At 45.6% G+C, this 141,662-nt stretch overlaps 5 protein-coding genes and 2 pseudogenes across 19 annotated transcripts; 3 read left to right on the top strand and 4 right to left on the bottom strand.

Annotated features, from left to right (window-relative positions):
• Positions 1-24,169: 24,169 nt before the first annotated feature.
• On the bottom strand, positions 24,170-24,962 carry LOC128598403 (small kinetochore-associated protein-like; annotated as a pseudogene).
• A 14,741-nt stretch (positions 24,963-39,703) lies between these two features.
• KEL (Kell metallo-endopeptidase (Kell blood group)) lies at positions 39,704-58,896 on the top strand. The gene is made up of 19 exons (XM_053608628.1): positions 39,704-39,817; positions 40,144-40,218; positions 40,495-40,636; positions 40,859-41,035; positions 42,817-42,941; positions 43,272-43,418; positions 46,315-46,377; positions 46,470-46,658; positions 46,892-47,040; positions 48,916-49,045; positions 54,849-54,959; positions 55,742-55,840; positions 56,086-56,163; positions 56,591-56,691; positions 56,856-56,966; positions 57,090-57,157; positions 57,382-57,551; positions 57,888-57,983; positions 58,661-58,896. Exons 1-19 carry the CDS (start codon positions 39,815-39,817, stop codon positions 58,817-58,819), a joined length of 2,193 nt encoding a protein of 730 aa, XP_053464603.1. The 5' UTR covers positions 39,704-39,814; the 3' UTR covers positions 58,820-58,896.
• Positions 58,897-59,445: 549 nt separating this feature from the next.
• Positions 59,446-60,256, bottom strand: LLCFC1 (LLLL and CFNLAS motif containing 1). The gene is made up of 2 exons (XM_053608735.1): positions 60,115-60,256; positions 59,446-59,624 (listed from the first exon to the last, which is right to left on the bottom strand). The coding sequence occupies exons 1-2, from the start codon at positions 60,254-60,256 to the stop codon at positions 59,446-59,448; spliced, it is 321 nt and encodes a 106-aa protein (XP_053464710.1).
• Positions 60,257-63,700: 3,444 nt separating this feature from the next.
• LOC128598254 (40S ribosomal protein S26-like) lies at positions 63,701-64,056 on the bottom strand (annotated as a pseudogene).
• A 2,304-nt stretch (positions 64,057-66,360) lies between these two features.
• On the top strand, positions 66,361-90,952 carry TRPV5 (transient receptor potential cation channel subfamily V member 5). 5 transcript variants are annotated; one of them, XR_008383603.1, is made up of 16 exons: positions 66,361-66,691; positions 68,693-68,790; positions 68,963-69,085; positions 69,534-69,671; positions 69,910-70,008; positions 70,150-70,325; positions 70,753-70,899; positions 72,818-73,030; positions 83,275-83,361; positions 83,459-83,535; positions 83,787-83,952; positions 84,091-84,157; positions 86,142-86,266; positions 87,633-87,750; positions 89,232-89,338; positions 89,942-89,966. XR_008383603.1 is itself a non-coding variant. In XM_053608630.1 (15 exons), exons 1-15 carry the CDS (start codon positions 66,564-66,566, stop codon positions 90,234-90,236), a joined length of 2,046 nt encoding a protein of 681 aa, XP_053464605.1. In that variant the 5' UTR covers positions 66,361-66,563; the 3' UTR covers positions 90,237-90,952. The 5 variants fall into 5 exon arrangements, 3 of the variants coding, with proteins under 3 accessions (XP_053464605.1, XP_053464604.1, XP_053464606.1); XR_008383602.1 differs by having other exon boundaries at positions 86,142-86,410; XM_053608630.1 differs by lacking the exon at positions 87,633-87,750 and having other exon boundaries at positions 89,942-90,952.
• Positions 90,953-99,746: 8,794 nt separating this feature from the next.
• On the top strand, positions 99,747-120,707 carry LOC128598242 (transient receptor potential cation channel subfamily V member 6). 8 transcript variants are annotated; one of them, XM_053608632.1, is made up of 17 exons: positions 99,747-101,881; positions 102,164-102,418; positions 103,423-106,757; positions 114,402-114,499; positions 114,623-114,745; positions 115,096-115,233; positions 115,469-115,567; positions 115,709-115,884; positions 116,344-116,490; positions 116,569-116,781; positions 117,024-117,110; positions 117,208-117,284; positions 117,499-117,664; positions 117,983-118,049; positions 118,429-118,697; positions 120,000-120,106; positions 120,422-120,707. In XM_053608632.1, exons 3-17 carry the CDS (start codon positions 106,630-106,632, stop codon positions 120,702-120,704), a joined length of 2,178 nt encoding a protein of 725 aa, XP_053464607.1. In that variant the 5' UTR covers positions 99,747-101,881; positions 102,164-102,418; positions 103,423-106,629; the 3' UTR covers positions 120,705-120,707. The 8 variants fall into 8 exon arrangements, with proteins under 8 accessions (XP_053464607.1, XP_053464610.1, XP_053464611.1 ...); XM_053608635.1 differs by having other exon boundaries at positions 102,164-103,554; positions 104,077-106,757; XM_053608636.1 differs by having other exon boundaries at positions 102,164-104,267; positions 105,180-106,757.
• A 785-nt stretch (positions 120,708-121,492) lies between these two features.
• On the bottom strand, positions 121,493-137,697 carry EPHB6 (EPH receptor B6). Of its 4 annotated transcripts, XM_053608626.1 has the most exons (19): positions 137,450-137,697; positions 136,235-136,402; positions 129,749-129,893; positions 129,317-129,513; positions 128,983-129,047; positions 127,944-128,733; positions 126,963-127,118; positions 126,342-126,695; positions 126,056-126,180; positions 125,680-125,842; positions 124,506-124,620; positions 124,213-124,265; positions 123,950-124,069; positions 123,559-123,806; positions 123,142-123,315; positions 122,461-122,610; positions 122,018-122,211; positions 121,740-121,895; positions 121,493-121,631 (listed from the first exon to the last, which is right to left on the bottom strand). In XM_053608626.1, exons 4-19 carry the CDS (start codon positions 129,414-129,416, stop codon positions 121,523-121,525), a joined length of 3,072 nt encoding a protein of 1,023 aa, XP_053464601.1. In that variant the 5' UTR covers positions 129,417-129,513; positions 129,749-129,893; positions 136,235-136,402; positions 137,450-137,697; the 3' UTR covers positions 121,493-121,522. The 4 variants fall into 4 exon arrangements, with proteins under 4 accessions (XP_053464601.1, XP_053464600.1, XP_053464599.1 ...); XM_053608625.1 differs by lacking the exon at positions 129,749-129,893 and having other exon boundaries at positions 129,317-129,517; XM_053608624.1 differs by lacking the exons at positions 129,749-129,893; positions 136,235-136,402 and having other exon boundaries at positions 129,317-129,517.
• Between the last annotated feature and the right edge of the window lie 3,965 nt (positions 137,698-141,662).

The following is a 141,662-nucleotide window of genomic DNA, read 5'->3' as shown; positions in this document are numbered from 1 at the left end:
TGCCATCTCTCTTCACTCACAAGTGAAGCTCTTGATGTCCACCCGGCTCAAGCAAGACCAATCATGGCTATTTCTTGGCATTTGTCAAACTGGACTTGGAGGAGAAGGGGAGTCATTCGTTCTTTGACAGTGGGATTCAAAGGTACATCTCTGGAGATGTCACCACCCACGTGGAGGAAGCCGTTTGCAGAAGATAATAGAGCCAACATTAGAAAGAAGCTGTGATGAAAGATGGAGGGCAAAATAGTCCAGCTCTGCCCCGCCTCACAGCCCTTCTTGTGGTTACGTGAGAAAACAATATTGTTTTTGAATAAATTAGCTGGGTTGGCTAATTTCTGTCTTTCACAATCAGAAACTGCCTAATAGTAGGGGGAAAAATGCAGATTACTAAGCCAACACATTTATTTGCTCCCCCCTTCATTTCAATGACAATGCCAAGATGATATACTGACATACTAACCTAAAAATGAGCAGATAATATTCGGAAGATTACAGGTTGGGATCCTTACAACTTGCTATATTGTAAAATCTTGGAAAAGTGCAATATTTTTAAGTTCTTAAGGAAAACCCATTCCCCCAAAGACTGTTTTTCTGGTTTAGTAATCATTCATTTGAAAAGAAAACAAAAAGTAGAAAGATTTACAGGTTGAAAGGCCAGAGAGAGATTTGCGGACCACACTGACCATCTCTAAATAGCATTTTAAAGTTATTTTTTAGCAGCATCCTGAGTGTGAAAATCAGGTTGAAAAAATACTATTGAGAACTCTGACAGGCGATTGATTTTTATTTATTTATTTATTTATTTATTTTTATTAAACCATAGCTGTGTACATTAGTATGATCGTGGGGCACCATACACTTGGTTCATAGATCGTTTGACACATTTTCATCACATTAGTTAACATAGCTTTTGTAGCATTTTCTTAGTTATTTTGCTAAGACCTTTACATTCCACATTTACTAGGATTCACATATACCCTTGTAAGATGCACCGCAGATGTAATCCCATTAATCCCCCGCCTTCCCCCTCCCTCCGCCTCCCTCCCCTCCCTTTCAAAAAGTACCCAATGTACTCACCCTTATTATGAAACTAATGTAGGACCTTCACATGAAAGCTATAACCCAGTTACAACCTAAGAATAGGGAGAAATGGGAAAGGGAGGCGATTGATTTGTATTGACATCATGATCAGTGTAATACTGGATTCAAAACCATAGTTAGACTCAAAAAAGGGAACGAAGGAGATACAGGCTGAGACATGGAGCAACAGGTGCAAAATTTCACACTGAGGAACAGAATTCAATATTTCTATTTCCTGTTTAACATAAGTAGAAATAAGAATGTTTTTATTAGTTAACCTTGTAGAATTGAATTGAATAAAGCTATCTTTAACCCATTTTAGAAGCACATGTAAATGTAATCTAGGTATAAAAATGCATCACTATTAAAGCCAAACAGAATAACATGCATGGGGTGGGGGAATATTATTTGGCATAGTGGACTTCAACCATAACTACTATTTATCAAAAAATGAAACTCACCTCTCAAAAAAAGTCTTATTGTATATTTAAAAACATAGCCAATTTATAAAATCTGAAAAACGGAAGATGAACTACTACACTATGAAACTGTAGGGAAAATAGAAATAAGATAGTACAGTTTAGTACATAAATTATTGAGCATAGTAGTAACTGTATGATATTATGAAAAGGCTCAATACAAAAGAACACAACTTTACCTTTAGACAAACAATGTGATATTAAAATATATTAATGAACAAATGTTTAAAATGGAGGGAAGCATGACAGCCACCCGCAGACCCCCAGTACATGAAGCTGAGTAAGGAGACCTTTAGCTGCCAGCTTTGAATTCTACCTACCCCTGCTGTGAAATCCCACTGCTTCCCATCGGCTCTGATCAACAACCCATTCTGGGAGACAAGAGTTGCCTCTGACTGCAGCTTTGGCTTGGGGACTCCCCATGAATTTCCCCAAGCCTCCTGGACTGTAAGGCTGTCTAGAAAGCTCCCTCTCACCTTTTTTTCTCTGTCATTCACTCCAGCTCATACTTGCATTGCGCCTTGATGATTCTTCCCAACTCTCTCTGGCTCCCTCCCCGTATTTCTTCACAGGTACTTTCCCTCATAAACACTTGTATGGTTAATCTGGTTTTCATGTCTGCTTCTCTGGGTATCTGGACTAAAACAAAGAAAGTGACAAAATAATGCATTTGTGGTGAGAGATCTGAGCTGCACAATATTGGAATGTATGCAACTTCAGTGAGTTCAGGTAGCAGGCATGCTAGGACCTCAACATCTCAGGTGTGGCAGCAGAAGGAAGTCAGAATTAGACTTAATCCTATAGTGATTCCCTAAGTTGGGTAGATCCCAGTGGAAAACTAGATTCTGGGGGGAAGAATTCAATGTTTTTAGAAGATCCCAAATAGCAGCGGGTCTCAAATGTAAGAGGCACCACTGCCAGGAAGTGACTGGGAATGCCTAATTGTGGTTGACTCATCTCTTCCTTGAGTTGCTGAGAGTTCAGGAAACAGAATTAAGCTCCCTAGGAAGAAGCAATAGTCATGATAGAGCTTGTATCCTGTCCTAGAGAGATCACAACCAGAGAAGGGATAGAAGTTCTATGGTGTCAGTCCACATAGAGGTCATGGTACAATGACAATGTACCATGGAGGCTCACCCACCCCACCACAAATAACCTTTTAGGAACAACAGAACTTATCACAGGATCATTGTCCTAGCAGTACTAAGAATTTTGATGTGATTCTTTTTTTTTTTTAATTTCAGATTGATATGAGCATGTAAATATTTAGGTTACATTGTTTTCATTTCTAAGGTAAACTTCAAGTTGTACCCTGTTTCCCCGAAAATAAGACATCCTCCGAAAATAAGACCTACTTCCAAGAAAGATAAGACATCCCCTGAAAATAAGACCTAGTGCATCTTTTGGAGCACACCTTAAAATAAGACAGTATCTTATTTTCGGGGAAACAGGGTACAACTTGAAGTTTACCTTCGTCCCCTGAAAATAAGACCTAGTGCATCTTTGGGAGCACACCTTAAAATAAGACACTGTCTTATTTTCGGGGAAACAGGGCAGTTGAGTCCTTCACCCAGAGGCATGCTTAACATCTCACATTGTGCATATTAGGTGAGATCCCACCAACCGCTTCCCCTTTCTTCCTTCTTTCTGTTCTCCCTTGCTAGCCTATACTTGTGTTTTTCTTTCAACAACTACTTGGGCTTGTAGTTGTTTATATATTGGGTTCATGTTAGTATTGAGTCCATTGGATACTTTTTTTTTTCATTCTTGTGATACTTTCCACGAGGAACATGTTTCAACTCCATTCAGGTAAACACAAAAGATGTAAAGTCTCCATCTTTCCTCCATGGAATACACATACCACAGTTTATCTATTCATGAGTTAATGGACCCTTGGGTTGATTCTACACTTGATGTAATTCTTATTGGTCAGGATTGCCTCAAAAAGAACTGTGATTCTTAGGGATGGGAAAGGCAGGGATTGACCACATTAAGAATTTCACTAATTAATGAAAACATTGAAGGTTTGGACAATCCAATCACTCAGGATTTTTAATAAACTATTGTAAAATAAGATGCGAAAATTAAAAACATATCTGTATGTAGCTATCACCCCCCCAAAAAAAATCCTAAATAGGGCACAAAGATATTTTTCAAAATACCAACCACCACCTACTGTATAATAGCAGAAATTCTTTCCAATGCATGCTTTAACCATGATATATTTAAAGAAGTAATTAATAATAAAATTATTTTTAAATTATCAAAAATGTCTTCATTTTTGAATATCAAAAAATACCTTTTTATAAGTAAACGTTGGCTTAAGAAAGAAATTAAGAATGCAATACAAATCTATTTTAAAGCTTTGCATGTCAGAATGTGTTGGGATGTTGGCCAAAACACTGTTTAGAAGAAAAATGTACTCACTTAAAGGTCTTTAATAAGAAGAAATAAAAAGGGATATTAATGAAAAAATGATTACACTATAAAATAGTTCTAAAACAGAACAAAGCATTTATTTAGAGCAAAATCGAAAAACATTAGAAAAGCATAAATTAACCTGGAGAATAAGTGGCATAGTCATAGGCAAAATTCAGAGCTCGTTATTTAGTGAGAAGATGAAAATTGATAATCTTCTGATAAAAAAATTTTAAAATACACAAAATAATTCTAGGCATAAGTATATCTATATGGATACCCTAACATGACATCTCCAATTAAAAAGTCAATGTACACACGCAGGCACACACACTTGCAGGTTGAAATCCCTACATTCCCCAAATAAATCTGCTTTGCTGTCTTCTCTTCCTGGCCATCCAGTGTTTGAGTGGCCCATGCTCTGACCTTATCCCTGGTGATCTCCTTTGTCCCCTGAGATATAAAAATATCCCACTTAAATGAAAAATTACTGGTTGTTATCTGTACATTTTACTTCTCTCTTGAGCTCTAGACATTTTATTTAATTTCCTACCCAACATCTCAACTTCAATGTCTAATAAGCATCCCTTAATTTCAACATCTAAAACCAAGCTCTTCTCAAGTACCCCTTTGCAATGGTTCCTTCCTCAGTATTCTTTTCCCCAGAAGATGATGGCACCATTCATCCAGGTATTCATGCATCAACCCTGAGCACTATGTTTGACAGCCACTCAACCCTTTCTCATTCCACATGGAATCCAACCAGCTAGCTCTGTTGGTGCTACCTTTCAGAAATAGAAAGAAATAAAAGAGTGAGAGTAGGAAGAAAGGAAGAAAGAAAGGAAGGGAGGAAGACTTCAGCTGCTTCTGGTCACCTACATTGCTATCACTTTAATCCATAGCTTCACCATTTTTTGTTTGAATCATACAATGATTCCATTTAATACCATTTCCCCCAGAAGCCTGGACAATCTTTCAAAAACTGGCTAATGCCTTCCCACCACACAAAAAGGAAAGTTCAAGTCTTCCCTCAGATCATCATGTAGCTGCCACCTTCACTCCTGCTCAAATACCAGATCACCTTATTAAAAATGACACCTCATGCCACACCCTCTCTCTCTATATTCCCTTTTTAGGCTTTATTTTCCTTTACAACAGTTATCATGACCTGAATTACAGCATTTATTTGTACATTTGTGTATTGTCTATCTCTTCTTCTGAAGCCCCATTGCATTTCTTTCTTCAAAACCAGCAGCTTCCAAAACTACCTAGACAAGAATGGTAGAATGGAGACCTAGAGAAGGTAGTGCAACATCTGGGGCTAGAGAAGTTCCCCTATGTCAAGGTCAGAGGTATGTACACTAAGGACAGTGGTTTCAATACACACTAGGCATTTGAGTTTCACATAGAAGTGAGAAGAAATGAAACCTGAGATCTTTACCAGGATCAAAAACAAGACCTGCCATCTATAAATACAAGCATGAAAGTTGAAAGTTTCTTTAGGTAGACTATCTTTCTACTCCCAGTGCCCGGGGGGTTGGAGGGAGAATGAGGCTAGAATGGATTCTTTATTTCCCTAAGTTTGCTTCAAGGTATGAACAAAGCATGCTAGCTTTAATTTACTGCAATTCACAGAGGAGGATCTCAAATCAAAAGAAGTATTCAAGAGTTATTATATGACTTATTACTCCAGGCAGAGCATATATGGAAGTGTTGGGAGAGAAGTTGGGGTGTCATCCTGACAGTAGGCCCTTAGGGCAACTGACTGTCCTCAGGTTTAGTAAGTGGAGGAACACTTCTGAATGGGTTTCAGGAGGCTTGACAATGGTAGTCTGGACAGGGTACATGTCCTATAGCTTCAGACACCCACATTAGTCAACTCCTCCTTTTTTAAAATAGACTATGGTTCTGACCCTTATCAAAAGTGGCTAGGCATTCCAAGATGAAGTAACCCACAAGTCTTTTAAATATAGATAGTACAAATCAAATAACATGCATACATTTCAGCATAGCATTGGCATCAAAACCCAGACTGCTGTACTAAAATCAAGTCACATCCGCCAGTTCTATATTTATGGACCACAGGCTTTTGAAAATTTAGCGGACAATCTGGAAAGCAAAGTAAGAAAATTTTATTGCAAAAGAACATTTGATTGGGAGACTCCAGGTCCCCAAAAGAGAATTATACTGGAAACCCCTAACCAAGACAGCCACACACATACATGTAGAGTAGATTTAGAGCCAAAATACACATTTTTTATTGTGAAATGACGAATTTGGACAAGTGTTTGTTCAATTAAGATGTATAAACAACATGGGACTAGACTTCTGAGACTATGGTGTTAGAGAGTATAGTGAGGGGATGAGGGCATATTTTTTGCAATGGTTTGGATATGGTTTCTTTGTTCCCACCAAATTCACATTGAAACTTGATCCCCCGTGTTGGGAGATGGGGCCTAGTAGGAGATGTTTGGATCACCAGACCTTGTTTCTCATGAGTAGCTTAGGGCTGTTCTTTTGGTAGTGGGTGAATTCTTGCTCTGGGAAGACTGGATTAGTTATTCTGGGAATGGATTAGCTCCCGAGGAATGGTGGTCATAAAGGCAGAACTCCCCTCAGATTTTGCCTCTTCCCACATGCCCCCTTTCTCTTTGACCTTCTACCAGGTTTTGACCCAGGATACAAACCCTCACCAAAAGCCCACCTGATGCTGGCACCAGGCCCGTTCAACTTCCCAGCCTGCGGAACTGTGAATTTTCTCTTTTTTCTTTTTTAAATAAATTACCTAGTCTCAGATATACTGTTACAACAACACAAAATGGGCTGAGACACTTTTTACCTCCTGAATATAAGCTCTGTTTCCACATAGATCACTCAACTCAGCTGTGAGACTAAATGCTTTCTCCTTTATTCTAGTCAGGCCTGAATGGTGGGCAGGGGAGCTGAAAGAGAGAGCTTCTCCCATCCTAACAAATGTTAAGTCCTGACTTCTTTAACACAGGACCAACATAGTCATGTGCTCACTCGTGAACCAATCACTATGGCAAGGAGAGTTCCAGGCACTGATTTGTTTTATGACTCTACCTGAATTAGTCACATTGGAAAAGGCAATAAATCACTTTGGTTGGTGTAGGACAAATGAGGTACTGATCTGGTGGCAGAGTGAATTCTACCTCAACTGCATGTTGGTTTTTATACTTTTATGTTTTACATTTAAGTCCATAATCTATTTGGAGTTATTTACTACAAGATGTGAGATATAGCTCAATGTTCATTTATTTGCTTGTGAAAGTGCATTTGTTCTAGCATCATTTGTTGAAAAGGCTTTTTTCTGCCGATGAATTGCATTTGTACTTTGTCAAAAAATCAGTTGGATACATTCATAAGAACTTATTTCCAGATTTTCATATCTGTTCCATTTCATTGATCTTTATGTCCCTCCAACATTACCACATAGTCTTAATTATTATAGTTACTTAATAACTCCTAATAGAAGGTAAACTGATTCTTCTCACTTTATTTTCCTTATTCAAAATTGTTTTATCTGTCCTTGTTCCTTTGCTTTTTCATATAAATTTTAGAATAACCTTTTCTATATTAACAAAAAATATTTTATAGGGTGGCTCCTGTGGCTCAAAGGAGTAGGATGCTGGCCCCATATACTGGAGGTGGCAGGTTCAAACCTGGCCCTGGCCAAAAACTGCAAAAAAAAAAAACAAAATCTTTTTATTATTATTATTATTATTTTTTATTTTTTTTTTTTTGTAGAGACAGAGTCTCACTGTACCGCCTTCGGGTAGAGTGCCATGGCGTCATACGGCTCACAGCAACCTCTAACTCTTGGGCTTACGCGATTCTCTTGCCTCAGCCTCCCGAGCAGCTGGGACTGCAGGCGCCTGCCACAACGCCCAGCTAAAAAATCTTTTATACACACACACACACATATACATACATACATATATATATTATATATATAACTTCAGATTAATATGAGGGTACAAACAACTAGGTTACAATGTATGCATTTGTTAGGTAGAATCCCATTTGTAGTTGTGTCCTGCACCCAAGAGGTGTGCCATATCCCCTTATATAGTGCCCATTAGGTGGGAGCACACCATCTCTCTGACCTCTCCCCTCTCTGTCATTACCCCTCTCCTAAGCTTGAATTGAGCTTTTCTCTTATGTGGATATGAATTAGATTGTCTACTAGCTTCACATTAGTATTGAGTACTTGAATACTTGCTTTTCCATTCTTGTGATACTGAATGTGTTTCAACTCCATCCAGGTTAATACAAAAGATGTAGCCTTAAAGAAAGATGGAGACTTTACCTCTTTCATGTTTACGTGGATGGAGCTGGAACATATTCTTCTTAGCAAAGTATCTCAAGAATGGAAGAAAAAGTATCCAATGTACTCAGCCCTACTATGAAACTAATTTATGGCTTTCACATGAAAGCTATAACCCAGTTATAACCTAAGAATAGGGGGAAGGGGGAAAGGGAGGGGAGGGAGGGGGGAGGTGAGCGGAGGGAGGGTGATTGGTGGGATTACGCCTGCGGTGCATCTTACAAGGGTATATGTGAAACTTAGTAAATGTAGAATGTAAATGTCTTAACACAATAACCAAGAAAATGCCAGAAAGGCTGTGTTAACCAGTGTGATGAAAATGTGTCAAATGGTCTATAAAACCAGTGTATGGTGCCCCATGATCGTATTAATGAACACAGCTATGATTTAATAAAAAAAAAAAAAAGATGTAAAGTCTCCATCCTTTTTATGGCTGAATAATATTCCATGGTATACATATATCACAGTTTCTCAATCCATTCCTGGGTGATCTGCATTTAGTTTGTTTCCACATCTTGGCAATTGTAAATCAAGCTGTAATAAAAAATCTACTGCAAACGTCCTAATGATAAAATGATTTTTTTCCTTCTGGGTAGATGCCTGCTAATGTGATTATAGGATCAAATGGGAGGTCTAATTTGTGTTTTTTGAGAATTCTCCATACTTCTTTCCAATGAGGCTGTAGAGTTTGCAGTCCCACCAAGAGTGTAAAAGTATTCCTTTCTCTCAACATCTGCCCTAGCATCTGCAACTTTGGGACTCTGTGATGTGGGCTGTTCTCCCTAGGGTTATGTGATATCTCAGGGTGGTTTTGATTTGCATTTCTCTGATGATGGGGACAATGAGTATTTTTTCATATATTTTTTAGCCATTCATCTATCTTCCTCAGGGAAGGTTTTGTTCATGTTTCTTGCTCAGTGGTAGATGGGATTGTTTGCTCTTTTGGCTTGTTAATTTGAGTTCTCTTTAGATTCTAGTTACCAACCCTTTTGGATTCATAACATACAAATATCTTTTCCCATTCTGAAGGTTGTCTATTTGCTTTAATTCTTGTGTCCTTAGCTGTACAGAAGCTTTTCAGTTTAATTAAGTCCAATTTATTTATTTTTGTTGTTGTTGCAATTGCCACTGAAGTCTTCTTGATAAAAGCTTTTCCCAGGCCAACATCATCAGATGTTCTAGTCAGAATTATGCTGAATAGAAGTGATGATAGAGGACATCCTTGTCTGGTTCCAGTTCCAAGTGGAAAATTTTTCAGTTTTACTACATTCAGTATTGTATTAGCTATGGTTTTGTCATAGATGGCTTTAATCAGTTTAAGTAATGTGCCACCTATGCCTATTTTCTTAAGTATTCTTGTTAGAAAAGGATGCTGAATTTTGTCAAATGCTTTTTCTGAACCTATTAAAAGGATCATATGGTCTTTGTTTTTGCTTCTATTGATATGGTGAATTACATTTATAGATTTTCATATGTTAAATGAGCCTTGTATCCCTGGGATGAGGCCTACTTAATCATGATGTATAATTTTTTAATGTGTAGCTGTAGTCTATTGGCTAAGATTTTATTGTGTATACATACAAGTTCTTCTTTGAAAGTTTAATAGAATTCTGTTCTGAAGCCGTCTTTCCAGGATTTTTTTTTTTTTTTATTGTTTCTTCAGTGTCAGTGCTTGATATTGGTCTATTCTAGAGATCTATTTCTTCCTGTATAAGGTTAGGGAGGTTATGTGATTTTTCAGGTATTGATCTAAAATTGGTATTCCTCCGCATTGTCAGATTTCTGGGCATAGAGTTTCTTGTAGTAGTAAGAGGTAATCTCTTGTATCTCTGTGGTATCTGTTTTTATTTCCCCCTTTTCATTCCTGATTAAAGATAGTAGAGATTTTACTTTTCTGTTTGTTATTAGTCTGGCCAAAGGTTTATCGATTTAATTTATCTTTTCAAATAACCAACTTTTTATTTCATTAATTTTCTGAGTAATTCTTTTGTTCTGAATTTTATTTATTCTAATTTAATTTTGGTTATTTTTTCTTTCTTTCTTTTTTTTTTTTCTTTTGAGACAGAGTCTCACTTTGTCACCCCCTGGTAGAGTGCTGTGACATCATAGCTCACAGCAACCTTAGGCTCTTGGGCTCAAGTGATTCTCTGGCCTCAGCTTTCCAAGTGGCTGGGATTATAGGCACCCAGCACAATGCCTGGCTATTTTTAGAAATGGAGTCCCACTCTATCTCAGGCTGGTCTCAAACCTGTGAGCTCAGGCAATCCATCCACCTCGGCCTGCCAGAGTGCATGAGCCACAGCACCCAGCCCTTGGTTATTTTTTTCCTTCTGCTAGATTTTGGATTGGATTGCTTTTTCTTTTCCATTTTGTTGAGATGATGCATTAGGTTGTTGATGTGCTGTCTTTCTGTTTTCTTCATGTTTGCACCTAATGAGATAAATTTTCTTCTTAGGACTGCTTTGGCAGTATCCTACAGGACTTTGTAGCTTGTGGCTTCACTGTTGTTATGTTTAAGGAATTTAATAGGTTGTTGAGTTTCCATGCTTTGGTGTAGGGATGAAAATATTTTTGGAGTTGACTTCCACCTTTCTTGCCCTGTGGTCTCAAAACATACAATATATGATTTCAATACTGTTAATCTTGTTGAGGGTTGATTTGTGTCTTAGGATATGATCTATTTTGGAGTTGTTCTGTGGACTGATAAGAAGAATGTATATTTCTTAGCTTTGGGATGGTGTGTTCTGTATATGTCTATTAAGCCCATTTGTTCTAGGACAACATGTAAGTCTCTTATATCTTTGTTTAGTTTCTGTTTAGAGGATCTGTCCATTTCTGTCAGAAGAATGTTAAAGTCCCCAGCTATAGTATATAGCTGTTATAGTATATCATATAGTGTATATAGTGTATGGTGTTATAGTATATCATATTGCTGTGTGAATAAATATTTAGAATCAAAATGTTCTCTCCTTTTATTTTTCCTTTGACCAGTATGAAGTGACCATTTTTGTCTTTCTTAACTTTAGTTGCTTTAAATGCATTGGTATCTGAAAATAAAATTGCAACCCCTCCTTTCTTCTGATTTGCATTTGCTTGAAATATTATTTTCCAATTCATCACCCTGAGTCTTACTTTGTTCTTCAAGGTTGGATGTGTTTACTGGAGATAGCATATAGAGCGCTTGTGCTTTTTCTCCAATTAGCCAGCCTGTACTGCTTCAGTGGAGGAATTCAAGCCTCTTGGAAAAACTATCTTATGTATTAATACATATACATCTCTGCACTGTACAACGATGTTTTGGTCAACAACGGACCACATAAGATTATAATGGAGCTGAAGAATTTCTCTTCTTTACATAAATAAACAAGTCCTTACCAAAGCATTTTAATTGTCTACAGTATCCAGTATAGTAATATACTGTACAGGTTTTAAAGCCTAGGAGCAATAGGCTAACTCATATAGCTTAATTGTGAGTGGGCTCTACCATCGAGATTTGTGTAAGTGCAGCCTATGATGTTTACACAATGACAAAAAGTGAGACATGACTGTATATACACGTTCTATTGGTTCCGTTTTTCTGAAGAGCCCTGATTATTGTACATGTATTGTTAGATTTGCTAAGTGTGTTTTCTTTTGAGTGACTGTAAATGGCATAGTTTTAATTTTAGTGTCTATGTATTCATGCCTATTATATGAAAATAAAACTAATTTTATACAATTTATTTTGTATTATTTTACTGTTGTGAACCCAGTCTTTGGCTCTAGAATTTATCTTTATATATTCTTTGAGATTTTCTATGTAGACAATCATGTTATCTGCAAATAGAAACTGTTTTAATTCTTTTTTTTTTTTAATGATCTGTCTTCCTTTTATTTTTACAACTTATTAGAATTTTCAGTGTTATGTTGAATAAGAATGGTGATAGTGGACAAGGCATCTTTGTTTTGTTCCTCATTTATGAAGTATTGTGCTAGCTACAGGATTTTAAATAGATACATTTTGTCCAGTTAAAAACATTCCTACTGTACCTATTTTTCTAAGAGTTTCATGAATAGATACTGAATTTTATCAAATAATTTTTCTGAATTAATAGATATGATTATGTAATTTTTTCTTTTTAGGTGTTAGTATAGTGAGTTACATTGATTGATTTTCAAATATTGAACCAGCCTTGCATTCCAAGAACATATCCTACTTACTCATGGAGAATAATTTTTTAATGTTATATATTGCTGAATTCTTATGGATAAAATTTTGTTAAGGAATTTTTCATCTATATTCATTTTGTTATTAGGGTGAAAGTAAGATCATACAATGAACTGAAAAGTATTCCTTCCTCTTATATTTTCTGGGAGAGATTGTATGGAATTGGTGTTATTTCTTCTTTAAATGTATGGTAGTTTTCCCCATGAAACTATAAGGAGCTGAGGATTTCTTTTCTGGAAGTTCTCAAATTTAATAGTTATATTGCCAAGTGTGGTGGCTCAGCAACAAACAAACAGCCACAAATTTAATAATTATAGAGATAGGCACATTATTATTTCACATCAAATATTATAAAATTTTGTGGGTTTTAGCAAACTGATCAATTTAAGTTGTCAAATTGTGTGTGTAGAGTTGTTCATGGAGTTTTGATGTTTGATATCCTTTGCTTTATTCCTGATATTGGTTATTTCTATTTTATCTCTTTTTTCTTTGCCACTCTTGAAAGAGCTTTTTTAATTTTTATATATTTTTTTTTTAACAGAATCTCACTCTGTCACCTTGGGTAGAGTGCCATGGTGTCATCATAACTAACAGCAACCACAGACTCTTGGGCTCAAGCAATCCTGTTGCTTGAGCCTCATGAGTAGCTGGGACTACAGGTGACCCCTACAATGTCCAACTAATTTTTTTATCTTTTAGTGGAGATGGGGGTCTCATTCTTAATCAGGCATTTGCCTCCAAGAATGCTAGGTTTACAGGCTTGAGTTACTCCTGCCCCCGGCCAATTTTAGTAATATTTTTAAAGAGCCAGTTCTTTTTTTGTTATTGATTTTTCTCCATTTTTTTTCAGTTTTAATTGTATTGATTTCTGCTCTTATATTTATTATCTTCATCCTTTTAATTTCTTCAGGTTTAATTCATTACTCCTCATCTAGGTTTTTAAGGTGGGAACTCAAATTGGTAACTTCAGAGTTTTCCTCTTTTCTAATGTATGGATTTGGCTCCATAAGTTTCCTTCTCAATACTGCTTTAGCCGTGTCTCACAAATGTTGATATATTGTACTTTCATTTTCATTCAATTCAATTAATTGTAGGGTTTCTCTTTGGTCCTCTTTAAGAGGTCTCTTGTTTAGTCTATATGTATTTAGATATTTTTATTTTACCTTTCTAGTATTGATTTCTAGTTTTATTCCATTGAGAGTGAAGAATATATTCTGTATGATTTCAATTCTCTTAAAATTTTTGAGGTCTTTTAATTTAATGACCCCAAGATATCATTTATCTTGGTATATATAATTTTGAGCACTTGGAAAGAATATCTATGTTGCTACTATTGGGTGAAGTGTTCTATAATTGATTAGGCTTTGTTGAATTCTTTCTGAATAGTCTATAATTTGTTGAAAAGAGGCATTAAAGTAGCCAATTACAATTGTGATTTTTTCCATTTCTTCTTAAAGTTCTATCATTTTTCTCTTCACATATTTCTTTAGCTCTTCTTTTTTTTTGGTGGATTGTCCTTTTTTATCATTATAAAATGTCTGACTTTGTGTCTGATAATTTTCTTATCTATTTCATCTGGTATCAGTATAACTACTCCTGTTTTCTTTTGATTAATGTTTTCATGATGTATCTATTTCCAATCTTTTAATTTTGAGCTTTCTATATCATCACAATTCAAGTCGAGAGCATATAATTGGGTGATGTGTTTAACTTACTTTGCTAATATGTCTTTTACTTGCTGTATCAGACCACTTGACTATTGGTGCATTAAAGTGTGAAATTTTTTTTTTTTCAGCTTTTGGCCAGGGCTGGGTTTGAACCCATCACCTCTGGCATATGGGGCCGGCACCCTACTCTTTTGAGCCACAGGCCCTGCCCTAAAGTGTGAATTTTTTTTATCTTTATTCTCTTTCATTTATCAGGTTTCTAAAATGGGTTTTTGTGGGTTACTTGGATATTAAAAAAGTTTTATTTTGATTTATTGATAGTGTTTGGGATGTATCTTTTGATAGAGTTTTTTAGACATTGCTCTCACATTATACTACAAGTACATACATAATTAATCACAGTCATCCTATTTCTCCCCATATTTATAATACTATGATCTTAAGATACTTTCTGTACATATATTTAGAACCACATCACATATGCTATAATTTTTGCTTTGACCATCAAACACAATTTCAGGAAAGAGTGTATTGTATTTTCTCACATTTTTGCTGACTATGTTTTTTTCTTTTTGATATTCCTTATTTTATAATTTCCTTTCTATTTACAGAACTTCTTTCAGCCATTCTTTTATGGTAGTTCTACTGATGAAAAATTCTCTTATTCTTCCTTCATCTAAGATGTTAAGAACTCCTGCTCTTCATTCTTGAAATATATTTTTTCTGAGCATTGGATTCTGGTTGGCAGTTCTTTTCTTTTAGCACTTCAAAAATATTATGACACTTCCTTCTGGCCACCAGGGTTTCTGATGATAAATCTACTGTCATCTGATTCATTTTTCCCTTATAGATGTCATTTCTTTCTTTCATCTTTTAATACATGCCTTTGTGTCTGATTTTCAGAAGTTTGACTATGATGTGATGGCTGTGGATCTTTTAGGGTTTATTTTGTTTGGGATTTTCTCAACTTCTTCAATCTATATGTCTCTTGCCAAATTTGGGAAATTTTCATTTATCATTTCTTTTAATACATTTTTAGTCCTGCCCATTTCTGGTGACATGAATGTAATACAGGGTGGCTGTAAAGTTCATGTGCAGTTTAAAATAGTGTGCAATTTAAAATTGCACACAAACTTTATGGCCAGCCTGTATTTCATACAGAGGGTGTCAAAAATATATATACACATTTTAATAAAGGAAAAACTGCATTAAAATTGTAATATGTGCACTCCATATATACAAATAACAAAAGATGAATACAAGTTATGTCTGATTTCTGCAATTACAAGATGTGCTCAAAGTATACACATAATATAATATGTAATACATAGGTAACATCTCTTACTATGTGTATACCTTTTTGGAACTTCTGGTATTATAGTCCCATAGGTCTCTGAGAGTATGTTCAATGGTTTTACAGTCTATTTTATTCTCTCTATTGCTCTAATTGAGCAACTTCTATTGTTCGTTCTTCTAGTACATTGCTTTTATCCTTTGTCCCCCATTGAGATTTAATTTTGGTTATTTACAAATTTATTTTTAAGTTCTAATTTTATATTTTTGGGTTCCAAAATTTCCATCTGGTTCTTCCTAATGTCTTCTATTTCTTTGCTGAGACTGTGGCTTTTCATTTGTTACAGCAAGTTCATCATTGCTCATGCAAACATTTTTATCATGACTCCTTTAAAATCTTTATCAGATAATGCTAATATTTCTATTGTCTCTGTGTTGAACATGCCTTTCAGTTTTAGATTTCCCAGGTTATTGTTAGAATAAGTAATTTTTACAGAGACCAGGACACCTTAGTATTTTATTATAAGGATCTATATTTTATTTAAACTTTTGATTTTTTGTTAATTCTGGATTTTTTTTTTTAATTTATTGTTGGGGATTCATTAAGGGTACAAAGAACCAGGTTACATTAATTGCTTGTATCCGATAAAGACCCTCCCATTATAGTGTTCCATAACCCCCCACCTCTCCCTCCCTGCTCTCTGCTTTCTCCATTCCCCACTCCCCACCGTATGCTAGGTCATTAATTGTCCTCATATCAGAATTGAGTACATAGGATTATTGTTTCTCCATTCTTGTGATGTTTTGCTAAGAATAATGTATTCTACTTCCATCCAGGTTAATACAAAAGATGTAAAGTCTCCATCTTTTTTAGTGGTTGAGAAGTATTCCATGGTGTACATATACCACAGCTGGTTAATCCATTCCTGGGTTGGTGGGCATTTAACTGGATTAACCAGCTGTGGTATATGTAAATTCTGGATTTTTTTTGACAAACCTGGGTTTGGGTTTCTTTTTTTTTTTTTTTGATAATTCTCCAACAGAGTGGGACAGGGAGGAACCCCATCTTGTTATTGCCACATGAAGTTAGAAATTCAAATTCCTCAGTTTATTCCTCAGTTGATACTCCAGTTCAGGGCTTTCAATTAATATAGGCCACATTAGGATTTCCAGTCCTCTATTTGGCCTCTATGGATACCTCCCTGTGTAGGGGAGTAAGAGTGCCTCTTTGAGGCTTCACCCATGGCCTTCAATGACACCTTGGCTGGGGGGCTCTGCACTTGTCACCATTGGCTAATGGTAAAAGTCCTGACTTTCTACTGGTCTTCCTCTGGCAGGAGGAGTGGATCTTTATTGCCCAGTAGGGATGAGAATCCTGGCTCCCTACCTGGCCTTCTCTGATACTACTTGTGTCTGCAAAGTTTCAACCAAATGGAAGAGGTGGGAGTAGAGATGAAACCATTATGTCTTTCAGAGTTAGAGTTTGATGCCTCATTATGTCTTTCAGAGTTAGAGGTTAATGCTCTCCAATTTGCCTTTGCTAGCATGGATGGGAGTAGAACCACTGTTTGTTCTGTTAAGTTAGCTTGAATAGAGTATTTCAGGTTTTCTGTCATGTTAGGCTGTCCTTTTTCTGGTCCTTTAGCTAGGTGAAGCAAGCTTTCCTTGGGGCTTTTATTATCTGTATCTATTACACTTCTGGATTATTAAATTCCTCAGTTCCATGTCTGAAATATATGAGGCTAAAAGAAAACCCAGAGAAGTTACCACTATTTCATTCCTCAAGTTCTAAGGTCACTACCTTCTTCTCTCCATCTTTAGAAGTTTTCTTATATTTGTTTTATATACAACTTACAGGGGCTTTAACTGTACAAATGACATTTTTAAAAAGCCATAGGCTATTCTTGTTTACTAATATAGACAATAGTCTCAAAATTAATATGTGAAGAACTCAAATGTTTCCTTATCCACTCCACTCTGTGGATACACATGATGCTACAAGAACATCAGTAACTCAAATTTCTGGTTCTTGTCTCTTCTAAAAAGTTCACTTCAATTATTTTTGGAATTCCTCAAATAGGAGATATTCACAAGAAATAAAGCAGCCAGTTAGCTATGGTTACTATATAGCATCTATCGTATTATTTCTCTTCTTCTCTTATTTTTTCTGAGTTAATGTCTGTTATCTATAGAGATGTTTGAAGGAGTCTTAACATTGTCACCACAATTGTAGACTATCATGAAAATAGCAATGTCTATTGTAAGAATGTATTTTCAGATGATCAAAACTTCTAATTCTCAAGAATCAGAGGAATTCTACACAAAAGGGAGAAGGTTTTTGCTTAGCTTTGAGCCACCCTTGGTCACCTGGGCCATAAAGCAGTACTGCATGTGACCAGAGCCTTAAAAAGGAGATAAATGCTCTTAACAAATGCTCTTTGCCAACCATTTGCCTGTTTAAAGACAATTTCCAGGCCTCTTCTGTCATGGTATGTTATCACAAGGATCTGTGTTTTCCAAGGCTCCTTCCTCTTTTACTTCTGCAAAGTTTCAGCCAAAGGGAAGAGGTGGGAGTAGAGATGAAACTAGGTTGTTTCTCCTTCTCTTTCACTGCTTCTGGGGGCACCTCCCATAGCAGGTGTTTCTCCTCAGTGGCTCCAGCTCTCACTGGGAAGCTCTTTTTTGTAAGGTCCCAGTTTGCTGAGAAGGTCCACTATGGTCCCTTCTGTTGTGGGGTAGCCCAATTTCTGGGCACTGGTAAGGTCTCCCACTCTGTGTTTTCTTATCCTTAAAGTTTGTGGTATCTTTTTTTCTGTCGATAATTTGGGGGCTGGATCATTGGCCCTTCCACTCATTTGACCTCTCAATTCTTTTATCATTTGTGTATTTAATCACATGCATTATATTTCCTCTGAAATACCTAGAGTGAATTCTTTTTTCTTGAGATGATTCCAATTGTTACAGACTCTTAAAAATAATGCCAAATGAAACAGCTTGAAAAGAACATCCAGGTCTTTGAGTAAACCTGGAAGCAGTATAGAAACAGCACAGCAGTATGAAATTAACTTCCTTTTTTCACATCATGCTCATTGTTAGGTACAAGGTTGCCATTTGGCTCAACGCTATAGAAAACCAAAACCAGGTAGTTCATATGTATCTAACAACCTTGAGTAGGTACACATCTCATTTTGGGGGAGGTAGTAACATCTGGCTATTGGTAGTACTAGAGTTAACCCTAAGGGACAGAGAGAAATTATAGTCACTTAAATAAAAGAGAAATTTTCTCACAAAAGCCTATAAGGATGTGGTCCAGAACTGGTTATGGCCACTCTTCTACACAAAGTTCACAAATTACAAACGCTAGATTCCTCTTGACTCATTGTTGTGCTATCCCTCATGTGTGAAAACTAGTTTTATCGTGCACGACAGCATCCATTGTCTGGGCAGCAGAATAAAGGAAGGGACCACCACCAACAACAATAAAAACCATGGAGAGGCAGTGGAAAATGCCAAATGCCTCCTAAGGAAAATTTCAAGTAGCAAGTATACAATGTTTATATCCCTTTGGTCAAAAATTTCAGGAGTGGGGTTGGTGAGCATAGATTGTTCCTTCTCTGATCTGTGGTTATCTTTAAGGGAAGGAGAATCAGTTTCCATACATTGATATTAAAGCTGTAGCCTTAAACTTACAGAGTCTTCTAACGTCTCTATAAGAAAGAAAAAAATTAAAAGACTCAATCATAAACTAGAAACATAGGTTTTTCAGTGCTAGATTTTATTGAGATGGTAAATTTGGTAAAAATCACCCAACTAGTTTATGAGAAATGTAGGACTGAAAACTGAGTTCAAGTGATATGTCATTTAACAAGGAAAGCTATCTTTCTCCCTGTGGTGTATTAAATGCGACTTACAAATTCTTGGCAATTCCTCCCCTCAAGTTGCAGAGTTTATTCTTCTGCTTTGGAGATCGTAGCTGGCCTTGGGACTTGCACTGACTAATAGAATATAGCTGATGTGATACTGTATGACTTCCAAGCCTAGGTCTCCACAACCTTGCAGTGTCCACTCTTGCTTTCTTAGAATCCAGTTGCCATGGGAACTAGACCAAGCTAGCCTGTTGGAGGGGCTTCAGGGAGGAAATTTGAGGCAGCTTGGCCAATAGTCCTGCCAACTCTGGACATAAATGAGCACAGATGAAATTTTAGCTGTACCTAATTTGACAATCCATGTAATGGAGAGCCAATAAATTATTTTTTAAGGCACTAAATTTAGGGGTTGTTTATTATTAGAAGCAATGAATAATTAGTATACTCCCTAACTCCCTAATCATTTTTCTAGTGTTCCTTAAGGGCTTCACAGACCACACAACTTGTCACCTTCTTTTGTTCCCTATTGTTCCAAATGGGAAAATTATTGTCCTAAATACCTTTATGCAGCACAATACTAACCGGGGAACATTAAATAGAATCAGGAAGTGCTAAATGTTTTATGACATATGTGTTAATAAAATAGACTTAATTGATATAATGCATAAGTATAATTCTCACATTTTTCACATGATGAAACAAAAAAGTGAAATTTTGTCTTCAGTCATATAATGAATGTGACTAGTTTGATAATTAAGCAAGCAGAACTGACGTTATTCTTTTTTGCAATTATTCTTGTAGAACCTCTGTTAGCTTTGATTGTCACCTCTGGGTGAACTTTTGGGTAAGTCTGGTAGCTTTTTTAGTTACTTTTATAAGAGGTCCTCCTGTCATTTACAGATGATAAAAAAGGAACAGCCTAATCTACCACCAAAACTCTGGACTGGCTCAAAATTTCTCCTCTTCCTCAGTTTGCACTTGTCTCAGGCTTAGAGACTTCATTGGCAAATAGGTCATAGCCCACATCTTCTTTCTTTTTCTACTTACCTCTTTTTGACTTGCTAAAATAGCATTTTTGGTTCTTTCCAAGTTGGAACTTGAGAAAGAAGGATAGGCAAGGGATGGGTTGGGTTTTACTTTTAATGTGATGTTGGAACCCTTAAGGTAAGACTGATGCTCAAAGTTTTTTCTCTTTTATAGGACAATTTTGTGTTTTTTTCCACAGTTAATTTCACCAGAAACGTCTTACTGAAGTCCTCTGAGTGGGTCATGCTTCCCAAACTAACTGTTCATAATCTCATCTTCACTTTTTCACTCAATGGTGTATGTCCAACCTTTTCCTGCTGGGTAGTTGGTTTCCTGGCAAGACACCCTCCAGAATGTGCATTTTAATCCAACTCAGGTCCAGCTACTCCCACTGGACCAACATAGCATAGAAAGTACACAGAACATGTTTATCCATGGAGATATGTCCTAGCTCACTGCTATGTTTCTGCTATGCCATCTTGGTAGAGGGACCCAGCCACACTCTTGTCTTTATAGTTTTCAGCCATGAGTTATATGCCACTTCTTCATATGGCAAGTCTCCATATGGTTCTCTTTGGGCTCCTCATTCAGGTCAAAGTGAGAGGAAAACTATAGTATCCAAAAGCTTTCTTTAAAGGAGCTGAAGCAAAGATGTACCACTTGTCTCAAGCTACTTGAGAGAGGGCTTTTGTTCAACTAACTCTGCAACCATGTAAGATCTGCTGGATTCCACACTTCTTGATAAACAGCTCTCACCTGACCCACAAAGAGTTGTTTTATTTGTGGATGGCAGCTCCAAAGTGAACAAACAACATTCTGTTTGGAGGGGTGCTACTGTGATTGATGAAGACATGGGAAAACTTCCTTCTTTTGGACCTAGCTATCTGTGGATTAGAGAAATTGGGATACATTGGAGACCCCAATAATTTTCTCAAGGCTTTGACTGGAACTGATACTAACTCCACAGAGCTGACAAAATGTCCCTTAAAAACAATGGCATGGTCCCTTATCTATGGGATCCCCTTTCCAAGGTTCCTGACCTGTGGTGAGTAAAGAACGTCATTTTCTGACAGGCCCAAGAAGCTCAAGGTCTTCTGAAGACATTTGAGAAGAGAGGAATTAAGCCAATTCACACAGGAATTATAAGCACAGTCTGATGGTAAACCTTTGTCTTGGTCTCTTGGTCTTGAGGCTTTTAAAAATCTAATCTGAAATTCCTTATGGAAAGTTCTGGCAAAGCCAACTTTAAAAGCAAATATATGGCCAGTCACTATCATTGCTCAACTTTGTACAAATAATAAAGCCAAGTATAATAAGACTAAGACTTACTCTGTAAATTGGTCTTACTGTAACATCTCTTTAGTAGGAATAGAAAACGGAGAGAGAAAAATTATGTTCAGAATTTGTGCACACAAATACAGTAAGCCTGCTATTAGAGTTTAGCCTTAGCTATTATTTTTAAGTTTTTATTATCTGCCTATAATTTGGACTAAGTGCTAAGTTATTTCCTGGTTGCAACAAATCTCTAAAGAACTAGGTTTTAATTTCCTTCATGATGTTTTTGGTTGACTCCCTAATGGAATAGGGTTTTTGTTGTTGTTGTTGTTATTGTTGATGTTGTTCTGGTATACAAATTTTCTTTGGATTGTAATCCTTATGTGTATTATATTTTTTCTATTTGAATTATTAACGTTATGAAATCTCTCATCATTTTACCTTTTCTGAGAAAATTAAAATCATGGCATTCCAAGGACTAGAGATGATTCAATGAAGCCTGCTATTGTCTGTGTTATTGCTGTGGCTTCTGTTTATGAGTAAAAACACAAAGTGGTACAATGTGTCACCCACAACTCCCCCTTCCCCCCGCAAAGGCTCAGGGTCCATGACAGGAGAGGAGGGCTCCTGAGACTGTAAGACCCAGTTTATGGAATGGAGTGTGGAAGCTAAAGCAACTTCATCTCGGGTGCTAATTCACCATGTTGACTTCTGATTAATACCTGCTCTGGAATGCCTCTGAAGTTTCTATTTTATTTACTGTTACCCAAAATTCTGCCCTTAAGTCAAAACAACCTTGGCTATAAATCCTGCCCTTAGAGGCAGATTCATATAGCATTCTTGCCTTTCCTCGAGGGGTCAATTTCAATAGTCGTACACACTTTTCTCTTATGGTACATAAACCATGGGGTCTAGGAATAACAGTGCAGGGATCCACCATGTGGTCTTGCACCACCTGGGTCATGGCTTCTGTTCCTAAATCCCTATTAAATGTTTCTTTTTGAGAAACTGGACACATCAGCCTCATTCTCTTGGTCTGTCAACTTCCTTTGGTGTCAGACTTGCATGGGCCTGTTCACCAACCATCAGAATTGTAAGAATATTACCTTTGCTTTCCTGCCCTCCTTCTTCCATTTGCTTTGTACAAGAATGTATAAATACTGTGTCTTGTGTAGGCCACCAGAGGACACATGCTTGGTTTTTCTTGAGTCGATGCTCCTGGGATATTAGTCTTCAAACTTGGCTCAGAATAAAACTAACCTTAAAATTCTTTTTTCTTTCTCGTATTCTTTTTTTACAGTCAGAATATTTATGTATTTATTTTTAAAGCACTTTAAAAAACCCAGAAGTGACCTACATTAAAAGTGGGAGATAATGGCTCAGGCCTGTAATACTCCAGGAGGCTGAAGCAGGTGGATTTCTTGAGCTCAGGAGCTTAAGACCAGCCTGAGCAAGAGTGAGACCCCACCTCTACCAAAAATAGAGAAAAATCTAGCTGGGCATGGTGGGTGGTGCATGCCTGTAGTCCCAGCTACTCCGGAGACTGAGGCAAGAAGATTGCTTGAACCTAAGACTTTGGGGTTGCTGTGAGCTGGGACACCATGGCACTCAACTCAGGACAACAGAGTAAGACTCTATCTCCTGCCCCCCCAAACCTTCAAGGTGTATTGTTTCAAGTATGTTTATAACTATCTATACCTTCACCCCATTTACTAAGCCAGAAATACTTCAAGCAACTTTAAGTTCATAAATTAATAATGAGGTAGAAGACGCCCAAGAGGATGGGTCAGAATGTGCTCCAAGTTAGAAGGGGACAGCGTGGCTCCTTAATGATGCCTCTCATAGAGCACCTGTGCACCATTACTTTTTATTTTGTTTTGTTTTGTTTTGAGACAGAGTCTTACTATGTCGCCTTTGGTAGAGTGCTGTAGCATCACAGCTCACAGCAACCTCAAACTCTTAGGCTTAAGCAATTCTCTTGCCTCAGCCTCCCAAGTAGCTGGGACTACAGGTGCCTGCCATAATGCCTGGCTATTTTTTTGTTGTAGTTGTCATTGTTGTTAGGCAGGCCCAAGTGAGTTTGAACCACTAGCCCTGTTGTATGTGACCAGTGCCCTAACCACTGAGCTACAGGCACTGAGCCTCTGTGCTCCATTATAATTAAGGTTTCTTCTCAAAAGTTTGAATGTGACATTTTAGATCCTCTGGCTGTGGCTGATTTAGTCCCCCAGTTCTAATGGTGTGTTAGAATCAAATGGTTGCCTAGAAGGTCAATCCAAGCTTCCTAGTCCTGCTCACAGTTATCCATGTGAGGCTCGCAAAGTTGATAAACCTGAAGCTTGGGAAAACCTGCTTAAAAGAGGAATCACCATTCTAGCATAAATTATCCTTAGTCCTACTGTTTTCATTTTGGAGATGGTGAGTCTCAGAAAATCATGGCCAAGATGTCCTAAGTGGCTTCCTCTGAGAGTTCATCTCCAAGAGGCAGCCATCTGGACACTTGCTTTTTATTACATTTCTAATAACTGCCCCATTTCTTCAATGGCTGTTGTAAAATCATTTACTCGATAGTTAAATAAAGGTCACTGTTCTAGGAATCGGGCCCTTTCTTCCTCTTTCATCTTCAACTTTACCTTTAAGTCCTGTAACCCCTCTATCTGCTTTCTGACTGTGTCATTAAAAAGCTTCAGCTCATCTTGCAGAGTTTCTAACATCAACATACAGTCCATGTGATCTGTTGCAGATTCTTGCCATGATGTTGGGGTCTCATTATCTAAAGCTGGGATTAAGCCTTTGCACTCCAAAATTGCCAGCAGCCCTACCTTCTGGGTCAGGTTCTTCAGCTCTCCTGAATTTCCGTCAACTTTTGATGTGATTGCTTGTTGATGGCCTCTAAGAGCTGATTCTTATCTTTGAGCTCTTCCTCTGATTTCTGCTTACATGGTGGTTTGCAGTCTTTCTGACATTCCTACTGGTGGTGGTGTCTGCAGCCTTCTTCTGCCCATTCTTTCATCTCAGTTTGGTAATTTTTGCAGCACTATTCACTAAACCTCCTGAATGAAGATGTCTAGAAACATGGACTTCTTTGGATCTTACAGGTAATAGAGTCTTCTTAGAAAGGGCTTGAGTTTGTGTGTCTGTGGGCAGGCTGCTGTTCAGCACAAAGGGGTGCTGTAGACTGTATACGGTCTTATCCACACTAGTCACAGTAACTACACAGCACAGCTGGGCCCCAGGCACCAGCTCCTCCTGCTCACAGTCCTCGTCATCCTGGTTCAGAAGATGGTTGGCTACGACTCTCATGCTGCCGGCCAGGTCTACCTTTAAATTTCTTTAATATTAATATTATTTAATACATTTCTATTATATATATATTCTTTTCTCTCACACACACACATACATATATATGACCAAATTTTCCAATGACTTCAATCTTTCAGTGAATTCTTTTTCTTTCTTTCTTTCTTTTTTTTTTTTTGCAGTTTTTGGCTGGGGTTTGGTTCGAACCTGCCACCTTCAGTATATGGGGCTGGCACCCTACTCCTTTGAGCCATAGATGCCGCCCTTTCAGTGAATTCTTATTCTTATTTTATATTCTATTGAGATATGAGACAAGCCAAGAGTGCAAAACCAAATTTTCAATCTCTTTTACTGCATAGATGGTCTGATACTATCATATTATTCTTAGAAGCTCTGGAACAGCATGAGTAAATACACACAAGTGATGATAGCTATGATATACAGATGATGTTGGCCTATTATACACAAAGCAATGTGCACAATGCACATTACTACATTTTCTTAGTCAATCGGGTCAAAGAAGCTCAATATTTTCTTCTGTAGATGAGGAATTTGAGGGTACAGAGAAATTAAGAATTTTCCCAAGATCACATGACCAGTAACTAGAAGAATCCATATTCAAATCAATTCAGGTCTGTCTAGTTGTAAAATTCCTGCTCTTTACATTAGACAACACTCCTAATACTTGCAAAGTACACTGAATGTATTTACTGAAGCTTTCGGGTAAGCAACAGGAGAGCCAAGACTGACACCAAGGATGGAGGAGGTTAGACCACAGGAAAAATATGGCCAGTTGAGATGTGAAGGGACTTACCCTATGTCAGGAAAGGGAAGAGGGAAAGAAAACCAGCACTGTCCTTCTTAAAGTTCCAGGAAAAGTTAACAATTAGATAATAAAGAGATAGCGACAACTCCAGGAGGCAATCTTTTCTACATGAGGTTCTCTGTGTGTGTCTGCATGCATGCGTGTGCGTGCACATGTTTAGAGATAAGAAAGTCAAAGAACTGAATTTTGGGGAACAAGAAGCAAAGAGAGAGAGTGAAAGAAAGAGAGAGGGAGAAGAGAAGGAAGGGAAGAAAAGAGGGAAAGAAAGAAGAAAGTCTCATCTTCAGGATTGGAGATGAGACTTTAATTTTCAGTTTTTAATTGTGGTAAATTATACAACACAAAATTTATCAATGTAATAATTTTTAAGTGTATAGTTCAGTAATGTTAAGTACATTCAAATTATTATGCAGCCTATTTTCAGAACTCTTTTCTCATCTTTTAAAACTGAAACTCTTGGCTGACAGAGGCCAAACTCTCTGGAAGGCTGAGGTGGGAGGATCCCTTGAGCTCAAGAATTGGAGACCAGCCTGAGCAAGAGTGAGATCCCATTTCTGCTAAAAAAAAGAAAAATAGAAAAACTAGCTGTGCGTCATAGCTAGCATGTGTAGTTCCAGCTACTCAGGAGACTGAGGCAGGAGGATCATTTGGACCCAAGAAACTGAGGTTACTGTGAGTTATGACACCACAGCCCTCTACCCAGGCCAACAGAATAATACTCTGTCTCAAAAAAAATAAAAAAAAGGAAAAAGGAAAAACCCCTAAAAAAACTAAAACTCTTTTCCATTAAACAACGTTCCATTTCTTTCTCTCTTTCGGCAGTGTGGCAACCACCATTCTACTTTCTATCTTCATGAATTAGGCTACTCTAAGTACCCCATATAGGTGTATCATACAATATTTTTCTTTGTGTAGCTTCTTTTACTTATAATTAACATTTTAATATATTTTGTATAGAAATGTTTGAATAAACCAGTTTTTGACCATTTTGCTTTAGTGGAACAGTTAGGGGCTTATATAAAAAATCATTATAAATAATACTGAAAGATTGTCTTATAGTAAATATTTAGACACATTCCTTTTTTTTTGTTTCAGTTTAGAGTAAGTGTGTTGTGTGCCAACACAATCATTCAGTAGCTAATATTCACTACCAGTAGCAGATGTTGGAACTTTCCAGTTAGGGGATCATGCTGGGTATACATAGGTGCAATTTTCTGAATCCCAGAGACTAGATATAGCTAATAGCTGTTTATGCAAGTTTCTCCATGATAGAAGATTACACATCTCCTTCCTGAGCCTTATTTCCTTGCCAACTTCCGTTAGCTTTATTCCTCCTACAGTCCTTTTTTGGGAAGAGGGGAAAGGAAAGTGACTTATTTGGAAAGCCAACAAGCTGAGGAGATGGCAGACTGGTGTCTCAAATAACCATCTTAAGTTACAATGAACTTTAGGCTCCTTCTGATGTTAAGAGAAGAGAAAAGGTGAGAGGAATAGAAAGAGGTGACTGACGACTGCAGACATCTGGGTGTTAGTAAGGGTCCAGAGAGCTTCTTTTTCCTGGTCTCTTGGTCATTTAACCTTGGATGATGTAGGTCACTTCTTCACTGTGCTCCTATAAACCATGTTTGCTGGAAACTCATGTCCCTGGGCTCTCTCACTTCAACTTTTCATAGAGTAGAACAGCTTTGTTGATCCTGCCAAGAGCACACTAAGCTGTGGAGACCAAGGTCTCTGGACCCTAAAAGGTGGCTAAAAAATCACCGACGTGAGACAGATGGATTAATAGGAGAAAAAAAAGCCTAGGAATTTAACGTGCATGCATGGGAGCTTTAGCATGGAGACCTTCCTATCATTCTTGAACTCTGCACATCTTGCTTGTCTAAGTGTCTAAGCTCAGCCTTGATTTAGAACTTATCTATTCATGATGCAGAAAGAATCTCTCCCACTTGTAATCTCAACTCAGAGTCCACTTGGGGAAGTAGCTAACCAGTTTTGGAGACTAAGAAGAAAGATCTGTGGGTTACGGGACCCCACCTGAGTCTGCCAGGAGCTGATGACCTGAGGTGTGAGTTGAAGCCAAAATCCTTAGCACATATACAGGCCTAAATGATTGTAATTCAGCTCAAGCATCAATGCTGGAGGACAGGTGCTTAGCCTAAAATAGAGGAAAGAACTGCGAGTCAAAAGCAGAACCAGAAAGAAAGAGCATGGTCAGGGTCAATGTTAAAATGGTGAGAGTGTTGGAAATTTTTATTTCTGCAAAGGTAACATGGCATTTGTGTAAGTGGTAAGCTGGTTTAAAGGTTCGTAGAAGAGAAAATGCTCCCTTGCCATGTATCTCCAGATGACCTACAGTCCTTAAGAGACATGAAACCAGGACCACCCTCTATGTGATATCTGTATTTACAGGAATGCCTCACACAGAGAGCTGAGCCAGCTGGGTTCTTCCTGTTTTGTTTCTGTGAAGATTCCTGCTTGTCTCACCTTGGGTGCCAATTTTGCTGCTACCACACGGGATGACCAAACCCCTCACCCTACCTAAAGAGTATACAAGGCTTTCAGTAAAGTGAATGTGATCGTTTGGATTTATTATTTTGTGACAATTCACTTCCCTTCTCCTCCTACTATGAGCGAAGTACACTTCTGGGTTCATAGATGTTGAACTTGGCCAAATGCCAATGACATATTAGCAGACATAATGAAAACAGAGTTGTAAAATTTCTTGCCAGGTTTGGCTTGAATCTTGGTCTCTGGGGATCCTTTATGAGAAAACATGATGTGCTTAGCCTCTGTCTCTTAGCCCACATCCCAGAGCAAATTGACAGAGGACAGACCTACATAAACCTGCATCCTAGATCCAAGCTCATTCAAGTGCAATCTGAAGCACGAATGAGCACAGCCTAAGTCAGCTGAACAGATCCTTGAACACACAGATCCTTGAATATGAGAGTTGATGTTATTTTTGTAATCACTGAGGTTTGCTTGGTTTATTATGTAGGTAAACAGTCACTGAAAAATCACTGGCACGAGGCAGATTGATTAAAAAGAGAAAAGGCATATAAACTTAACATGCATACATGGGAGCCTTCAGAATGAAGACCTAAAGATACAGGAGGAATTGTCCATTTTTATGCTTAGGTTCAACAAATTATGGGTAGCTGTCTTGAAACAGGATCAAACAAAAAGTGTGTGATCTGATGCTAATAGACTGAGTGGGGAAAACCAGCAAGGCCTGTCTGTCCAGGTTCCTCTTAGCTTCTCTGAGCATAATTCCTCCCTTCTAGGTGTGGGGCAGAACCTTCTTGGAAATTGGGGTCTTACACCTACAGTCAAACAAAGCATTCAGATAATTTCTTTACCATCAGTTCACACAGAATAATTTCAGGTTTTATGGCTGGCTTTGGGGAAAAGGGATTCTGGTTTCTGTGATCTGCTTTGGGGAAGAGGGATTCTCATCCCTGTGGCTAGCCTTTGGGAAGACTGGGACTGAGAGACAGGAGGACAGAAGAAGGTCAGAGAAAATCTTTTGCTCCTGAGACCTTCATTGTGGAATATTGCTTTCTGAGCTCCAACATTTACAGAGTGTTATATGGTAGCAATCAACGAAGTTATTGGTCATAGCAAAAGCTTATGCAAATTCTTCAGATCTTTCGAAGACATATCATTGAATTTACACAACTCATAAGTTTCCTGTGTCCAGAGTACTGCATTAGATACCTCTTAGATGGGAAAAAGTTGTTGTCTAGGAAACATGATTGAATGTATAAATTCATTCGTCTCCTCTGTCTAGAGTTTTACCCTGGGCACCTGTTAGATTGGGAAAAAGAAAGTGGTGACATGGAGAAAATACCAAGAAAAATAAAAGAAAAGACAAAGATGTTTCATTTGAGATGCTCTTACAGGTACATGATCAAACTTTAGCCTTGTGAGTATTACTTTCAAGTTTTTGGCATATTTGAGTATCAATCCAACTATTATGTTTAAGATATTTCAGTTGATTCAATAATTTAACTAAGCAGGTATTACATATTCTAGTCTTGTTATAATCATATATCTATACAAAAAGGTATTTAGAAATGAAAATATTAAAAGAGGTCTACCTACTTAGCACATACTTTCTTTTTCTTTTAAAGACAGAGTCTTACTCAAGCTGGAGTGCAGGTTAGAGTGAGTGGCACCATCAGAGCTCCTTGAAGCTTGGAACTCCTGGGCTCAAGTAATCCTCCTACCTCAGCTTGCTAAGTAGCTGAGAATACAGATGCTGCCACCACACTTGGCTAATGTTTTTGCTTTTTTTGTAGAGATAAGTGTCTCAATATGTTGCCCAGACTGGTTTCAAACTCCTGGGTTCAAGCGATCTTCCTGCCTTGACCTTCTGAAGTGCTGGGGTTACAGGCATGAACCACTGCATTTGGCCTTTTAAATTGCTTCAAAAACTCCTCTGTGAAATGCTGAACCCACAATTTCTTCTTTCCCAAAGTGGAATGCAACTCTTAAAGATGGCTTCTTTTGAAAGAGCAGGTAGAACATCCTGAAACCTGCCCCCCGGGATCTCTTTCTCCTTCATCTTTTTGTCAAAGTTCTCAACATTGCTTGTCACATCACAGCCCACTAGGCTCATTCAGAACTGGGTCTACTGCTCCTTAGGAGGGGGCTCCTTAACTGTTCTCATCTACATCTGGTTGTCACTCTCAGGTGTGTATATCAGTGGCAATTCACTCCTAAGATCACAAGTGGCATTATCTTGTGGACCCCAATTCACAAGTAATGTTAGAAGGGAATCGCCATTGATGTGCACACCTGAGAGTGCCACCATATGTAGATAAGTGTCCTGTCCTTGCTTTTGACACTGTAACATCACAGATGGTAGCTGATTATGAGTAGGCAAGGCAGGCATAGTCTTTGGAAGGCGAAACTGGATATATGAGGTTTGAAGAATAACATTTCCCCCAAACCCTCACACCAAGGCCAAGCAGGCAGTGGGGGGTACTTTAAAAAGAAGATTTAGGTGAAGGAAGATTTTGATTATGAAGAGACTTCCAAAAACAGAAGCTTAATGAATGAGAAGCTAAGTAGTTAAGGCTTTGGTAATTCCCAGTTCTGATAATTACTGATTTAATAATTTTGGTCCAGGAGGGGGCGGAGCAAGATGGCAGCCGAGTAACAGCTTCCTTGCATCTGGGCACCGTGAGTCTGGGGAGATAGGACTCCAGGCATCTCTGGCTGGTGGGAACTGCCTATCATCACTCCTATGAGGATACAGGGAGTCAGCGAGAGACTTCTGGACCCCAAGAGGAGGACTAAAACAGTGGAAAACCGGCAAGTGGTCGCGTGTGTTCAACCCGTCTAAACCCGCACACAACTTCCACAGGCACGAGAACTTAAAGAGCAAGAGGAAGTGAAAGGAAAATTAGGGCAAGGAAACAGATAAAAGAAATCACTCATGAGGAAGAATCAGCAGAAAACTCCAGGCAACATGAAGAACCAGTCCAGAACAACCCCGCCAAGGGACCATGAGGTAGCTACTGCAGAGGATTCCACCTATACAGAAATGTTAGGAATGACAGAAAGGGAATTTAGAATACACATGTTGAAAACAATGAAAGAAATGATGGAAACAATGAAGGAAACTGCTAATAAAGTGGAAAATAACCAAAAGGAAATCCAAAAACAGAATCAAATCAGAGATGAACGATATGAAGAATATAAAAAGGATATAGCAGAGCTGAAGGAAATGAAACAGTCAATCAGGGAACTTAAAGATGCAATGGAAAGTATCAGCAACAGGTTAGACCATGCAGAAGAAAGAATTTCAGAGGTAGAAGACAAAGTTTTTGAGATAACTCAGATAGTAAAAGAGGCAGAAAAGAAGAGAGAGAAAGCAGAACGTTCACTGTCAGAATTATGGGACTTTATGAAACGTTCCAACATACGAGTTATAGGAATTCCAGAAGGGGAAGAAGAATGCCCCAGAGGAATGGAAGCCATACTAGAGAATATTATAAAAGAAAATTTCCCAAACATCACCAAAGATTCTGACACACTGCTTTCAGAGGGATATCGGACCCCAGGTCGCCTCAACTCTAACCGAGCTTCTCCAAGACACATTGTGATGAACCTGTCCAAAGTCAAGACAAAAGAAAAGATTCTGCAAGCTGCCAGGAGTAAGCGCCAGTTGACCTACAGGGGCAAATCCATCAGAGTGACCTCAGACTTCTCTAATGAAACTTTCCAAGCAAGAAGACAATGGTCATCTACCTTTAATCTACTTAAACAGAACAATTTTCAGCCCAGAATTCTGTACCCTGCTAAGCTAAGCTTCAAAATTGATGGAGAAATCAAATCATTTACGGATATACAAACATTGAGGAAATTCACCACAACAAGACCAGCTCTACAGGGAATACTTCAACCTGTTCTGCACACTGACCACCACAATGGATCAGCAGCAAAGTAAGAACTCAGAAATCAAAGGACAGAACCTAACCTCCACACTGATGCAAAAGATAAAACTAAGCAATGGACTCTCACCAAATAAGACGAATAGAATACTACCACACTTATCAATTATCTCCATAAATGTTAATGGTTTGAATTCCCCACTGAAGAGACATAGATTGGCTGACTGGATTAAAAAACACAAGCCATCCATTTGCTGTCTGCAGGAAACACACCTGGCTTCAAAAGACAAATTAAAGCTCCGAGTCAAGGGTTGGAAGACAATTTTTCAGGCAAATGGAATTCAGAAGAAAAGAGGAGTTGCAATCTTATTTTCAGATACATGTGGATTTAAAGCAACTAAAGTCAAAAAAGACAAAGATGGTCACTTTATATTGGTCAAGGGAAAACTACAACAAGAAGACATTTCAATTCTAAATATCTATGCACCAAATTTAAATGCTCCCAGATTCTTGAAACAGACCTTACTCAGTCTGAGCAATATGATATCTGATAATACCATCATAACAGGGGACTTTAACACACCTCTTACAGAGCTGGACAGATCCTCTAAACAGAAATTAAACAAAGATATAAGAGATTTAAATGAGACCCTAGAACAATTATGCTTGATAGACGCATATAGAACACTCCACCCCAAAGATAAAGAATATACATTCTTCTCATCACCCCATGGAACATTCTCCAAAATTGATCATATCCTGGGACACAAAACAAATATCAACAGAATCAAAAGAATTGAAATTTTACCTTGTATCTTTTCAGACCATAAGGCACTAAAGGTGGAACTCAACTCTAACAAAAATGCTCGACCCCATCCAAAGGCATGGAAATTAAACAATCTTCTGTTGAATAACAGATGGGTGCAGGAAGAAATCAAACAGGAAATCACTAACTTCCTTAAGCATAACAACAATGAAGACACAAGCTACCAAAACCTGTGGGATACTGCAAAAGCAGTTTTGAGAGGAAAATTCATCACTTTAGATGCCTACATTCGAAAAACAGACAGAGAGCACATCAACAATCTCACAAGAGACCTTATGGAATTGGAAAAAGAAGAACAATCTAAGCCTAAACTCAGTAGAAGAAAAGAAATCTCCAAAATCAAATCAGAGATCAATGAAATTGAAAACAAAAGAATCATTCAGAAAATTAATGAAACAAGGAGTTGGTTTTTTGAAAAAATAAATAAAATAGATAAACCATTGGCCAGACTAACTAGAAATAGAAAAGTAAAATCTCTAGTAACCTCAATCAGAAATGATAAAGGGGAAATAACAACTGATCCCACAGAGATACAAGAGATCATCTCTGAATACTACCAGAAACTGTATGCCCAGAAATTTGACAATGTGAAGGAAATGGATCAATATTTGGAATCACACCCTCTCCCTAGACTTGGCCAGGAAGAAATAGACCTCCTGAACAGACCAATTTCAAGCACTGAGATCAAAGAAACAATAAAAAAGCTTCCAACTAAAAAATGCCCTGGTCCAGATGGCTTCACTCCAGAATTCTATCAAACCTTCAAGGAAGAGCTTATTCCTGTACTGCAGAAATTATTCCAAAAAATTGAGGAAGAAGGAATCTTCCCCAACACATTCTATGAAGCAAACATCACCCTGATACCAAAACCAGGAAAAGACCCAAACAAAAAGGAGAATTTCAGACCAATCTCACTCATGAATATAGATGGAAAAATTCTCAACAAAATCCTAGCCAATAGATTACAGCTTATCATCAAAAAAGTCATTCATCATGATCAAGCAGGCTTCATCCCAGGGATGCAAGGCTGGTTCAACATACGCAAGTCCATAAACGTTATCCACCATATTAACAGAGGCAAAAATAAAGATCACATGATCCTCTCAATAGATGCAGAAAAAGCATTTGATAAAATCCAGCATCCTTTTCTAATTAGAACACTGAAGAGTATAGGCATAGGTGGCACATTTCTAAAACTGATTGAAGCTATCTATGACAAACCCACAGCCAATATTTTACTGAATGGAGTAAAACTGAAAGCTTTTCCTCTTAGAACTGGAACCAGACAAGGTTGTCCTCTGTCACCTTTACTATTCAACATAGTGCTGGAAGTTCTAGCCAATACAATTAGGCAAGACAAGGAAATAAAGGGAATCCAAATGGGAGCAGAGGAGGTCAAACTCTCCCTCTTTGCTGACGACATGATCTTATACTTAGAGAACCCCAAAGACTCAACCACAAGACTCCTAGAAGTCATCAAAAAATACAGTAATGTTTCAGGATATAAAATCAATGTCCACAAGTCAGTAGCCTTTGTATACACCAATAACAGTCAAGAGGAGAAGCTAATTAAGGACACAACTCCCTTCACCATAGTTTCAAAGAAAATGAAATACCTAGGAATATACCTAACGAAGGAGGTGAAGGACCTCTATAAAGAAAACTATGAACTCCTCAGAAAGGAAATAGCAGAGGATATTAACAAATGGAAGAACATACCATGCTCATGGCTTGGAAGAATCAACATTGTTAAAATGTCTATACTTCCCAAAGCAATCTACCTATTCAATGCCATTCCTATCAAAGTACCTACATCGTACTTTCAAGATTTGGAAAAAATGATTCTGCGTTTTGTATGGAACCGGAAAAAACCCCGTATAGCTAAGGCAGTTCTTAGTAACAAAAATAAAGCTGGGGGCATCAGCATACCAGATTTTAGTCTGTACTACAAAGCCATAGTGCTCAAGACAGCATGGTACTGGCACAAAAACAGAGACATAGACACTTGGAATCGAATTGAACACCAAGAAATGAAACTAACATCTTACAACCACCTAATCTTCGATAAACCAAACAAGAACTTACCTTGGGGGAAAGACTCCCTATTCAATAAATGGTGTTGGGAGAACTGGATGTCTGCGTGTAAAAGACTGAAACTGGACCCACACCTTTCCCCACTCACAAAAATGGATTCAAGATGGATAAAGGACTTAAATTTAAGGCATGAAACAATAAAAATCCTCAAAGAAAGCATAGGAAAAACACTGGAAGATATTGGCCTGGGGGAAGACTTCATGAAGAAGACTGCCATGGCAATTGCAACAACAACAAAAATAAACAAATGGGACTTCATTAAACTGAAAAGCTTCTGTACAGCTAAGGTGACGATAACCAAAGCAAAGAGACAACCCACACAATGGGAAAGGATATTTGCATATTTTCAATCAGACAAAAGCTTGATAACCAGGATCTATAGAGAACTCAAATTAATCCACATGAAAAAAGCCAACAATCCCTTATATCAATGGGCAAGAGACATGAATAGAACTTTCTCTAAAGACGACAGATGAATGGCTAACAAACACATGAAAAAATGTTCATCATCTCTATATATTAGAGAAATGCAAATCAAAACATCCCTGAGATACCATCTAACCCCAGAGAGAATGGCCCACATCACAAAATCTCAAAACTGCAGATGCTGGCGTGGATGTGGAGAGAAGGGAACACTTTTACACTGCTGGTGGGACTGCAAACTAGTACAACCTTTCTGGAAGGAAGTATGGAGAAACCTCAAAGCACTCAACCTAGACCTCCCATTCGATCCTGCAATCCCATTACTGGGCATCTACCCAGAAGGAAAAAAATCCTTTTATCATAAGGACACTTGTACTAGACTGTTTATTGCAGCTCAATTTACAATCGCCAAAATGTGGAAACAGCCTAAATGCCCACCAACCCAGGAATGGATTAACAAGCTGTGGTATATGTATACCATGGAATACTATTCAGCCATTAAAAAAAATGGAGACTTTACATCCTTCGTATTAACCTGGATGGAAGTGGAAGACATTATTCTTAGTAAAGCATCACAAGCATGGAGAAGCATGAATCCTATGTACTCAATCTTGATATGAGGACAATTAATGAGAATTAAGGTTATGGGGGGGTGCAGAAAGAGGGATGGAGGGAGGGGGGTGGGGCCTTAGTGTGTGTCACACTTTATGGGGGCAAGACATGATTGCAAGAGGGACTTTACCTAACAATTGCAATCAGTGTAACTGGCTTATTGTACCCTCAATGAATCCCCAACAATAAAAAAAAAAAAGAAAAAAAAAAAATAATTTTGGTCCAGTGTACTGTGCTCTCATGCATCTAATCTTTGTCATCTGTAAAATGTGAAAAATACTAGCTCTTCTTTCCCCCATAAAATTGCTCTGAAGACTAAAGGGGAAAAAATATAAGAAAAATGATTTACATTCCTGGCAATTAGAAAATGCTCAATAAAAGGTGGTTATTATTGTTATTACTAATATTATTATTTTGATATTATTGTGACATCAAACAAAAGATCCTGAAATTAGAATGGATGGGACAGAACAATTCAGGTGACCTGGAGGCATCATCCACAGAGGTATTGCGGTGCCTGGCTGACTCTCCTTCCCTCCTTGCTCAGGTCTGAGTGGGCTGCCACACTCCTACAACAGGACAGAGACAGCTGTGGTGCTGACTTCATGAGTCATGGCAGAGTAGGACACACCTGGAAGCTCCCACAACAGAGGTTGCTGTGCTTGCAGGAGGCAGCTGGGTCTGGACTGGTGCATGGGTCCCCAGGTTGGGCCATCTACTTGGTTGGCTCCGCTTTCCTGACAGGAAGAGAACCGGGTTCCACAGGGTAATGTCACATAGCACCCTTCTTCCTCAGCTTGTTCTTATCTGATCTGAATTGTCCCTAATATTATATTCCTAGAGACAAACCAGCTCAAGGGATTTGTTTGGCAGGAAACAAGTGAGGAAGGGAATGAATATGAAAGAAGCTGGACAACCATGGTCAGGGAATTGGAATTTCTGGGAAAAGAAAGGTCATGGAAGAGGCACGACAGAGATCTACTCAAATAGACCCAATGCCTCTAAAATCCCCAGTCTTTATCATACCCTCTGGCCTATCCCTACCCTACCATACCCCAACCCTTCCCTCAAATTACACTTTTTCTATCACTGGCATCAATATTCTCCTGGTCCTCCAGCAACACAACTCAGAACTCAATTGTGACTTTATTTCAACCGCCTCTCCACTCAATCAGTGTCCCTGACTTTATTTTCTTCTATTAATTGTTCTTTGCTCCTCCCTTCCCTCTGCCATCCTTCTGGACTGGGCCCTCCTTTCTTCACTCCTCCAGCTCCAATCTTGCTGCTCTGCCTCTTGCCTTTTATCTAATCCAGCGGTTCTCAACCTGTGGGTTGCAACCCCTTTGGGGGTCTCCTGCATATCAGATGTTTACATTACAATTCATAACTAGCAAAATTACAGTTATGAAGTAGCAACAAAAATAATTTTATGGTTGTGGGTCACCACAACATGAGGAACTCTGTTAAAGGGTTGCAGCATTAGGAAGGGTGAGAACCACTGATCTAATCAATCCAGCTCACCTGGGCCAAACCAGCTTCTCCTCGTAGTATCCTGTCATATCCTTCCTCAAAGGTCTTCCTTCTCCCGTGCCTTATTTTCTAACACATGGAGTTCTGACTTTTCTTCATGTCTTTCATGCTACTCCATAGCATGGTCCCAGCTGACACAGTGGCTTTGCCCCTTCCACACCTACCCTATCCCGGCAAGCACACCATGGCCCTAGCACCATGCTGATGTAATTCAGAAATATTGCCAGGGTATCCTAACACATCCAGTTTCCCCTGCGTTGGGGACACAAGAATTGAAACATCTTTTTTCCAGGAGTGTTCTTGCTTCACTGAGACCGCAGATGAGGGCTCCATATGATGCAGGGAAAAGTGTATCTGACCTGGAATGCAATTCATTCCTACCAACATTTATAAAACACCTAAAGTGGGTATGAAGGAAAAAGAGACACTGCATCTGTCACAAAATAGTTTTCCAGCAATAGGGGATGAAGATGCAAGCCTCTAGCATAGAAGATTGTAGAATGAAAGAAAGAGGGGGTCAGTAAAGCCTTGATCTTTTGTAGAAGGTATGAGATCCTGCAAGGCAGGCATAGGCAAATATTACCTTCATTCTGCAAACTTGCTTACATGCCTGAGAGTTTAAGTGGTTTGTTTATTGTCACAGAGCTAATAATTACCAGATTAGGGTCTCCTAGTTAGGTGATCTTTTTAACGCATGACTCTGCCCACAACCAACAAGGCTGTGAAACACCTGAGAAACAATTAAGCATGCTTGGGAACAATGTGAATGGGCATGGCTGCGGGGCCACTGGGTAAGGTGGCATTCAGCCTGGGCATCAAAGAATCCAGGAGATTTCAATCAGAGAAGTGTTAAAGCAAAATTAAAATGAAGACTGAGCCTGAAAAATTCCCCAGCAAAACAAAACCAAAGGCCTTAAAGATAGCTTTATTTTTGCTTAAACCGCAAATGTAAATTGAAGTTTAACTTGGGTCATTTCTGATAAGTGCTTATGCTAGATATAAAACCTAGCTCCAACCAATCATAAGCAGCCCACTAACATAAATTATATGACAAGGGACTTTTTAACAAGGTACCTAAAAAAGTGCAGTTGCACAATTCACAATCACAAAGATGTGGAATCAACCCAAGTACCCATCAATACATGAGCGGATTCATAAAATGTAATGTGTGTATACCACGGAGTACTACTCACCCCTAACAGCAAAGGGTGAGCTGATACCTTCTGTAACAACCTGGATGGAATTGGAGACCATTCTTCTAAGCGAAGTCTTGCAAGAATGGAAAAACAAACTGATTATTTAATTATTAAATTGGAACTAACTTATCAACACCAGTGTGCTCATTTGCTAGTAAAACTCAATGAAAAGCAAGCAGGTGGTGCAGGGCAGAAGGAGAGAGGTAAATTTACAACTAACTTGTACAAAGGAGACATCAGGTGATGGGCACAGTATGACTTTGACTCCAACTGTACAAAAGCAATTTATATAATCACAACATTTCTACCCCTATTAATACTCTGAAATTTTAAAAAAGGCAATTAGGTAGCTGCAGACCAATCAAATACTGGTTTCTTATTTTGCTTCCATGTTTTCCCAATAAATACTTGCCTCTGACATTTTGTGCCTTTGACGTCTTGTGATCGAAACCCTAAACTTCTGTTAGTCTAGAGTTCCCCAAACTGTGAACTGCTTCTTACTCAAATGAATTCTTTGAAATTTTATTGTCCCTCAGCTTTTTTTTATTTTTTATTTTTTTTCCAACTGAAGTGAAGAGAGAAGGAAGACTAGTCCAGAAATAAAGGAACTCCATGAGTAAAGTCACAGAGAAGGACCGGAAGAGCAGGCCAGGAGCAGAACAGGGGCAGGACTGCCTGGGCAGTGGAGACTCCCACCCTCTGCTCCCCTGAGAAGCTGAGATAAAGGAGGGGAGAAGTTTGGGTGTCTCCCCATAGATAAACTGGCTCCACCCAGAGGCCAGAACTGTGTGTTTGGGGAGGGCGGACAGAGCAACAGAAGTGCCTCTTCTCCAGGACCAAGAAACTGAGGCAGTGCCAGACAGGAGCCCATTTTCCTGATCCAGTCCTCAGAGCCAGCATCTAGAGCAGTACTGGGGAAGGATTCTGGAGCCAGAGAGGACAGAGAGATGGCAAGTCCCCTAGAGACACCATACCATTTTGGAGTCAGAGGAGGTTGGGGGCTGAGGGTGGCTGTGGGGGAAGGTCCTGCCCCCAATGGAGATCAGGGAGCAGAAGGGGGAATAATTTAGGCAGAGAGTAGAGGTGATGAGAGAGGGAAGAGAGAGATGGCACCTCAGGAGAGAGGCTTGCTCTGGGCCCCACCTGGGAACACAGCCCTAAGACAAAAAATAAAGTATTGAGGGCAGGGTGCAGTCTTGGGTAGCCTGATGCAATGCTGTTTAATGCACTGCCTTCCTGAACATCCTCTCTCTCCTTCTCCTTCACTCACCTCCAGGAGGGTGGGGATAAGAGTGAAGATGAGCTGAGTCCCAGCCAGGCCCCCGGAATGGAAACTCTCCGGAGCCCAGAGGTAAGTGACATGGCAGACACTAATGTTATCATCCTTGGCTCCAACACCCCACAAACATTCATGCCCTCCGGTACCTGCTTAACCTTTACCCAAGACAGGTGACATTCCATACTGTCTCATCTCTCAGGGGGCTACACAGAGTAGGGTTAAGGAAGAACCAAGGTTAGCTAGCACGAACCTAACGATTCTTTTTCCCTTCCCTCTCTTCTTCTTCCCTCCATCCCTCTTTCTCCACCCCCTCCACCTGTGTTTTCCACCTACGAGTTCCTCCCACAGAACTCTCCAGAAGAGAGGCTGCCCCCAGAGGGGAGCAGACTGCAGGCCATGACCCGGCGTGTGCTGATGAATGCATTGCTGTTCAGCCTGCTCCTGGCTTCTTCTTTGCTTTTGGTCTACGCCTTCCGGAACTGTGGCCCAGGTAAGCAAGGTCAGCCCCCTTCAACCTAGTCCTGCAGCCACAGCCCATCCCTGCTCCCGGAGCCCTCAAGCCCACCCTGAGCCTCCTAACTTCTCGCCTCATGAATGCCAGCCATGTCCTTCTCACTAGACTCCCCCTCCCCTGTCCCCCGTCCCTGGTGTTTCCTGCCTGGCCCCTGGAGGCGGGGTGTGCCCTGGCCTCTCCCCTTCCCTCCCCTCACAGGTGCCTGCCAGATGCAGGTGTGTTGGGATCTCCAGGCTCTTTACCTGGCCTCGGGGAACAGCAGCGTGGACCCCTGCACCGACTTCTTCAGCTTCGTCTGTGGAAAGACCAACATGTCCAGCGATTCCTTCCAGGCTCTTGCTGAGGAGAACAAGAGCCGACTTCGGAGGATCTTGGGTGAGGAAAGCAAGGTGGAAGGTTCTCTTTACAGGTGAACACCTCTGAGCCCAGGACCAGGAGCCCGGCCGTCGCAAAGCCCAGGCTGGGGAACAACTGCCCGGCCTCGCTTCTCTCCGCTGCCCCTGTCGCCTCAGTTGCCCCTTGCCTTCTTCCATCTCTCCTAATCCCTCTCTTCATCTTCTCTATCTCATCCCCATCCTCTTCCCTTTTCTGTTTATCTGTGATTATTCCATTCTCTCCAAGTCCTTCCTTTTAACAAGCTCCATCTGCTTTGTTGTTTCTCTCGAGTTTTCCAGGTCTGTCCTACACGTGGTGTCTCCCTCCGCCACCATCTCCTCAACACGCCTGCCCTTCAGCTCTTTCCTCCGGGGCCCTCACTCTCCAGCTTCAGACCCTCTGGTCTCCTGGTACCTCTCTGTCCACGTCACCCTCTCCCTCCCACCACATCCCGGCTCTCCGCTGCTCTCGGCTTTCCCTGTGGTCTCTTGCTTCTCCACTAAAACCATGGCCCATGGAAGGCATGTTGAACTGGAGCTAGGGGGATAAGAGGGTGGGGTGCCCACAGATTGTGGGAAATGAAAGAGGCAGGGTGATGGGGTGAGGAGAGGGGCCTGCACCATGGTGGAGCCTGTGTAAAGCTGAGGGAGCGAATATAACTGCCCGCTGGCTGTACAGGAGGAGAGCGTTCTCATAGGTTGAGGCTGTGAAGAGGAAACCAGGAGGGTGGAAGTGGGTCCCAGGAAGCTGCCCGATGCTGCTGACCACTGGGGACAGGAGTACATGAGACAGGCCTGCACTTCCAGTCCTCCTGCACTGCTGATGGATCAGCTGGAATCTGGGAGAAATGGATGTAGAAAGAGGGGAAGGTTTACTCTCTCCATAGAGGGATATTGCTGGTTAACGTACAGACATGAAAAGGAAGAATATGTTAGGAAAAATTCTATGGACCACGGTGGTGCAAAGAGATTTCAGGCGACTAAGGAGTGGGAGTGTTAGACATCAGAGGGTGGGTGGTTCAGGGATGTGCATCTCTTACCGTGCTGTGGCTGTGTTTATTTTCTGGGATCCATAGATGAGGAGTCAGCTTCTTCTCTTTGTTACACCTTTCCTTGACAGTTTTCTTCTCTCCAGTGTAAGTTTTCTAGTTTCCTGAATTTGTCTAATTCCTTCATTTGTTTCTCTCCTGCCTTCCGTTTCTACCCCTTCTCCACCCATATCCCACATTCTTTTTCTCCTTTCTTCCATGTCTTTTCCTTCTTGTTTTCTTCTCCACACTTCCTTTATTTTTTTTGTGAGGCAGACTCCCACTCCGTTGCACTTGGTGGAGTCCTGTGGCATCGTAGCTCACAGCAACCTCAAACTCTTGGGCTCAGGCGATCCTCTTGCCTTAGCCTTCCAATTAGCTGGGACTACAGGTATGCACCACAATACCTAGCTCGTTTTTTCTATTTGGGGTAGAGACCAGGTCTCAGTCTTGTTCAGGCTGGTCTCAAACTCATAAGCTCAAGCAATCCGCCTGCTTTGGCCTCACATATTCTTTATCTTCCTCATTGCTTTCTTCTGCCTCTCCCTGCTCTTATCTTACCATTGAGTTGAGCCATTTCAAACTGCAGAGTCCTTTCATTTTTTCAATTTCTCTTCTCCTTTATGCCTCCCTTTCCTTCCATGTCCTGTGGGAGTCTTCCCTTCTTTCTTCCTGTACATGCCCTGACCCTCATGCTCCAGGTGGTCACTACACTACTCTGCACTCCTTTAATTCTCCCATGCTTCCTTTATAGAAGCCCAGGGCTCCTGGCATCCAGGCTCAGGGGAAGAGAAAGCCTTTCAATTCTATAGCTCCTGCATGGACACACATGCCATTGAAACCTCAGGGACTGGGCCCCTCAAACAAGTTATTGAGGAGGTGAGAAAAGCAAGGATATCAACTTTTTCGGATGCATAACAAATAGAACCAATGAATGCTGGGGGCTGCCATTTTTTTTTCTAGAGGGTAGGTCATCCGCCTAAAAATCCCTGAGTTCTAGGGGCAGATGGAGCTAGAAATGGCAATATCCTATGGGAGTACCAGGACCTTAGGTGAATGCAGAGAAGAAGAGATAGATGTGGAGCCCTGGAGACATCAGAGGACTCAGAGCAGAGATCAAGGGGTGCCAGCTCTCTGAGAAAGACAAGATCAAGACAGTGGGGGGACTCGTAGATCCTATGCTCAGCCCTTTCTCCTTCTTCTTCCTAGCTTGGAGGATGGCGCATCTCCGGTAATTGGACATCCTTAGACTTTAATCGAACTCTGAGACTTCTGATGAGTCAGTATGGCCACTTCCCATTCTTCAGAGCCTACCTGGAACCTTATGGGACCACCTCACACACACCAGTCATCCAGGTGAGGGTTACACTAGCAAAAGCACAGATGGACCTCAGCCTGCCTCAACTCTAGCCTGTCAACTTCTAGCCGAAGGTTACAGGTTGGAGAGGTGGGACAAAGGTGCAGTGTAGGGAACATCCTTATCTGAAGAGAAAATTTTTAATATGAAAGTCAGGAACACTAGGTGAGGTTGGGAGACAGAGCAATAAGGCCAGTCCTGGGAAGATAGAAGTAATTCTGATCTTTCTTCCTACTGATCGGAATTAATCTCAGAGCTTTTAACTAATCTTCATATCTCTAGGATTTCCCTATTATTTGCTCTTCATTTCTGCCAACTTTCTAAACCAAGTGCTACTTGTGTTATGTTATTTGTGTTTAAATGTCTCCAATGGTTCACTAAGTCATCAGGATCTGGTCCCTAACCCTTAGCAAAGCATTGCAAGTACTTTGAGATTTGACCCCACATACTTCTCCAGCCTCATCTCTGCATGTGCCTCTCATTCTTACAACCTAAGCCAGGCTGACTTACTGGTAGTTCCAGGAATATTCCTCCATTCTTTGCATATGCTGCTCCTTTTGTCTGCAACAATCTCTTACATTTAGCCTGGAAAACTCTTCTATATTTTTCAAATGTTGGCTTTAGTTATTATGTCTCCCAGAAAGTCTCCATTGACATCCTAGCTAGGAGTTAGCTGAAGCCTTTCTCTCCTTCCTCTCATTTCCTCCTGCTCTCAGCGTGTACACTCAGTACTGAAGCCTGTGAGCCTTCCCAGCACAGGACCACACCTTATTCCTCGTTGTTCCTCAGGACCTAGCACAGGGCCACACAGCTTGAGGCCCACACCAGCAACTAAATAAAAACTCTGGTGCCATTGCTTCTGTAGTATGCAATGTAATGCCATCTATATATTTTGCCTCTACTCTTAAAAATTCCACAAAAAGAAGATGAATATACAGGAAGAACTGGTAATTAGGATAAGGTGTTCTAAAATTTAGTTCTAAAAAGTGGGCTCAGGAGTTTAACTGGTGTGGTTCTGGGGGTAAGTTAAGATCTAAACTGGCTAAGGAAAGGCTCAGAGAGGAGAGAATGTGAGCTGAACATCGTGCTTGGCTCACACAGGTAAAGGTGACAGTGAAGCTGAGGGTTATTAAAAGGGCTGTAGGGAAATCCTGAACTAGGGGATGAACCAGGAATGATGTGATTCATCCATAGGGTCATTGAGGCAACTGGTCTAAATAAATGAGGATTTGAGGTAGGGCAGGGTGAAGTAAGGCTGTTGACATGAGGTTGAGCCTGATTGTTTTAGGCCTAAAAGCCACGCAGAGGTGATAACTTTTGACATTAATAGAAAATAAAAAGAGTTACTGAGGCCATTCAGATGTTATGGTAGTTGTGCATGAAGCATTCTGTGAGCTAGGAGTGTTGTAGGTTAGCCTAGAGGGACCTGAATGAGCATCATGAGCTCGTGCAGTGGGGTACAAGTGGGAAGGAGAAACTAGGCATGAGAATTCAGGCAAATTTACCCTGGTGGTGATGCTTTGTAATGTTTCTAGAAAACTTTGTGACTGATTAAATATAAATGAAGAAAATAGGGGAATCACAAAATAACCCTGTCATTTTTGGTTTGGTATAAGTGTAAGAAGGGTGGTTACCATTCATCATCTTGTACCTGGGCAGACTCTCGAGGGAAGATCCAGTAGAGAAGATGGATGGCAGTAGGAGCATCCCAAGGAGGGGCTGAGGGACAGAGGGAGCCATAGCAGAGTAAGAACACTCAGAGAAGTGGGAGCTGGACCCACAAGGACAGGCCACAGAGGAGAGGGGAAGGGCTGCAGGAAGGACAGGTCATCATGGATTCCAGAGATTTCCAAGTTCAGACAATAAATGAGAAGACACCACTGGAAACCTAGAAAAAGTTTCCAATGATTATGGAAATGGACACAAATCGGATGGACTGAGATAAGGAATCTTTTTATTCCTCAAACTTTGGACATAAAATGTGACAAAAGATTCAAGTGAAAGATTTTTAGGATAGAGGAAAAGTACATAGCTCAAGGTGGGAGTGCAATACTGAAATGGGAGAAAGTAAAGGAAAGTGTGGAAGCAAAGATCTTCAAGATAGAATCATGGGCTAAGCAGGGCCGGAGCTGAGGTGAGGCGTGTGGGGGACCTCAAGAAGGACCCTAGGAAGCTCCCCAAAACTCAGTGTCAAGAAAAAATAGTATTTTAATGAATATCCCTAAAAAATCAAAATCCATGCAAAAATCAGTGATTGCACAAAATATCAAATTTTTGTTCATTATTGATTTTTTAAAAAGGTTATGCTTTTTTTCAAACTGGAACAAAACTCTTACAATTTTTTTTCAAAATGAATCAAAAATACATTGAAGACCTTCTGGAACACATCCATGATTGTTTTCATAATGAATCAGGAATACATGTTAATTTGGGGGGAGGGATGTAAATCCATCATAAGCAAAGTTTTGAGATCTTATTGTAGAGGTTCTTGTATTAATCTTTATTTTTTAAATTAATTAAAATATTTGTCTTGATTACTGAGTTCTGGGCACCTCTTAAATTTTTCATTTGAGATGGATATATCTCTATTGCCCTAGCTGTGGCTCTAGTCCAAGGGATGGGTCCCTTCAGGACACCAATTGTTGAGTTCTCCCCTGTTAACCATCCCCAAGCTGGTTGTGTTAGTCACCATTCTATCACATTTGAATGTCTGGACTCTTCCCTTGGTACCCCTTGGCCCCCAATCCTGTCATTTCTTTGTGCTCTCACTCCTTCTTTGTGAACTCTTCATGCTCATGTCCATGGCCATCCTCCTTGGGACACTCCCCAGGTCCCCACACATCCCTCTCTATGCCCCATGCTCCCCCACCTCTCTCCAGCCTCTCTTGTGTCCAGATAGACCCACCAGAGTTTGATGTTCCCCTTCAGCAAGAGCAGGAACAGAAGGTCTATGCCCAGGTAAGGTGGCATGTGGACAGGGTCCCCACCCTCGGAGGCCAGGAGAAGGGCAGAAGCCTCTGGAACCTGTGACTGAGGTTGTCCTTCCCCAGATCTTTCGGGAGTACCTGACTTACCTGAACCAGCTGGGGGCCTTGCTGGGAGGGGACCCAGGGAAGGTGCAAGAACATGCCTCCTTGTCCATCTCCATCACTTCAAGGCTGTTCCGGTTTCTCAGGCCCCTGGAGCAGCGACGGGCACAGGGCAAGGTCTACCAGATGGTCACTATAGACCAACTCCAGGTACCTCAAATAGGAAACAGGAGGATTGTGGGCACGAAGGTCTCTGCCCAAGCTTTTCTTATCTCCTTGTATTCCTTTTCCTAGTGCCCTTAATTCCTTTGCATCCCTGACTCTCTCCAGCCTCATCTTCTCCAATGGTTTTTTCTCTTTCTCTTAAGCCCAACGGGAAGTCCTTTCCCCTTCCTACTCTCCTTTTCTCATTGTCCCCCTCAACTTTGTGTCCCTCTTCTAAGGAAATGGCCCCTGCCATCGACTGGTTGTCCTGCTTGCAAGCGACATTCACACCAATGTCCCTGAGCCCTTCTCAGCCCCTCATGGTTCATGACCTGGAATATTTGAAAAACATGTCGCAACTGGTGGAAGAGCTGGTGTTGACACACAGGTTTGCCTCTGGTGGAACTGGGGAGAAATGGAAGGAGAGTCCGAGGACCTGTAGGACTTGGGGACCTGGGAGACCTTGGGAATGCAGGCTGGTAAGGCCTCCCAGGGAGATAAGAGGGACCTGTTCCCTTTGGAACAGGGAGGGGTGGGGAGAGGTGTGTGGCATGAGAGGAGAAGGATGTGAAGTCTAGAGCATGGGGAACGGAGCACACGTGAAATGATGGGTCCAGGGACAGCCAAAACATGGGGTCTGCTGGGAGTAGCACAGCAGCTTGCAGAGAGCCTCTGAGCTTCAGGAGATGGTGGAAGGTCACATATGGAGCATGTGAGGGCATTTGTGCCCTTCAGCGGCTGAGCACTACAGGCAAGAGGAGCAGGCCAGGGAGATAAGGAGAAGGAGGTGGTGAAGGGGGAGAAAGCGGAGACGGAGTATATTTCTCAGCTATGGTGAGGGGATTCTGGAGCCCTTGTGGGAAAGAATTTCTAAGACCAATTCTGTGAGGATCAGGATGCCAAGTCGGGTGGGGCACAAGAGAGTGCAATTCTACATTGGGCCCTCTGCCTCTCCAAAACCTGTGTGGCCACCGCCCGAAGGCAGCAGCTCTTCCTTTCAGGGGCTTGGACTCAAAGCCATTCTTCATCATAACTTGGTGGCAGCAACATCTGGAAATCCTTTCTTTGGGGGGACAAACAACCATTCACAGGGAGCGAGCAGGTTTACATGAGGGGCCAGTCATCTCTGGTCAGAGCATTGCCAGCAGGACAGAGGAGCCCCAGAGCTCGGCTTTACATTGCTGAAGAGACATGGGTGAAGATGAGCTAAGATTTCTTAGTTGAGGAAGTAGATGAATCTCTCTTTTTTTTTTAACCTTTTTTTTTTTCCTTTTATTAAGTCATATACACATAGATCATGAATACATTTATGCATTTGTGGAGTATAATGTGTTGATTTTTTATATAATTTGGAGTGCTCACATCAAACTTATCAACATAGCTTTCACCTCGTTTACTTAATTATTCTGTTAAGATATTTATGTTCTATTCTGGATAGATTTGACTTGTACCCTTGCAATATGCTCCATAGGTGTGATCCTCCCATTTACCCTCTCTCTATCAAACCTCCTCCCTCCCCTCCCTTCCCCCTGTACTTATCTCCTTCATTCTGGGCTATAGCTGTGGTCTATCTGTCATAAGAAAGCATGAGTAATTATAAATTGGTTTCATAAGAGTACTGAGTACCTTGGATAATTTTTCTTCCATTTTTGAGATACTTTAGTAAGAAGAATATGCTCTAGCTCCATCCATGTCATAAAAGAGGTAAAGTCTCCATTTTTTTAAGGCTGCATAGTATTCCATGATATACACATACCACAATTTATTTTTTTTACACTTTTATATTTAATTATGTATTTTTATAAAATCCTTTATGGCCTTTCTTTCTCCTTTCCCTTGTATACTACAATTTATTAATCCATTCATGGGTCAATGGGCACTTGGGCTTCTTCCATGACTTGGCAATTATGAATTGAGCTGCAATGAACAATCTGGTGCAAATATCTTTGTTGCAAAGTGATTTTTGGTCTTTTGGATGTACACCTAATAGAGGAATTGCAGGATCAAAGGCCAAGTTTACTTTTATATCCCTGAGTGTTCTCCAAACTTCTTTCCAAAAAGAATGTATTGGCTTGCATCTAGCCCAAGATCTACTTTCTCTGTGACTTTGAACATTGTCTTTTCACCTAGTTCCTTCTTCTGCCATTTCCTCATCCCCTCTCCTAAACCACAGCAAAGCTCTTCTTGACTGTTTGTATATTAAGACAATTGTTCTTCAGACATCTCCAGATGTATATGTGTGGGTCTCTTATTGTCTCCACAGGGACTTTCTGCAGAGCCACATGATTTTGGGGCTAGTGGGGACTCTTTCTCCAGCCCTGGACAGTAAATTCCAGAATGCACGCAGAGAGCTGAGCCAGAAACTACGGGAGCTGACAGACCAACCACCCATGGTGAGGAGAAGAGGGGGTGTTTTTTTCCAGATTGGGAGCTAGAAAAGTATCTTGTCTTCTGAGGTGTAAGTGTTAGCATGTCTGTCTCAGGGAGAGGGGCATGATGGCAGGTGCCCCTCCATGTCTCAGCTCTCCATGGAAGCAGGCAGGTTGCACAGACAAGGCTTCACTCAAGAACCAAGGTACCCGGTGTCAGGTGTTCAGAAACATGTCACCTGTCCTGGCCACCTCTCTGGCCTCTTGCTGAGTATTAGAGTTTAATTATAAAATTCTGCAATTACCAAGGACTGCCATTCTTTTGTCATGCCCCTTACATTATTTGCTCAGTTATTGGACAGGACTTAGAACTTAGGATTCACTGGGAGGAGAGACAGGTGTGGCAAGCAGTAGCCTTCCCCGAGTCTCAGTGATTCCATATTCCACATTCAAATGTTCTGCACAAAGAATTCATCTCTGACATCCAGTGGGGTCTTTTGGGCGATACATGGGCTTTGCGGTGCAGCCTTTGATGCATCTGAGGAGGGCACTGGAGAGCAAATGCATTTCACTGAGGAGAGTCTACTTACAAGATGCAGGGATGCTTTTCCCCTGAGAAACTTGAAATCTTGAGTCAAATCTCAAAATGCAAGCAGAAGTGTCTTGTACATTGGATACATCCAACCTCAGTGTAGGCCACAATGTAGCCTTGAAAATCACTTAGTAATTTGTGGACCATTTCTCTGCCTTGGAGAAACTCTCTGCTTTGGCAGCCTGAAATGTCTGTGGAATTCAGACAGGAAAAAGGTATCTGCAGGGACTGGAATATAGTCATTACTTATTGAGAGCTTATACTGTGCTAGACATTTTCCCAAATGCTTCTGATCTATTAACTAATTTAATCCTCACAGTTCCACAAGGTACCATGGATACCATTTTGTCCCTGGTTTAGAGATGGAGAAACAAAGGCACAAAGATTAAGGAGTTTGCTCAAGGGATTATAGCTAATGAGTTGGCAAATAGAGGAACTGAACTCTGGTAGTCTGGAGTCAGGGTCTGTGCTTATTCATTGTACTAAACAGCATTGCTTCTTAGAGTCCTCACCTCAATTTCCCAAGGAGCTTCTGCCCAGCTTTTATCTTGATTCAGATGAGGGGCAGAACAGAGGCCTATGTTCTCTTGGTTGGGGTTGCTACAAAATCAATAGCAATTAGCAGCTTCCTATAAATCCCTGCCCCTTGGCCTAAGGGCAGCTTTCTGAGGGTGAGGGTGTAAGACTGCTCTTGTTGAGTTTTACTTAAAGAACGCAGAAGGCTTACACATCCTGAAGTCACTCTCTTTTCCATTAAGGTACATAATTGTCCTTGGGCTTAAAATCTGAATCAACCTCTGCCAACAGATAGTTGTGTGACCTTGGAGAAGCCATTTTACCTTTTTGGAACAAGAGTATAAAATATGACACATAATACTAATCATAATAGCTGGTTATACGCTGAGAAGTCATTGTCTGTCGGTACTTAGCATAGATTATTTTATTTAATCTTCCAGAAACACTTGGAGGCTTTTAATTCCTGTTTCACTGGTGCAAAAATAGGCTCTGAAAGGCCAGGGCACTTTGCCAAGATCACACAACTCATAAGTAAAGGAACAGACTCCACGATGGATCTGTTTAGCTTACAGAATCAGGTTTTTTTTTTTTTTGCCACACCCTGTCAGGGTTGGGAAATAAGTGGCTGCTGCAAATGAGGGGTAAGCAAACCTTTCCGTAAAGGGCAAAGTAGTAAACATTTTTGGCTTTGTGGTCCCTGTGGTCTATGCTACAGCTGCTCAATGTTTTGGCAGCACAAAAGCAGCCATGGGCAGGCATGATTGTTTTCAACTCAGGTTTGGACAACAGATAGTCTTGGAGTTCCCAAGACAGAGGGATCAGGGAGCGTTTGAATGATCAGTGGGATCTTTGTGCAGGAAGAAAAACCAAAGCAATGTCTAGAGAGAGGCAAGAGTTTTCTGGCAAAGAAAGGGTGATCACCTCATTGGGACAGGGCATGAGGAAAGGTGGCTAAAGCTTGGTACAGTAAGAGGTCCCTCCTGGTGGCTCTGGCTGAGGAGAGGTGAGCAGGCTTGGAGGGAAGGCAGTGACCACTGCTGCCACTGCAGCCTGTCCCCTGAGTGTTTGTGTTTGACAATCCACAAGGAGGCCAGGACACCTGCAGCACAGTGGACGGGATAATAGGAGGGAGAACATCAGAGCAGGAAGGAGAGGACCTCCTGGGGACTGGTAGGTCACTATAGGGTGACTGGTAGGTCCCATTTTCTCTGCAGCAAATAGGAACATGAGAAGGCATTTATCTATTTTATGATTTAAAAGAACATATTATGAGGTTCAAAATGAGATTTCCTAACGTGTGCTATCAGGGAAAGAGTGGAGTCAATGACACCACCAAGGTTTTGGCCTTGATTTGATCAACATTTTTAGTTCTATCCGAAGGTCATTAATTACAGGCTTCTGTTCATATTCTTCTGAATGAATTCTCATTTATAGTGCTCTTATTCATAAAGACTGCTAAGCCTCATTATTTGACCATCTTTGGTTGATTGCTTTTAAATATATAGTCACTGAAAATGGCCACTGAGCTGGGCCTTTCTTTTAGGAAACCTGGGAAACAGGGTTTGTGAAGTTAAAGAAGAACTTCACATTTGTGGCAATTAAATATGAGCTATTTATAGTCAGCTCAGCATCCCAATTTATTCAAGTCACTTTAGCCATTTTTTTCCTGATCCTCCATTATATCATCTGTCCGTTCCAACCTTGGGTCATTTGCAATTTTGTTCAGTGCATCTTCGTGCAGACTGCTGTTAAGATCCTCAAGGGGGAAGGACATCAGATCAGTGTATCAAGGACTTAGCTATAAGTGGATCCATTCATTTAGGCAACAACTATTTATTGAGCACTTATTATATCCCAGATACTTCCCTAAGCACTTTGGACATGGTAATAAAAAAAATAGAAAAATATCTTTGCTTTGGACACATATATTTTAGTAAAGAAAGAAAAATAATAAATGAACTAAATAAAATATGTTAGGTGGTATTATGGAGGAAAATATAACAGGAAATGAAGAACAGGAAAGCTAAGTGAAGAGCAGTTACAGTTCTCCACAGGAAGGTCAGGGCAGGCCAAGTGAACTTGGAGTCCTTCATCAACGACTACAGTCCTGGTGCAGCCAGATCAGAGTTCACTTAAATCACCCTATAATTCGACATTGACTTCTCCAGCAAATTCACTAGGATTTAATCCATACCAAATGCCTTGGGTAAATCAAGAGAACGCCAGTAAAGCAGGGTAGTACTTTCGAATATGCAGAGTACTTTCAGAGAATTATTTTACTAGATCTTCTCATCCATGGGAAAAGTAGAACCCATAATATTTTCATTTTGACAGCTGGCGTAGCTGAAGCACAGGGGGTTAAGCTTATAACCCACACTTAGTAAAAGCTGAATACTCTGTCCCTGTCCTGTGGTTGTATGGTGGTGGCCTTAGGGATGGATTTAGTCTACAGGTGTGTTTTGTTAGTTTGGAGTCTTTTGCAAACTTTGAATTAATCATCAACATTTAAAAATTAAGAGATGGCATGACAGGGTTCAGATTTCCAACCTGTGTGTACATGTGTGTGTGAAACTCAGGAAACACGGGGCAGCCTTCTCAAGGGCAACCATAACCACTGCTCAGTGGCATGTGGCTCATATTTCAATTAGTAGTTTCTGATCTCATGTATACCCCAGTGTGAAGAGCCTTAGGAATTTTTTATTATTTTGGCCTTCTTTGTCCTCAATAATCCCACCCATGGCTCTTAATAAATTACACATTATTTTCCAAGCATTCAAAAACTGTTCGTCTAATGATTCTTTCTAGAAATTTTGTTTAGAAATTAACATTAAAGAGCTCTAAAATCAACTTTCACCCTATTGAAAATTGGTCACATTCTTGCTTCCCCTGTAGACTTTTAGGATTTTTCCTGATATTTGTCACTTCTCAAATATTATTATTACTGGTTCTAAGGTTATATATGCACCTTTTTTTTTTTTTTTGGTGCCCTAAAACTAATCCACTGAATTTCATTATCTTGAGTTTGAAGTATTTTTCCTATCCTTCATATTTAGGAGATTTTTTTTCTCTAATTCTATTTCTCTCTTTCTCTCTTTTTAGCATTATCTTTCCAATGAATGTGGTATATTCTATCATTGCATATCTTGAGAGAGAGTTGGGTGGTCTCCAGTAGTAAAATCCCAGGACAAATTATGTTGGACAAGTAGCTGGGCCCCCAAAAAGGAGATCAGGGAAGAACTCAGGGAGCAGGAGACGTGAAAAGAGCAGGCGCTTCCTCACTGTCAGGATCCCCACTGCTGCTGTTGGCTGCTGCCCCAGGTTGTCACTCTCTTCTGAGAGGCAGTTCCAGAAACAAGCTTGTCCCTCAGGAGAAGGAAATTGACAATGTCCAGAAGAACTTCCCCACTTCAATCCACTCGTTGCTATCAGACCCAAGCTTCCTCTCCATTCCTGTTTGCTTCTCACTTGCCTGAGTATGTCTCTCTGTGTGCTGAGATGTGTGAGAGAAGAGATCTCATGGTGTGGAGACTAGAACATGCAAACATGGCCAGGCAGGCTCAGACCAACCTCCAAAATGATAAACGCTTTAACTAGTGGGCCAGGAGTCTCTTTCTTGATGACCACCAGCCTGGCCTCCACTTTCTGTTCCTCTAGGGGGTGCTCATAACTTCCCTCCTCACTTTAGGACCAGCCCAGCTGTTCTGAGGCCCAGCAGCAGCCTTCCTGCCTTCCCAGCCCCACATCTGTGGGAAGTCAATAAATGACAGGAGTAAAGTCTTGTGGCTTCATCCCACCTAACCCAAATTAGCATGTCATCTGGTTTGTCTCTATTTCCTTGGGCCAGCTGCCTGCTCCTCACCCCTGGCTCTGTGAGTGTGTTTCTCCGGTCACCCTGTTGCACTTTTGTCCCTTCTGGGCTGGACTGCTTGGTCAGCTTTCCAAAGCCACTGAAGCCCAGAGCTGAGACTTTACCCACATCTGTCTCTTATGTTTCTTATTCTTTAGGTCCTGCTGACAAAAAGCACCTCCGTTGCCACTGCCCTTCCTTTCCCCAGTGCTTGTCAGTGGCCTCACCGCCTCTGCAGTGAAAGCTCCCCATCCTCTTGTCCTGTTTCCACCTCCCCAATTTGGCTGAAGGACGTCTTTCTAGCTCTCCCAATTCATACATTTAGTTGTATCTTTTGTCCTCTTCTCCTAGCAAATGATGTGGCATCTAAAACCCAGTTTTACTCTGGCAATTGCCTTCCTATGAGACCCTACAGCATGATACCTGACTCCCACTTGTACTGATGGCATGGGAGGGAGTTAATGTCTCCAGCTGTTGAGCTTAGGAAGGTGGGTGTCATGGCTGGGACCCCAGAGAGGAACGTGCAGTATTGGGGATGGAGAGGCAGTGCACCTGCTGAGGTAAGAGGTCTGGTGTCTCACCCTCTCCTCCCTAGAGGCCTTGCTGTCAGATTCAGCAGGCAATAACCAGGGAGGCTTTGCTCAACCAGGCTCACAAGACTAACCCTGAAGGAGGACAAGGGAGGATGGAAGCCCCTTTCTCCGAGCAGCAGGGTGTGTCACCCAAAGGGATAATAAACTGAGACAGAACCCAGAAAATTCAGTCAAGAGAGCACCCTCTGGGGGGTGCAGATCTAGAGAAGATGGGCCTGGAGAGACAGATAAGGAGAGAGCCCTGGCCAGAAGTTGCTCACTCCACCTCTGTCTCCGTAGCCTTCCCGCCCACGATGGATGAAGTGCGTGGAGGAGACAGGCACCTTCTTCGAGCCTACCTTGGCGGCCTTGTTTGTTCAGGAAGCCTTTGGCCCCAGGACCCGAAGTGCTGTATGTGAGGGTTCCCTCAGCCCTGTCCCTCTGCTCCTCTATCCCATCTCCCTCCCTTGTTCTGGGACCCTTGCCCTTCTCAGCATCCCTGTAAACAGGAAATCGGGCCCAGAGAGTGTCCACTGAGAGAGGGAACCCGGAGGACTGCCCAGCCCTGGGTGAGCATAGCTTGACCACAGGACACAGTGTCTCCACAGCACACACTGCCTTGGATAAGGCACCCAACTTTCCGGGTCTTGTGCTTCTTCAACCATGAAATGAGAAAATAGAACTCTGTGACCTCTCGGGCTCCTCCCTGCTTACCTGAGATTTTTTAACAACATGAAAAATGACATGAGACTGGGATGACATAATCGTGAGGACAGTAAATAAGTAACTACTGAATACCTTCTGAGTGCCTCCCTCATGCCCGGGGGCTTTTGTAAGCACTCTGCATGAATGACTTTAATTCTTCTTATCATTCTAATTGTATAGAGGAGAGACCCAAGGCGCAGCAAAGTTGAGTGACTTGCCCAAAGTTACACAGGTTTCAAACAACAGAGTGAGGATTTGAACTCAGGCAGTCTGATGCCAGAGCCTAGGCCCCTGATGTCACTCAATCTGATGTCCTCAGTGATGTGTGTAAGAAAGTTTTCACACAAGGTGGCTGGTGAGGCAGTGACTGCACACTCAGGCTGGGAAGCTGAGAAACTCAGGAAGAGGGAGAGAGAGAATGTGTGCCCCTCCTAAGGCCAAGCTGAATCCTTAAGACTGTGCCCTTGTCTCCAACCTCACTTCCACAGGCTATGGAATTATTCATGGCCATCAAGGATGCCCTCATCACTCACCTCAGAAGCCTTCCCTGGATGAATGAGGAGACCCGGGAGGAGGCCCAGAACAAGGTCAGGCTGGGCAGAAGGGGCAATGTGGGAACTGGTAAGGGGTGGTTAGAGCAGTGGATGGTTAGAGATGGGGACTGGAGGAGAGCACCAGGAGCCCAAGAGCACATGTCAAGTGTAAAGGCCAGTGTGCTGCACACATCCTGGAGACGGCATGGAAGGCTGGGGCAGGGGTGGTGAGCAGGAAAGCCTGCCTCTGATAGACTGGGCACAGCTGGCTCCCTGCCACCTTTTGTGTCTCTCTCCAGGTCACCCAACTTCAGGTAGAGATGGGGGCCCCAGAATGGGCCCTGAAGCCAGAGCTGACCAGGAAAGAATACAGTGATGTGAGCTTCCCATCTCCTCAGGTCTTGCCTTCTTTCTCCTCACTTCAGCAACCCACCTGGGTTTTTGCCAGATAATCAATGGGTTTTCCCTGGGTGATTCTAACCAACCCCTTCCTTGCCCTGATGCAGCTGGACTTTCTGGGTGAAAGTCCACACTGTTGGTCTTGCTGGCAGAAGCCTAGCACCTTTTCAGGTCACGATGTGTGTGCACACATTCCAGCATGCATCCCATGACTTGCCTGAGTGTGTCTATCTGTGTGCCAAGATGAGTAAAGCCCATCTGCCCTGGTACATGGTTGTGGCTCTGGGCTGGCTTCTGCTAATCTGTGGATGCCCGTGTATCAGGGCTTACCTGTTTGGGTTCACATGTCATTGTGTGTCTGCTTTTGTCTCTGTGCACTCAAGCCACCTCCTGCCTCCTCCTCAGATACAGCTTGGTCCTAGCTTCCTGCAGTCTTTCCTGAGCTGTGTCCGAGCCCTTCAAGCTAGAACTGTCCAGAGTTTCTTGCAGGCCTTCCCTGAACACAGGTGAGGGCAGGGGAGACACAGACCCTCCATTCCAGAGATACCCTCTGATGATTAGGAAGGACAGAAGCCTGGGCAGGAACAGGGGCAGTAGTTAGGAAGGACAAGTGTGTCTGAGGGTGGGAGGACAATAAATGGTGGTGCTGGTGTGTGTGCTCTTTCCCCAGGTGGAAGGTGTCCCCCTGGGCTGTCAGTGCCTACTACTCAATCCCTGATCATGTGGTGGTCTTCCCGGCTGGACTCTTCCAGCCCCCATTCTTCCATCCTGGCTACCCCAGGTACAGGTGCTTCTATGAGGGCAGGGAGTCTCCCAAGAGGAATTTGCAGGTGTTATGATGGATGGAACCTGAGGTCAAAAATGCTGAAGACTTCTGGGGGCAACACAAACACTTCTCTCCTAGAGCCGTGAATTTTGGTGCTGTTGGCAGCATAATAGCCCGTGAGCTGTCACAGGTCTTCTACAAGCTCTGTGAGTAACAGGGCCACCAAGAGGTCAGGCACAGCAAGCCCAAGGAAAAGCCTCAAGGGAGGTCTATGGAGGTGGTGTGGTGTGGGGTAATTCTGCTTCCAGGAGGGATAGTCCTGGAAACTTTGTGTTGCTCCCGAGAGCCAGATTAGTTTACACTACCCACGACATCCGAACCCCACAAGTACCACCCTCACCTGTGCATCCTCTTGCCCCATTTTCAATAGTGCTCCCTGGAGACTGCCCGGACTGCAACACCCAGGCCCTGCAGAGGGAGCTCCTGTGTCTACAGCACCACTATGCCTCCTTCCAGTCACCAGGCAGAAGCTTCTTCAATGGCTCCCGCAGGTTTCTGGAGAATGCCGCAGATGTGGGTGCCCTGACCATTGCACTGCAGGTGACTCAAGCTCCCAGGCTGCCATCAACTTTTACTGGACAGTTAAGCCCTGTCCTCAAGTTTTCCTCCCACCATCTCTCATATAAACATAGCTGTATAGCTTTCTGCCCTTTGTGTCCCCCCCCCGAACAGATGTCAAATAAGGGATTTCCCTCCTGTCCCATAGGTCCCCCAATTCCTAGGACATATCTATAGGCCTTCTGGCTCACACCCTTTGTCGGGCTCAGACCAACATGTCAGTGCGCAGCTAGTGAGGAAGGGCCATGGGCTGGTTTGGGTCTAGTGTGAAGGGCACTAGATTTTTAGGTGGCCACTGTCCACCCCACCCCTGTACAGGCATACAGGGAGAGGCTGTTGAAGCATTATGGGGAGACAACCTTGCCCAGCTTGGAGCTCAGCCCCCAGCAGATCTTCTTCCGAAGCTATGCCCAGGTAGGCAGCTCCTGCCTCCCACCAGAGCTTACTTTATGACAGACACCTACCCTAATATGAGCACTCACAGAACCTCCTCTCCCCCAAACCCCCTCCCAAATATCCTGAACCTCTGCCGCAGATGTCCCCTCTGTCATCTTTCCTCACTCCTTGTCAGAATCATCCTTCAGATTACAGCATGTTCCTTGACCACTCAAGAGATAGGAAAAACCTCTGCTCTCAGGCCTCTCCATGAGATGCACCCAACTATTTTCTTCTTTCATGCTTCCCAAAATACATGAGCCTTAAAAATGAGCCTGCCCCAGGCTGGCTGTATACAGTTCCTCTTCAGAGACCCATACTCAAGTGCAGTGCCCACTTGACAGAAGCCCCTTATGCACGTGTGCTCCGTAGACAACCCAGTCCCTAGCTCCTCAGCACCATAAAACCTCCTCCCAGAGGCGCTTAGTTACTGACAGACATTGTCATTACATAGCCAGGCCCTCCTCCCACTTCGTTCTCCTAATTATAGGACCTACTACCTACAGATCCTTCAGATGGCCCTTGGAGCACTTTATTCCCTATTCTCCCTCTGTCAGCCCTCCTCAGTCACCCCATGTCACCAGCTCTGCCTTGTCCTACAGACACTGCTCACAAATGGCCTTCCTTCTCCCTCCTTGACCCCTCTGCCTGCCCAGGTGATGTGCAGCGGGCCCAGCTCCCAGGACTACCACAATACTCACAGCCCTGCCCCCCTTCGGGTCCACGGGCCCATCAGCAGCACCCCAATGTTTGCCCAGCACTTCAGTTGTCCATATGGTGCCCTTCTGAACCCCTCCAGCCGCTGCCAACTCTGATGACCTGGCTACCGAAGAGACTATGATACAGATGTTCCAGCATCTCCCCCACCTGATCCACAGAATCAGGGCAAGATCTTTTTGCCCTCCTGTTCCAAAAGTAAAAGCCTCCATTTGACTTCTTCCTGTCTCTTAATGACTCTTTCCTGCTAGGTTCTATGCCTCCAAGTCAGAAATCATAAGCCCAGGTAGAAAATGCCAAAAATATCCCATAGACATAAGAAAACAGAAGAACCAATGACTGGTGACCTAGTGGATCTGAAGGTTGGCCAGTGACCCAAAGGTCAGGCAATTAAATATCCCAGCTGAAGACATAAGGGTTTTGGTTATTCTCAGAAAGCAGCTGCTTATTTTTTCAAGGTTTTATTGCTAATTTTTTGTGTCTGCCTCCTCCCTCTAATCTGCTGACCTGAACAACACCAGGAGAGGTGTGGGAGAGAGTAGGATGCAGGTTGGCTCCCTAGGGTGCAGCCCTGCCGATGATAGGCAGGAGGAGTGTGCATGTCCTTTGGGAGCAGTGACCCAAAGCCCATCATGGAGGAAGGGTCAGTAGATGATCACAAAGCTAAGGTAGGTCCCCAGGTTCTCATCCAGCAACCAGGCCACCACCTCAGCCTCAATGTCCCTCATAAAAAAATCATGATACTGGCCAGGTTAAAGCAGAAGGCTAGGTAAAAGAAGTGGTCACAGAGAGTTGCTGTCTCAGATGTCCTGTCCTCCTCTTGCTGGGCCATGTCCATCACCTGCCACATCTCACCCACCGAAGAGACCAAAAAGTGCTCTTCAAACTGCTCTTGATTCTGGTCTGGAACAGGGAAGAAGAGCAGGGAATGATGGTCTGACACTGACCTGGTCCTGCTCTGATGACCCTGGACTATACGGGAAAGAGAAGAAATTAGAACAGGAAAACAAGGTTGGGGCCTTGGGCTCTTTTTCCAATGGCCCATAACCCCGGTCTTGATCAGAAAGGTGATGCTCCTTCCAGAGGTCTTTTCTGGTCTATGTCCAATGACAGCCTCACCTCAAAGACACACACCCATTCTTAAGGCTAGCTGCCTTCTCCAAGGTGATCCACCACTCAGGGAGTGAAGTACAACCTTAAAGTGAGAAGAACACGGAAGACCCTCTTACCAGGCAAATGGTCCAGACTCACACACTCCCGGAACCTACATGTGCCCTGAGGCTATCAATTAAGGTTATCTCAACAGGGAGTTGGAATTATCCCCCACAGGCCTGAGGCCTGAGCTCAAACAGATCCAGCCTTGGCCTCCAGGTTTGCCCTCTTCTCTACCTACCTGGAGAGGGTGTTTCTTCTTCCTGGCCCCTCTCCTCTGGGCTTGGGATCCCCTTCTGAAGCTTCATCCCTTTTGTTTGCAGCAGCAGCAGGATGGTAGCCAGGAACACTGCCCTGCAGAGCTGGGAGCCCAAGGCAGGCATGGGCCTACCCCCCCTCTGCCTTTGACCCTCCTGGCACCCCAGTGCTCAGCAAGCTCCCCCCGCCTCCCACCCCACCCCATCCCAGCCTTACCCCTGCCCAGCACCGTTTTCTCCTGTTCTCTTCCATAGCACCTCTGACCTCATGTGCTCTGTGACATCGTGTCCGTGGACCTGACCATTCCAGTTCACTGGAGTGTTCTGTTGCCCGGCAAGAGAGTGCAGTGGAGCCAGCAGGGATGGCAGAGGCTTCTGGAATGACTACAAGGGAGCTTCTTCTGGACAGCAACAGAAATGACTTAAGAATTTGCAATCCACACCATTAGATCCACATAGCAACCAGGACTCCAAAGTAATAGTATTCTCATACCCATTACAATTCAGTGTTTTTCCATCTTTTTTATCTCACTGCACTCTTAATAGGTAAACTTTCAGGGCACAATTAAATTATGTTGTTAAAAACAAGGAGTAAAAAAAGAATATACTTTATTATTATAATTTATTACTTCCAAAATTAATTAATGATCTTTAAAAATTTTCGTGGCACACCTAAGATCCTCTCACAGCCCACCAGAAGCTTGAGCGCATCAAATGAAAATCACTGCATCACACGGCTGAGGAAATTAAGGTTCACAGAAGAAAGGACTTCCCCACTCAAGATCACCTAAACACCAAAAGGCAGATGAGGATTATTTTTTCTTTTTTAAATGTTTAAATATATTTTTATTTTGAAATAATTTTAGGTTTACAGAAAAGTTGCAAACATAGTACGGAGTCCCTGTACACCCCTCATCCAGTTTCCCCTATTTGTAACAACTCACATAACAATGATTATTTATTTGCCAAGATTTTGTAAATTTTTTGTGGTTTGCAAATATTTCTTTTTTTTTTTTTTTGTGTAGAGACAGAGTCTCACTTTATGGCCCTCGGGTAGAGTGCCGTGGCGTCACACAGCTCACAGCAACCTCCAACTCACGGGCTTAGGCGATTCTCCTGCCTCAGCCTCCCGAGTAGCTGGGACTACAGGCACCCGCCGCAACGCCCGGCTATTTTTTTGTTGCAGTTTAGCCGGGGCCAGGCTTGAACCCGCCACCCTCGGTATATGGGACCGGCGCCCTGCTCACTGAGCCACAGGCGCTGCCAGGTACAAATATTTCTTTCTTTTTTTTTTGCATTTCAGAATATTACAGGGGAAGAAATATTTTAGTTACATGAATTTTTTTTTTTTTGTACAGTTTGAGTTGAAGCTATTAGTGAGTCCATCACCCAGATAGTGTGGACTGTACCTGTTCCGTGTGAATTTGCTTCGCCTCTCCTTCCCTCAACCACCTGTTTGGTTTCCAGTGAGTCTCGCTACCAAATGTGCACATGGGTATTGATCAATTAGTTCCAATTTCATAGTGAGTACATGTGATGTTTGTTTTTCCATTCTTGTGAAACTTCACTTAGAAGAATGGTTTCCAGTTCCATCCAGGTTGTTACAAAAGGAACTAGCTCATTCACCACTTGTTTCTATGGTTGAGTAGTACTCCATGGTATACACATGCCTCATTTCATTAATCCACTCATGTATTGGTGGGCACTTGGGTTGGTTCCACATCTTTGCAATTATGAATTGTGCTGCAATAAACATCGGAGGGCACGTGTTTTGTTTTGTTTTGTTTTTGCTACAATGACTCCCCCCCCTTTTGGGTAAATAATAATAGGATTGCTGGATCAAATGGTATGTCTAGTTTTAGATCTTTGATGTATTTCCATATTACTTTCCATTGTAATGGAAAGATTGTACTAGTTTGCAAGCAGGGCTCCTGATTAACTCCTTTAATTCTAAACCATGTCTTCCTGCCAGTCCGTGCTGCCTTTCGCTAAGAGGACTGATTTGTGTAGGGTAAGGTGCAGACTGGATGTAGAGGTCAGGATCTTCAAGTCCTGGGTGTGGGCCTGCTGCTCACAAGAAACGTGGGTCTGCCCAGAAGTGAGGACAGGGAGGAACACAGAGGACACATGTTCCATGTGTGTGCACCTGTGTGTACATGTATGAGGGACAGAGAGAGAGACATGGAGACAGAGGCAGAGAGAGCGACGGAGAAAGGGCAGCAAAGCAGAAACCGTTCTTTCCTCTCCCCATCCTTTCCTCTGCTTCTGTCCTCTGTACCACCAGACTCAAACACCCTCTTCTCTCATTTTGCAGCTTCCTGTCCTCTTAAAAACAGGCAAAAAAGTTGTTAGCTGATCATCTGTAAACTCTTTGGTGGAAGGAATTAGAGTCTGCAGAGGGGACACAGCATGGCAGGGTGTCAAGGACCCCAAATAACAGGTCTGGAAAAATCCTGCCTCAGCTCCCCAATGTCCCTCCTACCCATGAACCTGGCAACAGCAGGCCTGTTGGCAGTAACCAGCTGTGACTAATTACCACCATCTGCTTCTTGGAGCAGAGATGGTTGGAGGCTGTGGGTTAGGGAAGGCAGAATGAAGACTTTTTTTTGAAAAGCAGAAAACAGACACATAGGCCCTAAGATACAGGGCGGATGCGTACAAGGACGCGTACAGGCACATCTGAACCACCCTAACCAGCTCGGAGCACCCCTGCCTGTCCATGTATACCAACCCTGAGGGAAATGTGTGTGTGGGTGAGGACATGTGTGGAGACAGGCACCCTTTCTGCAGGAAGGGATGGGAGGTACAGAAGTGAGTGAAGAGATCCCTTCCCATGGAGGTTAGCCATGCTAGCAGATGTGACCCCAAGGATGCTCTCATCTATAGCAGATGTCACCTCTTACACAGTTCTCCGCAATCCAAGCCAGGGGCTCAGTCGGGGCTAGGGGTGGTACAGGAGGTTGCTTGAAGGTAAGGGAAGAGAAATCCAAGTAGGCAGGTGAGCCTGATCCCCCCCCCCACCTTGCACTCATTGACCAAGATCCAGAGAACAATGCTTGTGTGGAAAAAAAACTCACCTTCTCCTGGCTGCTTTGGGGGAAAAAAACTCTTGATTCTCTGGCAAAAGGAGAAGCCGTCTCCAGCTCTGTGGGTATGTGTGGGGAGGTTGGCTGGGTGTGTGAGTGTCTCCCAGGGCAGGGCAGGGTGGAAAGAACTGGGTGGCACTGACCACCACGCCTTCCATGTCCTCACCCCCATCCACATGAATCCTGGTGTCAACAGAGAAACGTCCTTGCAGAAAACCATGAATCCTTTAAACATTTTTTGTTCTAATTACCAATGTATGCAATATAGAAATGTACAACCCCCCCCCCCAAAAAAAGCTAATCATTCCAACATCCAAAGATAATCACTATCCAAGTTTTAAGATGTGGCATCTGACTCCTTTTCCTAGATGGCTGTGGCCATGTGGGGTTGAAGTGTATTTCTTTTTTATTTTTATAAGTATAATTTCCATTTTATTTTTTTCCCAAAGGATAGTTTTTCTTCAGTCCTCAAGTACTCAACTCCTTACATGGGCTTTGGTAGAGGTCGTGGGGCAGCATCCGCAGGTCTAAATCGGGGTGGAGATATTTGGGTCTTGCGGGCTTCCCTAGAAGGGTTCCTGATTACCTTGCTGTGAATAGCACAGCTCACACAGTGACGTAGCTTCACATAGAGGTTGGGAAGCTCACAGGCGTGGAAGCCACTCACTTCAGAAATGTCCCTCACAGCTGCAGCCTCCGAATGGCGTCCTGTTCCGAATGACAAACTTCTTTCTAGCTTTTTGTCTTGGGCACGCATTGAGTGCAGTTCGTGCAGTCAGTAGGTCACACACGGCCACGACCCTTTTTGGCACGACTGTTGTTCCTTCTTTTCTTTGTCATCTTTGAAGCAAGGACGCAAAGGGGAGCTGTATTTCTTATAAATTGGAATCCTGGTATTATTTTTTTTTTCCTCTTCCTTATCACATCAGAATAAGAGGTCAGGCTGCTTTGGCAAAAAGGCGCTCTGGGACCTGATAGCCCAGGAGGCATTACAGACTCGCTCACTTTAGAGGGGGCGGAGAGGTTTTTACACAAGTCCTTGCCTGCAGAAAGCTAAGAGTGGACTGAGAGGAAAGAGAGGAGAGGATAGGAAGAATAGGGTGGTTGATGTTGAGTGTCACAAAGAGATATGAGTGGGTAAGGAAGGGCAGAGAGGCCAGGAGAGATGCCAAATCTCTAGGCTGCTGGCTAAGACAGGGGGATGGCTTGGTCTGTGCCCCTCCCGCTGGAGAGAGCAGTGAGGCGAGAAGGGCAGGAAAGAGGGTGAAGGCCCAGGGATGGGGGCCTGCGAACTCCGCACCCCCTCCTCCTTGGACCCGTGGACAATGCCCTTGGTGAAACTTCCCCCCACACCTGCTCTGTGCGGCTTTGGCCGGGCCAGCCTCCTCCCGTGCCAGCCCCTCCCCACCCTACCCCTCCAGGGTCAGCTTTATGGGTTGCTGTTCCCTTGGCAGGTGCTCCCTTCCCTGGCCTGCCTGCTTATCAGCGTATCTACAACCCCCACCTCAGCCTTATCGCTCCCTCCATCTCCTTAGACTGGAAGTCCTTCTGCACTGACTGACCCCCAGTGAGGCAGAAAAATGCCCCACAAGTTAAGCCCTCCCCTCTCCTGGGTGAGAACATGATTCTCCCTGGGCACCTTCTCTTCCTTTCCTTATTTTCCTTTCAATTCTTGTCCTTTTCTAAAAGTTATTCAGTCCATTCCTCAGTCTTTGAGGCCGAGCTCTCTTTCTTAGTACAAAAGAAAAGGGGACAGTCCCCTGACCCCAAAAACCTGCAACGGGAGGGTCCCTGTGTACCTCACCCTAGTCTCTTGCTTTATAGCCAAAAGTTTCCCAAGAAGCAACAGGTCTAGAGAGTGACTTGGAGCTGAGATTCCACCTTCAAAGCCAGTTCTGGCCTCACTACTAGCTGTGGGGTTTGGGGCCATCACACTCCCTCTCTGTGCTCTGTCTTCTCATTCAGAAAGTAGAAAACGTTTCCCTGTTCCTATTTACCCTGCTCAGCAGATCCATTGAGTGACTACAATTCAGTGACCTTGATATAACATCTTGAAAGCAATCAGGCAGATGAGTGCAAGCCGTCATGTACAACAGGCCCCCTCTTATCCTTGGGGACACATTCCAAGACACCCAGCAGATGCCAGATGCCATGATAGTACCCAACCTTACATATATTGTGATTTTTCCTATATGAATAAACCTACATAAACTTTAATTTGTAAATCAGCACAGTCAGAGATTAACAACAATAAAATAGAAAATTTTAACAATATATTATAATAAATTAAGCAAATATGGTATCTTCTCTTCCCCCCCCCAAAAAAATGTCTTATTATACCCATTTTCACCTACTTGCAAACTGTGGTTGACCTCAGCTAGTGGAACTCTCAGAGAGTGATTCTGTGGACAAAGGGGGCTTCTTAATGAAATAATGGAACACTGTCTTGTCTTTGCACATTCCTCCTGCTGTCTAATGCCTGAAAGAGTTGCAAATATGAAATCAAGATGTTTTGTCGTGTGCTTTTGCACTGATCCTGCTATTCAACCTCAGAAACACAGGGCCCTGGGGGCTCCTCTGAGCTGCCCACTTCCATGGTCTTGAGGAGAGGAAAAGGATGACCAAGAGATCAAAGGAGTCTGGAAGGTCTGAGGAGCAGCTCATTGGGCCTAGTGAGCCTGCCTATGGAAGGAGGATCAGCAGTGGGTGACCACCTGTGACACATGCTTCCATGAGACAGTGTGGTTGGTGTCCCAGTTTTACAGGTTAGAAGATGGAAGCTGATAAAGCTCACCTAAGTGTTTGCAAGGGGGAAGAACAAGAACCTGCTCGATTCCAGAGCTGGAGTCCTCCTAGTCCTGCTGTCCAGCGTTTGGCTAACTGTGTACCTTGTTTGTGGACCCAACCTTTGTGCTCCGTTCTTGATCCTGAAGTCCTGAATTCCTCTGCCCTGAATTCCTCTCCTCTGATTTCTGAATTCCTCTGCCCCACCCCTCAGCTTCTCCCAGTCTCAGCCGCTCCAGCCCATGGCAAGAAACCCACTCCTCCCTCCCTTCCCTCCCAGCTCCTTCCCCCCTGGGCTCTAGCTCATAAAATGCTCTCTTCCCTCCAGAAGAGCACCTCTCCCTAGGCAGGGCGGCCAACCCCTCACTGTATGCTCTCCCTCACATACACGTGTGCATGCACTTCACAACCACACACTGCACACTGTGCACACAAGTCACGAGGGAGATACACTCACTCAAATTCCCAGCCCCAAACAGACCTCACCTCCTCGGTTGCTGCCATCAGAGACGTGTTCCTTTTGTCACATTCCTACAACCTGCCAGCACCTGTAAGGAAAGGACATGGAGGCTTGCCCACCCAAGGCCAAAGGGCCCTGGCTGCAGCCCCAGAGACTTCCGTTCTACTGGATGGTCAGAGAGGAAGACTGGGAGGAACGCATGGACCAGGCTTATATGCTGCAACAGAAGAGGTGAGCTGCCCATGGACACCTGGGTCCCCACTACCCTGTTCCTCAAACCCTCTGACCCTGATAGAGCGGTCTTGGAAAACCTTTCCCTTCCCACTGCAAACCCCAGCTGGCCCCTCTGATTGGTGGTGGAGGGGTATGATTTGGGGCCATATGGGGAGACCTTGCCTGTAGACACACTTCACAACCACATGCCATACGACAGGGACAGCATGAGGGTCAGGGCTCTAACCTGCCTACTTTGTAGAAGGAGGAATGAGGGGACCAAATAGGACCAGAAGAAAAGGTCAGGTGTGTGGGGTGAGGTGGGAGGCAAGGCCGGCTACTATGGAAGGGCTGTGATCCCATCCGATGGGTGGGGGAAGAGAGAGAGACCTTGCCCTAAGTTTGAATGAAAGCTCACTAGTGGGAAAGAGGGAGAGGTTGTGACACCCTGACCAGTGGAGAGGGGCAGATCAGGTGATGCTAGAGGGTTCTGAGTTCCCTTCATCTACCTTCTGTGGAGTCTGCTGAAGTGGGGTGCTGTGTTCCGAGCACAGGCAGATGGAGCAAGGCCATGTCTGCTCCAGGGAGCTCTCAGGTCAGGCCAGGCTTATACACTTAGGGGTAGATCATTTCATGGACCCAGGAAGAGCAGTATGGCAGGGACCATCCTGCAGCCTGGAGCGTGTGGTGAGCAGGCACTGGCAGTCACACAGCCCTCCCACCCCCTGCCCCTGTGCTACAGAAGAGCCCTGTCCTTGGTGCAATCCCCTGATATCTCCATCATGAAATTTTTGGTGATTTTGAACAGGTGGGTGGGCCGATGGGAAGGGGTCCTGCATGTGCAGGTTGCACTGCACCTGCCCCAAGTGCCTTGAGCCCTCACTCCAGCAAGACTGTCTGCTTACCTCCCATACCATCTAACCTGTGATGGGATCTTTGACCTGTCCACATTCCCCTTTAGAGTATCACCAGTGGTCTGACAGAGCTAGAGGAGAGGCAGTGGGACCACGGAGGCAGGGGCTTTGTGGAGTGGCCTGAGGACAGGGTGAACTCAGAATCCCAGCCCTGGCCACCCTGGACTGGTCATGGACACATGGCTCCCTGGGATTGAGGCACAGGATGACATGAGGCAGGTGGCTGACTTCTCATTCCCCACTTTTCTAAACTACCTTTAGATAAAAAGCTTTTTTAAGTAAAACACTTCTTCTCTCTGGCTCCTAGGGGCTATTGGAAGAAAATAACTTGGGGTGGGGAAGGCCAACACAGCAGCTGGTCACTCTGTCTCCTCTGGTCTCCCCAACCAGACCCCACGTTTGCTCTAGAGTCCACACTTACAGGCGCCTACCAGTACAGGCTCCGCTTTTATCTCTTGCTAGTTTCAAGAGATACAGGAGAAACAAAAGATTAACTAAGAGATGTCCTGCTGGGGAACTATCTCAACCACCTTCTTGGGCAATGAAGGGCCCAAATAAACAAGGTTATTTAGACCCTTGCACCTAAGGGTATGATACAAAATAAACAGCTTTCCCCCCTACCTTACCCCCAGAGCTCTCTACTCTCAGCAGGGTTGTGTATCTAAACAGCCCCAAGGAGTAGTCGGAACTTTAACAGTTCACAGATTGCCCTCTCTTCCACTTGCTCCATCTGTTCAGCTCAGATGTATTTGGAAAGGCTTAGGACCTCTGCTCAGGGACCCTCGGGCCACCCCTTCTGGACTCCAGGCCTTCCTTGCTCAGGTGCCAGCCCCTTCTAGGAACCCTCCTCCCAACCAGCTGAGCTGCAAGGCCCACCCCCAAGGGAGGCAGGGGAGGGGCTGCTGAGCCCAGGGGCAGCCCCTGAGACTGGCCCTTGTTCAAGTCTGCCCTCAGTCATGTGAGTCCAGCAGACACCTCACTCCAGTCCGTTACTATACACTGTGTGAATCAGTGTCCATTTTAGACAGAGAATGTCTCTGATCCTATCTGCTCCTGGCCTCATTCTGACTCTGTCTCTACGGAACTTGTGTTCATTTTCCCTCAGAATTCGAGAGTCCCCACTGCTTCAGGCGGCCAAGGAAAATGACCTGTTTGTCCTTAAGCAACTTCTGCTGAATCGAGCCTGTGACTTTTGGCAAAGAGGTGGGATCTGAGTTTAAGGGGAGGGAGGTGGGGACAGAAGCACCTGCTCACCCCCTACCCCAGCACTCAAGAATTTTCACAATGGGGCCTTCAAGGGTGCCTCTGGAGCCTGGTGCACCTTTCTTCAGGGAGGCTGGGGAGTGTCTGACATTCCTGTCTTGCTCCACTCCAGGAGGCCTGGGGGAAACAGCGCTGCACGTAGCAGCCCTCTATGATAACCTGGAGGCTGCTGTGGTGCTGATGGAGGCTGCCCCAGAGCTGGCCAAGGAGCCCACATTGTGTGAGCCTTTTGTAGGTGAGCACCATGCTCAGCAATCCCAGGCGGACACGTCGTAGGGTAGGGTGTGCTGTCATCTCTTAAGATGGGCCTCAGAAGGGTGTGTTGGGGTGAAGCTCCTCAAGGTGAAAGAATACAAAGGTCTCTCCCTGGCATTTAGCACTCATAGCTTCCTTTCACCATTTAGTGTCTCCTCTCAGTCCCCTCATGGTCACTGAAGGACATGTTGATATTTCTTTCACTGAGAGCAACACAAGAGTGATTACATTTATAGCGTGTCCCCTGATGGGCAGGTGCCATGAGCAGGGCAGCCTGAGGATGAACCGCCCTCAGTTCCAGGCTTTCCTGCCAAGCCCAGGGCAGAAGTCCATGAAAGGACCTGTCAGGGACCTCCTGCATGGGAGAAGAGGAGGAGAGAGAATTGGGGTCACAACAGTCCCGTGACTGCTGACTGTCTCTGGCCCAGGTCAGACTGCACTGCACATTGCTATCGTGAACCAGAACGTGAACCTGGTGAGAGCCCTGCTGGCCCATGGGGCCAGTGTCTCTGCCAGAGCTACGGGTGCTGCCTTCCACTACTGTCCCCGCAACCTCATCTACTTCGGTGAGAGCAGGGCCCAGGCTGGGAGGATGGGCAGCTGACAGGTGGCCAAGGGCAGCCATTTGGGGCTTAATTAGGCCCAAGGCCAATCGCCTCACAGCCCTTCCTCTGGTTCTGCCACACAAGTTTCCCCCAGACCCCGAGCTGAGATGTGTGTGTGGGTGGGAGGCATTTGGGGGAGACAGCCCCTCCCATCTCACTGTCCTGTGCTCTCCTGCCATGGTGCCCCGTGTGTTCCCAGGAGAGCACCCTCTGTCTTTTGCTGCCTGCGTGGGCAGTGAGGAGATTGTGCGGCTTCTCATTGAGCATGGAGCCGACATCCGGGCCCAGGACTCCTTGGGTAAGAGCTAGGATAGGGAGGGGAGCCAGACTGTGGGTAGAGGGATGGGGAAGGCTGGGACCTCAGGTCCACCCCAGGTGGGGATGGGGACATCAGAGACACTCTGCCAATGGCCCCATGACACCCCATGTCCTTCCCCAGGAAACACAGTGCTGCACATCCTCGTTCTCCAGCCCAACAAAACCTTTGCCTGTCAGATGTACAATCTTCTGCTGTCCTATGATGGCCTTAAAGACCACCTGCGACCCCTGGAAGCTGTGCCCAACCACCAGGGCCTCACCCCCTTCAAGCTGGCTGGAGTGGAGGGCAACACTGTGGTGAGGGCACATCCTTGCCTGTGTCGCCTTACCCTACTGGCTCTGGGAACAAGTGAATGTGAAGGATGGGTCTTTCTAAACCCCCACTTTCTCCAAATTCTCACAAAGTAGTTGCCCTTACCTTCTATCCCATCATAGAACCTTCAGCCTCAGGGTTCCTTACTTGGAGGATTTAAGAATCTGGCCCCAGAGTATCTGCTATGGAAATCCAAACCTCTGCTCCCTTCATCTGATTTCTGCTTTCAGAGATCTATGGGGTTTGTGGAGAAGAAAGATGACAAAAAGAGCGAGGTTCAGAGCAGAAGCTTGCCCATTCCCCCCTTTCTGTCTGTCCCAAGGAGCAGGGGACTGGCGTCATCCGGTCATGTTGTTCCACCGAACCAGCTCCCTACACCTTGACCCCTGACTCACCCCGGTGCTCCCTCAGATGTTCCAGCACTTGATGCAGAAGCGGAAACACATCCAGTGGACGTGGGGCCCGCTGACCTCCACCCTCTATGACCTCACGGAGATTGACTCCTGGGGAGAGGAGCTGTCCTTTCTAGAGCTTGTGGTCTCCTCCAATAAACGGGAGGTATGGATGCCAAGGAGGATTGAGCACTGTCATGGGAGGGAACTCAGTGTCTGTGCAGAGCCTGTCCCCTCGCTAGGATTCTGGACATGCGACACTCCTGGTCTCATAATAGGTGGAGGTGGGTGTGGTGTCCTGGGACCTGCTGGGGGAAGCCCAGCTCATACTCCCCTCTTGAGTCATTTCTCTTTAGTCTTGTCCTTCCACCTGCCTTTCTCATTCTGATATTTCAGAAGAGGAACTCTAGAAATGAGAGCTGTTTTCACTCATTCATTCAGCATATTGAACACTTTCTGTATCCATGCACTGTATAAGGAACTGAGAATGGAGATATAAATACAACACAGTTACTGTTAGTAAGGTTCCTCAGTTCTTGGTTTCTGTCCTCGATAAATACAATACAGAAAAATATATGCTGTAGTAGGAGTGTGTGTAGCTACAGGGGTAGCAAAATTGAGGTAGGGTAAACTTGGCCTGGGTGGGCCAGAGAAGGTGTTAGAGGAAAAGTTGGGTGTCAGCAGGAAGATGAGAATATTGAGAACTTTTTAGAGAGGGAGGAAGACATAGACCACAGGGCTGGCTTCAATGAGAGGAGAGAAAGGAAAATTTGTTAAAATCTGGTAAAGAGGAGAAAATGTTGGCATTTAGGGACCTCTGTGAGAGTGGCAAGTTATAGTTTCTATTGTTTATCTACCACCTGATAATTTCCTGGGAAATTCCTTATCGAGTGACAAAACATGAATGATTACTAATACTAAGGAATAGAAGAAAAGTTGAGTGGCCAGTTTGTGTGATCTTTCTCAAAGTAGATCTGTTTCCTGGAAATAGATATGCCTGGGGGAGGATGCTTAGGAAATTAAAACTTGAATCTGTCTGTGTGGATTTTACCACCTCGGATCCTTGAACAATTTCAGCTAGCTCTGAATATTCTCCTGAAGGTTTCTGTTGGTTTTGTATGTGTCTTGGGTCACATATAAATTTTTTTTTATAGCCTCTTTTCATGTCCCCAACCACCTTCCCCTTCCATTCTCTTTGTCATACAGACTTCTACTGTATGACAAAAATATAGGCTTTCTAGCCGGGGCTTCTTCCACTTCCTCCCTGGAACTGCCACCCATGTCTAGAAACTGGCTGCTGTCTCTCTTCTTCCCTCCAGTTTCGATGGAAAAGATATTCTTTCTGTTAATGGTTAGTTCACTTACTTTGAAGACTTTGAATCTGCCTTTTCCTAATTTCTCAGATGCCTCCTCCCACCCATTGCCCCCTCTCATTTGTGCCTTTAGCCTCTCTCTCCTTGTCTGCTTGTATCAGAGCACCATCCCACCTGGCTTACATTATATCCTACCACCTGTAACGTCTATTGCTTTTCTCTGGCCCAACAATATTTCTAGAGAAAAACTGACTACTTCTCTGCTTGAACTCCACAACTGCTTTCCATACACTTAGAAAAAATATGGAAACTTTCTACCTTGATGTTCCTAATGCATAAAGATTTAGCCCTTATCTACTTCATGAGTCATAGCTTCTGCCCATCGCTTCTAGAAGACTCTCCCATGTCTTCAACCATACCTCGACTGCAAATGGGTAGTGGTTGCTCATACCTTCCTGCCCGGGCAACTGCTGCTGCTTTATGATGTGATCTTTCCTACCTCTTCCTTCACTCAACTAATGACTACTCATCCTTTAAATCCTCAGGATGCTCATGGTGCCTTGTGCTGACTTCTGTAATCGTTTATCTTTAGCACTAGCTCATGGCTCAGCATTCAACAGAAATTTACTAGTTGTCTGTCAAAGAAATGACTCATTAGTGGCATGAATGTTGGTAGTGATGGTTACTTTCCTGCCCCTCTGAGGCCCTGTGAAAAACCCAACCCTCCTGACAATGTTGGTCACCTCAGGCTTCACTCTTCTTCCATGGCAGGCTCGCCAGATCCTGGAACAGACCCCTGTGAAGGAGCTGGTGAGCCTCAAGTGGAACAGATATGGGCGGCCATACTTCTGCATGCTGGGGGCCTTGTACTTACTCTACATGGCGTGTTTCACCACGTGCTGCATCTACCGTCCTCTCAAGTTCCGTGGCAGCAACCGCACTAATTCTCGAGATAACACCATCCTCCAACAGAAGTTACTACAGGTGATTTTTCTCTGCAGAGGATGAAAAGGAGTGGCTGCATGGGGTGATGGCTCAGGAGACCTGAGTGAATGCTAGCCAGGAAAGACGTCACCCAGTAGGCACCAGCAGTCACAGGCTCCTAAATGTCTGGGTAGAAATTAAACATGAGACCAGGGGTCTGAAGACAGGGCTTAGTGAGTAAAAGAGCATTTGTTCCGGGAGCTGTGAATTTTCTCACACAAACTTTGAAAGAGATCTTGGTATGCACAGCGCTATCTGTTTGTGAATTTTTTTGTAATTTATACAGTGGTGTGTTCAAGGGGAATTCTATTGTTCAAAAGGAGGAAAACGGTGCTCCCAGTCCATTTCTGTGTCTGTTTCTAGTATATTAGGGTAGCACAGATCCTTGTAGGTGTCTTCTCCTGGGTACTGTCAATATGCAATAATGCACCAGTTGTCTGACCACCTGTCAGATCCTCTACAGAAGGACACCTGGATTGGGTAGAGGTTAATGTCAGTATTCTCTGAGGTTTCTTTTCCTGTCGTGGGCTGCCATTTTCTGTTGTGATGGCCAAGGCTGACCTGAGGAAGTGAGGAGAACTGATTAGAGATGTGGAGTAAGTGTGAAAATCTGTTACTGAAGGGAGTACAACCTTCTGTGTGTGCAAGAAAATGAGTAGACTGATGAGCACTTATGAACAAATATATATATTCCACAAATGTACCTACATTTGGGGGTTGCCTCTTTCATGGATTACTAGCATTTTTTCGTGGTCAGCTAAAACTAGCCAAAAGGCAATGCAGGCATGTGGACAGGGAGCAAAGGATAGGGTAAGAAGAATTTTGCAAAGCAAGTAAAAGCTGAGTGACTGGAGATTTCTATCCATATGGAGAAAGGATTGTGGAAAATAAGTATGTCTCAGTCTGAACTAGAAAAGGGGGGTAGTTTGGATCAGAAAGGGAACATAAACTTCCTATAGTCAAGAAACACAGACCCTGAGACAGTGGCCTGCTGAGACAGTGGCCTGCACGGAGAGAAAGAACAGGAGAAAGAGCCTCAGGGAACACCAAGGTAGCAAGGACATCCATCTCTCTTGTTTCTATAATCGCATATCTATCTATCTATCCATCTATTTCTCATCTACCATATATCTATTAACTACTATCTATCATCTATCTATCTATCTATCTATCTATCTATCTATCTATCTATCTATCTATCTATCTATCTACCTACCTATCTATCCATCCATCCATCTTGTACTCAAGTATCCATAGCTGTTGTCTCTCATGAGTTAGGATTTCTACCTGGGAAGACAAGCCCCAAAGTGTCTCATGGGGTGCTCGGGGAAGGTTGTGTTCCATGCATCTCAGTCTGCATGAAGTTTGTCCCTGGTGTGGAGACCACATAAGGGGAATAAGGACATTCAGGAGATGGCCAAGTGGGATGCGGGAGAGACTAATTATGGAGACTGTGTATGAACATAAACAAGTTGGGGGAGGGGGTTGAACTTTTCCAATGCTACTGCTGCTGTTTTGTCAATGTGTTTTTGCCAAATTCCTTTGTCTCAAACTTACTTGGAAATTTTCTGTATTTAGAATGCAGTAGTGTTCTAACCTGCACTTGCACAGCGCTGAGCGATTGATTACCTGGAAGTCTCCTTCTATGTCTCTTTCTCTTTGAGATAGAACTCATGTACAGTTTCCTTGACCCAGATTATTAAATTACATTTAAAAGGTCTCCTCCTTTTGCTTCAGGACTAGGGGAGTCATGATTGAAGCTATGGCCCCTAGCCAGCCTTCTTGCCTCCTATCTTCTTCATTCCTTCCTTCTTGTTAGTGTTTTTACCCTTTTGCCTCTTGCTTAAGTAAAAGCCCAAATAGAAGACTCTGGACTTTCAAATATTCTTTTCTTGGTGGAAAAGAGGACAGTTAATACTGCTGCTGTATGGGTTTAGACAGTTCAGAACAAAAAGGAAAGGTCCCTGTTCTTTGGAGTTAACCCTAACCCCTCCATCTGGAGTTTATGGAATGTCTGTGTTCCTCCCATTCAGTAGTAAGTCAGTTTGGATTACATCAGTGGCTCCCAAACTTATCACCATGGTTTGAATGATTCTGTTCCTATAATGTGCCACAATATTTGTTTGTTTGTTTATTTATTTATTTATGTATTTATTTATGACAGAGTCTTACTTTGTCACCCTTGGTAGAGTGCTGTGGTGTCTTAGCTTGCAGCAACTTCAAACTCCTGGGCTCCAGCAATTCTCTTGCCTCAGGCTCCCAAGTAGCCGGGACAACAGGTACCTGCCACAATACCTGGCTCTTGCTCTTGTTCAGGGTGGTCTTGAACCCATGAACTCAGGCAATCCACCTGCCTCGGCCTCCAAGGGTGCTATGATTACAGATGTGGGCCACCACGCTGGGCCAATACCACAATTGTTAAAATGGTAAATTCTCTTTCTTTCCTATATATTTTATAATTACTTGAAAGTTTTAGAAAAAATGAAAATGCACAAATGCAGTGTTTCTTGACTTGAAGAATTCAATTGTTGACATATTAGTTAGCTGGTGAAACTTTTTCTTGGATGAATGAATACTTCAATATTAAATTATATTAATAACTCTGAAAGCACAGGGCTCTTGGTCATTGTAGGATTTCTTTTGGGTATGTTTCAGAGTCTGTGGAAATGGCTGGGCTCCACAACCTCTGAGATGCCTTATAGTTTAACATCTTGGATTGTATGAGAGCAACACTGTCTCAGGACAGTTGAAATGAAATAAAACAAGTTTCTCTATTTCTATGAGGTAGCAGAAGCTATGCAAAAGTTGATATATGTAAAAATGAAGTTATTTTATCTCTATCCAGTTTGGGGGATATCTTAGTGACTAAGGTTCCTCATTTTTCAGCTATCCTAAAAATCTCTGCTTTCCTAGGATTTCCTAAGAACTGTATTAATCAGGGTTAATTTCCTAACTCCATTCATTCTTCTTGGTTTAGACAGAGCAGTGTGCACGATAGTACTAGTTTTTTCAGGTTTCCAGGTGAGGAAAAAGTTGAAAGTCCAGGAGTTAAGCAGCCTGGGCTTTAGTCCTACCACTGAAAAACAGTTGTTTGACCTTGGGCAAAGCCTTCCTCCTGCTAGATCCGTGGATTTTAACCAAGCTTACACATTAGAAACCTGGGAAGCTGGTAAGATGGCTGGCTCCCTAGCTATACCCCACACCTAATAGGTCAGATGTTTGAGGTTGAGGCCCTGAGCAACTTGGTATTTTCAACAAACTCTTTCTAATGTTCAGCCAGGATTGAGAACCATTGGCCTCCATCTCTGAGATCTGCTCAGCCCCACTCCCGTTCTTTGCTCATGTTGATTCCGGGCACACTGTTTCCTCCTCCTAGGAGGTCACTGATCTTCCATCATCACATCCCCTCCTTGTCTCTTATAAAAGATATCCTCAAGGGATGGCACCTGTGGCTCAGTGAGTAGAGCGCCAGCCTCATATACTGGAGGTGGTGGATTCAAACCTGGCCCCGGCCAAAAATTGCCAAAAAAAAAAAAAAAAGAAAGAAAGAAAGATATCCTCAAGATCTTCTTTGCTTTTTCCTTTACCAGAAACATTTCACTAACTCATTTATTAAACAAATAGTTACTGAGAGCCTCATAAAAGACTGAACACTGCTCTAGGTGTTGGCAATTCAGCAGCTGTGGTCTGAGCAAAACTCATGTGATCTCTGCCTTTCGGGGGTTTTCAGATAGGTTTACATTAATCAAATGATCATGTAAACAGATATTTCATTATAACCTATGATTGTTATTGTTCATGTTATTGCTTTGTAGGATGATAAAAAGAAAAGAGTGCTAAGTGACCTTATAAAAAGGGCCTTGTGAGGCCAGAGAAGGTGTCTAAGGAAGGAAACTGAGCTGAGGTCTGAAAACAGATTGAAGGACAAGAAAGAGAGTTCTAGGCAGAGAGGTATGTTGCCCAGGTCTAAGGACTGAGCAAAGACTCTCTGGTGCACATGGAGCTTGTGTGGGTGCCTCTCAAGTTTGGGTGAAGGTACACGGGTAGGTCCTCCTCAGATTGTGCAGAGATTTTCAGGCTGTGAAAATCTTTATCCCCCAAGGTAATGGGAAGCTCAGAAGGACTTTTGACCCAATTTTTGTTTTAGAAAAATGACTTTGCTAGCAGGGTAGAGAGCAGATTTGGGAAGACCAGTCAGGATTACAGTTTAGCAAGCAAGAAGTCATGGAGGATGAACCCAGGAATGTGATGGGGAGATGGAGGTAAGGAGTCAGCATCAGGAGACTTACTGAAAGTGAGATCATCCCTGTTGCATGATGGGTTGAATGCTATGGAAGCGAGAGAAAATTCAGGAGGGACAGTTTGGTTTCCATCCTTTCTTCTAGCTGCCATAATCAGTGATGTGGACCCTTTTACACATCACCATTTATTATAAGTTATGCTCAAGCCAAAGCACCATGGGTAGTTAAAAAAGCAATTGATCTCCAACTCTAAAAAGTTTTGTTCATGTGTCCACCTACTCCCTGTGGAACACAGCACATTAAAGACAGGGAAAGTGATGAGGACCAGCAGGGTGCCAACAAATAAAAGCAGCATCACTGTGTGCTCAGCTCATTCTGTGCACTTGATATACATCTATCCATGCCTTTGAGATATGGTTAAGATGCAGATTCTAACATCTTAGCATGGCTAGGGTGGGATGTGAGACTCCACATTTCTAACAAGCTGCCAGGGAGGCTGATGTTGTCATTCTGTGGACCACGTTTTGGCTGGTAAAGCATTACAGCATTTAATCCTCATATTTAACAAGTAAAAGTGATTATAACTACTTTCACAATGGTGAATCTGAGGTTAATCTCTTAACTTTGGCAAAGACACTCAGGTAGCAAGGGCAGCACTGGGATTGGAGTGCAGGACTATTTGCTTCAGAATACTCACCTTTAAATACGAACAGAAGTTACTTCTCCTTCCACAGTGATTTGGTGGATCTCTGTCTTCTCTCTTAGCTAGCTGGAGCTGCCATTTTTACCTTTATCTGGCCATGTTCAATGCTTTCTGGTCAAGGTGAGGGATAGAGTGCTGGGGGTGTATGGGAGGTATGGGAGGACTCCCTCCCATAGCTCCTGAGCTATTGAGCATTGTTTATTCTCTAGTTTTTGATAATTAGCATTATTTTTTTTTAATGTGGTTAACCTATTGGTATTTGAGGAAAGTCATAATCCTAGGGGAATGGGTAAGGACTCCTGTGAAGAAAGTGACAATTCCCCAAGTTGACTGTCCTGAGGAAATGCAGAGATTTCGACATGAAATCAACATGGGACCCAGGAGCAGTCTCTCTCTTTATGACCCAATGGTTAGTTTTAACTTGATGTGCTTATGAGAAACACCTACAGGGCTTTGTAAGAAAATGCCAGATCTCTGATCCAAACTAACTCAGGGCTGGCGTGGACATGTGTGTTGTGACAAAGTCTTCTGGGTTGAATTTGATGGGCAGCCTTGGTTAGTAACTTACGCTCAGTTCAGAAAATCCAACTAACTCTGCATTAAGAGCCAGCAGGGCCTTTCCTGGAAATATCACTCCTTTCCAAGTCTGGGATCATGGGGAAGAATAAGAAGGTTTAGGGTTGGGGTTGACAGCTGGTTCACAGCTGTTCTGGCATGATCCCACTCCCCATTGGCGTTGACGCAGGGTACACACAGGCCATTTGCTCCAGGCTCTGCCATGTCCACTCCTGGAGGATGTTTTCTTTAAGACAATGAATTCAGCCAGCGGAGAAGTAAGGGCAATCTCACAGGCCTGTTCTCAGTGAAGCACAAATAGCCAGTTTACGTAGATTTGGTTTTTGACTACTCCTAAAATTCCAAACCATGCAGTTAAGTAAAAAATTTCAGTCATTGTTGGAAGATATTTATTTATAAAGGGAGGTTATGATAACACCACTGCACTCTAGGTGGGGTGACAGAGCGAGATCCTGTGTCAATAAAAAACGGATGGGGGTAAGTCTGTTTAGGTGACCTTGAGCTAAGAGTTGGGAAATCTCAGAAAAGCCCTATTAGTTATAGTTCTTTCTCCCGTTTGCCTCCAGATAAGCATCCCCAATTTCGCTTTCTGATTCCCCTTTTCCTCCCTTCTGTAACTCTCAGGTGAAGATCATCATGCAGCTGCTGGTTCCCCTTCTTCCTTCTTTCCCTTCTTACTAATCGAGCACCCATTACTTTTTTCATTGTGGGTAAAAAGGAGTGAGATGTCCCTGCTCTCAGGGATTTCCAAGACTTCTGCTGACACAATGGGGTCCTCAGACATTTGAAATGTGTGGGGAAAGGGTTGCACCATGTGCCCACAGGAGAGACACCTGACCTGGGCAAGGAGATTAAGGAAAAGTGACCCAGGAGAGGCATAAGCCAGGGTGAACCAAGTGCATGTGGTGAAGGAAGGTAACCAAGGAAAGGCCACAGCCTTCGTGAAGATCTGACCCAGCAAACCACAACTGCAGGAGCTCATTGTGGCCACGGCTCACACAGAGAATGAGGACATGAGGCAGGGCCCATTTGGGTTCATTTGTTTTTCTTTATATCACAATGAACTTTTCTAATTAAGAGAATACATAAACATGATTTAAAAATCATGCACATGGACAGCCCCTTCTCCCTGCCCTGGCTTATTCCCTGGGATTTTCCTGCTTCTAGCTCTTTATTCTTTTATTCGTCACCTCCACACCCCTGGGATAGATAATATGCTTCCATCTCTATTTGTTAATAAATTTAGACATTATCTGATGAATTTCTGCAATGATAAAGATTTAAAGAGTGCCCTCCACTGCGCTCTCTCCTGAATTTTTATTCTGAAGGCATTGGGGAGCTGGGAAAGGAGTCAAACAGAGAAGCCCCATGGATGACATTTTAGAAAGATTGGTCCAGAAGTATTGTGAGGAGAGGGTAAAAGGAGGGAAAATAGATGCTGAATAGACCAGATGATGGAAGACATGGGTTTGCCTTAAGGCCGTAGGTTTGTGACCGAGGGGAAGAGAGAACTGGGAGAGTGGCTGCAAGGAACTGGAGAATGATGACCTGATTATTTACATTGTTGAACATAACCTTGATCTTGAGTGCAAAACTTTTGCATAAAGATCACATGTCTAGAGCACTGTGGATTAGCCTCTTAATATAGATGGAAAATCTTATAATTTTCTTTTTTTTTTTTTTTTTCTATTTTATTGTTGGGGATTCATTGAGGGTACAATAAGCCAGTTACCCTGATAAATCTTATAATTTTCAAAGAATAAAAAGAAATATTCATTACCAATTTAGGTTTGGGTTTTAATTATAGGGTTGCAAAGGTGCTTAAATAAAGAGGATTCCTCACTATCATTTAAATCTATGTCATTTTTCATTTTTGAAATTCTGAATTTTTTTTACCTTTGAAAGCATTGTTGGAATCTATAAGTATCCTAAACCATTACATTTCAATGTAAAACCTGGAGTTCTTAAAATAAATTTTTTACAAAAGAAAAATATTTTAATAACCCAATATTGTCATTAGTTTCGTTGCACCTTAACATATATATTATCTTTTGTGTTCTAGAGAGACCAATTAAAAAAAAAAAAAGCAAATGAAACCCTACACAAGGCTTCTGGCCTTGGAGAGCAGCAAGGAAGAGACTCTCAGGAAAGCATAACCACCTGCAGCTGAGTTTAACAGGTTTAAGGGAAAAGACCCTAGGGAGGGCGTGGGGTGGGGGGCAGAGGTAGCTACCCAAGGCAGTCAGATGCTAGGCAGAGCTGAAGGACAACTTGGGGTTACTGGACATCGTGGTTACTCACTGGTGAATCCGTGCAGGGAAATACCTACTTGTAAAGAAATCTGTTGAATAAGAAAAGAAGAGCTGGTGCAGGGAACCCCCACCAGTAGAGTTTAGTGACCCAACAATCTCCATTCCCTGGAGTTTGACTTTCTATCTTCCTAGAGCCTAGCTGATGCTATTCCCTTTCTGACCTCCAGGGGCACTCTGATGGTCACAGCTCTCCTGGCCAACTTAAGTGTTATTCCTTTTTCTTTTGAACAACAACACAAAAAAGGTTGGTAGCATTCTTCCAGAAAAGCTCAACTAATATAAAAAGTTTTCAGAAGAATTAAAAAATGTTATACAGACACTTATATGGCATAGATGAAGTTATGTTACTTCTATATTTAATTTTTTTCTTAAGTAATGTATTTATTTTTCTTCCCACTTACATGAAAGAGATGACTATTTTAACAATAAAAGACAGATGCTGTGGGAACATTAATATAAAGAAAAGTAGGCTGGGTGTGGTGGCTTATGTCTGTAATCCTACCACTTTGGGAAGTCAAAGCAGGAGGATTGCTTGAGGCCAGGAGTTTGAGACTAGCCTGAGCAAGAGCAAGACATCTATCTCTATGAAAAAGATTTAAAAAAGAAAATAAGGAAGGAATAAAGAAAGGAAGGAAGGAAGAAAAGAAAAGAAAAGTCATCCTGGCATAGCTGCACATGCCTGTAGTTCCAGTTACTTAAGAGGCTGAGGCAGGAGGATCCCTTGAGCCCAGGAGTTTGTGGTTACTGTGAGCTATGATGATGCAATGACACTCTAGCACAGGCAACAGAGTGAGACTCTGTTACAATAAACAAAACTAAACAAAAACAGAAACAACAACAGGAAAAGAATGTGGTCCATGAACTAAATTTCTGGAATGAGCAGAAGAAATTCAAAGATAGTTGCTAGAGCTGAGGACAAAAAAAGAACTCTGAAATTCCTTGGAAGCAAGTAAAAGGGGGCATATTCCATCATATGGTAAAATACAATTTACCAGTTTCTTAAGAGAGATAAACGCCAATTTTTAAAACCAAAACAATGGTGACTGATGTCTATATACAACCTGTTGGACCACAGAGTTCTCTGGGCAAGTAGACCATAACTCCTTTCCTAGTCTCTCTTAGTTTCATAACATTTACCTGAAACATTTCCACCATCTGTTAGTGCATCTGGTCCTACTCTTCTATAAAGACCAGATCCTTGGCGTCTTCTGATCTGACTCGCACTGGCAACCATGGTGAGTGCCTTCTTATTCCATAGCTCACCTCCTACCACATGGGATCTCTTCCAACTTAAAAGCTCCACCTCTCTCTGGACCGGCCACTGGCTATGCTGCTATAGTGCCGATGGAGAGAGGCTTACAGGATCCCCATTTATTATCAAAGCAGGGATGGTTGCCAGTCCTCATGCTTAACGAGGGTTCTCATTCTTTCTAGTTCCAATCATCAGCTTTCCTACTGACCCCAGGGACTCTCAACTCTTTCCTTGGGTATAGTACTTTCAAGATGTGACCTAGAAAAACAGAGTTCTCCAAAGCCTAAAGGCTACTTGAGTGTGGTGAAATTGTTTGTACAAGTTCATGTGGGAATTAACTCTACATGAACACAGTTTTACAGAAAAAGGGATCATAGTTTTATTATGTTATTAGGTGGGTTTATAACTTCAAACAAATTAAGGATCATTGATGTAGAATTCTATCATTACCTAGATATAACATTACCTATACCTATAGTAATGTTGTAGAAGTCTTACTGAGAAGTAACATGCAATGAAGTAAAATAGTCTTCATTCCCACCCTGATGCTGGTCCCTATACCTTCTATACCTACTGCTCAGAGCAGGCAGGGATCCCCCTCCTCAAAGCTAAAATCCATATAGTGTTTCTGCCCTTTTCTATCTTGCCAAATCACAATGAAACCACGATAAATATATCCATGGTGCTCAATGGTACGTTCTGGGCTGGGGCTGAAACCTGACTTTGTGCTGTATTTACAGTATATTATCCCTACTGGGAGCCATAGTGAGATTGGAAAAGCTGGAATTTCCACATAGCTGAAATTATCCCAAGCCACTAATAACTCTTCCTGTTGGTTCAGCCGTCTTAACTGATGCTTTGAAATCTGTTCTTAGCCTCTCAGTAAACACATCACAAATGACTGCTTACGACATATATACAAAAGATGACTTTGCTAGCTGGTAGCTCAAGTCATCTGCATATGTAAGTCATATTAAACTTTGGATGTATACATTCATTTCTGGTCACAGAGTCAGTTACAATGGCAAATATGGTGGAGGCGGAGGTGGGAGAGATGCTAGTGGTTAGGGGAGCTTCGAATTATCTTAGATAGGCAGGTTTAGCTCATGTGCCTGAAAGGATTTGACTCTGAGGAAGCACTTCTGAATTTCTTCCCACAGGAGGCCTATGTGACGCATCACGATATGGTCCGGCTGGTAGGAGAACTGTTGACCGTTATCGGAGCTGTGATCATCCTGCTCCTAGAGGTGAGGTGCAGGTAGGACCCAGGCCGGGGTCACCCACCTGAGGTCCAGACTGAACTGCAGTCTACCTTGTCCTTTTGTTTTACTGGCCTCTCCCCAGATCCCAGACATCTTCAGGGTTGGTGCTTCTCGATATTTTGGACAGACTATTCTCGGGGGACCTTTTCATGTCATCATGTGAGTGTCCCCTAATTCTAGTCCCTATCTTTTCTCACCAGACCATCTCCAGGTTTCTCATTCACTTTCTGGGGTCTAGACCTCAGGTGATTCTCACTCCGGGGGGTTCTCTCTAGTGGACTTGTGTGACTTGTGTGTGTGTTTTAGATATAAAGCCTGCATACGGGGGTCCCACCCAACTTACTCCATGTGCTGTAGAAGACCTAAATACTTTCACACCCCCTCACTGCCCTGTTGCCTGCTCTCCCCAGCATCACCTATGCCTCGCTTGTGCTGATGACCATGGTGATGCGGATCACCAACACCAATGGGGAGGTGGTGCCCATGTCCTTGGCCCTGGTGCTGGGCTGGTGCAGTGTCATGTACTTTGCCCGAGGATTCCAGATGTTGGGCCCCTTCACCATTATGATTCAGAAGGTCAGTGCTTTCCCAGTGCTGGGTCCTTTCCAGACAGAGGGATGGAGGTAGATACCTTCTGATCTGTTGGCAATAGCTGCTCAGTGACCATGGAAGAGGGATTGTCCCAGCCGGCCTCACCTTCTCTGTTTCATGCAGATGATTTTTGGAGACCTCATGCGTTTCTGCTGGCTGATGGCTGTGGTCATCCTGGGCTTTGCCTCAGGTAAGTCATTGTCCCCCCCTCCACTAGATCATTAGGGTCCAGTTCTCCAAACAGTTTATACTCGCTCTTGCTCTCACTTGTCATTTGCATGATGTTTTTCTTTTTTTTATTATTTTTTATTTTTTATTTCAGCTTGCTTGTTCATTCTTCTTCGTTTGAAGTACTCTTTTTTTTGTTGTTCATTTTCTTCTTCCTCTGACGATGCTCTTTCCCATTGCCTCCCCAATAGCTGGGATTACAGATGCCCACCACAACGTCCGGCTGTTTTTAATGTTGTTAGTGGAGACGGGGTCCTACTCTGGCTCACTGCTGCTCATACTGGTCTCAAACCTCTGAGCTCAGACAATCCACCCGCCTCGGCCTCCCACAGTGCTGGGACAACAGGCGTAAGCCACCACGCCCGGCCTCTTTTTCCTTTCTTTTTTTCCTATTGGAAAGTGAGTTCAAAAGCACACCCATAGTCACAAGATCAGGGCCACTCAGGCTGGCCCAATGACTTGCACATTGACTAACCACCCAGCAAGATCTTTAGAGTAGAATTAAAGGTGTTTGGAAAGAGAGACATCAAAGAAGACAGGCTGGCCAGACATGGCTCTCAGAAAACTGTATGGGCAAACAGAGACAGTGCAATAGTTAACTCCCATGTTTATAGTTAGGAAGAAGAAACAAAGCATTTGATGACACATAACATGCTCTTCCTCTACATGTGGTCATTCAAAGTTGAAAGAAAGGGAACAAAAATGTAGGTACAGAGAAACAGAGGAGGTGGAAAAGGAAGAGTTCTGAAGAAAGACTGGGAGAACAGAGACAAGGCCACAGGGTGGACGGGTGGCAGGGAACAAGAGAAAGTACAGCTGGAGAGCACAGGCAGAGAGAGAGTGGCAGGTAGGGAGTGGGGGCAAAAGCGAGCAGAAGGGAGTTAAGGACAGGAGGAAAGAGAATAGACCATGTCTGGAGAGCCAAATCTTGCACTACTAATTCATTTCTCAGTGTCTGCAGCTGGTCATCCCTCAGACAACAACCGATACTAGGTTTGAAGACCCTCCCAAACTCTAAAAATCCATAACTCAATACAGAGGACTCTTATTATTGTCCTTAGGAATTTCCCATTCAATGGGGGTTTCCACAAAACCGTAGGTGAAGAAAAATCCACCAAGATCTAAAATTTGAACCAGGAAACTGGGGCGGTCTCCCTGTTTGGAGTACTCTACTTCCTTGAGCCCTCAAGCACTCTTTCACCCCACTCCTTCCCTATTTGAATCTACAAAATGAGGTAATGGCAACAGAGTACTTTTCTGTAGATGTGCTATACCCAGAATTCCTTAAAATACCCTTACTTGCTTTCATCTTAAATAAATAAGGAAGCAATGCTTGATCATACCCTGTTTCAGTTGTTGGGATCACTTTGTTTGAGTTTCAGGTCTCCATACAGAGAAGAACCTTTTAAAAGGTCTTGTCCCAGGTTTCCAGGACACTCACTGGCATCCAGTGGGGCTATGTAATGAGCAGGGATAACTTTCCCATGAGGGTCCAGGTTCACCAAGGGACTCTCAGAGCAATGGATGATTATCGAGAGGCCAACAGGATAAAAAAGGAACTCTTCTTTGGCCCTTTCATGTATTCTGTCTGAGATTCCATGCATAATTGTAATAACTTTCACTTTAAGTATTTGTTTTTCTGAAATGTATAAACCAGTTAGGTGACTTATTATCCAAATACATACACATTTTTATGCTAATTTTTTTCTTTTTTTGCTAAATGGCTAAGTATTATCATCACTATTCCCCAGAATAATGAACTTAGTCATAGGACATCTTAGGGTTACCCAGTTCCACAAATAACTACATTTATTTATTAGGTGTGTAATTGTATGTGCTTGTGTGTGTGCAGAGCTGTATATTTCAGAGGTAGGATGAATGCTAGGTCCATGCAATTGTGATAACTCCATCTTCCCATTTTTGTGTCCTTTTCCTGGGCGGAACAGCGTTCTATATCATTTTCCAGACAGAGGATCCAACCAATTTAGGGGAATTCTATGACTATCCCATGGCTCTGTTCAGCACCTTTGAGCTTTTCCTCACCATCATTGATGCACCTGCCAACTACGAGGTGAACTTGCCTTTCATGTTTGGCATTGTCAACTTTGCTTTTGCCATCATTGCTACGCTGCTTATGCTCAACCTGTTTATTGCCATGATGGGTGACACACACTGGAGGGTGGCCCAGGAGCGAGATGAGCTCTGGAGGGCCCAGGTAAGTTCATCAGTGTTAGCTAGTGTTGCTCAGTGGAGGGGGATGGAGAGAAATATCAAAGTGGGAATTGTTATGGTCTCTTAAGAGAGTCATAGAACAGCCCAATAGAGGTTTGTATAAATCTGAGAATCTGAAGTATGTGTGGATGAATGCAGGGAAAAGAGTGGAGGATGGAGGTAAGAGGTGGGGTTTTTGATCACAGATGAAAAAGGGATTCAGGAATCAATCATCCCAGAGTCCTGTGAACTAAAAACTGTCTCATTCTTACATATTCCAGTTTTCATTTGGACCTTAACTTCTATTTGCTTCTATGCATTTATGTTTCTCCATGACTTTTGCTTTGTGTTATCATAGACTAATAAATTATTAGAATTGGAAGTGACCTTAATGCTCCTCAAGGTGACCTTCTTGTCAACATACCAATCATGTATTGGTAACTATGTCATTCAATATCTTCTTTAATGCTGATTAGGACCTTATTATCTCATACATTTGGATGGGGGTTAGGAGGAGTGAGTTTTTCCATATTTTAAAATATTTTATTATTGCACTGAGGTGAAGCCGATCATACTGTAATTTTATTCTTTGGCTCCAGTTTTTTCCCCTCACGTAACACAGAACACATTCTTCTACATGAGCACCTTGCAACTATTTGCATGTAACCATTATTTATTCCCTCAGACATTTTAGTCCCTTAACAATTATCATTTAGAGCTTGGTGTCTATTGGGACATGTCTAAAAGCTAGGGATAGAAGCATAAACATAGCGAATACAATCTGTGCCCTCATAGACTGACAGTTTAATTGGAAAGACAGACATGAAGCAAGTGACTTAACAGAATATCATAAAATTATAGGAACAAAAGTGCCCTAGAGAAGTACAAGGCACTACGCAGAGCCTGTAACAGAGATCTGACTTGAAAGTTAGAAGACACTTTCCTGAGGGAGGAAGAACATTTAAGATGAGACTCTAAAGGGGAATGACTAGCTAATTAAGAGGGATGAGGAGAAAGGATGGAGGGTGAGCTTTGTATCAATCATGGTTTTTGACTACAGGATAGACAAATACACTCAACCAGCCTTTTTGTTCGTTAAATAGTGGGATGAAGATGTGTTGGTCCTCACAAGTGGAAAACATAGAGAATTAACTTTAGGAATTCCTAGCCAGAATGCAGATCCCTGCATTCATATCAGTTTTTCTCTGTTCTGCTCTCTTTTGAAGGCAAGCTTTCTCATCATGTTTGGGAGCTAGCTTCTAGAAACTTCGAACCCTGAAAAGAATGAGCATGTGCACTGTGTTGCACAGTCCCAAGAGCCCCGTTCACATTGTCTTCTGTGAGGTGAGGCTCCTGATGCCGTGCAGTGAGTGCTTCAGGCTCAAGAGAATAAAAAAAAAAAAGTCATCTTTCCCTAGTGAATTCATTCTAAGTGCCAACTCATTGGAACAAGTTTGGATCATAGGCACATCTTTGAATTTCATGGAAGACCAAGGGCTGAATAGTTAGTAGTGGTGTAGGTGGGAGAGATGAGGCTTGGGAGAGAAGAGAATAATTCACCACGACTGTGTGAAGCTTGTCTGCTCTGACCCGTGGGCTGAGAGTGCTGAAGGAGTGGCTCCCTAAAGGGAAGACTGGCTCTGTCATCAGAGGAAGGAGGGGGCTAATGGGTGTCTCAAGAACAATAAACATCCTTTCCAAGGGAAAGAAGAAGACCTATTCAGGGCAACAGAACTAACTGCCTGGAAGTCCTGAGATGCGAAAGGGCTTAGAACAACTGAGAAATTGAGAGAAGTGTGGGATAATGAGAAAGAAAAAGAGTGGGAAAACACGAGGTGAGGAGTTTGCTATGTTAAGGATTACCAGCACCTTTAATGCATACAGTTTCCCAGTCCCAACATATTCTGATTGTACTTTTGTGTTCATGCTCTGATAGGTCACAGTTCCTTCAAAACTAGAATGGTCCTGATCAGATTGGAACAGTGCATTGCAAAGAGGGGTCATGCCTCTCCTTGCTTTGGACACAATACTATTAAAAGCTCCTAAAATTGAGTCAGGTCTTTTAGCAAATATATAGCTGGCCCTCATTAAGCTTATGATCAACTAGAACCCCTGTGTCTTTGTTACATGACTCACTGAGTTCAGCTTCTTACACGTAAATGAATGACCTTAGTCTTGGTTGTCTCAAATTTCATGTTCTTGGTTTTGGACCAGCATTCCAGCCTGGTGAAGTCATTTCATCCTGCTTCCGTCACTTCACATATTATACATCCCTCCCAGTCGTGTGTCCCAGGAATATTTGATAAGCTTGTTTTCCGTATTTCATCTAAGCAATTAATGAGGGCTGAGCAAAGGACAAAACATGTGACGGACATGCTACTAGAAATTTCCCTGCCAGATGTGCAGTTATTAATTAACTCTTCTCCTTCTTAAGATATGGATATTTCATGTGCTGAAAATTCCCTGAACAGTAGCAGCATCATATCACACCCAAGATCATAGAGATTCTATTCAATCATTTTATTTAGATCAAGGTAATTGGTCTATGGCTTTTCTACGAATGAGGAAATAGAGATTACTTTGGAGTGACTCATTTTCCATGAATCTGAATAGAAATGTGAGGGGCACAATTTCATTCAACACACTCATAAAAAATCTTCCCTGTTTTTGTGAGGAATGAAGCAGGTAGCAGGTGCTGATCTAGGGGCTGTCCCCACTGGTGACCTCTAGCATCCTTGTCTACCAGGTTCCTTTGGTTGATGGCCTCTGTGTCTCTCTGAACCTTGAGGCTCTGAGTTTTTCCTCCACCTCTTGCCTCTTTTCAGGTTGTGGCCACCACGGTGGTGCTGGAGAGGAAGATGCCGCGCTTCCTGTGGCCGCGCTCTGGGATTTGTGGGCTCCAATATGGGCTGGGGGATCGCTGGTTCCTGCGGTGAGTGCCCAGTCTGTGTGCAGGGGTGGGGGGACCCGGGCAGCTGGGAGGTGGGGGCAGAGCTAAGGCAGAAGGATAGCAAGAGTGCTATGTCCCCCTCAGGGTCGGGAAGTGAGGTAGGTTATGCCTTTGTGTCCTGGGATGAAAGTGAGTGTTGATTACCCAGCTTGCCTGTGGCTTGTTACTACCTGACCTGACCCCCATTCCAGCAGGCTGAGCCTCTGGTCTAACTTCCTGCTGATACTCCACCCCATCTCCTGAGCTGGCTCCACTCCACTCACATCCACTTCCTGAATTGTGGCTCCTTATCCTCGTGACACATTTCTCTTAACTGGTTCAATTTTTTTCTTTGGCATGCTCATATATTGGCACTGTGCAAGCGCGCGCACGCACAGAAACACACACACACACGCACACACAGTCTTGACCTCTTTAATCTCCGTCCCTGGTTCAGCTCCACTCCAATCCCCATCCCTTCACTTGGTCCTAAGTGTCTTCTCTCCCCTTTCCTCTCAACCCTGTTTTCTAGACATTCGCCTCCCCTTCTCCTCATGGCCCATCTCTCCTATCTCGACTGAGTCCCTTCCCTCTTGCCCTCCTCAGGGTGGAGAACCACAACACTCAGAACCCTCTGCGGGTGATGCGCTATGTGGAGGCGTTCAAGTGCCCAGACAAGGACGACGGGCAGGAGCAGTTTTCTGAGAAACAGCTCTCCGTGGCTGACAGTGGGACCCTGGCTAGAGCCTCCCTTGCCCTCCCTACGCCCTCCCTGTCCCGCACCACGTCCCGCAGCAGCAGTCACCGGGGCTGGGAGATCCTTCGTCGAAATGCCATAGGACATGTGAATTTTGGCCTGGACCTTGGCGAAGGGGACGGAGAGGAGGTCTACCGTCTCTGAGTGGGATCCCTGTTCCTCTTGACCCGAGCCCAGGTGGGCTCAGGAGCAGGGACAAGCAGGAAAACATCTGCCCACGCAAGTATCTAACTTTCCTGCCTGTTATTGTGGGAGGGCGTGGACAGTATATTCCCCCAGGGCCGGGTCTCACCCTTCACATCAGCGTTTCTGGAGACGGCCAGTGGACATACATTGTTACAAGTATTTTCTGGGTTCTAGGAAGACCCACATCTTTGGAAAAAAGGAATATTTTGGACCAAAGTTGGACTTGGGTACAAAAACTTGAAATAGGGTGTGGGATTAACGTTAGGACCACTCCATGTGACCATTAGAAAGTCGTCTGCTGGAGGCTCCTCTGGCTCTGCGGGGTTTACTGTGGGAGGAGCTGGGCATGGCGCTCAGATTGTGGTCCTTCCTTTCCCCTAACCTGCAAGACTCTCTCCCCACCTAGCAACCAAAGCCCAACTACAAAACTGCAATAAAAAATGTTTCTTATCCTTACCTTCTTTTTCTTTTTATTGCAGCAAAACACATGGCCCATAAAATTCACCATATTAACCACTTTTAATTGTACAATTCAGTGGCTTGAGTGGATTCAGCATGATTCATCTGCGGAAGCTCTTCCCTAAACTGAAGCTCTTACACCCATTAAACAATAGTGCCCCTGCTCTTCTTTCTCCAAACCTGATGACCAATATATTCTCCTTCCTACTTGTGAATCTGACTATTCTAGGTACCTCCCCTAAGCAGAATCCTACAATTGCGGTCCTATTTGTCGGGCTTATTTTGGCATAATGTCCTCTAAGTTCATCCATATTGTAGCAGACATCAGAATTTCATTCCTGTTTTTAGACCAAATGATATTTTATAGTCTGCATAGGCCACATTTTGTTTATCCATTTACCCATTGAGGAAAATTTGATTTTTTTCATCTTTTGACTATTGTGAATATTCCCCCTATGAACATGGGTGCATAAATAGCTGTTCAAGCCTCTGTTTTCAATTATTTTTATTTTTATTTTCAGTTTTTGGCCGGGGCTGGGTTTGAACCCACCACCTCTCACATATGGGGCTGGCGCCCTACTCCTTTGAGCCATAGGTGCTGCCTGTGTTTTCAATTACTTTGGATGTATACCTAGAAGTGGAATTGCTGGACCATGTGTTATTTCTGTGTCTGGCTTTGTGAGGAGCCACCATTCTGATTTTTACAGCAGGCTTCACCACTTTACATTACCTTCTGATGAATGTGGAGTGATAGCTCATTGTAGGTTTCATTTGACTTTCCCTAAAGACTGACAGTATTGGAAAGCTTTTCATGCATTAAGTATTGTACATTTACTTATATTCTATGGAGAAATGGCTATTGTCTGGTTTTGAATTGGGTTGTTCATCACCGATGTTGAGTTGTCTTATCCTTGCTTTGTGAGACAGAGTCTGAACAATGTCTGCATCCTATTTGCATCCTGGTGTTTTTGAGTACATCTGGTAAATTATGTTTGAATGTCCTGGTCATTTCTTCTTGGGCCCTTCCTGCCCTGCTTCTCAGGTGGCTTCCAGCAGCCACTCATCTTTGTGATTGGAAGCCACTATGGAAGCTGCTGAGACAACCTTCCTTCACTCCCACTTCCCTGTGCTCGGCTGTGGAAGGATCAGAACAATAGACAAAGGGGTGTCTCCAGCAGAGAAATTTGTAACCAGGTGTCCAGGGCACCTATGGCAGGGTGTATAAACTGCACTTTACTTTTTATTTCAGCCTCAACCATCACCAGCACCAAAAAGCCATGACAACTTTTAGGAACAATGTGGTTTGGAATAGCAAAGGACTAAGTGGGACTTGTGAAACCACAGACAGGTGCAGAGCTGAGGGCCCAACATGGAGGGACCACACAAGCACGCACACATACTCACTCACATGGGGACGTGCTGGCAGCAGAGGGTGTATGGCGTGTGCTCCAAATCCAATTCTCACAGTCTTTCCAGACAGTGGGTCCATCACAATCTCCTCCGAGACGTATTCTCACTTGTGTATGTTTAACTTCTCCACTACTCTGGCTCTGACAGCAAATATGTATCCTTTATGCTTTTTACACTTTCGAAGGAATTGCAAAGGCCCTTCTGCAACTCTGCCTCTCCTTTCAGCTACTGCTCTACCTTTTCCACCCCCTGCTCAGGACCAAACTTCTGAAGAGTAAACTCCATTTTCTCCTGGCCTCCCACTGACACCTGGACCATTGTGATTTGACCCTGTCTTCTCCTCGCTGCTGATACCACTAGTCAAGGTTATTTACCTGTGATTGAACCCACTGAAAACCTTAGTTTTACCTGAGCTCTGGGTGATATTCACAGAACAGTTGCATATTCACCGCTTTTCAGCATGTCTAGTGCTCCACGCCCCAGGCACTGTTGCTGCTTCTCTTCGCCCAGCCCAGTAACAAGTTTTGGCCCACAGGCTTTCATTTTCCCTGCCACCTGGGCAATCCCATCTACTTTCATAGATTGCCACACAGGAGCTCACCGATTGCCCACCCCCTGTCTCCAGTTTAGATCTATCTCTGGAGCTCCAGGCCTGAGCAGCTTGGCCCCTATCTATTGGACCGCTCTGTCTGGATATTTTACAGACAGCTTAAATGCAACATGTCCCAAACTGAACAGCTTTCCTTCCTCACCAAACCTGCTTCTCCACTGGTGTCCCCAAACAGACACGTGACAGTGCAAGCGGCAAGGTTGCCTAAGCCGGGATCCTGGCTGTCAGGCTCAGCACTTCTGTCTCAGCCTCACTCCAGGAAATCTCAAGTCCTATGAATATTCTAGTCCAAAAATGACTTCTTAAAAAAAAGGATTTTGTTTAGATGGCACATCACATGGTCTAAAATTCAAAGAGCACACAGGCAAGTAAGTTTTCCTACCTCTGTCTCAGCCCTTCAGGTGTCCTCCTCAGGGACATTCACTAAGAAAAGTTTATTATTTATCCTTCCAGAAATACTCATGGCATATCCAAGCCTGTGGATGTATCTATTTCTCTTAAAATACATATAATAGTATAGTAAATTAGAGAAATTATCCTTGCTTTTGTCATTTAATATATTTTAAAGACTGGCTGATCTCAATATAACATTTAAAAATATATATCTCCTTTGCCCCTGCCTCTCCAAACCTTCTTGCCATTCTTCTAAAATGAGCCACCCTCAGGGCAGCAGTGAGTAGGGCGCCAGCTCCATATGCCGAGGGTGGCAGGTTCAAACCCAGCCCCGGCCAAACCGCAACAAAAAAAATAGCTGGGCGTTGTGGCGGGCGCCTGTAGTCCCAGCTACTCGGGAGGCTGAGGCAAGAGAATGGCGTAAGCCCAGGAGTTGGAGGTTGCTGTGAGCTGTGTGACGCCATGGCACTCTACCCAGGGCAGTACAGTGAGACTCTGTCTCTAAAAAAAAAAAAAAAAATGAGCCACCCTCACCTCCCTCCTGCATTGTAGCCACAGGAGTAGGTCCCTAACTGTTTGCTGTGCTCTTTGTATGCAATATTGGTCTTCTATAACCCACACTCCACCCTGCAGTCAAAACGAGCTTTGCAAAAGGCAGCTCCTGCCTCCAACTCTGGTCTGTGGGAAGCCTTCTCCTGAGCTGACCCCAGAGATCGCTCCAGACAGTCCTCAGACCTCTGTCCTTCTTCACTTTATTTGACCAGGATGAATTATTTTTTAGTTCCTGGATAGTACTACATTCTCCATCCTCTTGGTCTTCACAATTTCTGGACCTTTCTACTCCTCTGCCCTCATTCTCTGTTTCATCTTTGTAACTTGTTTATTCATCCTGTTGGTCTCAGAGTAAAGATAATACATTTTGGGAAGCATGTGTGTGTGTGTCCAAGGGAGTAGGGGCTCCCAGACTTCTAGGCTAAGTTAGAGACCATTTCCTCTATGTTTCCAGACCACCAGTGTTTTATTTTCATTACATGCACTGCACTTTATCACACTTAATTGTTTAACTGACTGCAAGCTACACAAATGTGAAGATGGTGTCCTTCTTATTCACCACTGTCTTCCTAGGGCCTGGCATAATTCCTGGTATGATGTGTTATGAAATAAATATTTATTAACTGAATCTATGAATGATTGGCCTATTTTTATTTTAGGTTCGCTTACTGGCCAGAGACACTTCAGTTTTTGTTCTACCTCTCAAAGGTGGTTAAAAACAAAACAAAACAAAACCTGCCTTTTGAGTGAAGTTGTAACTAAAAATGAGCACATAATATAATATGAGTGGAAACACTTTGGGAAGAATAAAAGCCAAGGCAAATAATTACTACGAAATTGTTCATCCTAAATATACTGAATATATCTCCTTCTGTGTGCAGGTGTGAGAGACAGAGAGAGAGATTGAGAGAGAGAGGGAGATTGAGAGAGAGAGATTGAGAGAGAGAGGGAGATTGAGAGAGACAGGAAGAGGGAGGAGGAGGAGGAAGAGAAAGGTGAGGAATGAAAGGAGAAAAGAGGGGGAGAGAATTGCAGCAGCAACACTCTGGGACTGAGCTCACTGAACTCCGTGGTAGTCAGACCCTCTGGGAAAGAAATTAATGCAATTGCCAGGATTCCGCATCACCTTTGGAGCCTAGCTGAAAAGGGAAGAGAGGAGAGGCACGGACACTGCTGCACTGCCGGACACACATAGCAGGGGAACAGCGCGCTGAAGTGTTAAACTAGGTGGCAGCCGTCCTGCCGACAGATCAGGGTGAAAGAAACTTGCGCTGCTCTCCCCTCTCAGCAGTTTCTCAGGTACCTGCAAATGCTGGCCATTCTTCCTGGCTTCAGGATAGAGCCCAGAAAACAATCTCTGTCCTGTAAGCCTCTTGCACCAGAGGCAAGAAAGTGATGAGAGAATTTTGTCCTTACAGGCATCACTGGACTTTAAAAACATGTCCTCTTCCCTAGATGTTTACAATGTGTTTCATGGAAGGGTTCTGGGTTCTGATGAGAAAAGTTGACTTGCATCTGAGGAATGGCTCTGCTGGCAGCAGGAAGGCCAGAGGTCAGCGTCCCTCCCCTGTGTTGCCTGAAGTAATTCAAGATAAGGTCTGGGTCATGCTGAGGAGGAGTGAGAAGAGAAGGAGGAAGAGAGCCAGTGAAGGGAAGGCTGCCATGGAAACTGTCCAGGGTACGCTAGGACGCCTAAGAACACAGAGTGGGTTTGGAGACAGAGGGCCAACTGTACTGTCCAGAAGGCCTTTCTCCACCCCTGAGTTCACGCAGGGGCAAGCTGAAGAAACACTCTGAGGTGGACACTCTGATGTGGGGTCAAGGATCATTCCCTTCTCTGAGCCAGACCTGCTTGTCTCTTAAAGAAGAGAGTGCGTGGAGAGAGATACTTTAGCAGGTCACACTGAGTGGTGTCACACAGTTGATGTGTAGAGGTGGGGAAGTGTGGCCCAACTCTTTCTGCCTGAATGGAGCCACCTGGACTGGACACACCTTTTTCATTTTCCTTCTACCTCTTTGTTGTTCCTGGGGTGGAGGAGGCTGCAATTATGGCCATTTGGGCCTGAAGGAGCTGGGGCTTGTGCAAGGCTGGGCCACAGCTGGAAGGCCTGAGTGTGTATGTCCCCTCTTGCCAGTACAGGGCCAGGTGGTTGGAGAGGGGCTGTCCTTTGTGATTTTTTTTTGAGACAGAGTGCCATGGCCTTAGCCTAGCTCATAGCAACCTCCAACACCTGGGCTTAAGTGATCCTCTTGCCTCCAGCCTTCAGAGTAGCTGGGACTAGGGGTGCCCACCACAACACACAGTTAATTTTCCTATTTTTAGTAAAGATGGAGTCTCACTCTTGCTCAGGCTGGTCTCAAACTCCTGAGCTCAGGCGACCCACCTGCCTCAGCCTTTCAGAGTGCTGGGATCACAGACTGGAGCCACCGTGCCCAGCCCTCCTTAGTGATTTTTAGATGGCTGTTCTCTTGTCAGCAGAGCTTTCTCTCCTCTGCTCTTTCTGTGTGAGCTGCTGTCCTAACTCCTTCCCTATTGAGCTGTGGTACCTCCAAGACACATCCTCACTGCCTCCCACCCAGACTGTCACTGTGGCCTTCCTCTGTTCAAGACTGTCTTAGGTTCTCAGCTACCCTGAGGCCAGCTCAGCCCCTCCTCTCATGTTCCCATGAGCAGAACTCTTGGAGAGCCAGGGCCCTTCTTGGCTGACATGTGCAGGTGAAAGCCCAATTTCAATCCCCGGCTCTGCTGCAATATTACCTGAGGTAACTGGTCTATCAGGTGGCAATGACGATTTCTGACTTGTCTACCTGACAATGTTGTGACGATAAAATAGCACCGTGTATGCAAAGCACGTGGGCTCAGGCCTTACTGACGTAAGAGTCAGTGCGGTGCCTCGGCCTGTCCCTATTCCCTTCTCTCGTATTCTTGCTCCCTCTGCTTTTCCTCAGTCCTGTTAAGGTCCTGCCTTCTAAGTCAAGGATAAAAAGGAAAGGGAAAAAGATAGGTGTATCCATGGCCAGGGCTCCATGGAGGTGGCCCTCTGGGTCAGAGAGGGTAACCCCTCCCAGTGGACGGTTAGCTCCTTCTCCTGGGGAATCTTGGCCCCCTGACCCTTGCCCTGTAGCTCTCACTTTCCCTCTCCTCTCCCTACATAAACCACATCCAGGGAGAGCATCTGCAAAGTGGGGTTTGGACTAAATTGTTCCTTCTTTACCCTCGCAGATGTCTCTGTCTCTTCCCTTCTCTCTCTCTTCCTCCATGGGTGATCCTGATGAAAAGAAGGGAAAGAAGGAGATGATTTCCCAGCCCCACGGCCTCTGTGCCACCCCCTCTAGGACTCAGGTCAGTGATCACTCTCTCCCTCTGGGTCCCAGGCCATCAGGCTGGGAGAACTCAGGAAAAGAGGGTGGAGTGGCTGGGGACACAGGTGTCCTTGCCACACACACACCACGTGAGGCTCCATTCCAGCTGAGGCTCCCTTCCTACCTTCTTCAGGCCAATTAATCTTTCAAGAGCATATGGCCCTTTCTTTGTGTGTGGGCTGGGGATTGAAAAACACCCCGTCCCCACTGGGCATATGAGTAAACATACACACATACACCCACTTCTCTGCCACCTTCCCTGCTTCCCATCACTTTCTGGATCCCTCTCTTTTACACTGTCCCACTTTTGCTGTTAGGACCTAGGAGAGGAAATACACCTATTAAATAGCTTGCAATTTCTTTGGCATGGCTCATTCTCCACAAAGCATAGTTCAACACATACTCTAAGCCAGGGACTTTAGCAAGGAGAAAGAAGAACCATACCATGGTTTAGCTGTTTCCTTTGAGACCTCCAAGTGGTAGAAATAAGCAAGTAATCGGACACTTAAACAAGTGTAATTCTTTACACTCAGGGTGTGAGGAGAGGTGGGAGCTTAGAGGAACAGGGACTAGTTCTGGCTGGGTGAATTTGGGTGCAGAGGGAAGAGAAGGGAACATAGGACATGTGAATTGGGACTCAGAAGTTGGGCTGGAGTTGATGAACTTAAACTGTAGCAGTTCCACAAGTCAACAGTGTACTCAGGAGTTTGATTTAAACAGTATCTTCATTGGGGATAAAGTTGAAGTCCATAGAATGGATGAAACAGAAATTTGCCCTGTGTAGGTGATCACAAGTCTGAGATTGGATCAGCTCCAGTACCATAAAGGGGGAAGGATTTGCTCACCAGAATGTACACACTGGTCTTCAAGATAGACAGCCACAGAGGAGAAGGATGAGGGAATCAGAGCAGAGGCTAATAGTGCACATTTACCATGAGCCAGGGGCCTTGCACACATTTCATTTAATGCTCAGGAACCTGGAAGTTAGCTGTTGTCACCCTCCGACAGGCAAGCCGGGCCCAGAGACGGTGAGTTACCTGCCTAAGGTCAAGTGACTACTAATGTGCTCACTTTGTGGACAAGGAAACTGAGGCTTACAGAAGTAGATTAATTTGCCCAAGATTAATCAACCAGTAATTAGTAGAGCTTGACTTTGAACCCAGATTTATCTGGCCCCAAGGCCTGTGCTTCCACTATAAGATTCAGAGCCCTACAGTAAATGTCTCCACCCACCAGAAAGCTACTAGTATTGCCTGGATGTGTTCAATTTCAAATATTCCCACCCAAGCAAAATGGTAAAACAGATGACTCAAATTCATGTGGCACTTTACAGTGCATAAAATCTTTTCAATGCCCATTATCTTCTTTAATCCCAACAACAACCCCATAAAGTAAACGGGTCAAGCATTAGGTGTCCCTGTTTTATAGACAAGGAAACCGATTCTCAGAGAGATTGATTGAGGTCACAGATCTCACTGGATAGAGCAGAACAATAACCCAGGCCTTCTGGGCTCCTGGAGAGACCTGTCTCCACAATGGCTCCCTCATCCATGTGGATCATGGATAAATCCAGACCCAGGTAGGTGAGGACACCCTCTCTGCAGTCTGTGACAAGGACAAACATAGAGAATGGAAGTAAGAGACACCTCTGACAGTAGTGTATGTTAATGTGTTATATCAGCCACCCCCGGGATGGGCACACAACCTCGGCCACGGAACCACACCCTGGCAGCCTCAGGCAGCTGTGCGCCATGGTCGTTTCCTTCTGCACTCCCAGCTGTGGGCTGGAAGTCTGAGCCTAGACCTGTTTGAGGAATGGGACCCGGACTTGCCAGCATGTTGGAAACTCATGGGTCCCTCGGATATTCCAGAGTCAGCTGTTTAAGTTTGAACCTCAGCAAAGCCAGGAGGAGGAAGAGAAAGGAGGGGAGGAGAAGGAGGAAGACGCAGAGGATGAGGGAGACGAGGAGGATGAGGGAGACGAGGAGGAGGAGAAAAACAGGGCGGGAAAGCCACCCCAGGGCACAGCAGTCAGGCCTGTGATGAGAGGGATGATAGGTACACAGACCCCTATCGAGAGATCATCGCCCTCTTCCACCACCCTGCACGGGTCCCCGTGCACGCAGGCTCAAACAAATCCAGGAGGCACGTTGCAACATCCTCACTCCAGAGTGCTCAGGGCCCTTAGGAGGAAACCATGCCTCGTATCCCAGGAATAATGTGTGGCAGAGACAAGGTGGTGGGGGAATTGCAGAATAGCTAAAATCCTTTTTTGACATGTCCTACTTCCTGTTATTGTAGTGGCTGATTAGAGACCACACGCTTCTTGTGCCGAGGTAGATCCAGAATTGCCCAATAGCAATGTCGAGAACACAGTGTTTGGCTTCATTCCCTCTCGCATACCCAGTGGGGAACACCACCTCCTGGCCCCCTGGGCTCCTACCTCCACCACACCCTGCTCAGGTATCTGCCATGGGATCTGCATAATCCCTCATGCCCCAGCTTGGCGTGGCCTCACCATCCAGGGGGAAGCCAGGCCACCTGCTCCCTGCTGCCACTTCATTGGAGGGTGAGGCTACAAGTCCCAGCCGGGGGGCAGGGTTTGTTCCCTGACTCACAGGTGCTCCCTTTCAGTCCCTAGATTCTCAGGTGTGCCCCACACTGCACCCCCAGAACATCTCCCCATCATCTGCTCTGCTCCTGTCTCACTCCTGATTTCTCTGCCCTGGACCTTCCTGCAGAAGCAGCCTAGCTCTCAGTGTCCTGGCTCTCAGAGCCCCCCTCACAGAGTCTGGGCACATCTGCACACACGGGACAGTGACCTCTACTCCTAAGCAAGACTGACAGTTTGCTTGGGTTTTTTGACTGGGGTGGTGGGGTGTTTGGGGGAGTGCTTGCCTCACATAAGTAGGATTTGAAGGAATTCTTATCACCTGCGACCCTCTCCCTGAGTTTGTTGGGCTGGGGAGAGAGGATTAAGAAGGTGTGGACAAACTGGGGTAAGACTGGCAATCAGACTGCCATAAAGGGCTGCAGCTCAAAGGCTCTGTCAGCAGACAGAATACGAGGTTTGTGGCAGGGTTCTGGAGGTTTACCTGCTATGGTGGGACATGGGATAATGGTGGGGTCCTGTCTCCTGAGCCCCGACCTGTGCTTTGTACTCTTAGACTTAGTGACTTGGCATCCCCCTTCCACACCCCTGGCTAAGAGGCAACAGCCAAGTCCTTGCTGAGTAAAGGCAGTTGGTGGCATGGAGCCCAGCGTCTGGGGACACTGCCCTGGAGTGGAGAGCCAGCCCAGTCCCGCCTTGCCAGAGGGCCACATGCCGTGTGCCCTCCCCTATCTGTGGTTTTCCAGAGCTCTGAGAGTCACCATAGTTGGGTAGGTTCACCCTCTCTTCACCCAGTGCTGCTTGGACCACAGAACCTGCCGTGTGGAAGGCCAGCGGATGATCAGAGGCTGCGAGCCTGCACACCGCGCTGCTGCCTTCTCCCTCTTCTCCGCCCGGCAGAGCCCCTGCCGGGGTGGGGCTCGGAGCTGAGCCAGCCAGACCCAGAGAATGAGGAGCCCTTCCTGACATGATGAAACTTTGAGAACCATCTCTCCTGGACCTGGATGCCGAGAGGGCTGCCCTGGGGCGCCAGAGAGTTGAAAAAGGAACAGAGGGACTTAAGATATCAGTTCTTATTTTTGCAGATGAGGAAACTAAAACGTAAGTGACTCAGTCAATGTCAACCAAGTGATTTCTGTGGAATTGGGGTTAGAATGCAGCTGGCTGACTACAAATCAATTGCTGTCTCTGGCCTCTCCCAGAAACCCAGCCCCCCGACCATGGCACAGTCAGCTCACTTCTAAAGTCCTGGGGGCGGGTGCCGCCTTTCATCTCTGTTGACTTTGGTGCCTGTGAGAGAAAAGATGGGGCCAGGCACAGCAAGGTGAAGAGGACTGGTGTCCAGCCTTAAATTGGAGAAGACCTCAGGGTCTGGGGAGGCGGGGAGACAAAGAGGAGCAGGGACAAAGGCCTGGGGCACATGCCAGCAAGACCAAGGCTCAGCTCAGGGTAACCTGTAGACTTTGACATGTGCCACCTCTCCAGGAGACCCACACCCAGGCTGGGTGAGGCAGGTCACAGCTCTGTGGAGCCTGTGGGACAAAAACCCAGGGAGCACAGCAGCCATTCTCCACAGACAAGCACTCAGCCCCTCCCCTGACATCTCCTGGAGGACGGAACTCAGGAAACAAGAAACTCAAACTCCTGGAGAGGGGAAGAGATGGACGGCAAACTATGTGAGCTCTCTCCAGGTTGAACAAGCCTCCTGCTGCACAGGCAGGCGGCAGGGGAGGGGATGGGAATAGAGGAGGGGTGCGTGCACCCCATCTATGTCCATATGTGCCCTTCATCATGTTCTATGTAGGGACAGGGAGCCAGGCGGACTAAATGCCAGGGCATTTTGAAATCTAGGGACTTTGGGGAGGATGCCCCCAAATGGACACTACACACAACTATTTTAAAACATTGCTGTAGTGTATTGATTCATTTTGACATAAAATATACCAGGCATAACTTTATGTCAATTCATGCACACATGCACAGCTGAGCAGGTGAGACTGGCTGCTCCATCCCTCCCCGGGCCTCGTGGCTGACTCAGTCTTTCTACACTTTTCTCTAGGCCCGTCCCCAGACCTGGTCAAGGAAGCATGTGGAGTCTGAAGTTCCATGTACAACGCACTCAGGGTGTGGTGTTTAAGGGGGCTTAAGCTGAGAGCTTTTAGGAAATGAGGGCTTGTGGCAAAGAGTGCCACAACTGGCAACTGGGTAAGAACAGGGGATTAGGCACTAAAATCACATTATTGGGGAAAAGTACATGACAGTTCTGCAACCAATCAGACCTCTCTACCTTGGAAAGCTGAAGTGAATTTGCATACACTTGAACCATGTGACTCATATTTCTTCAGAATCATAGGATATTTGAGTTGAAAAGGAACTGGAGGGTTTCAGCACAAAGGACCACCTGGGGAAGGACAGAGACAGCACTAGGGCCCAGTTCACTGCACTCCCAGTCAGAGGACTCAGCAGTGCCCTGTCTGTTCTCCCCAGCCCAGGAAGTGCTCCCGGGGTGCCTGACACTGTCCTCAGCTCCTTTGCAAGCTGTCAGAGTTGGCACTCAGAGCTTGTGAACCCAGTGACTGGAACAAACTCCAAGCTTCGTGAGCAGTGGTGTTGACCTCATTGCCCCTTGCTGGCTCCATCCTCACAGCACCTGGCCCGTCCCCACCAACCCTGCTGGTGACAGAAGGCGGAAGAGACGCTCAGCACTGGGCAGCAGAGCTGGGCAGCGATCAAGAGAGAGAGGTCTGGGGGAGTCTAGGGGACCCCAGAAAGACCACTCATTCATAGATGCAGGCACACATATGCACAAACACAACATGCACGCATGCACGACACACACCAAATCACATAAGACACACACAGTACACATGTGCACACTGCACACAAGCAAACACACTCCATACCATACACATTTGCACACCAGACTACACCACACCCAAACACACATCCTATACAACACACTATATGATTATATACAAATATTATAGATAAATATATATGCTGTACACGTACCAAATACCACACACATGCCCACGCACATGAGTGCACACACAAACTCCAGCACAGAGGTCAAAACTATGAGAGCAGAGATACAACTGCACAGAGACAGAGGCGTAAGAGAAGAAAAACTGGGAAAACCTTAGAAAGACAGGGCAAATTAAAAAGAGAGAGAGAGACAATACTAGAAAAAATTATACATATGTGTATGTATGTGTGGTTTGGGGGCTCTAAATTAGTATTTCTCAATAGAGGATGATTTTTGCCAATCAGGGGACATTGGGCAATGTCTAAAGACATTTTTGGTTGTGACAATGGAGGAAAGGGACATGCCACTGTCGTTAGCAAATGGAGGCTCAGACGCTACTAAACATTCTGCATTTCCTAGGCCAGCTCCACAGGAAAGATTTATTTGTTCCAGAATGTCAATAATAATTCCCAGGTTGAGAAATAAGGCCTGAAATGCTGAAACCAGCGTCAAACAGCTCCATGCCCCCAAGCAGGGCTCTGGCCCAGCACTGTGGGGACCGACACGTGCACACACACCTTTTCAACAGTCTCTGGGACCTCCTGGCTGGGCAGGCCCTGGAGGGGGTCAGTCCAACTGTGGGGCTCCAGTGAATCCTGAGGACCTAACTTTTGCTTAGGCTAGTGGCTGAGACTCAGCCTGAGGCAGTGAGATCTGGTTAGAGGCACCCTCAACCCCCTCGCGGGTCAGCATGATCTAGATCTGTCTTCCCTCCTCCCAGGCTGGACTCCTTCAGGTCTCACCAGGGCTTGGTCAGCACCACCATGAGAAGATCAGGGCAGACTAGATGTCTGTCTGTAAGCTCATCATTAAGGACGAGACCATCGAGAGGGACAACGGTGACTTGCTCCGTGTAACCAAAGCCTTCTTGAATCTGGAGCTTGGGGGAAGTAATTTGGAGAGGGTCTGATGACAAGTCTTACAAGATGAGGTCGCCCTGTAACTGCCCTCCCATGAGTTCTAACCTCCTTTCTTTCCCCTAACCCCCAACACTCCCTGACTCGGGGTCATAGAACAAGTTGCTCCTGTGTCCTTTCGGGAGGTGTCCCCCAGGGTGGTAGCGCAGGCCTGGGAGTGGGGGAAAGGGTTGTGCCCTTTCTAGAAAGGAGGAGGTTCAGACTATCCTTCCTGTCCCCTGGGAATCAGCCAGCTAGGAAGGGACAGGGAATGTAGTGTCCAATGTGAGCATAGGCATGAATGGGGGTGCTGGTATGAGCCCCTGGGGGCTGTCCCCCACCACGGCCCATCCTCCCTGCTGACCAAGCACACACGGCTGGGTGTGGGGACTGAGAGCATTGCTGCTTGAGCTGGTCCTCCCAGTGCTCACTTTCCCCTTCCCTACAACCTCACATTGGGCCTGTGCTCAATTTTCCAGGTGGGGGCTAAACACGCAAAGGCAACCCAAGCAGGGAAGGAGAGAGAGAGAGAAAGAGAGAGGAAAACAGCTTGATCTTCCCATCCTGGCCTCTGCAGCCTCCCCCTCCAGCAGGACGCACACTCATGATGTTATCTCCTTCCCACCAGGGACCAACCTGGGGTCTTTGTCTAGAGCTGAATAGGACAGAGGTGGGTGGGTCGGCAAGCAGACAAACGCTGGCTAATGGGCACAAAGGTCCTGGGTTCAAGGTTTGGATCCGAGTGCCACGCCCCGCCCCCCCTCAAGCTTGAACCCACTGACCCATGTGGGTGGGGAAGGCGCTAATCAGCTGCTGTGTTTGCTCAGGGCTGTGTGGCCTGGCCACGGGCCCAGCAGCAGCACACAAGCCGCTTTCCCTTTGAAGCGGCCCCTCTACAGCCACCCCGAACTTCGCAGCCCGCTCTGTGCATGCCCCACACCTGAGACACACTGCCCACACCACGCACACCATATACCACACACACACACACACACACACACACGTGCCGTTAACATACAGCACACATCACCCGCCACGTGCACTCTGCAGACACACACAACGGGTGTACAACACACACCCCACATCACACATTCTGTCATAGACACCACATACACACGCTGTACACACACATACACATACCACATTCACCACACACAGACCACACCACAACATACGTATGCATACACGAGACACACCATGTACACTACAGACATACCACACGCGACACATCCATTACACACCCCCCACACACACCACACATGACGCACACACAGCACACACACTATAACATGCCTGTACCACACACACCATCCCATTACACACACGCTGGCCACATACACACGACACATACATACTATGCACACCATTCACGCAACACACAGGTACACACGTGCTGTACACACACACCACACACTTACACACTCCCTCCCCTGGACCATCCAGCTGTGTATCAGAGACAGGAAAACACTGACTCCGAAGCTAAGTAGCGACCCCTAGCCTGTCTCTGATCACCCGGCAACTGCAGCCCTGTCAGGCATCCCTGGCTGCAGTAGGGGCAAACCAGAACCTCTGTTCTTTCCAGCAGGAAAGCCGGGCTATAGGACTTTCAGGATGGCTTCCATCCAGTTCCGCGCTGTGGGATGAGGACAGGCTTGTGCTGTGGAGTGTCCCTCGGTGTCACTGTGCTGAGCTCTGCACCCGCAGGATGAGTGTGTGTGGCAGGAAAAAGAGGGTGGGCCCGGGGTTGAGGTGTACTTGGATCTTGTCTCTGCCTCCTCTGCCACTTCTGCCACCTCTGTGACTTGGGAGATTTCCTTTACTGCTAACACCTGTCTCACAGGTTTGCTGTGGGTTTATGTGGGAACTCAGGTCAATGGCCCAGCACACCATAGGAAATGAATAAATGCTTCCTCCCCTGGAAGGTTGACAAATAAAATAGTTGGACAATCTGGGACTTATTTACACTGAAGAAATTTTTTGCTGCTTACCTAAAATGCAAATGTGACTGGTTGCCCTGTATTTCTCTGGCACCCACCATGTCTGTGTCACTAAAGTGGGTCTCTAGGGCTCCAGAGAAGGGGTCTGTCTGCCTGCCTATAGCTACATTTTGTGTGTTGGCTGGAGAGCTAAGAGTGTATTTTACATCTTGTTTAAAAAACAAACAATGATAAAAAAAAAAACAAAGAAGAAAACATTAGAGACTATATTGGCTTGCAAATCCTGAAATAATTTACATGTGCTGTCTGCCCCTTTGCAGAAAATGTTTGCTGACCTGAAGTTGGTGAGAAGAGAGTTTGGGAGAACTAGGGATCTTCACTCTCTCTATATCAATTCTGGGCCAGGCAAGGGATCAAAGTGGCAGAGCTGAGACAATTCAGGTCTCTGCGACACAAGCAGGGGAAGCACAGACAGTGGAGAGGAAGGAGGCAGTGGCCGAGAAGGCAGAGAGAGGACGTGGGGCACATATGTGGGCCCTTCCTGTCTAGGAGTAACTGCCCTGATTCTTCCCCTCTGCCCTTGATGTCTGGAGTCTCTCAGGCTAGCCTGACCTGTCCAGGCCTTTCCAGAGGTCACCCAAAGTCCAGGGAATGCCTAGCCAATCTCTTTGGAGGCCTCCCTTACCCAGCAGTGACTGGCCGGAGGCAAGGAGCCAGGCCTAGGTGGAGAGAGAATTGGGGTTGAGGCAAGGCCCCCACAGTAGGCAGGTCTGTGGCCTGTCTCTTTAAATCTCAGGTAATTTGGGAGGAGGGTGGGAGTGTCTGTAGCTCCTGCTCACTCCCAGCAGCAGCTCCACTGACGAGCCCAGCAGAGTCCTGGCTGGCTCTGCCAAGTGTAACAAACTCGGAGCCCTCTCCAGACTGGCGGGGGCGGCCACCAGGAGACTCCCAGGGAACTCAGCCTTGAGGTGGGAGACGGGACCTCTACAGAGAGAAGACAGGCCGGCCCTTGGGGGAGCCAATGTAGCCCCACGACTGAGTTCAGTCAGGGTCTGGCCTTGGCCTCAACCCCCCAAGGAGCCGGCCCTACACCCCATGGGGTTATCACTGCCCAAGGAGAAGGGGCTAATTCTCTGCCTGTGGAGCAAGTTCTGTAGATGGTTCCAGAGACAAGAATCCTGGGCTCAGAGCCGAGATGAGCAGAACCTGCTGCAGCAGAAGAGGTAAGTCACCCTCGGTCTACTCCCGGGCCCTGGCCTGCGATGCCCCGTCATTCTTTCTCACCTCCTGTTTGGCACCTTTTTGTTGGGCTGAACAAACTCTGCTCCCAGGCCTGGACTGGTTCCCTGGGAGAATTTTGTCTCAAGAGTTTTCGAGAGCCTCGTCCTGTGGGGCTAAGTGCCCCAGATGCCAAGTGGGAGAGGAAGGGGGTGGAGGTGGGCACAGGTGTTCACTATCACTTAGATCCATTTCAGCCCTGCCAGCCTCTCATGAGCATCTCTCAGGGCCTGGCACGGGGATGGCATCACAGCCCCTGATCCCAGAGGTGCTGGCAAGTCGGGACAGTGCCTGTGCGTCTCTACTCCCAGCCTCTAGAACAGTCTCTCTGGCAGAAGCACACAGTATATACACGTTTGTGAGGGAGAATGAATGAACAACTGAATGAAGGAAGTGAGGAATGAGAACCGCAGACACTAATAACCACAAAACAAGACAAATGGGAGAAGCAGTTACCATTCCTATGCGTTTGTCTCACCAGGCATCCAGCAAGGCCCTGCTGTCTGCCAGGTGCTGGGGGCCTAGGAGGGAAGACCAGCCAAGCTCTCTGGGGAGTGGAGGGGTGTAGAGACCTACCAACATACCAGATGTGCTCAGGACCGGGGTTACCCGAGCCCTTCTTAAGGTTGGGGAAGTCAAGCAGCCCTAGAGTCTGAGCCATAGGGAAATCTCACTTGCTGCTTCTAGCCCGCCCCCCCACCTTCCCTCTGCTCTTTGGCATTTCCCCCACCGTGGCATCTTAGGGTTAGGAGCAGGAGAGGAGGGGAATCCCAGGAACCAGGGCTGCCCTGTGTGCCGTCTCTGCATTCTAGTCTCTAGTGGATTGCTCCAGCTAGCTGATGGCAGCTAGAAGGAAGTCCTACCTGCTGGGGCTTTCCCTGGGGGCCCCTAAGGAGCTAGATGCTGTGTCCCTTCAGGAGGAAAGCATGGTGGTGGGGGTGGGGGTTGTGTCTCAGGATTCGTCTCATCTCCAAAACAGAGGCCTGCCTGTCCTGACCAGGAGGCCGCCTGCGGCCCTCGTGTTTTCTTTTGTTCTAGGACTGGGACTGGGGATGTGTTCCTTCTGTTAGTTGTGGCTTCCTGTCTCTCACATGAGCCACCCACCTCTCCCTCCAGGTCTGGGAGAACATGGACTGCGGTACATGTCTGGCTGGTGACGTCTTGGGGCAACAGAATGGCATTGTTGTTAGAGAATAGGTGTCACCAGCTCCACTCATGCTTCTCCCACTCTTAGGACCCCCAGGGCTGGGGAAGCTAGGCATACAGCACAAAAGGCCGGCACTGGCAAGGGGTGTTGGGGGTGCCCTGTGTGCTAATGTCAAGGGAGGACAAAGTGGAAGCCCTGAGTAGGAGGACGGACTTCAGGCATGTTATCTGCTCACGAACTTCTTAAGACCTTGGGAGGAGGAACTCCTCGGTAGTCCTAATGCCATCATTTGGGTGATTCCCCTTCATTCCCTGACTTTCCCATCTGCTTTCACATTTTCTTGGCCCTCTTCTTTTGAGTTGGATATCAGGTGCCCAGGACACTGGGGGTACTGACTCCTCTTTGGGTTGGCACTTCCCAGAAGGACACTGACAGTGCCTGGCCTGGGAGTTTCCCCATCTGTGCAGTCAACCAGACAAAGCAAAGACATGAGGGCAGCTAGTTGACCCTGGGATGGCCATGGAAGTAGGAACAGTATGGACAGGGAAGGGGTGGGCTGCCGTAAGCAAGGAGCAGGTGATAGACTGAAAGCCAGCAGTGTGCTAGCACAGCCACCTGCTTGGTCTTCTATAATCCCAAAGGAGCTCCTAGAAAGAAGGCCCTGCTATGTCTGTATGAAGGGGGCCATAGAAATTAGAATTGTGTTAAGGGACACTCAGGGATCTTGGGGTGGAATTAGATATGATTCTGAGGAAGAGGATGATCTAGAGAGAAGGGAAGACATTAAGGTTTCTCCAGGATGGTCAGGAAGGAAACTCCTCTCTCTATGTTAGCCTTTTCTTGGGTCTTAACACGCAGCCCTCTGTGCTTAAATTCACATTGTTGGGATCCATGCCGAGCTTTAATTTTCTCCCATTTCTTCCAGATCATGTCTCCCTTGAGCTTGCATTTTCTCATTTTCTGATATTAAACACTTATTACATGTAAGATACTGCACCAGGTTTGCAGAAAATAAATGAGACACTTTCCCTGCTCTCAAGGAGCTCATATTCCAGTAAGCCATGCAAACGCTTAGGTTAAAGGTGAGCAGGCAAACGCTTAGGTTAAAGGTGAGCAGGGTCTAACCAAGTATTCAGGAAGCAGGGCTGCTGACAGGCTGGGAGCTTGGTAGGCACTTCACAGAGGCTGCCAACACACCCTCCCACCCAATGCTGGTGCTTAACCTCCCCAAGGAGCAGCATGGAGGGAAGGCAGTGGATGCTGTGTGATCATATAGGCACCTGGGTGGACATGTGAGAATTGATCCATCTGCAAAAAATAAGCCCTGAGATCTCTGGTGCACTGGGCATGCTGCCTCAGTAAACTCATACATCTACTTACTTACACACATAAAAGGATTCTCGGCAGTTAGAAGGCAGTGGCCTGGCTCAGAGTCTCTAAATAGCCACTTTCCCTGGGGCTTTGGCTTCTTCATCCCATGGCCGTGAACCTGCACTGGAGGGAGGTGGCCCTCAGGAGCCCAGCCTATGCCTCCTGCCCACACATGACTGCTCCTTCCTTCATCTGTGGCCACTCTGGGGCCTGTTCCCCACCCCCCAAGAAGCAGCAGGAGGAGCCAAAAAACTAGAAGAACCACATAATTTAGTGGTAAGAGTCCAGGGCTAGATTCTTGGCCAAGTATCTTGCCTTTAACTCTATGTGATCTTATGGTAATAATTTGGCCATGCTGTCTCAGTTTTCTTTTCTGAAACATGGGAGAATTATTCAGTCCACATCAGAAGGTTGTAACGAGCAGAAGTGCTAAAAAGTGAGATGGAAAAGGCAGGAGTTATAGGGACTGTGAACCCTCTCTGAATTGAAATGTGCTCCCCGCAATGGTCTGCAGGCAGGGGACAGGGTGTATACCACCCCACCCTGCCCCTAAGGCATGCTCATGCTTCTGAGTCTGAAAGGGTGTTTAAGGAGAAACCAATGAGCCCCATGCATGTCCCGTGGTCCCCTGTGTCTTCTCAAACCCTCCTCTGACCCTGCAAACACAGAGAACAGAAACTAGGTAAAAAGAAGTATCAAAATGGGTCCGCTTCCGGCTCTGCCTCTGACTTGCTTGGACAAGTCACTTTAGGGCTCCAGGCCTCTTTCTCTGATACAGGAACTGATTAGCCTCGATTTCTGAGGACGTCCTAGCTCTAAAATTATGATCTGAACTTTTCTCAAGACTTTTTTGATCCTGCCTTGTTTCTCAGCAACTAAACACAAGACTTGACTTATGCACACAGGACACATGGCAAACACACCCACGAGGACACTGGATCAGCAGGGAGTCTGAGGCCACAGGGAGAGGGAAGGCAGCTATCCTCACTTGGTGGCCCAGAGATGGCTTCCAGGGGCAGATGACTGATTTGTTTACTCAATAAAAAATTATGATAGATTTTATGCCAGGAGCCCTATAGTCAGATTTCCACCTGTCTAATATTAGATTGACTGTTCAGTTTTATAATTAATTGCCCAGTAAAACAAAACATACAAGAACCTGAAAATGCCTTTTGTATTGTTATAATTTTAGATCTGCTTTATAATTTCTTTATGCTACTTCATCAGTGGGAGTTTAAAAGGCTTCACCTTTAACTTCTCCTTTAGTTAAGTACTTCATGATCCATAAGAAAATACTTTTTATATAGGGATGTTTTAATTCTTTTTAGTGTGAAGAATATTTTTTTCTAAAACAGATTATAAATAACTGTACCTCTGAATTGGGGTTTCTCCTCCTTGGCACTACGAACATTTGGGCAGGGTAATTGTGGTTGGAGAGTGGAAGGCCTGGCTAATGCACAATGTTTAGCAACGTCCCTGTCCTTTTCTCCCCCGTTGTGATCAAAACTCTTGTGGGCTGTGAAAAAAATTCCTTGTGCCCCAAGGACAAGAATCCTTGGCTAAGTCTGCTCTGCACACCTCCTTTGTGGGGCCCCAGTGTAGCCAGGTGTTTTGGACTCAGCCTCTCTGCTAAGAATGCAAGCTGGGGCTCTCTCTGCTGTCCCCTTCTGGCCATCGGATGTTATTGGAAGTAATGGCTCTGCCGCAAATGCTATCTACACCCAACCTGCCCTCCTTGGTGCTGGAATTCTGGTATTTGCAGCCAAAGGAAGCCAGTTCTCTACAAATCTTGGTGGGTTGTGTCATAAACTAATTCTTTATGCAGGGTGTGGGTAAGACTAGCTTTCCAGATAAAATGCAGGACACTCAGTTCAATTGCATTTCAGATAAATAATGAATAAGCTGTTAGTACAAAGATGTTCAAATACTGAATGGGATATAACTTTAGCTATACTAAAAATAAAGTTTTTGTCCAATATTCAAGTTTTACTGAGAATGCTGTACTTTTTTGGATAAATATGGCAAGTCTATATCTGATAGTAGCCCACTAAGGTCAGCAGAGGGTAGAAAAGGATTATATAGAGAATGGGGGCCTACAGGGGGACATTTATGGGCTTAAGGAATATTTATGGACTCAAGGGAATTCTCCGGGGCCTGCCACTGACTACACCACCACTCATCTGCTGGGGGCAGGGAGCTCTAAAAATTCTGCGCTTGGTCAAGGCACCCCTTTGAATCCATTTCTAGATTTTCCATTAACTTTTTATACATCTGATCAAAATGGGGCACAAAACTGAAAGCTAATTGGAGGAGGGCAGGGAAGAGGTACAAAGATGAGTAAGTGGCTGGTCTCTGTCCACTGCATAGGCGGGGTGTCCAACTTTTTTTCTTTTTCTGCTGCACATCGGAAGAATGAGTTTTCTTGGGCTACACAGCAAATACACAAACACAAAGGAAAGCTGAGGAGCAAAAAAGAGGTCTGTGCATAATTTTCATGGTATCTGACACCATAGATAAGTAACAGAAATCCTCACAAAATCAACATATGGTGGTGGAGGGTGCAGGTTGGACACCCCCAGAAGGAAGAGATAGATACTAATTATAGCACACAGAGAAAGGTCCCAAAACAAAAGAAAGGCCAAGGGAGAGGGTGAGAAACTTCTTGGGGAGGATGTGTGTGTTGAGGGAAGTTCTCTTTTCTGCCCCCCATTTGGTGCTGGCTCAGAGATACCTGTGGAGGAGAAGCCTAGGGGGTCAAGTGTTGGGGAGGTAGAGAAGGCAGTGTAGGAAGCTTGTTTTGTAGCTGGATGTGTGTGCCAGGCAGGCTGTTTTTCACTTAGAGGATGTGTTTGCTGCAGGGTGGCGCAAGGGCTGTCTGATGGGGATAATAAGGAGGGGAGCAAAGCCAAACTACCTCCTGGCATTACTACTGACTCCTTCCTTCCACAGGTGGTATCAGTGTACGCCTAGTCTACACCAGCATGTCCCTGGTTACAGGGAGTGCAGAATAAACAATGAACAATGCCTGGGCTTGGGGAGCTCCTAGGAGGAAGGAGCTGGGTGGGCACAAGCACAGGGAGAAGAGTGTGCTCTGCAGAGCTGAGGCACGTGGTGAAACCCAAAGGCCAGGTGGAAGGAGTGAAAAGTCATTGCATAGAGGGCCTCCATGTCCCTTACCCTTGAGCATTTAGGGACCCATCAGACTTTTGTAAGTTGTGATTCCATTTGCTATTTAGAAAGGTTGTCTCAGCAGCATGGAGAAAGATGGAAGTGGGGCAGACAGGGTGCAGGGAAACTGGTTAAGAGATTTTGCTAATTCTGGACTAGAGAATGAGGACATGAATTAAGGCAGGTAAGTAGGGGAAAGGAGGTGAGGATTGAAGGGAGAGAGAGCTTTCCATATCGAGTGGACAGGGTCTGATGGCTACCCATGTGACACACAGAGGATAGCTAGGTTGTTGTGCCAGTGCATGGCTCCTCTCCTCTCTGATGGTCCTCCCACCCCTGCTCTGGAGCAGATTTCTTGCTACTTCCATCACTTCGGGATGTGAGCCCCTGTCTGTGTCTTTTTGTAGGTCACGTAATTGGCCATCTATAGATAAATAGGGTTATTTCATTCACTCTCACAGAAAGACCACATGGCTCCAGGCTAAGAGAGAAAATTGAATCAAAGTGACCCACGTATCTTAGTTAGAGTAAGTTTTGATTTTAAAAGAGATTTTTAGTTCATTGTAGGAATAAGACTAGAGAGATGATCTTGGGAGTCAGAGAAGATAGTTTTGCCTAAAATAAGTGAGACGTGGATAATAAGTAGAGAGAAACAATAATTTAACTTAGGGAGCAAAACCAAAAAGGATCTATGAATTCAAAACTGGATAAACTCGAGAAAGGTCAGAGGGCAGAATGGGAACATTCAGGCAGGTCCACATGAAATTCAATAAATGACTCCTCTAAATTGGATTCTCTTTTTTTCTCTGCCTCTGCCATTCCTGTCCACAGTTTGTGCCTTCGTAGGTTCTAATGGCCAAAATAAAGTAGCACTTGAGGACCTGCAGATGGCCAGTCTGAGAACTATGGAGAATATTGCTTCTCAAACCTTAACATGAGCTGTCTGAAATGGAGCTCCCTGAACGTGCCTCTAATTGATGGCCACAGGTTTACACATGCAGGGACCATACTCAAATGCCTGCTGGCTTGAACAATGCCTCTTAAATGTTCATGCGCACAGAAATCAGCTGGGGAATCTCCTTAAACTGCACATTCTGATTTTCTAGGTCAAAGGGCAGCTCTGAGAGTTTACATTTCTTATGAGGGCTCATGCCTTACTGATGCTCCAGGGGTCCACTTTGTGATGGATGGCTGTGGAGTTAATATGTGAGAAGCAAGGAGAGGAAGGAAGAGAGAATAAATGAGTAAATGAATGAATAGCTGAATGAATGACCAGGAGGCAGGAAAGCCCAGAGCCAGGCTTGTTCTTATGGGCCGCTGTTCCTTTTGGACTGAGCCCTGAAGATATTACCGGATGGATGAAAGCACCAGGACTGAGGGTTTAGCTCAGGTTGAGTCAGCAGAGGCCACAGGAGAAAATCCACTCGCCTCTGCATATCAACTTCCTCCACAAATAGGAGAGGGAACCCCCTGTACTCCTAGTCTGTGCCAAACTAGGCTTATCCTGCAGGACAATCTCAGGGCACCTAGTGATGCTAAAACAGGACCATTCCAGGGGTCAACCAGTCAGGAAGTGAATATATGTTTAAGTAAAACTCTCTTTGCCTGGAATACACAAAGGATGTGTTCACACATTGTTCATTCCCATCCCAGCACCCCAGGGAATAGGAAACAGTCATGGACAATCATTCACATAAGCTAAATGGGCAAAAAAGTAGGTTTGTGTTGACTGTGTTGAAAGACAACAGGCCTCCTTTACAGGCCTGCTTGCCATGATTGAGAACCTTGGGATTCACCGCTGCCAAGGTATATATGTCTGTGTAGGATGGAGCTAAGCTATGCTCCCGGTACCCTAACTGGGCATGTTCACCACTGCCACTTTTCTCACCCCTTTCCCTTATAGGATCTGGGAGTCTCCTTTCCTTCTAGCTGCCAAAGAGAATGATGTCCAGGCTCTACACAAGATGCTCAAGTATAAGGCCTGTGAGGTGCACCAGAGAGGTATGGAGCAGAGGCCCTAACAGGAGGACTCCCCAGGAGAGCCCCAGCCCTGGTGCTGCAGACCTCTGACATTGTATTATCCCCATTTCCCACCCATGTGACCCTTCTTCCTATAAATGATAGGAGCCATGGGGGAGACAGCACTGCATGTAGCAGCCCTCTATGACAACGTGGAGGCCGCCATTGTGCTGATGGAAGCTGCCCCTGAGCTGGTCTTTGAGCCCATGACATCGGAACTATATGAGGGTGAGGGGCCCAGGGTTGCCATGGAGGGCAGTAGTGACCTGCTGGATATCACATCAGTCTCTGTGGCATGTATTTTGGGGAAGCCAGAGGTAGGGATCTGCTCCTCCCTAGTCTTTATTCTCTTCTCTGTCTCCCTTCTTCCTTGTCAGTCCTGACTCTGAAATTCCAGGGGTCCAAAGAAGGGAAAGACACAGGGAGCAGCTGGGTCCCCTAGGAACCCTGAGTACCCCAGGGCTCCCCATCCTAAATTCCAGGCTTCCCCGGGGGTAAGAAGACCACAAGTATACATGGAAGGAATACCATCAGGATCCTGGGGACAGTCCCGTGACTGCTGAATGTCTCTGGGCCAGGTCAGACTGCACTGCACATCGCTGTCGTGAACCAGAACGTGAACCTGGTGCGAGCCCTGCTGGCCCACGGGGCCAGTGTCTCTGCCAGAGCTACAGGCGCTGCCTTCCGCCGCAGTCCCCGCAACCTCATCTACTTCGGTGAGAGCAGGGCCAGGCTGAGAGGACGGGCAGACTGAGAGGTGGCCAAGGGCAGTTGTCTGGGGCTTAATTAGGCTGAAGGCCAATCCCCCCACAGCCCTTCTTCTGGCTCTGCCAGACAAATGTCCCCAGACCCTGAGCTGAGGTGTGTCAGGAGGGGAGGCATTTGGGGGAGACATCCCTTCCCATCTAACCATTCTGTGCTCTCCTGCCATGGTGCCCCGTGTGTTCCCAGGGGAGCACCCTCTGTCTTTTGCTGCCTGCGTGGGCAGTGAGGAGATTGTGCGGCTTCTCATTGAGCATGGAGCCGACATCCGGGCCCAGGACTCCTTGGGTAAGAGCTAGGATAGGGAGGGCAGCCAGACTGTGGGTAGAGGGATGGGGAAGGCTGGGACCTCAGGTCCACCCCAGGTGGGGATGGGGACATCAGGGACTCTCGGCCAATGGCCCCATGACCCCCTGTGTCCTCCCCCAGGAAACACAGTGTTGCACATCCTCGTTCTCCAGCCCAACAAAACCTTTGCCTGTCAGATGTACAACCTGCTGCTGTCCTATGATGGCCGTGGAGACCACCTGCAGCCCTTGGACACTGTGCCCAACCACCAAGGCCTCACCCCCTTCAAGCTGTCTGGAGTGGAGGGCAACACTGTGGTGAGAGATGCCTCCTTGCCTGCGTCACCCTACCCTTCTGTCTCTAGGAACAGATAGCTCTGAACACACACTTCTGGCAGTTAGGGCCAGTCCCTGTTCAGCTTGGGATTTTCCTCTCAACCCAGTCTTTCTTGTCCTCTTGTCCCCTGTTCCCTTTTTACCCTACAGATCTAGATCTCAGGTTGCGATTGCCTGTAATGCCCCAGCCTACCTCCCTTATCCATCCCAGAGTTGCTGCCCTCCAGCCTGTCACCTTCCTTTCCCAGGCTCCAGAGGGAGGCCTGAGGGAGGGGGCCGGGGAATCAGAGTGATGTGGGTTCTTCCAGCTCCAATGGCTGTGGCCAAGTTGGGAAGTGGACCCATCCCTTCCGGGGCTGCTGCCCTCCTGGCACACCTCGCACCTGTGCCCTGGGACTGTCCCCTTTGCTTGCCCCTCCTGAATTCCCCACCCTCCCTCAGATGTTCCAGCACCTGATGCAGAAGCGGAAGCACATCCAGTGGACGTATGGACCGCTGACCTCCACCCTCTATGACCTCACGGAGATCGACTCCTCAGGATGCGAGCAGTCCCTGCTGGAACTTATCGTTACCACCAAAAAGCGGGAGGTAGGGGTCATCAGGGCCGCCTGCACCAATGGGGATGCTGGGACCTCTGAGCCACCTGCTCTCTTCCCGCTCCCGCAGGCTCGCCAGATCCTAGACCAGACACCAGTGAAGGAGCTGGTGAGCCTCAAGTGGCGCAGGTACGGGCGGCCGTACCTCTGTGTGCTGGGGGCCATCTACCTCCTCTACATCATCTGCTTCACCATGTGCTGCATCTACCGCCCTCTCAAGTCCAGGACCACCAACCGCACCAGCCCCAGGGACAACACGCTCCTGCAGCAGAAGCTACTCCAGGTGATGCCCTAGGTGCAGGGCAAGGCACGGCTCTCTGCTCTTTCTCAGACATTTCTCCCCTCACCCTGACATCAAATACCCACAGAGACGTACACATGCTCTTACTGTAAGAGCAGAGTCTGAGAACAGCTGAACCTAATGGGCTGAAAAAGATCTGATGGGGCTGATGACCCTGGGAATCAGGAACACACAGGGCAGATCCCGGAACCCTGAGTGTTTTGATCATCCTTCTCCTCCCTCAGGAAGCCTACGTGACTCCCGAGGATGACATTCGGCTGGTGGGGGAGCTCGTGACCATCCTTGGGGCTCTGATCATCCTGCTGATAGAGGTGAGGTGTGGTTGGGATCAGGGGTGAGGCTATCTGCCTCAGGAGCCAGCCAGAGCTCTGGTCTATAAGTGTCTGTGTTTCCCTGCCTTCTGTCCAGATTCCAGACATCTTCAAGATGGGGGTCACTCGCTTTTTTGGACAGACCATCCTTGGGGGGCCATTTCATGTCCTCATGTAAGTCTTCTTTTCCAAGCCCCATCCCTTCCCACAGCAGGGCTTCAGCTCCATTTCGTGAGCCTGGCCTCTGCAGTGGTGCACGTGTGATCCTGTGTTCTGAGTGTGCAAAGACTGAATCTGAGTGTGTGGGAACCTTCCAGTTTCACTCTTGCTATCGGGTCTCCAGGATCATCCAGCCCTCCTCTTCTCACCCCATCTGCTCTCTCCCCAGCATCACCTATGCCTTGCTTGTACTGGTGACCATGGTGATGCGGATCACTAACACCAATGGGGAGGTGGTGCCCATGTCCTTGGCCCTGGTGCTGGGCTGGTGCAATGTCATGTACTTTGCCCGAGGATTCCAGATGCTGGGCCCCTTCACCATCATGATCCAGAAGGTCAGTGCCTTGCCCCCAAGTTTCCTAGAGAAAGATCTCAGAGCAGAGGGTCAGCAAACAGTTCTGTAAAGGGCCAAATAGTAAACATTCTAGGTTTTGCAATCCACACTCACTCTTGTGTCATATTCTTTTTTAACAATCCTTTAAAAATGTGTAATAAAAATCCTGTTTCATTCAAGAGCCATTCCAAATCAGGTCAGATGGGTTTGGACTAATGGTCATAGTTTGCCAACCCCTGCCTAGATTTATCAGAGGTCAGATGGGGCAATTATTTAGGGAGCATGTGGAGATGTTCTTTCCGTCTCCTCCTTCCTCCAGATGATTTTTGGTGATCTAATGCGATTCTGCTGGCTGATGGCTGTGGTCATCCTGGGCTTTGCTTCAGGTAAATCATCTGTCCAGCATGGGGGAAATGGGAGGGAGAGATTGAGGGGACGTAGAGAGCACAGAAGGTCTATGGCTGACCGTGGGGAAGGGAGAGAAGGCAGAGTTCCGAGAAGGCTGTACGATGTCAGATGATGGCACATGCCCCTGAGGTGAGAGGAAACTGGGAGTGTAAGGAAGAGGTGGCTCTTAAGATCAGAAGCATGAGCCTTGTAGAAAATAATGGATCCTAAAACCCCAAAGTGTGGAGTATCTGGGGGTTTGGAATGGTGATACTGGAGATGAGAGGGAATAGAACCCAAATGGGCAGCAATGATCTGGGTGTGGGCAAGTCATCTATATGGTTGCCATGGTAACCCTCACCCCCTTGGGTGGAGCAGCCTTCTATGTCATCTTCCAGACAGAGGACCCCATCGAGCTGGGCCACTTCTACGATTACCCCATGGCCCTGTATAGCACCTTTGAGCTGTTCCTCACTGTCATCGATGGCCCTGCCAACTACAATGTGGATCTGCCCTTCATGTATAGCATCACCTATGCGGCCTTCGCCATCATTGCCACGCTGCTCATGCTCAACCTTCTCATCGCCATGATGGGAGACACTCACTGGCGAGTAGCTCATGAGCGGGATGAGCTCTGGAGGGCGCAGGTGAGTACCTGGGGCTGATGGGGGAGAGGTCATGGCTTTTCTGCCAATGAACAGGTTAGACTAGGATAGAAGCAGGATATTTTGACCCTACATATGTTTGGACAATTGTTGCACACTATATAAAATCCTGTGAGGGGTACAGAAGAGTTGGATGAGTAATGCAACTGAGCAATACTGGAATGACTGGGAAAAACTCAGTTTTCTCAGCCATGAAAACCATAGTCTTTTCTGGAATAATCAACAAGAAATAAATGTAACAGTGGCCAAAATTACATTCAGTAAAATTCATTCCCCAATAAAACCCAGAGTATCTAGTCTTCTTGGTAATAGTTAAGTCTGCGAAATTTGACCCAGAAAAATTAGATGTTAAAAATAATACCACAAAAACTACCTACCCTTAGTCAGAGCATCATGATAGAGATACCATTAGATAAATCAAATTCTCATTAATAATTGTATACTTAGAAGGTAATTTGTCTCAAAAAATTAACTTAAGCAAAATAAAAATGAAAATCCCCCAAACAGGGAGACAATTTAATTGTGCTGTGTAGAAAGTGAAATACAAACTAAGCTAGCTAAATGGGGTATTTTCAGGAAAATATTTTTTCCATAAACATATATTGACGTCCTAAGTGGGATGCTGTTAAGAGGCCTTTCTATCTGTAGGGTCAGAATATCTAGGAGCACGTAGGACTCCTTTCTATTTGCTTTGCTCTAGTCCAGGTTCTCCTTGGAACAGGTGTCTCTGCATCCTGTCTGTGTCCTACCTGTATCCCTACTGCATCCTGCCTTCACCCCCTCCTGCATCCCCGCTGAAGCTTCCATGTGCCTCCTGGGTCTCCTATACATGAATCCCTCCTGCCTCTCCATACATCCTGCCTGTACGCCCCCTGCATCCTCCGGATCTGCCCTGCAAGCTCACGTGCATTCCCCCTGCGTCTCCCACACATCCTGCCTGCATTCCCCTGAACCCCTCCTGCACCCTTCCTCCATCCCACCTGCATTCTGCCTGCATGCCACCTACTTCTTGCCTGGTTTTGCTGTTGATGTCATGGAGTGAAGAATTGTTGGGCTCAAGTCCCATCAACTCTCTCCCATGGGAGAAGATTGATAAAGTTCACACCATCTTCAAGATAAGGGGTGCCGTTCTTCATCCCTGGGAAACCATGAGCTCCAGGACTTCCTGTTGCTAAGCTGCTGTAACCTCCCACCCCACCGCACCCTGTTCTGATTCTACAGCTCTCATCTCTCAGTGTGTGCACTCAGCCTCATCTCTGACTTCCCCTCTGTCCCCACATGCAGGTTGTGGCCACCACGGTGATGCTGGAGCGGAAGCTGCCTCGCTGCCTGTGGCCACGCTCTGGGATCTGCGGGCGCGAGTATGGCCTGGGGGACCGCTGGTTCTTGCGGTGAGTGACCAGGGGGTGGGTGTCCCCTGAGGGGGCTCAGTCTGTGTGGTGTTCCCGGGCACTCTGCCCTCTGATTGAGCTGCTAAGGAAGGGCCCCACTAGGAGCTTGGCCCCCTCAGAGCATCTCTGGAGCTAGGGACCAGACCCTGCTGCTTTCTAAGGCCTGACTGAAAGCTGGTGGCCTCAACACCCACACTGGCCACAGAGAAGGGAAAAGGCCAGCAGTGGTGGGGCCAGGGCTAGACAAGCTTCTGTCTTGGACGTGCTTTTGCATTCCTGGCTGCCCCTCAAGCTTCCCCCAACAATGCTCCACAGGGTGGAAGACAGGCAGGACCTCAACCGGCAGCGGATCCGACGCTATGCGGAGGCCTTCCACACCCTGGGCTCTGAGGACTTGGACAAAGACTCAGCGGAAAAACTCGATCTGGGCCGCCCCTCCAGCCCCAACCTGTCCCTTTCTATACCCTCGGTGTCTCGAAGTACCTCCCGCAGCAGCATCAACTGGGAGAGGCTCCGGCAAGGGACCCTGAGGAGAGACCTGCGGGGGCTGGTCAACAGGGGTCTGGAGGATGGGGACAGCTGGGAATACCAGATCTGAGGGCAAGCCACCTCCAGAAAGTTCTCTTATCTTCCTGGAAGCATCAAAACAAAACCAAGAACACATGACAACCAACATATACCTAGAGGTCTAATCTCCCAAGCCCAGGGGGGAAGGGAGAGAAGCGTGAGCACCAAGGACAGTGCGTGACACATGTCAGTTTGTGTGTCAGGAATCACTGCTCTGGTTGGCATCACTCTGCCAGCTCCAGGGCACACAGAGCCAGCGTAGTGGGCCATGTCCCTGCTGTGGGAGGGGCCTCCCTGCTGAACCTTCTGTACCCACTGCTGCTCAACAAAGCACTTTAGGCTGGGCTGGCCCTCCCAGGCACCTGGTCTCCAGCCCAGTGTCATAAGAGGGAAGGGAAAGGGTCCTCTCAGGTTGCCCCAGATAGGTGCAGGGCAGGCTCAGGGCTTGTCCAAGGTGTGCTTGAGAGGGAGGCTGGTGCCAGGGTGGGATGAGGCAGGCTAGAGTCTTGCCCCCTTCTACCTTCCAATAAAGTCATTTCCTGCTCCCGGCCCACTTCCCTTCTGCATCTCTATGGCCCCATTGCCACCTGCCCACTGCCCTACCTTTCCTTGTAGGCTTAGGCCTCACCACACCTGAAATGGCCAATTCCCTTCTTTCCCTTTAATGTGGGGAGGCTGGAAGAGGGGTGGAGGGCTGGGGACACAGCACCCATCCAGACAGCTGGGTTTACTATGGGCATCTCGCGTGGATGCCGAGAGGGAGCCTTGCTCGCATCTCACATGTCCCTTCTCAGCCTGTGTCCAGGGCAAGGTCAGGGGCAGCATCGTCCACAGCTTCCTGCCCAGGCCTCAGACCTCCACTGAGCCTGGCTGCCGCAGGTGCTGCTGAAGGAGTTGGACATGATGCAGCAGCTTCTTCTGGTGGCCAGCCAGGGTGACACCCAGGGCAGGCAGGTCTCTGGTGGAAGGGGGAGGGAGGGAGTCAAATGTGGGCCAGCTTCTCCAAGATTCCCACTATTACCCCTGGCCTGAGGCTCAGAACACTCGCCCCCCACCCTCTGCTTACTCCAGGCTGAGCTGAGCCACATCGCTGAAGGTGCAGAGGCCAAATTTGGAGAAGTTGTCCTGGTAGCACTCCAGTCCAATGGCCGAAAGCCAGGCCTGGGGAGTGTCCAGGCAGGGAAAGTCCAGGGCCACAGGGTTCAGAAGGGCCTGGGATGGCCTAAGAAGGAGGAGCAAGCTGGTCAAGGTCTCTTCTTCATCTTAGCCCCCTCTCCTCGGTTTTCTCTTTGGTTAGCATCTACCCTCCCTGGCTTTCCCAGGCTCCAGCCCCATGCTCCAGACCTGTCTCCAAGGTCTCCGCCAGCCTGTAGGGTATCTGGCTTTCGAATCATCTTATCAAATGCAGCCACCAGCTGGTCAAAGTGAGGCCGCCGGGCACGGTCCTTCTGCCAAGTGTCCAACATAAGCAGATGGAGTCCAGAAGGACAGCCTGGAGGTGGGGGCAACCGGAACTCCTGCTCTATTGCATTTAATACCTGGGAGATCAGAGGAATAAGGTGAGAATTGGAAGTCAGGGCTAGGAGAGGGGAGTACTTCACTAGGTAAGGGGATAGGCTGGAGTTCAGCGGAACATGAAGTGGGAGCTATGGAGGAACTCAAAGACCTGGAATCCAAGAGCCAGGAGGTCTTAGAAGGGGAATGAATTAGAGAATGGAGCTCCTGGAAGTTCCAGCCTGGGAGGGATCAAGGAGTGGGGGATCAGCAGTGTCTAGGTCAGCACTCACCTCCTGCTCACTCATGTCCCAGTAGGGCCTTTCTCCATAACTCATCACTTCCCACATGACTATCCCAAAGCTCCAGACATCACTGGCTGTTGTATGCTTTCCATGTGCAATGACCTCGGGGGCTGCCCAGCGCAGCAAACAACCTGAGCCCTGAGGAGTGAAGTTGAAAGTGACAATAGTAATAATCATAGCAACAGTCAACATTTATTGAGCAACTGCTCTGTGCTCAGATGTCTGTCAAGTGTTTTACACCACGCATCTCATTTAGTCTTCATAACAACCCTGTAAGGCAGATGATATTTTCTCCATCATCCTCTCTATAGATGCAGGGGCTGAGGCTTAGAAAATAGGAGCTTGTCCAAGGTCACAGAGGCTGAGAGTGGAGCACTCAGGAGTTTTAACAGCTATGCTGACTCTGAGGCCTGTGCAACCTCCATATTGGGGGAAAGCAGGGGAGGAGATGGTTCTAGATTTTTGCCCTCCCCAGTTCCCTTCCATTCCCTCAGTCCCTGAAATCCTTCAATCTTTCCTCTCCTCCTCCTGCCACCAGGCTTTTACCTGCCACCACAGAGGGAATCCTTTCTTAAACATTATGAGAGCTTACGTAAGGCATCCACTCCAGATGCCAGCTCACCTCCAGTACCTGCTGAAGGTGCTGAGTTCCTAAGGCTATGCTCTTACCTGAGGACTGTGGCCCAGACGAGCCACCTTGCACACCAGGTGGCTATTCACCAGCACACTGCGGGCAGAAAGGGCACGGTGCACAAAGGCAAAGCTGGACAGGTACTGCATGGCGGCAGCCACTCCCCGCTGCATGGCCACCAGCTGCAGGCTGCTGAACTGGCCCTCCCGCTGCTGAGGGGCAGGGGACAGAGGTCAGTGATAGGGGGCAGGAACCTTGACACTGCACAGCAGACATCGGCATGATAGGGCAGGGGCTGCAGAATTAGGAATCAGAAAATGGCCTGGGAAGGAAGGATGGAGACTATGGAAGTCGGGGCAGGAGCAGCAAAGATAGGCCTCTGTCTCCCGGAATAGCAGAGAACCCCAAGTTTCCCAGACCCAAGGCCCCTCCCACTTTATCAGAGCTGGACTGACCCTGAGGAAGCTGTCCAGGGGCCCGAGCTCCATGAGCTCTGTCAGCACCATGAGGGGTCGGCTCTTGGTGACCACACCCTCCAGCCGCAGGATGTTGGGGTGCTGGAACTGGCCCAGCACTGCGGCCCGGCCCAGGAAGGTCATCTGCAGGCTCTCGGCACCCCCAGCCCACAGGGCTTGGATGGCCACAGCCTGCTCCCTTCGGCCCCGGGACTGCAGGCGGCCTCTGCGTACTTCTCCAAAAGAGCCTGGGAGAACAGGTGTGTGTTATGGATGGGAGGTGAGGAAGGACCTGAGGTTCCGAATCCCCTCTGGTGTATACACAGGACTCTAGCCAGGGGAGGCCCCCCCAGGGACCCCAGGCCCTGCCACCCCTGTTCCCCTGTAGTACCTGTCCCAATGACCTCCTCAATCTTGATATAGGTAGGATCAACCTCCCGGGCAAGTTCCCGGATGGCCTGGCAGGGGTCCTCGTAAGTGGAGGGGTCGATGTAATACTTCACCCCAACCCCTGCAGGGGTGTGCAGGATGTTATAGGGTGTGATGCAAAAGGGGCTGCCTCATACCCCAGACATACCCACCCCTTGACCTCCGGAGGACCCAGCATGGCCTGTACCTGCCCAGCCCCAGGTCTCTTTGAGCCCCCAACCCCACCTGGGCTACTGTACTGCTGAAGTTGTTCTGTGTAGCCTGTCCCACGGCGCTTCCTGAGGGGCAAACCAGGGCCTGGAATGATACTCCCATTTCCACCCCGCCCTTTGCCCTTTCCAGCTCATCTGTGGAGGGAGGGGTAAAAGGGCCCTTCCTTCCCACCTCAAGATGGGGCTCAGGGCAGGGCTGGGTGGTGGGAGGGGTGCTGGTAGAGTCTTTGCCAGTACTTGACAAGACTTGGGGTTGAGCCTGGAGGAGTGGATGGTGCTGGGGCAGGTGGGCGGGCTGGGACTCACCGCTGGAAGACCACAGCCAACACCACGATGGCTGCCAGCAAGAGAAAGGCCAAGGCCCCCAGGATGGAGCCAATCACCAAGGAGAGTCTCTCTGGAAGCTGGGAGGATAGTTCACCTGGGGACCAGCCACCTGAGTCACAAGTGGGCCAGGCTTCCCACATGTACGTGCGCACTGGCCCACCTGCCCACCTGCTCACCTCCACTTCACATGCATCCCACACACCCTCAGATACACAGAGGCCTCCATGCCCACACTCACAATACACATAGCACACCCCAACCCTGCAGCCTCCACCACTACACACACCCCAACCCTCCAACCCTTCATACAACTCAACCCCCATCCCTACACGCATCCAACCACTAACCCCTATATAAATCCCAATCCCCACCTCTATACACATCCCACAATCCCCCACCCTACAAACACCCCAACCCTGCAGCCTCTACCCCTACATGCACCCTAGCCTCCACTCCTACACACACTCCAATCCCCCACTCCTACATACATCCCACAACCCCTCATGCCTATAAACACTCCACAACCTCTCACCCCTACACACGCCCCAATCCCCACCCCTCCATACAGTCCACAACCACCCACCCCTGCACATGTCTCACAACCCTTCACCCTTAAACATTCCCTACCACACCCCACCCCTGCACATATCCCACAACGCCCACCCCTACACATACCTCACAACCCCCACACCTACATACACTCCAACCCCCTGCACATATCCTTATACATTCCCCACCACACCCCACCCCTGCATATATCCCACAACACCCACCCCTACACACCTTACAACCCCTCATCCCTGCACATTCCTCACAACCCCCATCCCTACACATACCCCACAACCACACACCCCTATACATACCCCACAGCACCTACCCATGCACATACCCCACAACCCTTCACCCCTACATACACTCCAAACCTCACCCCTACACACATCCCAACCTCCCAACCCTGAACATATCTCAGCCCCCCACCCTTGCACACACCCACAACCCCCCTCACCGCTACACAGACAGCCTCTAAGGTCAGCTGCTTGGCCAGAAGCACCATAATCTCCCAGAGAGCCTCTGGTCTGGAGGACACTGTGTCAGGGCACAAGGCCTCCTGCCTACCCTGTTGGGCCTCCCCAACCCATGGAGACGCCCTCACCTTGAGGCAATGTCTGGAAGTAGACTTTGCCCCCGTATGGGCCATGGCCAGCAGCTGTCCTTGCCCGCACCTGGAAGCCGTAGATGTGGCCAGGGCTCAGCTGCGTCACAGTGGCAGTGTTGGTCTCACTGGTCAGGGTGAAGGAGTGGGACTCGTCTTCTGCCTGGGGGTAATAGCCACTCACTCCCTGCCTGCCTACTGCCCCTCTTGCCCTTGCTGACCCCCAAGTGTCCAGCCCCTGTCCAGGTCACTGGGCTCTCAGGCTCTCTCCCATGTAGGCCCCTGGGCACCTCTCCTTGGCCCAGCCAAATTCTTGCCCCCACCCTGGGAATCAGAACCGCCATCAGCCCTGCCATGGTGCCCCCCTGCTGCCCACCTGGTCATAGTAGCGGAGCTGATAGTCCAGGATGTTGCCATTGGTCTGGTCAGGCTGTGGCCAGGACACCGTGATGCTGTTGGATGCCCGGCTCACCTGGTGTACCACAGGCACTGCAGAGGGAACTGGACAGGGGGCAGGTCATTAAGGGCATGGGAGTCCTGGGCACAGGAGCATCACAGCTGGGGTAGACAGGACAGAGCTCCAGCAGGCAGGCTAGAAGCCAGGAGAGGGTAAGCGGGTGCCAGGGAGCACAGGCAGGGTATCCTCAAGGCCAAGAACTCACCTTCATGGCTGGTGCTGACATTGATGGCTGCAGCCTGGGGAGGATCTGGGCTGAGCTCAGACACCCCATTGACGGCCTGCACCTCTAGGATGTAGGGCACGTGTGCTCGGAGCCCCCCTACTAACACCCGGCTCTCAGTCAGGCCCCTCTGGCGGGGGTCGAAATGGACCTCATCCCTGCAGCGGCGACACACTCCCCCACTGCTGCCAGGCTCCCGCTGGCCTCCACATTCTTTGCACACGACATTGAAGAGCAGATCCCCTCGCCCCCCGAGCTCCTGAGGCAGGCGCCAGTGTAACATGAGTGCTGAGCCTTGCACCTCAAACCACAGCTCCCGGGGAGCTGAAGGAGGGCCTGGGAGGACCGGATGGTGCGACGGGGAAGGACCAAGATGGAGGGAGTCATGTGTGGGTGGAGAGTGAGGAAGGGAGGAGGCAGGGGAGGGGAGGGGTCCAGAGAGGAGACACAGCCGGGGGGGGGGGGCAGGGAGAGAGGATGCCAAGGAAATAGGGGAAAGAGAAGTCACTCCAAATGCAAAGGCCCCATGGTGTCACCCACAGAGTTCTGCATTTCTGGCCCATTCCTGTCTCTTCTCCTTCCTGGGCTGGGTGAGGAACTCACCAGTGCAGGGGGCCTCTGGTGGGTCGGAGCTGGCCCGGTAGAAGCCCTGCAGGCAGGGGCAAATGGGGGCTGCAGGGGTGGTGGTGTGGCTTCGGGCAGGGCATGGTGAGCAGAGGCCATTTCCAGGCTGGGCCTTATAGAGCCCCAGGGGACAGGCTGAGGAGGCAGAGAGGACAGCAGGTGTCATGCTCGTTCTGCCCACCCCTCCTGCACTCCCAGTACACCTGCAGGCAGGGCCTCTCAGCTTTCTCCCCTTCGGAGTTACCCTGTTTCCCCGAAAATAAGACAGTGTTTTCTTAAAATAAGACCCCAAAGATGCGCTAGGTCTTATTTTCAGGGGACGTCTTATCATTCCTGTAAGTAGGTCTTATTTTCGGAGCATGTCTTATTTTCGGGGAAACAGGGTAGTTCTCCTTTTCTTCCCAGACCTAAACACACTTGCTCTTCCCTCGGCAGAGATTCCTTCTGCCATTTGCTGGGACAGACTGCATTTCTATTGAAGGAGAAAGGGAGGTGCAGGGGGGACCGTGGGCAGGCCCAGCAGCAGAGGTGGATGTTTCTGGCTCGTTGCATAACCTCCCTCCTGAGGAGGAGGCCTCCTGCTGCAGTTGTTGGGCTCAGCTGGTACCCACTGCCCCCTTCTACTCGCATCCTTCACCTGGCCCCATGGGGACAAGGAACGCAGCCCAAGGCAACCAGGCAGCTTAATACCTTTTGGTCTCCATCACTTCTCAGACCTGGAGCCCTTGGAGCCCCAGCAACTGCTGTGAAAGGCTCCAGAAGGTTCCAGAAATTTTATGAGTGGGTGACAGAAAGTTTGAGTGCTTTAGGGAATAATCTTGGGGAAAACAGAGGTTCTTTCCTATGATGGATTATTTCTGACCTTCTGAGGACAAAATCAAGTTTAAGGTGTTCCAGAGAGAAGCCCGAAGCAGGTGAGAGATAGCAAGGTTGTAGGAAGCACAGGGGAGGAGCTCTCACCTTGGCAGGCCTTGTCCCCTCGTGCAGGTTGGTGTCCAGGCTGGCAGCGGCAGCCCCCAACGGCTACCATCCACTTGCCCTCCCCATTGCAGTGCAGCCTGGGGGGGTTGCTCCCTGCCTGGCCCCCCACTCCATCCTCCTCTGGCTCCGCATGAGCCACACAGCTGCCCACCGCTGCCACCAGGGAGGCACCCCCGGCCCCACTGGCCTGCGTCTCTGGAAAGGAGGCAAAGGCTCGGAACACCGCAGGGCAGGTGTAGGAGAAGAGCCGAATAGCAACAAGGGCCAGGCAGGCCCCTGTGTCCTGGAAGGCCACATAGAAGCCGCGCTGGGTGAGAGGCCCAAAGCTCCTCTCTTTGACATTCAGCTGCAGCCCAGCACGCTGCCCCACCCCGTTGGGCCCCACAGCCCACGCAGAGGAGGAGGCAGCAGAGGACGAGGGGGAGGAGGAGGATGAAGGGGGGAAGCTCTCATCAGCTGCAATTGTGTCCACCTTGGTCCAATGTTTGAGGTGCCAGGCCGGAATGCTGCCAGGGCTGTCAGGCTCCTCAGCCTGGCGGTAGTAAAGGGTGAAGGTCTCCCGGCAGGTGCCCCCACTCACACCCAGGCTAGAGCATGCCCGCACGGAGAAGTGGAGCCGGATGTGCACCCTCTGGGCTCCTCGCCGATCCACAAAGTGTGTCTGCAGCCAATTGTCCTGCCCGGTGCCTGGGGGCGCCCCTGCCACGTGGCAGGCCTCGAAGGTCCGTGTCAGGCGACGCTGGTCGTCCAGCACGCTCACCTCATCCCACTGCAAGGGGGGCCGAGGAATCACTGGGGGCTCAGGGCTTGGGTGGAGGGGTAGGGGAGGAGAAGGACAGGGAAGGGACAGAGCCCTCGCATTGAGACTTAAAACCAGTGACAAGCAAAGCAGGGAGAGAATGCCCTGAAATCCTGCTCCCCCATCTTTGCCCAGGGTTTCCTCCCACAATTCCACTCTCTAGGGAACAGGCGTGTATGTGTGGTGGGAGCAGGCTCAGAATTAGAGAGTGGCACTCACCCCACCCGGTGGGTAGGTGAGCCAGCCAATCTCAGATGTCTCTCCTGTGGTGTCCAGCAGTACCTCTGCCCAGAGACAAGGAGGGCACACAGTGGCCAAGCCTCCAGCCAGCAGTGCTGGCCCCCATTCCATTCCCAGTGGGGAATGAAAGATCCCCCACCTTCCAGTCACTTTGCTAGCAGTAGCACAGGTGTCTGTCAGGACCCTTTCTCAGACAAACCCATTATAGGGCCTGTTTGTCCTTCCCATGCCTCTTTTGACACCTTTACTCCATTTCTTCCTTTTCGGAATCTCTCCCGCTTTCCACGGGCACTGGGTCTCCCCTCCCTCTTACCTTCCAGAGCTAGAACTGAGGGCACCAGGAGCAGGACCCACAGGCTGCACACCATGCCCACCACTCTGCTCTCCAGCTGGGAAGGCCCCTCAGCAGCCATGGGGCATCTTCAGGGCACCCACCATCGCCCCAGCCTCCACCCTGCTCCGGGGTGGGGCTGCAGCTTTCAAAAGGCTGAGGATGCACACCCAAGCTTACTTCCTGGGGAGACAACAGGACAGAGAAGGAGGTGGGAGGAGAGTGCATGTCTTCATGAACAGCCCAGGCCCCAAAATCTGATCCCATGTCCCTTCCTACAGCTCTCAACTGCCCCAGCACCAGCCCTGGGACAGGAGCCAGGAGCCAGCCAGTGGGTGGCTTCTGTCCCTCCTCAGTAATTTGACTATCTTAGAGGGCCATGTGCCAGGCACTCAACCCTGCTCCCAACATGACCTGCCTCTGTGTGTTCATTTCTCTCGCTCTCCCGTCTAGAGCTGGGGCTCTTGGCAGTTGGAGGTCAGTCTAACCCTTTCTTTCTGGAAGGAGTTATTCCAGTTCTTTCTCTTCATTTACTCTCCTCCCTGTCTCCAACAACCACCTGTATTGGAAGTTAAAAAATTCTTATCAGCCGGGCGCGGCGGCTCACACCTGTAATCCCAGCACTGTGGGAGGCTGAGGAGGGAGGATTGCTTGAGCTCAGGAGTTCGAGGCTTGTCTGAGCGAGAGTGAGACCCCGACTCATGGAAAAAAATGGAAAAACCCTCTTTCTGATCCCCCCCCATAACCTTAATTGTCATTAATTGTCCTCATATCAAGATTGAGTACATAGGATTCATGCTTCTCCATTCTTGTGATGCTTTACTAAGAATAATGTCTTCCACTTCCATCCAGGTTAATACGAGGGATGGAGGGAGGGGGGTGGGGCCTTAGTGTGCATCACACTTTATGGGGGCAAGACATGATTGCAAGAGGGACTTTACCTAACAATTGCAATCAGTGTAACTGGCTTATTGTACCCTCAATGAATCCCCAACAATTAAAAAAAAAAGAAAAGAAAAAAAAAATGGAAAAACCCAGCCGGGCGCCGTGGCGAGCTCCTGTAATCCCAGCGGCTTCGGAGGCTGAGGCAGCAGGATGCCCACAGCCCGAGTCTGAGGTTGCAGTGAGCTACGATGCCATTGCCCTCTGCTCAGGGCATAGGGTAGAACTCTGTCTCGACAAAAAAAAAAAAAAAAAAAAAAAAAAACAAGGAAAAGAAAAAAAGAAAATTCTTATCACAGGAAGGCAGGTAGGAAGATGCGTCCTCCTTACAGATAGGCAGATTGGTGTCCTCACAACACCGCTGGACCCTTTTTGGACCTGGATACTCTAGAAATTTCAGAGGGGCAGCAAAGCAGAGGGACACAAATAGTTAACTGTGGGGTATGGTGAGAGGGAAGGTATAAGAATAAATGCAAAAAGAACACAGGAGTGAAGCTCCTGTGTGATCACTGAGGCAGTGTACGGAGGGGGCAGACAGACACAGGTCTGGCATTCACTTTGTGAACAAAGATCCTGTTTCCCCCAGGGGCACATGTTTTCTTACAGTTTACGGAAGAATAAATGTGCAGCTTAAACATATGAGAAAATGCTTCTTGATTGCTTACATTTAAGGGAAGTCATATCAAAACAGCACTGACAAGCCATTGGTTATAGATTGAATACTTGTGTCTTCCTGCAATTCATATGTTGAAATCCTAACCTCCAAGGTAATTTATGAGGAGGTGGGACCTTTAGGAAGTAATTAGGTCATTAGGGCAGAGCGCCCTTATAAAAAAGACACCAAAGGGTTTTTCACCCTCTTTCTGCCACATGAAGATGTAGTGAAAAGGCACCTGCCTGACACCAAGAAGATGGCTTTTCTAGGACTTGTCCATGCTGGCACCAGCCTCCAGAACTGTGAGAAGAAAATTTCTATTGTTTGTAAGCCACTTGGTCTAATTGTACTTGTGTTTACAAGTGCTCTTGGGAGAGCAACTGGGCAATATTGAGAGAGCAGCTTCACTTCTAAGAATTTGTCCTTCAAGTTCTGTCTACTTGTATCAGTTTGCACAGATGTTTGAACAAGGACATCAATTGTGAATTGTTTGCAAGAGAAAAGGCTATCAACTAACTGTCCACCAGTAGGAAGATGGCTAAAAAATTATGGCACATCCTTAGAAAGGAATATGGGCAAGTGTTTATGTACTGACAAGAAAATAATTTTTGAGTGAAAGTAGTACAGGAGAGCATTGTAAAGTGAGCTCCCATTTGTTAAGAAGGATGTATATACACATGTATGAAGGAGTATTTATGGAAGAACATCCAAAACCTGTGAAAAAAGACACAAGAAGAGAACTGGAGCCCAGTATAAGGGAGAGTCCCTTTCACTTTATTCCCTATAATTTTTACATTTTAAAAAATCTTGCATACATATTATCTTTCAGCTAAATACTTAATTAAAAATTTCCATGAAATAGTACATAATAACTGTATGATAAAATAAGGCAAAATTTTGATGGCTCATGCTTTAGAAATGATTTCTTTTAACTATGTAACAAAGTACCTCTTGTATAAAAACCTAATCCCTCAGAAGGCACAATGCCATAGAAGGCCACCTACAGTGTCGCAAGAAAGATAGACAAGCTCGGTCCCTCCTTTGCTTGTTGACCTAGAGATTGGTGATTCTCTCTCCTCGTGACTGGGTCTCAAAAGTCCATCAATTGTGTGGACAAGAGCAGTATAATCCTTTGTTTCTCTTGAGAAGAAAAACCAGAGGCATAATGGTTGCCTGGCTTGCTCAAAAAACATAGGACTGAGAGAGAGAGAGGGAAAAAAAAAAAAAGCCAATTGAAAGAGAAGTCACAATCTCTTTCCTCTCAGACATATGTGGCCTTGTGATTCACAGTGGTATTGAAAATGACAATGAATCTGAAATCACACAATGAAACTATATTTAACTGTGATAAATATGAAAATCATAATTTTATTCCTACTAATTTTATCTGGTAATGCTGGCTGTGCCAGAAGGTATAGCCATCAGTGTTATCTCCATGAAGTTATCATGGAGAAATGGCATTTCTGCCAACGCCCAGTCTGGTGAGTAGTGGGCATCTGCCATCTAGCTTATAAAATTTACCTTTCATACTTCTATAACCTTATCTGTAAAACAGAGAGTTCAATTTACAGCCTATGGAGATGAGTTAGAAGCATTTCCATATGGCAAATTGCACTTAAGAAACAGGTTCTTTGCAAATAACTGTCACAAATGCTACTAAGATCATTCATAGATTAAATAAATGCTTCATGGAAGAACAGGGAGATGATGAAGCAAACACCACATAGTTCTTCAATCCTGTAACACTGGCACCATTGGCAATGGCTGTTTCATAAATACCCTCAAGTATTATAATCCATGTCTTAGGCACCCCCGCCCCCAAACTCTCAATGGCTTCATTTGAAGACATGCTTGACACACCAGATTTTGCCCAGAGCCACAGAGGCTTTAGGAATGCTGTTATCATGAACAGAAAATGCCAGTAGCAAAATTTTAAACAATGAAGACTATTTTACCATTTTCCCCAGAAGATATTCTTTAAAATAATCTCTTTCTTTCTGTCAGAACATGGACGGATTCTGTAATCTGCACCAGCGTTGTGTCTTCTCAAGCTCACCAATAAATATTTTGGAAACATCTCAATGAATTTTTTTTGAAAGACAGCCAAACACTATAGAAAAGATGCGCTGCAGATAGTATTGGCTGTACAATATGGAACATTCTAGAAAATGAAGAATGGCAAGATATTTGCTTTGATGATCCACAATCCAAGTCACACAGTTGCTTGTGGGTGCAACAGGGCGTGCTTACATCGCCTTAGCATGCATCTTAATGAAAACATGAAGCTGGCCTCCTTCCAGAAGAACCAGAAAAGAACAGAAGCAATTATGAAACACGCATGTTAAAACCACTCAGCTGCTGTCATCCAGAAGCAAAAAGAAAAGAGTAAGACAGAGAAACAGCCGGTGGAATGTGCCACTTTAGTTATTTTTTGAAATTTTACTAACAAGGATATTCATTAAAAAGAAATGGTTAAGGATCTTAGAGTACCCAAAGTGTACTTTCAGTATTTATGAGAACCTCTTTTAGATTCAAATCCAGAAGACCAAACGTTATAGACAAGTTTCTTCAGAAAAAAAAAAAAATTGTTGCTGAGTCAGACTAGGAATTTAGGACGGTTCTAGCTCATCAAACTGATCAGACAAATACAAGGCTTTTACTTTTTAATATATATAAAAAATCCAAGCATATCACTATTATAAGAACACAAACAAGGAAAGAGGACAACTGTATATTAGGATATGGAATAAATTGCCGTCAACCAATTCATACACTGCAGAGTCTTTTGAAGCAAATTTCAAAGGCAGAAACCTAAAGAACACGGTTGTTCCACGTGCCTGGAATATTAAGGAAGCAGGGCTTAGAAACCTGATTTTCAAAGGTGCCTTCTGTGGTTGTGGATGTGGAACATCTTTTGCATGCGGTCCAGGACAGCATCCTGGGAGCAGTCAGGCATATCCCTCCTGCCACTCAGACCGGAAGAGGCCTGCACAAAGCCAGCCCCTGCTCCCTCCCAGCCTGCTGGAGATTCTGCTCTCTTCCCCAACTCACCAAAGGAACTGGTCAACATATGAAAGTGAGGAAAACTTAATCAGGAAGACATTCAAATTTCAGATGTGTATAAGATTTTAAAAATATAAAACACCAGAAGCAGCAGAAACGCGGATGTAAAATGATAGCTCAGAAAAATGATACTGATTAGACACAGTTTCATGTGACAAAAATTGCATTCTAGGAATTCAAAATTTGTTCCTCAGCTTCTTTTCTGGATCTATCATTTAATATCTTTTTGATACAGGGCGGACAAGATCCACAAGCCTGCCACACTTCTTTGCTTTACAAGAATAAGATAGTTTCTTTAGGCATTAAGGTTGTATTTTATTTTCAAAAACTGGCAAAAATTAATGACTTGTAGAATCTTAGATTATAAGGCATAGCTTATGGTCTCTGTTACTATAAAAATGAAAGATCTATAAGTAAATTAGTAAAGCTATAAGAATTTCAAAAAAATAATTGTTTTCAAATTAAATGCTAAATATGATGATTTCATGAAAAAATCAAGCTAGGGCAGCGCCTGTGGCTCAAGGAGTAGGGCGCCGGTCCCATATGCCGGAGGTGGCGGGTTCAAACCCAGCCTCGGCCAAAAAAATCACAAAAAAAAAAGAAAAAAAAAAAGAAAAAAATCAAGCTAATTTCATATAGTTTATGCACCTCTATACACAAAATGAATTTTTAAAAATTAAATAATTTAAGCCAAACAAGCCTGGAGAGAACTATAGCAGAAGACATATTGGGCCATTAAAATTGGTTACTGTGGGAGGTAGAAACAAAGGAACGTAGGTGGGGGGATTAACTTTGTCTTACACATATTTCAGTTATTTTTCTTGTTATAATAAGCATGGCTTATTTTTATAATTAAAACAAAATCTCATAATTAAAATCTAAACGAAAAGGAAAATATTTTTAAATGCTAGACAAATATAGTGTATGTTTACATTTTATTCCCTCTCCCCTTTTTTTCTCTCTAGGTTTCAAAATATCTCCAAATTTTCATCTCTAAGAAGAAAATAGGGATGGGAAGATAGTAGAAACTGAGATGGAATGAGGGAAACGGGAAACAATAGCAACAATAAAAGCAAAATAACTTTTATCCTTGGATATTCCTTAATCTTCTTTCCCAAGAAGTTGAAATTGTCCCCAGTGACCATGTCATGTTTCTCTTCCATCATGTGGAGACAGAACTGAGATGACAAGGGGGTGGGGAGAATACGACAGAGGGATCTGTCCACTCCTGGCACACAATGAGGGGGCATCATCACAACGTGAGCCCAGATAGGCAGGATTCATTGAGGCCAAGCAAGTTGTAGAGTCCATCAGGGAGAGAAATGGTCCCAAGGGCAAAGGGGCCCGTGGTCTGGTTTTATTTATGTCTGCTGTGGTTGCTGGGCTGGTCCTCACACCTGTTTGCCACCAGGTCAGAACCACACGCTCTGTCCCCCACCCTTTTCTGCAGCTGTTAAACGCCCAGGAAATTCCAGTATAATCCTTGCTCAGCTAAATCAGCAGCCTCTACTCTTTAATCTTCACCTTGGACATGTCTTCGTGCTCTGGCCTCCTGCCTTGAGAAAGATCCCACCAGGCATTACGGTGCCATCCCGCACAGACAGTGCAGAGGCGGCTGTTCTCCAGTCCCTCTATCTATCCCCCTGCTGTCCTGGCTGGAGAAGCCAATTCGTGGATTACCTAGCAGAGTACAGTCCTATGTCCCTTGAGGCCTCCAGTCTCTGCAAATGTCCCCCAGAGCACTCTGACTCAGACAAATGTGCCTCCCACTTTCAGGCTATGGAGCTAGGGGGAGGCTTTTAAGATGCAGGCAGCGTCTGGGTCTCACCAGACTGCTGCTTAGAATGAGCCACTCTGAGCACTGACGGGGTACATGTGAGACTCTGGAAAAGAGCGTAAGGGAGGGTGTCAGGCACGAGGCAAATGTGCATGAGAGGTGAGTAAGTGGAAGGTTGTGGGAGGAAGCCCCTGAGTGTCAGGACAGTACCTGTCACAGAGAATGCCCTAGGCTGTATCTACTTGGCCCAGTGTGTAGGGAATGTGGACGAGGCGAGGTGTGCTCCTGTGCACCACAGCGTGCACACCCATGAGATCTCTCTTACCTTTAGTCCCTGTCTGGCTGTGAGCTGCTTCTACAGAAACAACTGGGTTAGAAGAGGGGTCAAGCAGTGGAGGTGAGAAAGGGAAGCTTTAGGTTTCCCACCCCACCCCGCAGAACCTGCTATGCTCCTTCCCCTTACCGTGGGGCTGGGGCAGAATTTGGGGCCTAGGTTCAGAAGATGGTCATAGCTGGGATAGCAGCTGTCCCAGAAGGAGGATCCTGCCTTCCCCACATTCAACTCATCCCGTCATGTTGCTTCCCGGCATCCTGGTAACCCAATGGCCACTGCCAGTCATCTTCTTACACCCTAAAAAGACCAAGGGCTCCAAAGGAGTCTCCCTCCCTCTGCTACTACGAAAGTACACAGGAACCTGCACCCCAATCTTCCTTTCAGAAAAAAGGCCCATTGTCCTGAAAAGGCCACTGGGCCTGCTGAGCAGCAGTCAGCTATTTGCAGTACCCCAGGGCTCCAGTACCTGGGCAGTTCCCAGGGACTACAAAGAGCCCCACGCAGCTCCTTCCTGCTGATCCCTCCGCTCAGAACCACCAATTCTCCTCCTAGAGTCTGAGTCAAGTTCCCCTGGCCAAAGGAGGAAGTAGGTTAACTGAGTGAGAACAGGCCCAGCCACTCCTCTCCATGGGCACTGCCAGGGACATTACAACAGCGGCTATGCTGGTCCCCTGCCAGCTCCCCTAGGGATGGGAGGAGAGAGGGTGCTAGACGGCCAAGATCAGTGGGCGGGGGTGTGGGGCGGGCAGGGCCAGGCACCTTAGATGCAGAGAGAGAGGGTGGGGCTGCGGCAGCATCAAGCAGGAGACTTTGGTTGCAACTTGGGGGTAATGGCTGAGAAGCAGAAAGCGAGCTGCCACTCCAGCTTAGAGGCTTAAATGTGGGCACCGGGTAGAGGGGTCTGCAGAGCATGGGGTCAGTCAGCCTCCTGGCTTCTCCTAGCTGCCAAGGGGATTGGAGTAGTACCACTGGAGCCAGAGGGAATGGCTGATCCTTTTCAGAGCGCTGGAGCCCCCGGCTTCTGTGATGACGCCCCCCTCACATCAGGACCCCAAATTCAAAGCCAGAGGAGGATCTCTGGGAGCATAGTGGAAGGATGCCAACAGCAAGTGTAATGAGGTGTCAGTGATGGCTGGCGATGGGTACCAGGTTGGCCAGTTTCTCACCCTGGTGAATATTGCGCTCGCACTGGGGAGATACACTCAGTACTCGCCCAGGAGGGCCCCTGGGATCTGCAGAAACCCCTGATGGAAAGCTCCTCTACTTTCAAAAACCTTAATTCCTCTATCCCCAGGCACACTCTCCCCTGACCTCCACAAATACGCCTGCGACTTCTGGACTCACCTTCCCGCCGGCCGCAGCCTCCTTAGGTCTGTGTGTCCGAGGCCCCGCGGCGGAGCTGCAGCTCTGGAGCTTGCCGGGCGCCACCAGCGTCCTCTTGGGTCCGGGGACGCCACTACCCTGTGGCCCGGGTCCCCTCGGCGCTGCAAGTCTCTGGGATTCCGGGGCTGACCAGGCACTGGCGGGGGATCGTGCGGACCCCGCGTTGCGATGCCGTCGCCGAGCTCGGTCGCAGGTCCCGCCGCCCGCTGCTCTGGAGCGGCGGCTGGAGGAAGCGCAGCCGGGCCCGCCCCCTCCGCGATCCCTCCCAGCCCGGCCCGCCCCTCCGGCCCCTTCGGCCGCTTTCCCTCTCCCCTCTTCTGGGGAGCCGAGCCCTCCCTTCGTGCCTGGGCGGCGGGCGCGCGGGGGACCGCGGGGGAGACGCGGGGCGCGCCCTGACCCCGCCTGTGTGCTGGGGAGGAGGCGGCCTCCTCCTGCTGGTCCCGGACGGGCGGATGGCACGCGTGAGGGACCTGGGTGAGGCGGGGTGGGGAAGCGGCCGGATCGGAATCCCCTGGGGCTCGGGCTGGAGCTTGGACACCATAGAGCGAAGCGCAGCGGGCAAGCAGAGCAGGGCAGAAACCCGAGTACACCCCCTCGCGCCTCCCCTGCTATCGGGCTTTAACTCTAGGAACTAAAACAGCGGGGCTCCTACTCAGCTTTGAACTAAGGTGGGCGTGAGCTGAGACAGCGAGAAGGAAGGGAAAGCAGGGGGTGGGGGGAAAGATAAACTGAGAAATCCGGGAGGGTAGGGAAGGTGGGAGGGGGAGGTTAGGCTGCCTCTCCGGCGTCCGTGCTAAACTCTTCTCCCTTTTCGTGTCTGGATGTTGGTCACCATTGGGGCTTCTGGTTCGACCCTCCCTGCCTCAACCCTCCCCGGAGGGAAGTCAGCCTGGGGTTGAAAGAGGGAAGTCCTGGTGCGGGGTTCGTGGCTCTGACGTTGCTGGGGCAAGTCGCTGCACCTCCGGGTGCCTCCTCCCTTGCCAGCTCTCCGGAGGGAACCTCGCCACAAGAAGAGCTGGGGAGAGGAGGTGCAAGGTACTCTAAGCTAATGCCTGGAGGCAGGCTTAGGGAAGAAAGGGGCTGCTACTAGGGAAAAATGTTTCCGCCCACCCCTAACCTTTTTTTCCAACAGAGGACTGGATTTGGGGGTCTATTGTTTCTGCCCTGGCAGAGCTGGGTTGGGGCCTTCCCACGAAGTGTTGCTACCACCTGCTGGTCCTTGCAGGGAACACAGGGACCCTGTGGAATTCCCTGTGGCCCTTTCTCTCTGCATATCTCCCTGTCCCATCTTGAGCTCCTACTTCTTTCATTTATTCAAAGACATGTTCATTAAAGCAGTAGCTGCAAATGAGTTGATCAAAACTGGTACTGAGGGAGCATTGAGAAACCAGGAAAATCGAGATCTATGCGCCAACAAGCGCAGTAACAAAACAAACTCCTTAGGAGGCTCCTGAGAGACAATCCGGGTTTAATGAATTGACTGAATGACTGACAGAAAGAAAGATAAAGACTCTTGAACTAGTTCCCACTTGGTCAGGGGTTTGTTCACTCTTAATAATATCCTCAATCAATAAGCCTACTGACTCCAGTTGCACCAATGAATTTATAACTTGTTTCTCCCCTTTGCTCTGAAACTCAGTGATAGAGGGATGCCTTTAGACTAACGCCTTCAAAGACTTTCGTGATGAAACCTGAACTTACATTGTATACAATATTATATGATTTGCTACGCAGGATCTATTAACACTGGCCTGATTGCTAGAAATCTATGGCTGTATTGGAAATCTAAAAACTAATAATAAAGCCCATAACTACATTATTGCTTCAAGATAAAGTGACCCAAACCCCAAAACATAGATGTTATTTTACAAAACCCAGAAATTCCGGTAGTAATTTGCAACATAGCATGTATTGATGTTATAGTAAAAATATCTGTATTCTTTTCTATTATGTGACATATTTCATATTAGGTGCCTATAATTCAAATTAAATTTTTACTGTTCAAGTCTTCTGTAATTAGTTTTTTTCTCATTTTCATAAAATTTGAGAGGCATCTAGTTTTCAAGGCTTTACCATTGTATGTAGGATGCAGACAGGTTGAAGTTTGTGACTACAATTGGCCTGGTATCATAATTTCCTATGCATTATCAGACCAAGTTTTAATGGTAGGTAGATAGCACAGAATGTATTTTTAAATTATGCTGCAATCTGAAGCATTAAAAAACAAGGTAATGAATTCATTTCTAAAGTTGAACATAAATCTTTGCTCTATTTTTTTCAATAGCTGGCACACATTTAGGTGCTTAGCAGTGTTATAGAATGAGTAGATAAAACACAATATTTAAACTTGTTTTGTGCTGAGGGGTAGGACCTAATAAAGTTTGTGGCTCATAGAATTCATTATCTCTGGCACACAATAATCTATAATGTAAATGTGGAACTGAAAGGAACTCCTGAATAGAAAACTCCAGGTGGGATAGAATGGCTCCTACACTGATTCTGTCTCTTTTTTTTCCCCCCTGAGTTTTTGCCTCTTTCTTTGGGCTCCTCTGCCTTCAATTTCTAGCACTCCCCTAGGGTGTGCAATTTGATTCTTCTTTATTTCCCTTTAGAACAACTGATACAAGCTGATGTTATTATAAACAAAAAGCTTTACAAGTAATTTCTGTGATAAGAATTCTAGTGAAAAGCAATAGAGGAATCTCCAGAGCCCCAGATCCCTTATTCCAAAACATAAGTTATAGTTACCAGTGGGTGACCACACAGGTGCCTAGGTCCTTGATTAAACTATGTTGAGACCCTGTGCCCTCAAGGTGGAGTCCTACATCCCAAAAGCTGGAATCTGGTCATCAAACATTTTGCTAATAAAAGTGTCAAATGCCCATTCATACAATTACAACCCACTTCTGTTTAGAAATTTGTAGAATGTTCTAGAATTTGCCTATGGTTTATTTGAAAGACAGAAGTTGACCCAACACAGCCTTATACTTTGATATTATTTGAACCAAGCAATAATACAAAGGTATTCAGAAGCACTGGTACATAAAGAGAAAGGAGATGGCTCTTTTCTTAGTTAGGGTTTGGCTTCAGCTCCACGTAACAGAAAAGTTGTATGACAATGATTTAAACAAATGAGCAACTCAGGAAAACTGTGAAGGCTGCAGGTCAACAAGACTCCAACTTTAGGATGAGGGCTTGTTCTCAGGTTCTTAACGTGTCAGCTAGAGCTGCAATTACAATGTTTATGAATTTCAGGCAAGAAAAGAAAAAGGGAACAGAATTAAAGAGATACATCCTGGGCGGGATTGTGTCACCTAACCACCTCTACCTGCAAGCAACCTGGGAAATACACCTACAAGCTGTACTAACTAAAATTAAAGCTCTTAGTAAGAGAGGAGGAGAGAAAGACTGTTAGGAAGGCAACCAGCAGTCTCTGCCACAAATGAGATAAAATGATGCAGCAATCTACATCTTACCTTGCAACCAGCAAAGATAGAGCTTTTTAGTAGGACATCCGTGCTTTTCCCCCCAGACCATCATCTTTAATATACATTTTTAATGTTCAAAGATGGTTCCTAGGAAGTTAGTAGAGTGAACAGAAATGCTAGGAACTTCTCTTTAAAACGACTGTGACACCATCTCTGTAGAAAAATAACAAATCCTCTGCAGTCGCTAACATCAACAAGAAGAGTTGAAAACAGTCTAGATTTTAATAAGATTTTTGGCAGTGCTCATGTGCAGAACAGAATCAATAAATGCTCCACACCACTCTTTGCTTTTCCCCCTGGTCTTTGTCTTTTCACTTCAAGTCCAGGCAGAACTTGTCTTAATATTCTTAATGAGTTAAAAGGAGATACCGAAGCTATTTTAAAGGGCCAGTGGGAAAAGGGAGTGAAAAAAAAAAGAAAAGCGCAATAGCCAACATAAAGCCTCAGTTTTCGGAAAAATGGCTTTAAACTCCAGGAAATACAAACTAGTGAAATACAAAATAAGCCCGGAAGACATTCATGATATTTGACATACATAGATCAATTTTTAAATAACAAAGAAGGGTAAAGGTCTGAAAAATACAACAAGGAATTCTGATCTTAAAATAACAATAATTCCAGAATGAAAAGAAAGGGTAAATATACCTGACCTTAAAATAACAATAATTCCAGAGTAAAAAGAAAGA

The sequence above is a fragment of the Nycticebus coucang genome, chromosome 11 (genome assembly GCF_027406575.1).
Source record: "Nycticebus coucang isolate mNycCou1 chromosome 11, mNycCou1.pri, whole genome shotgun sequence".
In the NCBI taxonomy this organism is placed as follows: Eukaryota; Metazoa; Chordata; class Mammalia; order Primates; family Lorisidae; genus Nycticebus; species Nycticebus coucang.
The sequence above is the reverse complement of the archived record's forward strand: the minus strand, read 5'-3'. Positions and strand labels throughout refer to the sequence as shown.

Coding starts and splice junctions, on each gene's coding strand:
- EPHB6 (XM_053608626.1), bottom strand. CDS start 129,416: ATGGCTGCTGAGGGGCCTTCCCAGCTGGAGAGCAGAGTGGTGGGCATG. Junction 124,621..125,679: donor CTTCCAGACATTGCCTCAAG/GTGAGGGCGTCT, acceptor GCTGGTCCCCAG/GTGAACTATCCTCCCAGCTT. Junction 122,611..123,141: donor GTCTGGGCCACAGTCCTCAG/GTAAGAGCATAG, acceptor TTCACTCCTCAG/GGCTCAGGTTGTTTGCTGCG.
- LOC128598242 (XM_053608637.1), top strand. CDS start 106,630: ATGGGGTTATCACTGCCCAAGGAGAAGGGGCTAATTCTCTGCCTGTGG. Junction 117,665..117,982: donor TCACCATCATGATCCAGAAG/GTCAGTGCCTTG, acceptor TCCTTCCTCCAG/ATGATTTTTGGTGATCTAAT. Junction 118,698..119,999: donor ATGAGCTCTGGAGGGCGCAG/GTGAGTACCTGG, acceptor CCCCACATGCAG/GTTGTGGCCACCACGGTGAT.
- TRPV5 (XM_053608629.1), top strand. CDS start 66,564: ATGGAGGCTTGCCCACCCAAGGCCAAAGGGCCCTGGCTGCAGCCCCAG. Junction 70,900..72,817: donor TCTCCTCCAATAAACGGGAG/GTATGGATGCCA, acceptor CTTCCATGGCAG/GCTCGCCAGATCCTGGAACA. Junction 83,536..83,786: donor GGACCTTTTCATGTCATCAT/GTGAGTGTCCCC, acceptor TGCTCTCCCCAG/CATCACCTATGCCTCGCTTG.
- KEL (XM_053608628.1), top strand. Junction 56,692..56,855: donor CAGGCCTTCCCTGAACACAG/GTGAGGGCAGGG, acceptor CTCTTTCCCCAG/GTGGAAGGTGTCCCCCTGGG. Junction 56,967..57,089: donor TTCCATCCTGGCTACCCCAG/GTACAGGTGCTT, acceptor CTTCTCTCCTAG/AGCCGTGAATTTTGGTGCTG.
- LLCFC1 (XM_053608735.1), bottom strand. CDS start 60,256: ATGCCTGCCTTGGGCTCCCAGCTCTGCAGGGCAGTGTTCCTGGCTACC. Junction 59,625..60,114: donor AGAAGAAACACCCTCTCCAG/GTAGGTAGAGAA, acceptor TCCCTGTTCCAG/ACCAGAATCAAGAGCAGTTT.